We start from the raw sequence: 144179 nt of genomic DNA on the forward strand, positions 1-144179 counted from the left end.
TGTATTTACCACAACGGCCTCTTTGGCACAATTGGGATCGACAGGATTTGCTTAAGATTTATATTAGGAACCATCAGTGCAGCGTTGAAAGTTTCACCCGAGGAGAGAGCTCACGGTTCCAGAGAACATATGAGCTGTGTCCGGACACCCTGTGAAGATTTTTTCATCCCCCGTGAGAATGGCAAACAAGCAAGGTAAGTGTGATTTGTACTAGCCGCGGTTGTCTGCACCCCAATTTTAGCTTGTCAGCATTGGTGCTAAAAACTGAGGTAAACCTAACGTTTTATTGAAAAAAAATGAGTTTATTGAATTAGATTAGGAACCAGTGCAGCGTCGTAAGTTTTGCCCGAGGAGAGAGCTCACAGTCCGGACCGGACAACATAAGTTACTTTACATAACGTTAGGCTATCATTTGCTTCAGCTTTGGTGCTAAAAACTGAGGTAAATTAATCCTAATGTTTTATTTTAAAAAATGAGTTCATTGAATTAGATTAGGAACCAGTGCAGTGTCGTAAGTTTTGCCCGAGGAGAGAGCTCACGGCACGGACAACATATACTTTACATAACGTTAGGTTATCATTTGCTTCAGCTTTGGTGCTAAAACTGAAGTAAACCTAACGTTTTATTTTTAAAAAATATAAAATTAAGATTTTGTTTATCGAGCATATTAAGCTTACATGAGGACAACGTTAGTTAGCGTTAGTAAATTAATGTTGGCCACTAGTTGCGAAAATAACGTTGTTAACAAGCAAAGTTTACATTAACATTAAGTCAAGTAACTTGGCTAATGAGATATTATCTGTCAGCGTGTAGTTAACGTTGGTCACTGGTTGAGTCTTTTTAGTTTTTTTCTCAAATTTTACATTTGGATTGACACGATTTATTTTACACTTTAGATATGAATACCAGGAGCCCGCCTGTGCTGTGCGACACTGGAACTCATACAATGGTAAAGGCCAATTTATACTTCTGCGTCGAGTGTACGCCGTAGGCTACGCGCGTGGCCGACGCCGTCGTGAGCATTTATACTTCTGCGCTGTTGTCTGCGTCAATGTGCAATTACACATGCAGACGCTAGTAGGCAGTATCCTCGGGCATGTTGGTGTAATCAAGACAACAGCCGAAGAAGAAGCAGCTTGCTGTGTAGAATGTGTACATGCATGTCGGATTATCAGCAGCAGTGAGAGAGCGGCTTTTCTTGCAGCTTGAGTTGTTGTATCTAATATAAATGAAGCATCTCTAGTTGATTAGTAAAGTTAAATAAGGCGATCTGACACTGGAATGCGTTTGTGAAATCATGCGGAGCTCGTGGCCGCTGTTTTCAGTGGCTGTGGCTCGAGCAATCGATTGCTGTTGCGGAGACTTCATTCACGAAATATACCCTAATGTGTCCCTGTTCTTGATATCCAATTACTGATTAACATCGTTGGTTTTAATGAGAAAATAAATAAACTATACACAGCGGATCTATGTATTTATTTACTACCATAAAGAATCGCTGGACTGCAAAATATTGTGTTATAGCAGACAACTACCATCCAATTTCTGGACACACACACACACACACACACTCCTATCGCAGATTTTTTATTTATTTATTGACCTGAGGGAAGGGTTCTGGCAGACCAATCACAGCGCTTGCGGTCCGCGTAGAATTGATGCGTTGTTACATTTTTGGAGAGGTGCGCGTCAGGGTACGGCGTAGGGTACGGCGTATCCAACGCGTCTATGCGTAGGGTACGCCATACCCTCTGCGTGCACTCGACGCAGAAGTATAAATTGGCCTTAAGTAACGTTACCCCTCTTTGTTTCTCCACATATTACTGTTAATTCAATGTTTTTCTTGTATGTTTTAGTCGGGTCTGTTTAAATGAATCACAAAATTATTTAGTTTTTCCACTTTTTTTTAACTGTAACTAGCCATGTACCATGTTTTTTCATAAATTATATTATACTAAAATAATCCAAAACTGTGTTTGTCCAGGACTGACAGAATATTATTTTATTTTCTGGAATTTAAGCAGTCCTGGACAATTTTTGGATGATTTTGGCTGATGAAATATAATTTATGAAAAAAAAACATGGCAAAACTTTAGAATAAGGTTGCTCACGTGCAAACCTGAATACATTTCTGAACACAAAAGAAGATGAAGAATTTTTTTAACCTAACAGATTGAGGCACCATTCACTTCTATAGTAATTTTTTCCTACTATGGAAGTGAATGGTGCCTCAAAATTGTCTGGTTACAAACATTCTTTAAAAGGTTTAGAACAACTTGAGGGCGAGTAAATGACAGAATTTACTTTTTTTAACAGTGAACTATCCGTTTAATGACGGACCATTATTCTAAAGTGTAACCAAAAACATTTAAAGCAAAGGCACTAAGGGTGAAGAAATCTAAAATTTCTTTATTCTCTCAATTAATTTTCTCTTGCTTAAAGTTTTTTTCGTGAGGAAAACCCCAGAGGAGGGAACAAGATGCACCACCAAAACCGGAGTGAGTCGGAAGACCGGGGAAGTTGTTAATAGGAAGACAACTGTAATCAACAACAGAGTGTCATCCTTCCTTCGCCACCTAATGGAGTTTGAATGGAAAAACTTGGACTTGGTGAGACACTTTTTTAATAGGATATGTAATGTACACAGACACTTACGCTGCATTCACACAGGGCGTCATGCTGGTTAGAAATTTTGTCTGACTTGAGACAGCGCAGACGCCACGTGACAGTGACGTATGGCATTAAAGCACCGCGAGAGCGATTCAAGAGCAGTCGGCTAATACAGCTGGTGCAGTTTCTCTAGAGCGACTGCACAGACTTTGATGATGACACAGCTGTTCCACGATTGACCAGATTCTCCGCATGACAGCGATCACATGTGTTTCGTGTTTATTCTAAAACCTTCAGTTCCTCTAATGCGCACAAATCTGTTTTTTATAACAGTTAAACCTCTTTTCATGTAGTAGTGATGTTATATTGTCATGTTTATCAAAATAAAACTAATGAAAAACGTAGACTCCACTTCATTGATAGTGTAGGCTTGTATGTTAACTTTATTCTTGTACAAACACACGCTGTATTAAGCAGTGCATAAAGTATTACATGACAAAAAATGTCTCTGAAACATCTGTGTATTGACAAATATTGCATTTATTTCACTTCAGCTGATAAAGTATGCAAACACAGCGAGAGCATCACTGAGGGAAGCAGAAAGTGTCTGACTTCATGTCTCCGTTTGCAGCTCCTCCCCGCCTGCATGCGGCTACTCTCGCCGATCGGTTGCATCCGGCCACAGCCGATGTCGAACACACCTTTCAACTTCTGCTGCTTGCAACGCGAGTGAAGCGACGCGACGGAACCCACAATTCAGTTCAGCAACGCATGACGTCACCCATTCAAAGTAAATGAGAAGCGTTAACGCCAGTGCCCCGTGTGAATGCAGCATTAAGTTTGAGGATACCTTATTAAAGCTAATGCAGTATACATGTAATCCATCCTGCAATAAAAGGTTACATTGTTGTTTTTGATTAAATAGTTTGTGAAATCATGTTGAGGTGATTCAGTAATATTACTTTTTTGGAGCATGTAGTTTGTGCTGCTGCTACTATTATGTACTGACAGTTTTCTTTAGTTTTTTACTCAATATCAATTTTGTTAAGCTAAATAACAGAGACACCTCTCTAATATGCAATCAGGTTCAGCATCACTACAAAGTACATTCTTCAAAATATTCATAACATTGAATCACCAGCTAAAACAAAAACTGAACATTTCATTTCACATCTTCATGAAGGCATTGCAAGACTGGATTAGACTAGACAGCATACGTTTAGTTAGGTGTACCTCAAAGTGTTAACTGTGTATAAAATACTATTTTACCATTATGATGAATTGTAATGGGATTATTATTTTTTATTAAATTCCAACAGTGTAAAAAGTTTGTGTATACTCAAATTGTATGACTAACTTCATATCATTCTTATCTAGAGGGACTTCTTGCCATAATGGAGCAGAATCCTGGTTCCTGTTTGAAATCATCCAATGTGGAAGATAGCACAGAACGGTACAGACATGAAACTTGTGTTGTGTTGTGATAACTTGTTTCAGAATTCATTTGCTCTTTGTTTATATTTTATTCATGTGTATTTTGCACCAAAGTTACAGTATTCTTCAACCAACTATTTACAGTATTCTACCAACTATTTTCTGCAGAGCTTTTAAAATTGTAGCTCAAACAACAGTGTGGGGCGCTAGCAAGGTCATGGGTTCAATTCCCAGGGAAAGCAAGAACTGACAAAATGTAAAATGTGTATCTTGAATGCAATGCAAGTCGCTTTGGATAAAAGCGTCTGCCAAATGCATAAATGTAAATGTAAATAACATGTAAAATAAGTGATATTGAATGCACTCTGATTACTTTTATACATGATTTTCTGAAAATAAGATTTGATTCCAGGATGTTTTAAAGTGAACTTTTTCCACACATTTACATGTTTAAGTTAAAGCACTTAAAAAGTTTTAAATAAAGAATTTTATATTTCATAATAATTGTGTCTGTTTGGATTACTTCTGTAGGATAGATTAATGTAAGAATTAATGTAATTCAGTAAGTATTAATGATTGAATAGGATTAGGATTAATGCACTGTTAACCAAGGTTTACAGTAACGGTACTGTATTACAAAATTACAGTAACATGTCGTTACTGTAAACTGAAATACGGTTATTGTACTGTAAATCTCAAATACACTAACTTACTGGCAACAGTGTTGCCAGTAAGTTACTGTAAAATCTCTTATAAATGTCTAACAGTGTAGATATATTTTCACTCGCTGAACACTCTGACTGAGCTTGAGTTTCGCTCTTCTGTCAAGCAATCTGTACTATTTCAGTTCAGCTCAAAGGACGTGCAGCGTACCTGTATTTGACTTACCGTAAACTCTAGTGTTAAGGCGCACAACTCGCCGTCCCTTTGCTGAGGGCAATGTGTTTTTCACACATGCGCAAAGAGAAAGAAAGCGAGTCTAACATACCACGCAGAATCGACACGCTACATGTAAACGATATTCTTTGTTGTATTTTCCTGTCAAAATAACAGAATTCATTTGGAATTATTCAGCTTTTAAGAACAAGCAAAAGATATGCAGGTTTCTCCAGCAGTGGGCGGAACTAATGCGCAAACAGCAATTTCATTGGCTGATTTTGATTTCAGCAAATCAGTTCAAGCGAATGCAGATAATGTGATTAATATTCATGAACCCAGCAGCTCATCAGTCCTTAGTGCATTGTATGTTGTCCTTAGTAGTAGAATTGGTAGTAGTATTATTATCTTTTAATGATAATTACTATTATCTACTTTTTTTACAGAAACACTGAATAACCAACAATATCTTAAGTATCACCACCAGTCCTAAGTTCAGTTAAAATGTTGAATACACATTCATATATGATGACCAACTTTTAGTCTAATAAATAAAGTTCTAAATATATATAGTTAAAGTTCTATATATATTAGTATATCAGTCTGGCGAGTAAACAAAAAAAAAATTACCAGCCAATGGCGATAAATGTTACATAAATGTTGTTAAATAACAGAACAGCACTGAAATAAGAATGCACTGTTTATCTTTTAATCAGTTTAGGGCCATTCACACAGGACATTTTTTTTGCGGTTAAAAAACACGAGATGCAGGTCAGTGCAGGTCTAGAGACACCTTAAAAAAAAAAGGTGGACCCTCTCTGCAAAAGTATGGAAGTGAGATGTGAGGGCAACAGTCAAACAGGATGAAGTCTAGGGTGATGTTTACATTAAAAACGATAGAAAAGTAGAGCAATGGAATGAAAAAACAAATTCTGTGTCACATTTAATTTAGAGATGTTCCGATACCCTTTTTCCCTTCCCGATACCGATTCCGATACCTGGGCTCAGGGAATCGGCCGATACCGAGTACTGATCCGATACCTAGGTGTGTACAGCTGTATATACTACTAGCCCTGTATGAATTGCTAGAATTATTTTATGGTGTGCTTCAGACTTATCCCTTAATAAAACATGAACAAATACATGGTGAACTACTGTATTTATTACAGTATTTTTATTATCTGACATGCATTTGACAGTAATATTATTTATTTTTCTTAAGCGAAAAAGAACTTTGAATGAAGCCACAAATCTAACACTGCAAACTGAAAAAGGTATTTTAGTTCTCTTTCAAACAATCACTCGGTATCTCACGTATGGGAACGCCCCCAGGCGTGATAGACTATGGAAGCACCAATTACATCACGTCTGTCCGAAGGACGGACCAATCACAGCTAATACAAGGAGCCCACCCCCTCCCTATATATATGGCTGTGATCCCCGAAAACGGCATTCTTGTTCTCTTCCCCATGAAGACTTTCCTTTAGCACCTGTCCTGCTTCAGTTCACAAACGTATCATCAAGGTTGATGTTGCCGAACGCAGTACAGTTTTAAAATCTGTTGTGGATTTCTCTGCTCGTTACTGAATTTTTTCTAGCTAACGAGTTAAGGCGAGCTAAGATACAGGATTCTTACTCACCATGTACGCCACTTTTCGACCAGCAACAACTTGCGGAAGGCGACAAGGTGGAGGGAGACGAGGAGGAGGATGAGGAGATGTTAGCTCGCCTCCTCTGAGATGAGCCGGATGATGAGGAGGAAGACACTATCCTGTCTGCTGCACAAGCGTCCAGGCCAGTGAGCGTGATAAGCATCAACGGTAGTAGACTGTGACCTGGTGGAAGTGTGTAAGTGTGCGGCAGCCAAGCTTGGCATCGCTTGGCCAGTAACTCCTGGGGAACCAGGAGTTAAACGTGACATCTACGACGGGAAAAGGCTCCCTGCTTGCCTTCCACCGGCGAAACAACTGCTTCCCGCTTTGCCGGCGTGTGTAGCAGAGATGAAACGATCGTGGGACAAGCCCTTTTCCTCACCATGTGCCCGTAAAGGGTTACTCGTCGCTCGATGTGAGTGAAATGGAAGGGCTCGGGCTCTGTAACCCTCCCACGGTCGAGCAGTCAGTGGCTCACCACCTGCATCCGAACAGGCGGACCACTCTCTCATCTGCCAGTCCCTCCCTCCCGGGAAAAATGGAACGCTTCACAGCTTCCATGTACCAAAAAATATATAAATCCTCCGGACTAGCGGTGCAGGCACTTAACGTCACTTCATTGTTGGCAGCCTATCAAGCGGAGTTGTTGGAGGAGCTGGGTACTCAGCTGGACGCCGGCAATCCAAACCCGGGCGTCTGGGAGGAGATCTGCAACATAACAGAACTCAACTTACGCACCTCACGCGGTGCGGTGCGGTGCAGTGCAGTGCAAAGCTGCGGCCATACCATGGCTCTTGCCGTTGCGGGTGAGAGGTCGCTGTGGCTAAATCTCTCGAGCATCGGAGACAAGGAGAAATGAGATTTTCTCGACGCTCCTGTGGATGCTAGCGGACTGTTTGGTCCAGCCGTTGCGGCGATGAGACAGAGGTGCGACCTCCAGAAGAAGGAAGGAGAGGCGTTTGACATATGTCTGCCATGAAAAAGAGCACCGCGTCCTCCTGTCCCCCAGCGTCCTGTTCTTCCAACGCAGAACAGGAGGTTTTTAAATGTGTCCAGGACGGCGAAACCCCAGAGCACGGAGCAGGCAGCTCGCCCCCCTGCTGCTTCAAACGCTAAACCGTGGGGAAAGCAGTCATTTCCGGCGGCGGCTGCGAAGTCCAGGACCGCCGACCCTTCCAACAAAAAGAGGAGGGATACTGACGCAATATCTGCATGGGAGGGACAGACAGCACCTAGGGTTCTCTGTGATGTCCTCTCCCGAGCCCCCCATATCTGTTCCCCCACCCGCGAAGATGTGGAATTTGGGCGGCAAAATGGTTCTAAGTTGTGTTCAGGCCAGTTCAGCTTCCCCTCAACACACTATATTCCGTCAAGTTAGAGTGCAGAATGCTCAGCCACCAGAAGAATATGGTCTGTTGGGTACAAGCACAAGTTCCCAAGTGTATTGTCACAAAACACTTCAGCCCAAAGTTCAAAGCAAATAAAAAATTCTCTGTTCCATCCAGGCTCATTGCCGAGGACGCAGGGAGACAAAAACAAAATAACAGCAACAAACCAAGAAATAAAACGGTCTCTGAGTCACTCAGACCCCGTTTTTCTCTTGGTCCGCTAGATGGCGCTATTACTCCATCTATGGAACCGGTATGGAACCGCTGGCTCTTTCTCAGGGGGCTTGGAGGGAGTGTTCCGCGCATCTGTGGGTCCTCGCGACGGTAACCATGGGTTACAGGCTTCAGTTCGCTGTAAAACCACCCCCGTTCAACGGGATCTTAGCAACTGTAGCAAGTGGGGATTCAGCTCGTGTGTTGGAAACGGAAATATCCTCCCTCTTAGAGAAAAGAGCTATAAGACGAGTTCCAGAGGGGGAAACCCTGTTATTTTCTAATTCCAAAGAAAGACGGGGGTTTGCGCCCAATAATGGACCTGAGTGCTCTAAACAAGCACTTGAGGAAGTACAAATTCAGGATGCTCACAGTCGCAGCTCTCACGCGCGCTATCCGCCGGGACGATTGGTTCACTGCGGTAGATCTCAAGGATGCTTACTTTCAAATAAGTATATATCCCGCTCACAGGAAATATCTCAGGTTCTCCTTTCGGAGCGAAGCGTACGAATTTGTTACTCTTCCGTTTGGGCTCAGCCTTGCTCCTCGCGTCTTCAGCAGGTGCATAGAGACAGCGTTATCTCCACTGAGACACAAGGGCCTCAGAATATCGGCCTATCTGGACGATTATCTGATTTGTGCTCACTCGCAGAGCGGGACACAGAAATGCTCACATCTCATCTAACGAATCTGGGGTTCAGAATCAACAAGGCCAAAAGCCAGTTGATTCCATCTCAGACAATAGAGTATCTGGGCTTGCGAATGGACTCTGTGGCATACCGCACAATGCTCTCGGAAAGGAGGATAATGGCGTTTTATCAGTGCCTTGCCCAGTTTCGCAAGGGAAACTTGGTATCGTTCCGAACTTGTCTCCGCCTTTTGGGCATGATGGCTTCGTCGCTGTCCGTGGTTCCGCTGGGCTTGCTAAAAATGAGAGACTTCCAGCGATGGGTAGCAGTGAGGCGACTGTGTCCTCAGCAGCACCTCGCGGGCAGAGTGAGAATACTCGTAGATTGCGTGACGGCTCTTCGTCAGTGGAGAGATCCCTGTTTATTTCGGGAAGGGGTTCCCTTGGGGAGCGTGTCGCTGAGAAAAGTAGTGACAACGGATGCATCCCTGTCAGGCTGGGGAGCGGTTTTTCAGGGCAGATCGGTAAACGGTCGCTGGATTCCCCTGCTTCGCGAACTTCACATAAATATTTTGGAGTTGATGGCAGTCTTTCTGGCCCTGAAACATTTTCTCCCATTCTTGGAAGGGTTTCATGTTCTGGTCAGCACAGACAACATGAGGGTGGTGGCATATATCAATCGCCAAGGGGGGAAGGTCTTGCTCGCAAACTGATTGTCTGGGGCGCTGCACACTTCAGCTCGCTGTGCGCGACGCACGTACCAGGGGTCCTGAATGTGGGGGCGGATCTGCTTTCAAGGGGCAACCCATTGTACGGAGAATGGGTGCTCCACCCGCAGGTGGTGGATCAGATTTGGGGGATATACGGCAAGGCTGCCGTAGATCTCTTCGCCTAGCAGGCAAACGCAAAGTGTCCGCTGTATTTCTCTCTCAGGGACGAAAATGCGTCTTTGGGTGTGGATGCACTGGCACACCCGTGGCCAAACATGTTGCTATACGCCTTCCCACCGCTGGGTCTAATTTCGCCCATGATGTACTCTGCTTTTTACAAAGCTTAATGGACAATGAGAGAGCGTTTTCTACTATTAAAGTTTACCTGGCTGCCATTTCGGCCTGTCATGTAGGCTTCGAGGGAGTTTCAGTTGGACGGAACCCTCTGTTATGCCGATTTATGAAGGGAGTGAAGCGTCTGAGACCAGTATCTAAGCGCCTGGTCCCGTCATGGGATTTATCCTTGGTTCTGAATGCTTTAACTTGGGCTCCATTTGAACCTCTGGAGTGTGTTGATATTAAGCTCCTATCTCTGAAAACGATCTTGCTACTTGCTTTAGTCTCAGCTAAGCGAGTGGGTGAGTTACATGCCTTGTCGGTTAATCGGACATGTCTGAATTTTACCGCGGGTGACAGCAAGGTTACGTCGTTGCCTAACCCGGCCTTTGTTCCCAAAGTCGTTGATTCAGCTTATAATTGCTCTGCTTTGGAGTTGCCTACCTTTTACCCCCCTCCTTTTTCTTCGGAGGAGGAGTGGAAATTGCACACTTTGTGTCCTGTACGAGCATTACGCTATTACGTAAACAGGACACGATCATTCTGGAAGAATTATCAGTTATTCGTTTCATGGGCCACTCAATGTAAGGGTAAGCTGATCTCCTCACAGCGCCTTTCCCATTGTATGGTGGAGGCGATTAAATTGGCCTACACGTCTATGGGCCTTAATTCCCCAGCGGGCTTAAAGGCTCATTCTACAAGAGGTATACCTACGTCTTGGGTGTTGTTTAAGGGGATTTCGGTAAGAGATATTTGTGCAGCTCCAAGCTGGGCTTCCCCTCATACATTTATCAGATTTTACCGTCTGGATGTCACTGCGCCTTCTATGGCTCATGCAGTTCTCAATGTTGGCTCTTTGAGAATTGAAAGGTTAACTTTCGTTCTTGCAGGGTCTGTTCGGCGGCTTCGGAAAGCATGCGTTTCCGGAGTGGGCTACATCATTCCCATATGCGAGATACTGAGCGATTGTTTGAAAGAGAACGTTCGGTTACTTGCGTAACCCCGGTTCTCTGAGAACAGAGCGAGGTATCTCACCAAGCTTCCCTACTCGCATAACACGGGGGAAGAGCATGCTCAGAATGCCGTTTTCGGGGATTACAGCCATATATATAGGGAGGGGGTGGGCTCCTTGTATGAGCTGTGATTGGCCCGTCCTTCAGACAGACGTGGTGTAATTGGTGCTTCCATATTCTATCACGCCTGGGGGCATTCCCATATGTAAGATACCTCGCTCATATTCTCATGAAGTGACGGTTTATGCGTTCGTGTCCTCATATGGTGACCATAGACCGTAAAAACGCACATAGAGGTAGAGAAACTGGGGAAGGATAAAGACAGTGAGCGAGTGTCATGTGCGTGTGTGTGCGCACGGGCGCCCGCCATCCACACAGAGACGAAATACTCATAGACAGTAAAAGAAAATACTGCTAAACAGGGGACATACTTCTAACGCTTTTTCATTTCTTCTTCGCTGCTCTAAACTTCCTGTGTTTGCAATGCATTCTGAGTAGCGAAGAAGAACCGCACAGTGGTTAGGCAAAGCTTGCGGTCATAACTAGGTCTTGTTTAAGAAAATTGGTATTGGATCGGTACATGGGTTCAAGTACTCGCCGATACCGATGCCAGAATTTGTTGTGGTATCGGTGATATTTCCAATACTAGTGTAGTGATTGTGAGCGCAGACATATAGATGAATGAATCTTCCAAATGATTCGATCAAATGAACATCCCTTTTACAAAGCCCAAATTCAGCTCCAGACCCCAGGAAATCGACCATCTATCACGGAGGCTCCATTCTGCCCGGAGCTACTAGTTTTAGATAATAATTACTCGATTTCCTATGGACTTTTGACCAAAACTTAGACAAAGAGGACAAAAGACTTGTTGTGATCACAAGACAAAGAAACAAACCAGATCTTTGTCTTTTCAATGACCGGTAAATGAACTCCACGTGACACAGATAAAACTCCAAGCAAACTCACAGAAACTGTTACATATGGAGTGCATCAAATCACTGATTAATGGACTTTCATTCAAATAGCCTTCGACATAGCTTGTTAGTGTGTTTACAACTGATACACGTGACTATTATGCATGTATATAACTCCCAATTCATGCAATTATGTAACTATTGAATGAGTGGATGAAAAGGCACCGTGTTTGATATTCTTTTGTTCGTATGGGTATAATCCAACAGCTGAGCTGAATGAAATCTTTATAGAATTGATCATGTCCTTATAGTAAGAAATTAGGTCTAAATTTACTCTCTGCTTAAGAGCAGGAAACTAAATTACTATAGATAACCCAATTTTATGGGAGGGGTGGAGACACAGTCACCCCTGAACCCTATATGGCCAGAACTGGAAATATTCGAGTTTTAACCTAAGAACACGAACGAAGAAGTCTGTTCACGTCTGTTCACAGCTGTTCAAGGCCTGTTCGCAGCCTGTTCAGAGCCAGCAGTTCAAGCCGGTTCAAGGCCAGTTCGCAGCCAGTTTGCAGTTCAGAGATGAGTTGAGCCCTAGCAGTTTAACCAGAGTTGAGTTCTGAACGGAGAGCTCCCAGGAGACGATCTGACGATTGTGGCAGACCAAGATCAGAGAAAATGGGTTAAACAACGATTTCATTCAGGCCATCTGCTCTTCTCTCACTTTCCTTTCTTTTACTTAAAGTTTATTTTCTTTCCGTTAAGTCTCGGGCTCTGTTAAGTTTCGATGCAAAGTTACTCAACGAGTCTCCAACAGCGCGCTTCAACTTCAAACAACGCCCACAAGACTTCCATCCAGCCGCCAACACGCCACGTGATTGGCTTCCCAAGACGTCGATCAAAGACACAACCAGACCTTCAGCGAATCAAAGACCCAGGAAAACCCCTCTCCAGCGGGGCAAGAGAATCCCCTGTCTGAGACGACACACAAACGCAAGTAATACCTCTAGATTCCGAGCTGAACTGGTGCATTAGATCAAATGTAATAACCCTGCCTAAGAAACGATAGAAGGTTAAATTACTGATCAATGGTTTCTTCAGGTCATGTGTCATAAATGCATATTGCCTGGGATTTCATATTTTCTCTCTCTTAAAACTGATTCTTTTCCTCACCTTCCTTTCTGCAATGTGTGTGAATGTGCGAGTGCGTGTGTTTATGTTAGATATTAGTTTGACGTGTTAGAGTAATCAATAAAGTTCTGTTTGTATTAAAAAATAACTGTTCTTGTGTTATGTGCTTATGAATTTAATGTCTTGAACTGCCGATCTAAGTTACCTGGCTGTTAAATAGTGTTTCACTATTGTTTGGATATTAATATCCGCTGCAGAGTTGATATTTACAGCCCGTTCAAATGAACGCTGGAAGAGTCATTTGCTCGGCTGTAAAATAGACTCTCAAAATTCCCTATGAATTCATTAATTCATTAATTTGAGCTAAATAGACCTGTTTCTCTTTAACATAGTCCCCTCTAAGTTCTTACATATCGGTGGACGAATAAGTTAAGGTGTAAACATTCATTCTGAATTATTTATAAATTATAGTGTCATTCGAGTCTCTTAAATTTGAATTCAAATTCCCGTTGAGTTATTATTTTATCTGACTCATAGTCGCTACAAGTATCGGAATCGGAACAACTCTAATAATTGAATTGCCCCTTTCCACGCAATCATCTATCTAGTCTATAACCCCCACCCCCACATCAAGCAAAAAAAGCCCACCCAGGATATCAGTATCCCTTATGGTGGGATCACATGGTAGCAACTCAATGCATTTAGGCATGTAGACATGGTTACGACGATCTGCTGAAGTTCAAATGGAGCATCAGAATATGGAAGAAAGGTGATTTAAGTGACTTTGAAAGTGGCATATTTGTTAGTGCCAGACAGGCTGGTCTGAGTCTTTTAGAAACTGCTGATCTACTGGGATTTTCATGCACAACCATCTCTAGAGTTTACAGAAAATGGTCTGAATAAGAGAAAATATCTAGTAAGCGGCAGTTCTGTGGGCGAAAATGCCTTGTTGATGCCAAAGGTCAGGGGAGAATGGCCAGACTGGTTTGAGCTGTTAGAAAGGCAACAGCAAATCAAACAACCATTCGTTACAACTAAGGTATGCAGAAGAGCATCTCTGAACTAACAACATGTCAAACTTTGAAGCAGTTGGGTGACAGCAGCAGAAGACCACTGGGTGCCACTCCTGTCAGCTCAGAAAAGGGAACTGAGGCTACAATTAACACAGGCATACAAAACTTGGACAATAGAAGATTGAAAACCTTGCCTGGTCTGATGAGTCTTGATTTCTGCAGCGACATTCAGATGGTATGGTTAGAGTTTGCCGTAAACAACATAAAAGCATGGATCCATCCTGCCTTGTATCAACTGTTCCGTCTGCTGCTGGTGGTGTAATGGTGTGGAGGATATTTTCTTGGCACACTTTGGCCCCCTTATTACCAATTGAGCATCTTTTAAATGGCACAGCTGAGTATTGTTGCGGACCATGTCCATCCCTTTATGATCACAGTGAACCCATCTTCTGATGGCTACTTCCAGCAGGAATAGCGCAGCATGTCATAAAACTCAAATCATCCCAAACTGGTTTCTTGAGCATGACAATGAGTTCATTATAGTCACCAGATCTCAATCCAAAAGGGCACCTTTGGGATGTGGTGGAAAGGGAGATTCGCACCATGGATATGCAGTCGACAAATTAAGAATTAAGAATTAAGGCAGTTCTGAAGGCAAAAGGGTGTCAAGCCCGGTAATAGCAAGGTGTACCTAATACAGTGGCTGGTGAGTGTATATGTATTAATAATCAATTAAATATTTAAAATAATATTAATCGTAATAATAAACCAGTAACACACAGTACAGTTGTGTGGTCTGCACAAACCATGCATATCTTCAATGCAAGTATTTAAAGCAGTCTGGATCATAATCGAATCATATCATGGTTTCAAGGATGTGTAAGGCTAGTTTGGCTGTAATAAATAAAGCTGAACAAGACTGCAGGTCTGAGCAGGTCAAACCACATAACACCAACAGTACATCTAGTGCTGTCAAAGCTAAAATATCGATTTTATTTGTAATACTGAACTTCACCTCCCAACCCCCCATGTAAAATTAAAAGGCTTTAAGACAGTGGAAGACATATTCTTTATTAGTAATCTTGCTGTGATTCAGTGGCTTGAAGCTCTGATCTTCACAAAACGAAGACTGCCGATGCCGAGATGTTAATGGACTTTTGCAATTTCAATATCTTGGTAAAGCTCGCTTTTCAAAAGGTTGATAAAACCAAAGAGAAGTCATTTGTGTTTTGGCTTGATAAAGCTCAGTGGGTGTGAATTGACATTCAAGTCTAATTCCTGCTTAGAGTTAATGCTGCAGTCAAAGCATTCACTTTGAAAAAGACAGGCATTTAAAAGGCCCATAATTATAATAAAACACTTTGTTCTACACATTCTCTCTATCTGCATTACATACCTTTTTTCTAAATTAAAAGACGTGGATTTCAAGTAAAGACATGGTAAGCTGGATGATTCAGTTCTGTCTAACTTCTTGTTTTGTAACTTGACGCGTATGGTGCTCTTTGTACTGTAGTCCTTTCATGTTCCTTGTGCTTTTCTGGATGTTGTTCGGCCAAACATACCTCAAATCCAATTGTTCTATTGTCACTGTGGATATAGAAACAATTTAGGTATACTGATAACAATCCTCCCTATCTGCAATATGCACTTTGTAATAATCATGTTTCTTTCATTTTAGATTGAGCTTATGAAGCAACCGTTTCTACGGCTTATAATTATCCTTTTTTTTTTTTTAAATATTGCTTTCATCTCTGCTTAGGTGTAAATTATTCTGATTCTAACTTCAATTTTATTTGTATTTTACTGAAATAGAAATGTATTAAAGGGTTAGTTCACCCAAAAATGAAAATTCTGTCATTAATTACTTACCCTCATGTCGTTCGACACCCATAAGACCTCCGTTCATCTTCGGAACAGAAATGAAGATATTTTAGTTGAAATCTGATGGCTCTGAAAGGCCTCCATTGGCACAATGGCACGGTTCACTCTCAAGACCCTTAAAAGGTACTAAAGACGTCGTTACAAAGTCCATCTCACTACAGTGGTTCTAAAATAACTTTATAAATCGGCGAGAATAGTTTTTGTGCGCAAAAAAACCCTAAATAACGACTTACATAGTGATGACGTTTTCAAAACAAGGCATCATGAAGCTTCGAAGCGTTATGAATCAGTGAGTCGAATCAGCGGTTTGAATCGCCAATTTCAGCAGTTTGGCGGTTTGACAACTGTTTGACACGCGATCCGAATCATGATTCGGCTCATTGATTCATAACGCTTCGAAGCTTCATGATGCCTTGTTTTGAAATCGTCATCACTATGCAAGTCGTTATTTAGGGTTTTTTTGCGCACAAAAACTATTCTCGCCCGATTTATAAAGTTATTTTAGAACCACTGTAGAGAGATTGACTTTGTAACGACGTCTTTAGTACCTTTTAAGGGTCTTGAGAGTGAACCGTGCCATTGTCCCAATGGAGGCCTTTCAGAGCCATCAGATTTCAACTAAAATATCTTCATTTCTGTCTTACGGGTGTCGAACGACATGAGGGTAAGTAATTAATGACAGAATTTTCATTTTTGGGTGAACTAACCCTTTAACCACCCACCCTCGTCTTCATGATAGAAAGGTTGTCATTTCTGCAATTGGAAAATTTAATTGCTCACTGATTATCTTTACAGCTTCTTTTTCTTTAGAAGCTCTCCATTTCCTTTGCTAAATCACTGACAGGATAATTAATAACAAAAACTATTTTATCATTAAAGCTACACTGTGTAACTTTTTTAGTTTATTCTTAGCTAAAAACACTTAGTTCTTTCAAAAATATATGTGCTCATTAATGTATATTTACTTCTTTCAAGTAATAAAGTATTCTCGTAAGTTTATAATATGCCATTGAAAATACATAGGGGTGAGGGGTTCGAATGCGGGTCGCCATGTTGCCCCTCCATCTTGAAAGTACATTAGCCAAAGAGGGACATACCTATAAATTCAAGCTTCGCCTTTTGCGTTTTAACACTCGATGGCACCATGTCGAATGTGGACGAGGTCAAACTAGAAGCCATGTTAATCTTGGACTAAATCGGCCACCGTAGGAGTTAAAACGAAATCGGAATTGAGAGGATCAGAAACTAACCTTCACTGGATGGTCATATACCTTTTAACCGCTAGATGGGGGAAAATATCACACAGTGTAGCCTTAATTAAAACTATTTTCTTGGTAATATCCATCACGCCCTAATGACAAGCACGCTGGGAAATTGGATATGCCTTGACTTGATGTACCCAGATTATTAAAGGGATCATGACTTAGATTTTTGTATTATTTGAATATGTTTTCAAACTCTCCATTACACTGTGCCTCATTTACAAAACAATCTGTGGTCAAAGTCTGTGAACAAACATATAATCCTCAGAAGCAATCCAGGACACCATTAAAAATAAACCATCCACTTATTCCTGACAATGGTATCCTCCTGAAGTCTGTACAGAGAATCAAACAGACTGTTTTAACTGATTCAAAGCAAACCTTCCATTTGTCCTCTTATCGGCAGACTCAAGCGTATGGAGTAAAGTGAGCGGGCATCTGTATACTGTATACAGAATTTTTTTTATCTAGAGCAAAATGAGCTTCAATCAAGCCCTTTTCTTTTCTTGTGTGTTCCACATTAAAGAGTAAGTTCACCCAAAAATTACAATTCTGTCATTAATTACTTACCCCCTCATGTCGTTCCAAACCCGTAAGACCTTCGTTCATCTTCGGGACACAAAATAAGATATTTTTGATGAAATCCGAGAGCTCTCTGACACATCCATCGACTGCAATGTTACTGCAACTTTCAAGGCCCAGAAACATAAAGACATCGTTAAAATAGTCCATGTGACTCCAGTGGTTCAACCTTAATGTTATGAAGCGATGAGAATACTTTTTTTGTATCAATCACAAACGCTATGTGATTCACGCAAGAAAAAATTATTCACATCGCTTCACTTTTTCCACATTTTGTTGTGTTACAGCCTTATTCCAAAATGGATTAAAATCATTATTTTCCCCCTCAATTCTACAAACAATACCCCATAATGACAACGTGAAAGAAGTTCTAGGTACAGATCTGGGGAAGGGTACAGAAAAATGTCTGCAGCATTGAAGGTCCCAATGAGCACAGGGGCCTCCATCATCTGTAAATGGAATAAGTTTGGAACCACCAGGACTCTACCTAGAGCTGACCACCTGGCCAAACTGAGCGATTGGGGGAGAAGGGCCTTAGTCAGGGAGGTGACCAAGAACCTGATGGTCACTCTGACAGAGATCCAGCGTTTCTCTGTGGAGAGAGGAGAACCTTCCCTAAGAACAGCCATCTCTGCAGCACCCCATCAATCAGGCCTGTATGGTAGAGTGCCAAACAGCACGACAGCCAGCCTGGAGTTTGCCAAAGGGCACCTAAAGGACTCTCAGACCATAAGAAACTAAATTCTCTGGTTTGATGAAACAAAGATTGAACTCTTTGGCCTGAATGGCAAGTGTCATGTCTGGAGGAAACAAGGCACCGCTCATCACCTGGCCAATACCATCCCTACAGTGAAGCATGGTGGAGGCAGCATCATGATGTGGGGATGTTTTGCAGGAACTGGAAGACTAGCCAGGATCGAAGGAAAGATGAATGCAGCAATGTACAGAGACATCCTTGATGAAAACCTGCTCCAGAACGCTCTGGACCTTAGACTGGGGTCATCTTCCAACAGGACAACGACCCTAAGCACACAGCCAAAATAACAAAGGAGTGGCTACGGAACAATTCTGTGAATGTCCTTGAGTAGCCCAGCCAGAGCCCAGACTTGAACCTGATTGAACATCTCTGGAGAGATCTGAAAATGGCAGTGCACTGACGCTCCCCATCAAACCTGATGGATCTTGAGAGATCCTGCAAAGAAGAATGGGAGAAACTGCCCAAAAATAGGTGTCCTAAGCTTGTAGCATCATACTCAAAAAAACTTGAGGCTGTCATTGGTGCCAAAGGTGCTTCAACAAAGTATTGAGCAAAGGCTGTGAATGCTTATGTACATGTGATTTTTTCATTTTTATTTTTAATACATTTGCAAAGATTTCAAACAAATTTCTTTCACATTGTCATTATGGGGTATTGTTAGTAGAATTGAGGAAAAAAATAATGAATTTAATCCATTTTGCTGTGAATACTATCCGGATGCACTGTCTGTTTGTTTGTTTTTAGTAGATACATATTTTAAGGAAAATATTAAAATGTCCAGACTTCAGAGAGGAAAACCACAAACCTCCCATACCGTATCTTTTATATCAGTCATGTGGCCTTCTACCTTACATATGTATCTAAATGTAAGAAATAATAATAGCTTGATAAAACATCTGATCTTTTGCATGTGTTTATATGATTTCTTTGTATTTCTGCACAATGTGGCTTTCATTGCATTGTTCCATTGCGTTATCACATGTAAAACAATTGACTTCAGGCACAACTATAGAGCTCACGTGACCCATTCTGTTTACGACGCCATTTTGGCAGGCAAGAACAGCCGGCGCCAGCATGAATTTCAAGGCAACGGAGTTCACTGTGCACTTTAATTCAAAAGACATAGACTTTTACATAGCAAAACTTAATAGATTAAACATTACAGATCCCTATAATGTCCCCGGGGGGGTTTTCACGTGTATCGATAAAGGAACGGATAGCTTTCCTGTCAGGACACCTGTTGCATCAGCTGTGCGCAAGTTACAACTAGCCTAGTTTTGACGTAAATGGGCACTAAGTTACAACTTATGCACTCCTAAATATTTTTGCGTTGCACCATTAAACTTAGTTGAAGCCTAAATCTACGTATAAACTAAATATTTACGGAAGCCTCCGATCAGGAGTAACATTAAAAGATAGAATAGCAGGCAGACTGAACTGCATCAATACGCTCTTGTTTTAAATTACAGACTTCGGGTGTGTCTCAATCAGCTCCTAGTTCAGTAGTCAGGGCACTGATCAGGGAGTCAGCCCATTGACTTATGTCCTGATCAGTGCCCTGACTACTGAACCAGGCAGCTGATTGAGATGCACCCTTCAATTCTTTACACGTATATGATAATGCTGACATATAGGCCTACATGCGCTTACATTTTAAGAGAGAAACCATGTGAATGGATTAACGTTATATGTACACGAACCCGTCCAAAACTGCGCGCCGCTGTGTGCATCTGTTCCATAGGTCCATGTTGTGCATGTCAAATAAAATCAGTCATAATCAATAAATGTAATTTCTTATTTTTGTTTTAGTATTTATTTATTGAAGCTTAATTTAGTTTCAAATAGCCTGTCTTTATATTATTTATATATAAACACACTTATGTTATTCACGATTAAGTATCGTATTTAATGGGAACTTATTTTTATCATTAGGTACGTGAGGCAAAAGTAGTTAAGAATGAAGAATAAACTGAAATTCACGGCATTTCAACAACTTACTGTGATAAAATTATTTCCCATTTGCTTTCCCCCGCCTGTTCTGGCATCCTGGCACACATCAGCTGTTCGTCATGTTGAAATAGTAAGGTTTAAACAGTCCTGTTTTAAATTATTTTATAGATACCAAAGCAACAGCCGCTCTAGCTCCCCCCTGGTTGCATGCCAAAATTGTGGAGTTAAGGCTGCGTGACGTCAACCTCTGGAGCTCTATAGCCTGGATGCCAGCCGAACTTAGCCCCGCCAACAACATTTGAGGTCGGGAAGTTTGGTCTGGACTTGATCCATTGTGGAGCAACTATGCTCAAACCAAAGCGGTTCGAGACCAATCAAATTGTCAGGGTGGGCTTTATATAATGATGGACAGTAACGTAACGATCCACGTCACCAAAGAGTGCATGGGTTGAATTTGTTTGAATCGGAGTATGACGACGTCAGGCTAAAGTACTCCATATCCTTAAACTATTTTTACAACAACGGCAAAGATTGTTTACACTCCTCTTCTTCTTCTATTTCCAGCGTGTGTGCAGTTGAGTTCTGTTGACTATGCGTTTTTTTTTATTTGTATTAAACATTACAAAACATCACCGTATTAAAGCAATACAGATAGACATGTAAACGACAACTATGCGTTAGTGATGCCGTCGTTCATGAATGATTGGTTCTTTTTGAACTAATCTTTAATATGACTCGGGAACAACGAGTTGTCTCAGAGAGCGATTTGTTCATTTTGTGTTGACCACGCATGCACTACACGCCATCGGTCCTGTTCAGGATCTTCTGCATTCAGCCTATGGGGCTGTGTGAGTTGGTGAACGAATGACTCTAACCTGAAGATTCGAGAGGCGAACTAATCTTTCCAGGGAACAGAAGTAATTAAATGTGAAGTGACAAAAAGAAAGAACGACTCGGATTCGGAGCTGAGGTGAACTAACAGACTGCATAGACTGAAGACCCAGCTAAGCAATGAATCATTTATTTCTTAAAGTCTGGCCTTGGGCTGCATTAGCTTATAATTTATTATTTATTCCAAATGTGATCAACGTTTGCATAAATACTAGATGTGTTGGGGAATTTAACATGTGACATTTTAAAATATATTCTGCTGATTGAACGAAATTCCTTGAAAAAAGACTTGTTCATTTTGCTGAACAAGATTCAAAGATCAGAGTCCGTAAAATGATCCCACTACTACTATGCGTCGCTCAACATACGTCACTTACTCCGTTGCTCTGATTGGTTGTAGCTCTATCCAATTGAGTGCAGAGGCATTTCGGTTGAGACACGCCCCATATCACAGCCATCACAGCCCATGGAACAGTATCAGACTAATATTCTGACTAGAATCTGAGTATGACAACGTCAGGCTAGCACAACTACGTAATATGCTTACAAAATCTTTAATACATTTGTAATAATATTTGAATAAAGGGTGAAGATGTCAGTTAGTCACTTGTAGCGACTACTGTAGGTATACACTGCACAATATTTAAGATAAAAATAGCTGAGAAAAATCATTTTTGAACATTTGAAAATTTTGCACAAAAAGGAGGAACCTTTGTGTTTAAAGAGCCTCCAGTATGAATGACTCTGTGCCAGTTGGTAGAGCATCATGGTACCATGCATCACAAAAGAGAAAACAGTTGGAACTGCTGATTAAGAAACAAATCCCAGTGCCATGAGCTGTCCCTCAAAATAAGCTGGGCCTTTAAGTTTCACTTTTATTGCAAGAACAGTATGTACAAGAATTTATTTCAGTGGACATAATGCAGTTTCATAGTTTCCAAGCCAGTGTTTAAGTGCACCTGAGGTCCTTGGGCTCTTATTAAAGCAGCAACACAGTGGAAGCACAGGGCTCTCTTTCCCATGTGGCAGCACTCAAATGCATCCAAAAGAAACTTGCCTTTGAACCGGTTCTGTCCATCACCTCGTCCACAGAAAGCAATCTCTAATCTGCTTCACAAACACATCCGTTTTGAAGAAAAATTCCTGCTATGCCCGAAAGCCCTCACCACTGTGGGTTAACCTATAGAGTGACCTGTGTCGATTTCCTCCTCATACCACCTCTTCTGCTAGGAGCCTCCACGGACCAGGGGGCAGGGTAAGTGGCAGAGACGCTACATGTATTTTTAGTCATGCCATGAATATGGATGATTTTAGGGATCAAACGAGGAACAGGAGTTGGTGCTAACACCTAGTAATCTGATGCGAACTGTGATATTTCATTCCAGATTTTAGAGAGGCCCACTGTCTCTTCATATTACACAAAATTAAAGTTGTATTGTATAGCACATTCTCCCAAGTGCATGTGAATGAAGAGTAAATAATGAAATGTTTTTCCAAGTTTTTTCGTACAAATATGTATTAGGATCAAAATCTAAACAGCAATATGATGGCAGACCAAGCCTGCCTCACTCGTGTTGAAAACTGAAGCCAGAACGCCTCGATCGCCTCCAGGTGGTTGGTCCCAGTATAGCTCATAACCCCCCCCCCCCCCCCCCATGTATTCTATTGGGGCAAGACAAACTAAACAATCAAATTACACTTCAAATATTTTTTTTCCAAAGATAGTTTCTGTCATTTTAGGTAGTTTTTTATTACACTGATAAAAGTTAAAGTTTTTGTTTTTTAAATAAATTTGGTTTTAGTTAGTTATTTGAAGCTTTAAAAACGGGGGTGTGACGTCATAATTGACACCTGATATTGACAGCTTCTCTGAGCGTAGTAGTCACTGAGGCACAAAAATACTTTTTTTCCGGGATTTTCGGGAGGAGATAGGAGCTTTTTTCTACATCTCCATAACTGTTTTTTTTCACACCGACATAATGAGTTGTTCTGCAGTAAACTGTACAAACCATAGACTGTAAAAAGATGGATGACGCCCTTTCACTATCTTCCACTGGAGAAAAGTGAAGCCGCCAATATCCGAATATGGCGCTGACATCTTGTGCTGATTTGGCCCCTGCGTCTGCACAGTAGTGACCTCGGAACCTGAGTCTGCGCAGAGCAGGAAGTAGAGTAGCAATATCAAAACCCAGCCCACATTACCACAGTATCTGTTAGTGCAGTTTACTGCAGAACAACTCATTATGTCGATGTGAAATAAACAGTTATGGAGAGCTCCAATCTCCTCCCGAAAAAAGTCTGTTGGTGCGTCATTGACTACTTCATTCAGAGAACCTGTCAATTACAGCTGTCAATCATGACGTCACACCCCTATTTTTATTGCATCAAATAACTACCTAAAACCAAACTTATTAAAAAAAAATTAACACTTGAACTTACATCTGCATGATAAAACTACCTAAAAGGAAGGAGCCATCTTTGTAATTTGATTGTTTAGTTTGTCTCGCGTCCCATTAGAATACATGAAGGGGTGGGGTTTATGAGCTATACTGGGACCAACCACTTGGGGTTGATCGAGGCGCTTTGGCTTTACTTTTCAGGATGTGTATGGTAGAGCTTAGATTGGGCCAACAAAAATCAAGCCCGACCCTACCCGAGCCCGTGCATGTTGTGTCCGAGCCTGGCCCGACACATTAACTGTAATTATGAGTCCGAGACCGATTGAAACCCGACAATTTTTTAATCAGTGGGCGTTCTGACGAGAACGAGCCTGTAATGATCGAAGTGGACTGGTGTGACGCTCAGCTCAAAAATCCGCTCTATGCAGGCGCGCTCCACTTATGAACCGCTCACTGGTAACGTTCGCTCAAATCCCGCTCAGATATGACATTTATCTTTACTCTGTATTATACATGTTGTAGCCATTAAACAATGTATTCTGTTTCATATTTATGTTTAAATATTATAGTGTTATTTTTAAATTTCATATAGGCTATATTAATTAGCCTATGAAAAGTGCAAAGATGCGAGTTGGTCAGAAATGATTTTGACCACTTCATAGAGTTTTGTTTTGAAGAAAGCCTTTCTTTAAAGTGAATTTCGTTTTGTATAAATTGTATCTTAATTTTAATCAATGTTTTGTCAGTCAGTTACCTGGATTTAATAAATAAGAGGCAAAAAATTGGGGAAAAAGTGTCCCAATCTGAATTCACCCAATATTCTTTGAAATCATAATTACATTATGGCATTATGTTGCTTGAAACCTCAAATATAATACCATTCTTCATGAACAATTATTCAGTTATTTGTGACAATGTCATTGTAAAAAAAAAAGTTGTTTTAATGTTACTTTTTGATAGTAACTTGTAGTGTAGCTAACTATTTTTTCAAAAGGGTAGCTTGAATGTAACCTACAGTAACTACTTTAACTTACAAGTAGCCTGTAAAGCTACAGTTTCAGAGTAGCTTGCCCAACACTGTGAATAATGCAACAAGGACGAAGCATGTAGACTGTGTTGTTAGTTTATTCAGAATTGAATGGATTGCAAATAGATCTGAATGAAGAAATGTAAAAAAACAAAAAACAAAACAAAACAAAAAACGTGTGAACAATGACAAACACAGAAAATGAACAAGAATGAACTTTGGATGGCCTAGGAGTTAGGCCTAGTCTGATATAATTCTACACGGTTTTAGAATATAGAATATTTTTTAAACAAAATAAATATTTTTAAAGCCTATTATAAAACTCAGGCCAAGTGCAAAAAACGCTAGATTTTTAGCAATGATCTAAAACATTTAAGTTACGTTGGATTAGACTAAATGAAAAAGTGTTATTAAACTGAGCAGGTTCAAACACTCCAGGTTGACGGGCCCGTCAGTTCTACCTCCTGCCTGTGTATGAGCCTGTAGATGAAGTCTGGGAATTGATTAGGCCAAGGCTATATACTACATACTGTATATAAATGTAACCATTATATAATAGTATATTAATCACAAAGCTATAGCCTACTTACATGTTTCTACATGTTGTCATGCAAGAACAAGATAGCGTCCACAGTTGCTGGTTTCAGAGCAGTCCTCCTCTGCTCTATCGTTCAGCCAGCTGCAGCTTGCTGGAATGCAGAGGACGGATCTTGCCAGCCTGGCTAGTTTTGGGTACACCAATCCGTTGACTTTCCACCATTTCAATAGGTCCCTGACATCCATTGTATGCCTCTGTGAATTGTACATGGCCACTTCATCTTCATCTGGTTCGTTATCATCATCTTGGTTCTCCCCAGTGCTTGAAGTGGAAAAAATAAAGTGTCGGTACTCACCAGAGGGTGCGGGGCTTTGTTGGGGGCATGGTTATGGGGGGATTGTTTAGTCAATAATTCAAGAAGGTTCTAACTTGTACTCAGCCTTAAAACTAACATATAGTTCTTGTAATTGTTTAACTATAGCACTTGTTACAATAAGGGTTTATTTACAAAGCAAGACCATTGACGGCAACTCATTACCATGCAGGCCAATGTCAACTTTTTTCTTTCTTTTTCCTAATCAAATAGCAACACAGTTAGAAACTATAGCTACACCATGCCACAGGTGTAATATACATCTTTAGTGAAAAATCTATTCCCTTAACTGATTATCTATTATAAATTCTACAACTAGTCAAAATTTACCACAATAAATACAATAGAGCGTGATAAATTCTAGTAAATGTGGTTGCAGGATGATGCTTCCCCTCTTTTCATCATTTTAGTGGCTGTTTTAGCTCATGTTCAACTTTCTCCGTAGTGTTTTACTACATTCTCAATATAATTCAAATGGGACACACATTTTATCATCAGTGTCGCATAGGAACGGCTCGTGCAAATCTTTGTTTAAAGCCTACTCGACGCGTCCGCACGAGCGCGAGGGTGCGTGCGGCAAAAATTACGTTGAGAGGGCGAGACCCCCTTTCGCTTGGCGTTGTGAGCCAGGCGAAAGTATAAACAAGACTTTTGGAGCGCTATGGTGAATGCACCTACAGTGATTCGCGCCACTTAATTAAACATTTGGGCGTCCGTTATAAAGGCGAAAAGTAGCGGTACGTAAGAAAAGGTGCAGGTACGCTTAAGAGTAAAATGTAGAGGTGCCGGTACTGCGTACTGGTGAGTACCTCCCCACTTCAAGCACTGGTTCTCCCACTCGGCAAAGTTGGAGTCTCTCCTGGGCCTGGCTGCTGCCTCAGCCGCTGCAGCATCTTCCTCCCCAGGCAAGAGTAGGGTGCGAACGTGGGCATGTACTTCAGATATCTCTTCAGGAGACATCATCCTCAATTTGTTGAATTTGGGCCAGAGGAAAAGAGCAACTTTGTGCAGCATGTTCACCAGGATTTTTTGCACTATGAGCTCAGCATGTCTCTGGCGCACAAAGGCTTGCTGCGGAGAGTCGGTGGGAGTCTCTTCAGTCTCTCAAGCCAGAGGCAGACCAGGTTTATGGTTGCATATTGTTCACCCTCCAACTCTCTATGGGCATTATAGAATGGCTCCAAAAAGGTGACCAGAAAGCTCAATAAGTCAGGTGCAATATTTTCAATGCGCTCAAGCTCACCGCGGGTCTCCAGCTTCTACCGTAGCTCTGGGTATATGCCCTACACTGACTTGAGTGTAAGGTAAACTGTGCTAAATCGTGTCTCCCCCATCTGTAGCACTGTCTTCGATAATTGCGCAACCAGGCCAGATTGTTTCAGATATCTCAAGAGTCCTTTAACAGCAGATATGGTCTCTCCTGTATCCGGCGCGTTGTCGGCCATTGCGTCAGTTTGCAGACCATGGCGAAGGACCGCATTAGTTAGGTGATCGAGACAAGAAAGCCTCCTATATGGTTCCAGGGCTGTGATTATGTTGCCGCCTTGATCTGTTACCCACACTATTCGGCTGAGGGAGCTAGGGTCGAGGCCAAATTTGTTGACCAGCAGGCGCAATATCTCGCGTCTGATATTTTTCCCCGTTTTAGCATCCTCCACAGGAAACATTGCTGTGGTGAGAGTTTTACCAACCAATGTATAGTCGTTGGTGATATAATGGTACGTTATTGCGATGTAACTTAGCTTTTTGTTGTCATCAGTCCACGTATCCGTGCTCATCCCTATGTCCTCATTCTTCAGAGCATCTTTGAGCATCTGTGCCAGAACTTCCCACCTCTCATCTGCGTTTTCTATGCAAGCCTTGGAAACAGTGCTATGGTGAGGCAGGATAGACTGGGCCGATACACGACAATATGTAGCACCAACATTAATCAATTCTAGAGCTAGCCCCTGGAAGCCCTGGCCATTTACAACGTAAAATGGCCTTATGTCCCTGCAGCAAAACTCAATACATTTCTCTGCGAGGGCTTGCCTCGCCCTCAGGGGTATGCTTGGAGAAGCAACAAAAGAGGACACTGAAGGCTGACTATCATCCTTTCTGCCATGGCAAGCCTGCTTCATGTGTCTGTTCACCATCAAAGTCCCTGTTTTTTTGCTGTCATAGGCGAGCAGCATGCCACACTTAATGCACTCGACAAAGCCAACACAAACACATATGTCACTGCCCACGACTAGTTTAAAATGGTTCCATACCTCCGACTTTCCTCTAAACTTGCTCAAAGTTAATTCTCCTGTTTTTTTTTTTGTCTTTACATCTTCAAGCTCCATATTGCACTTAAGCTATAATACAGCCAGGTATGATGCGTGCGAGACTGCGAGTGGAGGAGACGCAGCCGCTGCGCAAGACATGTGACGTATTGCATTTTTAAAATTGTATTTGTACTAGCCTAATTTGTGCAACTTTGTAAACACATTTGTTACTTAGTTGTAGCATTAGTACTTACTTTGCTAAAAATAAATATATTATTTCTGATTATGGCATAGCTTTCTCCCCACCCAATTAGGCTAATAAAGAAGTGATTAAAAAAACACAAATGCTTGATCAAGGGCAAGCCCGGCCTGCGGGTCGGGACGGGTCAAGTTCGGGCTCGGGCAGAGAATCTAAACTCTAGTCTATGGCACACAAAAGATTCAACAGGACTGTGGGCAGGGTCCTTGTTACCACAGCTCCACTTCATGCTCACTACTGCGCAGACTCCAGAATCAGCGCAAGATGTCAGCAATTATATTTTCTACAATAGAAGAGAGTGAATGTGCATTGTCCATCTTTTTTTTTTTTTACAGTCTATCGTCCAAAACTACACTGGACTAGGGATGCACGGTATACCGGTACTGGGAAAATATCGGTGTATATTTTGCTCATTTCGGTATGCTGAACTGACGTGAAACCGGCAAATGTGGCAACACAGAACAAAATTAATACAGTAGTTGAATCTCACTCAACACGCCCAAAACTAATTAATAAAGAGAGGAGTAAACGTGAAATTTGCTGAAGAACCATCAAACCTTGCCAAGCATCTGTCACTTGCCATTCCTGTCTTGTAAAAGACATTAAGAGATCGACAGGTAAGTGCATTATTCAAACTATCTAATTTAGACATTTATTTTCTTTTAACACTGATCAACGTACAAACCAGTGGCGGCTAGTCAATAGAGGGCGCTGGGGCGCCGCCCCCATCAACATTCTAGAAATATACATGTATACAAAAATGATATAAAAGTGAAATAAAAATAAAATAGTTTACTCATACGACATGCCGGCTGTTAGTAAGGGCCTCAGCATTCAATAAAAACTGGCTTTGATCGGTTAACTATTTTATATGTTCTTCAATATGTTTCATGCGGTTTCATGAGCAAGGGACGCCGGACAAATGGATGTCTATCTGAGTATAAAAATCTACGGGCAGCATGTGACCTGAAGCTGGTCTCTAATTAGTTTCTTAAAGATCCTCCTCCGGACGCAGGTCGCTGTGTCCCTGGCGAATCAGAATTGGATCCTTGTTATTTTATCCAATCTGATTGGTTCTCGTCACCTGTCATTCAACTTTCCGGTCTTGGCCACTAAAGCGAAAGTGGCGGGCGACACAGACACTTCGACTCCGCCAAAACCTTGTTAGGATGATCACTTTCGTAGAGATGGCAGCAGTTAAACTAAATTCTTTAACAAGGCGTTCGTTGGAAGAAAAAAAAGGATAAAGGATCCCGAACCGGACCAACGCGATTTACAAATCCAGCAGCAGGACGCAGCTGCACTCGGAGCTTCACGCGCTTGTTATGAGAAACGTAGATGGCTGGCTGGATGTGTTGTTAGCAATGCCCTTTATTGCTTTCCCTGTCTTTTATTTCAAAGTGTAGGTAATGAAGTTTTGTGGACAACAATGGGGGTAAGAGACCTCAAATATCTGAACAAGAACAAGAACAAGAACAAGAACAACTGAACAATGCAAATGTCATGACACTACTGAGATGACTGACTTTAATCAGAGAGTCATTGAGAAATGTGCTGGCCAGAAAGAAAGGAGAGCAAAATTTATGTTCAAGTAGTCAACATGCTAGTCTGTTGTTGCTGTTTTCGTTTGTTTTTCCTCATTCAATTATATGTGGGAAATGAATGTGTAAAAGATAAAAGTGAAGACACTTTTCTCTTTAATGCTTGAATTTAGTCAACATGCATCTTGATAAAATCGCTTGCATGTTCAAATTGGCAAGTTTTAAAAAGACGTGAGCAAGTGATTTCTGTCAGCTCTAACGAAACGACAGTGAAAGTGTTGAATCTGAGCGCGCAGATTGCTTTTATAGTGCAGGTGAGATGTCTTTTGAAGCCAGAAGTAATTTGCAAATTTTGCTAAATTTTGAGAGCTAGAGAAGGGAGACTCTTTCAGAGAATTCAGACCCTGTATGGTATCGATTTAATATCGGTACTTCGGTATTAGATTGTGGTACCGTACCGAAGCCAAAATTGTAGTATCGAGCCATCCCTACACTGGACCTCACAGAATATCTTCTTTTATGTTCCACAGAATAATGAAAATCATACAGGTTTGGAGTGACATGAGTAAATGATGACAGAATTTTCATTTGATCCTTTAAAATTCTATTAATTTCCATCAAATGGCAAAGTGCATGGGTTTTCTGCACCACAAGTCTACTAGTGGACCAGAAACAGTGTGGTCACAGCTGGGAATTGGAGATTTGCAGGAAAACACTTTTTTGGTGTGACAGCTTCAAACCACTCTTACTTAAACCTTGAGGTCTTTTTATCCTTTAGCACATGCACATGTTTGCCAGCTTCAAATGGGGATTCTAGGATGGAAGTCTGAGGTATTTGTTGACTTTTAGTTTCATGGTAGTTTCTTTTGATGAAATTCTTTGTGGTTTGTCTTTCAAATGTTTCATTTAGGGAATAAAATAGAAAAAAAATTGTTTGGGGGAATATGATGGAACATTACAAAAGTTTCTACATGTATAAAGGAGCTAAAGTAAATATTTCTCCATGGAGATAGTAATACACTTTTTTTTAAATAGTTTTTCGATAACAATATGCCTTTGAGATTTACCACAAATGTGTTCCCAGTTTAAAGCAAAAGAAAATTATCTATTTTCTTTTCACACCATAGAGGAGGTACTGAGCTAATGAGGCACAATTTACTGTATGGCCAGCTGACTACACTGCCCTTCACATGCGCTTTTCTATAATTATTGTACGTTTCTGTTGGCCAAAATCTTTAACATTCTGCTGTTCCCTCTTGAGTTCTTCCAAGCCCAAGGCTAACCATTATCCTGGCAGTACAGTAGGTTATACAATGTGAATCTCAACAGTCTTGTTCAGGACTCTTAGGGTGTTTTCACACCTAGTTCATTTAAGCCCCCAAACGCTTTCGGAGCTGTTCAGTATGTGAACAAACCAAGTGATCTCAGACCCCCCCCTAAAAGGACCCAGAAGCGATTTTTAGGTTGTTTTGTGGGTATGTTTGTGTTTAGATTTCTTTTTGATATATGAAAGCGATGAGGTCCTGGTCCGCTTTGCATTCCGTTTCAACATGTGTACCTGGAGGCTTGCCATCAGGCTCGGATCCAGAATCAAATCACTGAGGGTGCTTCTGAAATTACTGAGGGTGCTCTAGTAAAGTGCAGATAGGCTAGGCAACGGCTCCGCCATAGTAGTGTACATTGAGAAATGTATTATTATTTATTTACAAGTCATTTAGCAATAATTGGAATTTCAAAAATATTTTGCTTCAAATTGTCTATTAATCTATTAGTCTGCTTTTATATTGCTTTAAAGGGTTACTTTAGCGATTTAGCATTAAGCTTTGTATCAGCTCTGCTCAGCTCTTCGCTCTCGTGATGAATGAAATCTGACTCCTGCTGCGTATGTGTCGTGACTTTCGTTCGGCTCACTCACACTTTATTGAAAAGACACTTTCAGTTCCCTTTCGAAAGGGAACTCGCGCTGCGTCAGCTGACGCTACGGGGAACGCCTCCAGCGTGACAGGTGCCTGAAATCACAATTACAAAACGTCAATCCTATTGACCGGCGACAGCCTATGACGTCATCAAGGTGCAACCAGGAAGTATAAAACGGCGGCTTGCCAACATGACAGTATCTTTTTGTCTTCAGGGACTGTTTGCCGATTTTCACGTAAAGTGTCAAAGAAAGATAAAGCAATCAAAGATGAAGTGTGCCCAGAAACAACGCCACTTCCGCAGATGTGTGGACCCGTGTACCAGGTATCTTACACCTGAGGATACACACACACTCTGTGTGTACTGTCTGGGTGAGGAGCATGCACGGGAAGTTCTCGAGGGAGCTTCCTGTGCAAACTGCGAGCGTTTTCCCCTGAAGACGCTCCGCTCTCGTCTGGCTCTCTTCTAGAGGGGAGAGAATTCAGCATCTGGGGACGGCCCCGCTCGAGCTGAGGCTGAGCGGCGTCTGAAGTCCTGGGGTTCCCAGATGGATCTGGCTCGTCGTCTGGAGACTAGTGTGGTGCTCGCAGATGACGATCCAGATCGCGAGGGGCAGACATCGGAGGAGGAGCGGGATTTGAGCTCCTCCTCCTCGTCTGCGGCTCTTCCAACTGAGCAAAGGATGGATGAAGAGGTTGGTGAGTCAGCTGAGGCTGAAACCTCACATCCATCCTGTCCCATGTACGGGGAGCTGGTGGAGGTCATGGAGCGCGTTGCAGGTAGACTGCAGCTGCCGTGGCAGCGCGCGAGGAGAGAGGTCGTGCGTCCAAATCGTTTGGATGACCGGTTTCTCTCCGCTCATGACCGCCCAGCTCCCGGGAGTCTTCCATTTCTTCCGGATCTCCATCAACAGATCTCGAAGGGATGGAAGAAGCCGTATTCAGCCCGCATCCATCGACATCAGCGAGCTAACTTCGCTGATGTCGAGGGATTGGCTGAGGCTGGATATGTGTCGTTGCCGCCCGTGGACGAGACGTTTGTGAACTATCTCGCCTCTGGGCGGCCATCGACACTGAGGTCTCCCACCCTGCCGACCAAACCGCTTAGGACAACATCACGGTTGAACGGCAGGGCGTACATGTCAGCGGGTCATGCTGGGGCGGCTTTACACACTATGGCGGTGTTACAAGCCTACCAGGCGGACCTGCTGAGGGACCTCGATCAGGGGGAGGGACTAACCCCTGATGCGGTGACCGAGTTGCGCCGGACCACGGATCTCGCTCTCCGGGCTGCCAAACAAACCGCGTTTGCCATCGGTCGTTCGATGGCGGCGATGGTAGCCACGGAGAGACATCTGTGGTTGAACCTGGCAGATATCGGGGAGAAAGAGAAGTCCTTTCTCCTGGATGCCCCGGTTTCGCCCTCTGAACTTTTTGGCACCTCCGTGGAGGCGGTGGTCGGAAAGTTCAGGGAGGCGAAGGCGCGCTCGGCGGCATTTAGAACATGCATCCCGCTGAGGTCCGGGACCGCGCCCAGGCAGCCGGGTGTCCCTGGCCCATCACGATCTGAGGACTGGAGACGGGACCAGCGAACCAGCGTCGCCTCTCGAGCGCCCCCTCCGTGGAGGACTGGTGCGCAGAGAAGGCGGGACACCCGCAACAAGAAGAGGAAGGAAGCCGGTGCTGGTAACCGGAACCAGCGTAGGCAGCGGACCCCGCCTACCAGGGCGCGCAGATGAGCGCTGCCTTTTTCCCTTCCTCCTGTGCTTTCCCCTGGGCCGTGGGCCAATGATGAGCAGAAAATGTAAGATTCTGACGGCCCGTCTGGTTTGTTTGGTGAAAGCGCCCCCCTCAGGATGGTGGTCGTATACTAGCTTGATGGCTGGTTTGAAGCGCCGAGAAGAGCGAGTGGTGAGTCCCCCTCGAGAAGGGTGAAACATTTTCTACTAATGTTTTCAGGACTCCGTTTTTCGCTCTCCTGAGAGGGCTCGGGGGATTATGGAACATCGCTGGACATCGCAGAGCCTGGAGCTCCCCGTGAGTAAGCTAAGAACGATCTTCTTTGCAACATTATATGTTTGTGCATAATGCTATACTTTAGCTAGTAGAGATCTACCGCCTCTCCGTGTTATCTCTATCACTTATGTGAGTGTTTGTATTTGCCGCTCTTGCTCGCGGGCTTGTGGCGCGCGGGGGCAAGTTGTTTGTTTTCCTAGCTTTAAGTATAAAGTAGCATTACGACCGGGTTAAGCACTAATGCGTGAGCTGTAGTGAGATCTGCGCCCAGCCCTGTTGGGATCGATGTTGGGACCTGATCGATTGCTCCTGTCTGCCTGCTGTGTCTGTTGCTCTGTAGCTCAAGTCTGTAGCTCTGTAGAGCCTTGCTTACGTTTGAATCTTTATTTTGATATTTCCTCTTTCTTCTACTGCTAAATATAACTTACTCATCACCATACATTGTTTAAAAATTGCCTATCATGTTAAATTTGACATCGCTAGCTTTTAATCTAAATCACCATCACACGTTAGCATTTTGCTAGCCTGTTAGCTTGTTATCTCTGCACCCGGGTCTCCCTTTTTCTGAGTTCATAACTTGGATTAGTAAATTGTGTCCAGCAAACGATTGTGGTAAGTGGTAAATTGGATTAATCAACAAACACGGTAAGTCATGTCTTCTCCTGTCATTATCACCTGCACTGCATGTCGCATGTTTAATATAGGCTTCTCCGCTGGCGAACAGGGCTTCACATGTGATAAATGTAAGGAGATAGTTAGGCTGACGGAGAAGATTTCAGAATTAGAAACACGCATCCATACTTTATCTGAGATTAGTGAGGATGTAAAAGCTTTAGACACTGATTTGGATGCGAATAGCTTAGTGAACTCTGTACATTCTTCGGTTCCGGCTGCAGGGCCCTCGCAGCAGGGAAACTGGGTAACAGTGAGGCAGCATAGTCGCAGACCAAAGAACCGCTTTTCCGTTCCGGTTAGAACATCAAACAGGTTCTCCCCTCTCAGTGAAGCACCCACTGAGTATCCTGTTGAAAGTGCCCTAGTCATTGGCGATTCTATTACACGGAACGTGAAGATAGAGACACCAGCCACCATAGTCACTTGTTTACCGGGAGCCAGAGCACCTGACATCAAAGCAAATTTAAAAGTGCTGGCTAAAGCTAATCGTAAATTCTCTAAGATTATTATTCACGTCGGCACTAATGATGTTCGACTTCGCCAGTCGGAGATCACCAAAATTAACATTAAAGAGGTGTGTGAACTCGCTAGTACGATGTCTGAGGCTGTTTTTTGTTCTGGACCGCTCCCGGCAAAAAGGAGTGATGAGATAGTTAGCAGACTATCATCACTCAATGGCTGGTTGTCTAAGTGGTGTCTGCAAAATAACATAGGGTTCATAGACAATTGGAAAAGTTTTTGGGGCAGACCTGACCTGTTGAAGAAGGATGGCATCCATCCCTCTTGGGGTGGTGCCGCTCTTCTCTCTAGTAATCTGGCACATAGTCTTAATGCTAAACCTTGACTCACTAGGGCCCAGGTCAGGAAGCAGACAAACTGGCTAAACCGACCGTCTGCTAGCTGTCTCACGTTACCGGAGTCAGATAAATCCCAGCACATAGAGACTCTTTCACCTAGATATTATCATATAGAGACTGTGTCTGTTCCCCGAATTAGTAAATACAAAAAAACATCAAAACCATTCAACAGTAAAAATTTAATTGACGTCCAACAAATAAACAAAATATATAATACAGATGAACAATTGATAAAGCTTGGGTTGCTGAATATTAGATCCCTTTCCCCAAAAGCACTTATTGTTAATGATATTATTACAGATAATAATCTAGATGTGCTCTGTTTGACAGAAACCTGGCTAAAACCTGACGACTACATTACCTTAAATGAGTCCACCCCCCAAGATTATTGTTATAAACATGAGCCGCGTCTGAAAGGTAAAGGGGGAGGGGTTGCTGTAATTTATAATAATATCTTCAGTATTACTCAGAAGTCTAGTTTCAAATATAATTCCTTCGAAGTTTTGGTGCTTTATGTAACGCTATGTAGTGTACATGATAAAACCCGTTCAACATTTGTGTTAGCTACTGTATACAGGCCACCTGAGCATAATACAGACTTTATCAAAGAATTTGCTGATTTTCTATCAGAGTTAGTACTGGCCGTAGATAAAGTACTAATTGTTGGTGATTTTAATATCCATGTAGACAACGGAAAAGACGTATTGGGATTAGCATTTAAAGACACACTAAACTCTATTGGAGTTAGGCAACACGTGTCAGGAGCCACTCATCGCCATAATCATACTTTAGACCTAATATTGTCACATGGAATAAATGTTGATACCGTTGAAATTCTGCAGCAGAGCGATGACATCTCAGATCATTACTTAGTATCATGTATACTTAATTTAGCTAAGGTTGCAAAGCCGCCCCCTCGCTTTAAAAATGGCAGGACAATCACTGCCGCTACTAAAGATTGCTTTTTAAATAATCTCCCTCATCAGTATCATCTGCTCAGCATCCCAGATAGTATAGAAGAACTCGATGTTGCAACAGAAACTATTGACTCTCTCTTTTCCAGTACTTTAGACACATGCTCCTCTGCGCTTAAAGAAGATTAAAGAAAATAGTCCAACGCCGTGGTACAACGAGCACACCCGGGCCCTTAAAACAGCAGCCAGAAAAATGGAGCGCAGCTGGAAGAAAACAAAATTAGAGGTATTTTGTAATTCGTGGAAAGAGCACATGATCCATTACAGAAAGGCTGTAAAAACTGCTAGATCTGCTTATTTCTCAACTCTCTTGGAAGAAAACAAACACAACCCAAGGTCTTTATTCGATACAGTGGCTAAATTAACCAAAAATAAAGCTTCAACTTCTGATGATTGTAAACAGCACAGCAGTAATGACTTTATGAACTTCTTCACATGTAAGATTGATAATATTAGGAAAAAATTTTTAACCATGCAGCCGTCTAATACAGCATCACATCAGACAGAGCATTGTAGTGTCACTGAGGAAAAATTACACTCATTCACTGCTATAGGAGAAGAAGAATTGGCTAAACTCGTTAAATCATCAAAATCGACAACATGTATGCTCGACCCTATACCAACTAGGCTATTAAAAGAGATGCTACCAGAGGTCATAGATCCTCTTCTTAATATCATTAATTCATCTTTGTCATTAGGATATGTACCGAAAACTTTTAAGTTGGCTATTATTAAACCACTTATTAAAAAAACGCAACTTGATCCTACAGATTTAGTCAATTATAGACCAATCTCAAATCTACCCTTTCTGTCAAAAATACTTGAAAAGGCAGTGTCTTCACAATTATGTTCCTTTTTAGAAAGAAATGGTATCTGTGAGGATTTCCAGTCAGGATTTAGACCGTATCATAGCACTGAGACTGCTCTCGTCAGAGTTACAAATTATTTGCTCTTATCATCCGATCGTGGCTGTATCTCTCTATTAGTGTTACTCGATCTTAGCGCTGCATTTGATACTATCGACCACAACATTCTTTTGAATAGACTCGAAAATTATGTAGGTATTAGTGGAATTGCATTATCATGGTTTAAATCATACCTATGCGACCGTTATCAGTTTGTAGTAGTAAATGAAGATATGTCACACCGATCGCAAGTTCAGTATGGAGTACCACAAGGCTCAGTGCTAGGACCGCTACTCTTCACCCTGTACATGCTACCACTGGGAGATATCATTAGGAAGCATGGCGTTAGTTTTCATTGTTATGCTGACGATACTCAGCTCTATATTTCTTCACGCCCTGAAGAAACTTACCAATTCACAAGATTAACGGAATGCATAGCTGATATAAAACATTGGATGACTGGTAATTTCCTGCAACTCAATTCAGAAAAAAATGAATTTTTAATTATTGGACAAAAAAGCTCCACAAGTAGTAACCTAGAATACTGTCTAACACTTGATGGCTGCTCTGTCAAGTCCTCGTCGTCAGTGAGGAACCTGGGTGTGCTCTTTGATACCAATCATTCGTTTGAAAGCCACATTTCTAGCATCTGTAAAACTGCTTTCTACCATCTTAAAAATATATCTAAATTACGGCACATGCTCTCAATGCAAAATGCTGAACAGTTAGTTCATGCGTTCATGACCTCAAGGTTAGATTATTGTAATGCTCTACTGGGTGGTTGCCCTGCTCGCTTAATAAATAAACTCCAGCTGGTCCAAAACGCAGCAGCTCGAGTTCTTACTAGAACCAGGAAGTATGACCATATTAGCCCATTTCTGTCAACACTGCACTGGCTGCCTATTAAACATCGCATACATTTTAAAATCTTACTTATTACTTACAAAGCACTAAATGGTTTAGCTCCCCAATACTTGAGCGAGCTCTTAACATATTATACTCCATCACGTCTACTGCGGTCTCAAAATTCTGGCCAGTTGATCATACCGAGAATATCCAAATCAACTGCAGGCGGTCGATCGTTTTCCTATTTAGCACCTTAACTCTGGAACAGTCTTCCTAACATTGTTCGGGAAGCAGACACACTCTGTCAGTTTAAATCTAGACTAAAAACACATCTCTTTACTGTGGCATACACATAAAACACTTTTTCAATGAAATGATTGTTAGGCTGCATTAACTAGGTCAGCCAGAACCGGGAACACTTCCCATAACACCTGATGTACTCGTTACATCATCAGAAGAATGGCATCTACGCTAATGATAGTCTCTCCGTTTTATCCCGAGGTTTACTGCAGTCAGCCGGATCCGGGCCGTATCCAGTTCAGATGGTGGACCTGCGCCCAGAGAAGACCAACACAGGACCCTGAAGTGTCTGCAGAGACCGTGATTAGACTCCCCCTGCAACTGCCTCATCGACACGGCATCTCAATAAACCCGTCTCCGGCGTGTTGACTCAGATTGTTCGAATATTACAATTAAATAATACTTAAATCGATATGTCATCCTCAATAAACCTGTCTCCAGCGTGTTGCCTCCGATCATTCGAATATTGCACTTTAATAATTATTTAATCAACATCATCCTCAATAAACCTGTCTCCAGCATGTTGCCCCTGGTCCCTCGAATATTCTGATCTGTTATGACCTCCGAGCTGTAAAACTGCCAGAATAATAATAATAATACGCTGTTTGTTAATTGGCCAGAGGAGAACTGGCACCCCGACTGAGCCTGGTTTCTCCCAAGGTTTATTTTTCTCCATTAGGTCACCTAATGGGGTTTTGGTTTCCTTGCCACTGTTGCCTCTGGCTTGGCGTGCTCAGTTGGGGACACTAAATTTTTCAACTAAACATCGAAATACATCTAAATAATAAACTAAATTAACCATTTAAACTAAATTACTGATCAAATTATTGATCTAAAGCCCACACTGTCACTGTTTGATACTTGAAATTTTTCCAGAATGGCTATACAGCTGAATAAAATTATGCTGCATTATTTTCCTGTTTAACACTGTAAAGCTGCTTTGAAACAATCTACATTGTTAAAAGCACTATATAAATAAAGTTGACTTGACTTGACTTGACTTTTAAATGGGTTTCGGGGCCCCGTTGTTTATGTAAGGGGTGATAATATTTCTTTCCTGAGCCCTGGGTAGATCTAGTGCAGGTTTAGCACCGCACCACTTGGCCTAGGCTTTGCTAAGGATGGGGGGCGCTTCCTTTAAAAGCAGGTTCCCTTTCAGTCGGTCACTACGACGTACGTCGGTAATAACCGACGAATTGGGATCACTTCAGAGAGCCCCTATCAGCTTCGAGAACTTAAGAACAGGCCAATGAACAATTGGCGTGCGAGATTTGCATCTCGCGCTCCGCCCCGCGCCGCGGGTATAAACGGGAAGCGAGAGCACCGCACTGACGTCATTCACTTCGGAGCCGAACCGGCGTTTGAAGTTGCAGAGACTGCTTTCCTGTCTTTTCAGCGAAAGAGAATTCATCAGAACAGAGAAGAGGATCGTGTGCTGGTGTGACGGCGCTTTCCAGCGGGACCGCAAACTCAAGCTGCTAGAAGGAACAAACTGCTGTTATCACAGCAATCTGTTGGTATCGGTGGGCGTTCCATTCTTTGAGTGCAAACACAGGCTGCACTATCCCCTGTGTGTTGCCGCGGTTTCCCTGGGTGCTTCAGCACTCTCTTAAAAGAGCATTTCCTCACAAAAAGAGCAACACGGGTGTGGCACTGCGTCTTTTTCAAGACGTCATTCCACTCGTGCGTTTCTGGATGCGGTTGTTTCCTGTCCTGACGGCCACGATCCCTCTCGCATAAACATGTTGAGACTGTGTTCGTGGGTGATCCGTGTTCTCTCAGGGGAACCGGACCACGTCGACGCGCTGGTCATCTCGCCTTCCGCGTGAGGGTTTGAGTGTTCAGCGCGCCGTGTGCCGTCTAGCTGCCGAGTGACAGCGCGGGTTGCCACGGCAGTTCAGCGCGCGTCACTCGGCGGCTACGCATGTTGAGACTGTGTTTGTGGGTGGTCTATGCTCTCTAATGAGAGCATGGCCACGTCGGCGCGCTGTTCATCTTGCCTTTTTCATAAGGGCTTGAGTGTTCAGCGCGCCGTGTGCCGTCTCACGGCCACGCCCACTGTCTCACATGTCTGCCGGTAGCTTACAGATGGGATTGCTGGTCCTAAAAAATAAATAAATAAATAATAAAAAAAAAAAAAAAAAAAAGGACCTAGCGTTTCGTTTGGGGCTCTAGCAGAGGACAGATGTCAATCGCTGCATCGGAGAGAGGGCTGTTATGTGTTGAAAATGAAGATGATGCTGAGATTCCCACTATAATAGTGGGCGCTCCTGCTGAATCCGATTCATGCTCGACAGCCATGCTTTCCCGGGTGGCTGAGGCATAGTGCAACGCATAATTCGCCTTGCCTGCCTCTTGCCTTTCCCGGATGTGCGTTGGAAGGCTTTTGCATTATGGAACTATTGGTGGCAAAATATGGAACACCAATAGGGCCATAATCTGTATAAAGTTTTCCTCTCTCTCACTACCCTCATCGGTGGGGTGGCAGTGCCACTGGCAGGCCACCTCCGCCCTGCTTAGGGCATGAGGGTAGTTCTCAGCCGAGGTTGAGCTGCGCACAGCGCTGGCCCTTGGCTAGACGATGTCCAGAAACACCATTGACCCGGATTTGGTTCGGGACTGTTCTTCCCCCGGAGGAGGGCCGGGTAAAAACCATTAGTAATTCTGTTCCGCCACTGGGGTTAAAAACAGCCAGTGGTACCCAAATATATATATATAAAAAAAAAAAAAAAAAAAAAGAGAAGAACAGTTCCAATATCTCTGGGTCTCAGGAGTTCAGGAATGGCAGCGTGTGACGCTACAAGCCTCGCCGCCCTCATTCCCCTCCCCACAAGAGGGCGAGAATGGCAGTGTGTGACGCTACAAGCCTCGCCACTCTCATTCCCCTCTTCTCAGCGGTGTGTGGACGACAGTGCGCGACGCTATGCCTCGCCGCTCTTGTTCCCCGCTGAGGAAGGAGGTGAGGCAGACCGTGTGCAACGCCACAAAGCCTTGCCACGCTCAGCCCCTCCTTCATTTGGAGAGCGCGCTGGGCGGTGTACAACGCTCCCATGCCTTGTCAGCCTCTGGTGCCTCTCCAAATCGCCAGCAGGGGGTGCCGGCTGTGGGAACGCACTCAAGCGGCCTTCCCACACTCGCGCACCCCCTCAGCGGATGCAGGTCGTGTGTCAGACCCAGACCCCTACACGGACCACTCCCATGTCGTCCTGGGGTCCCTGCATTCCGCCTCGCTGCCCTGCTGCGGGTACGTCTGTGGTACCGATGACCCCGCTTGTTCGGTCTCTGGGGGCCTGGCTAGCGCTCCCCAGCCCGTCTCGCTGGGTCATCTGTACCATCAGACTCGGCTTGCGATTCAGTTCGCCCGGCGTCCGCCCAAGTTCGGGGGCGTTCACTTCACGTCTATTGCGTGGGTGGATGCCCCCGTGCTTCGGGCGGAGATCGCTGTCCTACTGGCGAAGGACGCGATAAAGCTGGTCCCTCCAGCCGATATGAAGTCCGGGTTCTACAGCCCGTACTTCATTGTACCCAAGAAAGGTGGCGGGTTACGACCGATCCTGGACCTGCGTTACCTGAACCGCTCCCTCCACAGGATGCCGTTCCGAATGTTAACCCAGAAACGCATCTTCAGATGCATCCGTCCCCAGGATTGGTTTGCAGCGATCGACCTGAAGGACGTGTACTTTCATGTCTCGATTCTCCCTCGACACAGACCGTTTCTACGCTTTGCTTTCGACGGACGGGCATACCAGTACAAAGTCCTGCCCTTCGGGCTGTCCCTGATGCCCCGTGTCTTCACGAAAGTCGCGGAGGCGGCCATTGCTCCCATGAGAGAGAGTGGTGTTCGCATCCTCAACTATCTCGACGACTGGCTGATTCTTGCCCAGTCACGGGAGCAGTTGTGCGAACACAGGGACATGGTGCTCCGGCACCTCAGCCAGTTGGGTCTTCGGGTCAACTGGGAGAAGAGCAAACTCTGTCCCGTACAGAGGATCTCTTTTCTCGGGATGGAGATCGACTCGGTCGCCATGACTGCACGCCTCACAGAGGAGTGCGTCCAGTCGGTGCTGAGCTGCTTGAGTACGCTCAAACGCAGTACAGCGGTTCCACTGAAACATTTTCAGAGGCTCCTGGGGCATATGGCAGCAGCAGCCGCAGTAACGCCGCTAGGGCTGCTCCATATGAGACCGCTTCAGCACTGGCTACACGACCGAGTCCCGAGATGGGCGTGGCACAGCGGGTCCCTCCGTGTCCAAGTGACGCCGAGATGCCGCCAAACCCTCACCCCGTGGTCGGACCCTTCATTTCTACGGGCAGGAGTGCCTCTAGAACAAGTGTCCAGGCATCATGTTGTCTCCACGGATGCCTCACCCACGGGTTGGGGGGCCACGTACAACGGGCCTGCAGTATCGGGTCTGTGGACGGGGCCCCAACTGCAATGGCATATCAATTGCCTAGAGTTGCTGGCAGTTCGTCTTGCTCTCAGCCGCCTCAAAGGGTCGCTCAAAGACAAGCACGTTCTGGTCCGGACGGACAGCACGACGGCCGTTGCGTACATCAACAAACAAGGTGGTCTACGCTCCCGCCGTTTGTCCCAACTCGCCCGCCATCTCCTCCTGTGGAGTCAGAAGCATCTGAGGTCCCTTCGTGCTATCCACATTCCGGGCCTGCTCAATCGTGCGGCCGACGAGCTGTCACGGTTGCCAGTGCTTCCCGGAGAGTGGCGACTCCACCCCCAGGTGGTCCAGCTGATTTGGAGTCGCTTTGGGGCCGCACAGATCGATCTGTTTGCCGCCCACGACACGACCCACTGCCAGTTGTTTTATTCCCTGTCCGAGGGGACCCTCGGCACGGATGCACTGGCACACAGCTGGCCCCGGGCTCTGCGCAAATATGCGTTTCCCCCAGTGAGCCTTCTTGCACAGACACTGTGCAAGGTCAGGGAGGACGAGGAGCATCTCCTCTTGGTAGCTCTGTACTGGCCCAACAGGACGTGGTTCCCGGAACTAGTGCTCCTCGCGACAGTACCTCCTTGGCCCATTCCTCTGAGGCAGGACCTTCTGTCTCAGAGACGGGGCACCCTATGGCACCCGCGTCCAGACCTCTGGAAACTCCATGTCTGGTCCCTGGACGGGACGCGGAGGTTCTAGGTGACCTACCGCAAGCGGTAGTCGACACCATCGCTTCCGCCAGAGCCCCCTCTACGAGACGGCTTTATGCGTTGAAGTGGAACCTGTTCGTCGACTGGTGCTCTTCTCGCCGAGAAGACCCCCGGAAGTGTTCGATCGGATCTGTGCTATCTTTTCTTCAAGACGGGTTGGAGCGAAGGCTGTCTCCCTCCACCCTCAAGGTATATGTTGCCGCCATCGCCGCAAGCCATGACCTCATTGATGGTGAGTCCTTAGGCAAGCATGATCTGATCGTCAGGTTCCTAAGGGGAGCGAGGAGACTAAATCCTCCTCGCCCTTCTTCTATACCCTCTTGGGACTTGTCTCTGGTGCTGACCGCACTGCAGAGGGCGCCCTTCGAGCCTTTACAGTCAGTAGAGCTTAAGATCTTGTCTCTAAAGACAATACTCCTGATTGCATTGGCCTCAGTTAAGAGGGTAGGGGACCTGCAGGCATTTTCGGTCGACGAATCGTGCCTGGAATTCGGGCCGGGTGATTCTCAGGTGACCCTGAGACCCTGGCCTGGATATGTGCCCAAGGTTCCCACTACTCCCTTCCGGGACCAAGTGGTGAGCCTGCAAGCGCTGCCTTCGGAGGAGGCAGACCCAGCCCTAGCTTTGCTCTGTCCCGTCCGTGCTCTCCGGACTTACGTGGACAGAACGCAAAGCTTCAGGACCTCAGAGCAGCTCTTCGTCTGTTACGGAGGACAGCAGAAGGGAAAGGCTGTCTCCAAGCAGAGGATGGCCCACTGGATAGTGGATGCCATCGTCTTGGCGTATGAATCCCAAGACGTGCCCTGCCCGCTCGGGGTTAGAGCTCACTCCACCTGGGGTGTAGCTTTTTCCTGGGCGCTGGCTCGTGGCGCCTCGCTGACAGACATTTGTAGAGCTGGGGCTGGGCGACACCCAACACGTTCGCTAGGTTTTATAGCCTGCGTGTAGAGCCGGTGGCTTCTCGTGTGCTCGCTTCCCATAGTCAGCTTCACTGAAGTGCCCGTTCTAGTGTCGGCTTGCTGCGCCATTCCCTTCCCCTGGAACGGATACGTGCGCTTATTTTCTCCAGTCGAGTTCCCCAGGATAGGCAAACCCTGTTGAGTCCTCCGCACCCCTCGGCAGTCGGATGTTGCGGAGCGTCCGACGCCAGGTCTGGCACTCGTATGCATTGGTGGAACTTGTGTCAGGCTGGGTTCCGTATGTCGTGACCCCTACGGCGGTCCCATACGTGTATTTCCACGGTACAGCTCCCTACGGCGAGCTCGTGTCTTTCCCTTGGCAGAGTTCTCTGCCGTCTCAGTACGGTGTCGTCCCCCGCCTGCATTAGGCCAGGGCCTCCCCTGGGACTCCGTATGTTGTGCTGCCCACGGCCAGCCCATACGTGTTCTCCACATGGTAACTCCCTCCGGGCATGATGTGGCTCCCGCAGCGTCCTTCGGGCACGCTTTCCCAGCGTTATCCAATCAAGTCTGCTGAATGGGTCTTGCGGAACAGCAGTATGACTCTTCTAGCGTGAATCTTCCCGCCCGCTTCAGAACGGGGTCTGAGGGGCTCTCGCTGGGCGCTGGAAGTGGTAGTAACTGTGGCGTTTTCCATAGGGATCCCAATTCGTCGTACGTCGTAGTGACCGACTGAAAGGGAACGAGGGTTACCATACGTAACCGAGACGTTTGTCGCCCTAGGCCTGTCTTTAAGTATAAGAACAGTGCATGTTTTTCTGCATCCTTGATTCAGCCTCCTCTTATTACAGAGTAGTCCGGCCAAGGCCCGTCCCCTTCTCTGCGTTCTGGGGTTATTTAGTAATGCAGTGTAGGTGTTGCAGCAGGGATAGCGACCTTGCCAGTGGTCGTGGGGCCGGGCTGAGCGTCTTTCGCTGTGTGCGTCTAAGACTTTAGTTTTGCTGTGCCCCGCCTTTCAGAGCTGGTGTGGCCACCACCTTCTGGTGGCCCCCGGCCTCATCCTGGAGGATGGTACGGCCGGTGGGTTACATTTTTGTATGATGTGTTTACCCTCTGCTCTATGTCCTCTGCTCCACCTTCTTTAGGGCTCGGGTCGAGCTGAACATCGCAACCTTCTGCAAAAAGTGGCGGTTTGATCGAATGCTCCCCTGAGGCCCGAGCATTACCAATGGCTGACGTCCCTGCACGAACGGCAGACCGCTGTATGAGAAAGTAAGGCGGCCGCCCTGAAGCAGGTGACATAAGTTGTACTCCCCTCTCTTTAGAGGGTTCCTAAGCATTTGTTTGCTGAGTGCACTGCTGTTGGCAATGTGATTAGGTTCATGTCTGTAGGCACTGCCCTGTGAGACTGCGCTATCGCGGAGGCCCTTTAGCCTCTGGGATGGAGCCAGCCCCAGGTGCGGGCATATGAAGGCCAGCTGGTTGTGAGTAGCCAGCTTGGGCAGTCTGGGCAGCGGACTCCAGGACAAGGGAGTCTCGACGTCGTGGCCCATAGGTGGGCCCCCGAGGATTCTTTCCGTCGACGTCGACTTCAGCAGAAACCTCGTCAACCAGTAGGCCCTCTTTGGCCTCCTTGGGGATGAGTCCCCAGGTGATAACTGGATGTCCAGTTCTTCGTCAGCAGCAGACAGCTACCGTCAGCCCGGGTGCAGCAGCCAGCCTTCTTCTATCCGCGGCAGGGTTCATAGAACCTGCAGACCTCCTATTTGGAGGTAGGCCCTGCCAGGCCTCCCTGAGGGGTAGGCTCCCGTTTTTGGGTTACCTTGGCTCAGATGGTAGGCCCCATCAGGCCTCCCTGAGAGCCTGCTGTGAGTAGCAGGCCTTGCCCGGTCTCCCCCGAGGGGGTATTCCTGAGCATTAGTCCCTCGACGGCTGGCACAAGCTGCTAGTAGGTGGTAGGCTTTACCAAGCCTCCCTAAGGGCCTGCTGTGGGGTAAGCAGGCTCACTGGACCTCCTCTGAGGGGTTGGTCCCCTTTTTTTAAATGTGATTTCAGGCACCTGTCACGCTGGAGGCGTTCCCCGTAGCGTCAGCTGACGCAGCGTCTCGTTCCCTGTTCTCAGGGAACATAGGTTACATACGTAACCAGAGACGTTTTAATTGTAGTGTCTGTTCTCTAACTGAACAAAATTATTTTATTACTATGAATATCAAAACGATGGTGGGGGCGGTACCACGGTGGGCAAGTGATATAACCAGTAGCCGTGGCTTTGGGAGTGGCCTCGTAGGCCAGCGAAGCAAGTGCATTCTGGGAGTTGTTGTCTTACATCATCTGTCAGACAAGCACAAGCACTTGCACCCAAATTTTCACCCAGGTCATCATAGAAGGGACAGGAATCCCTGATTTCAGCGGACTACCCACTTTGACGCATGTTGTCGCTGGTGCTCATGTACTTCTGTTGTAGTAGGTTTGTTTTTTTTACTTTTATGCGGCTTTGTACCGCTGTTCTTTTTTAGCCTCTTTTAGGGGTGGGCGATATGGATATGGCAATTTATATCACACGCCTCACGAGCAGCGGGACTTTTATTATGGCACAGTCACCGGTGCCACTTCCGTTTTTCCGGACATGAGTATAATGTAATGCAGTTCTGTTTATTATATTAGATACATCTGAGTGAGTTGAAAATGGAAGTTATGACGTTACTCTGTGCATTCGCTCGGCGGCTGCTATGACACTTGTTGCACACTACAGTAAGAGTAAAGCATTTATGCAAAATAAAACCGGAAACCGAGGTTAAAGCAGATATGACGCAATCGACAGGCAACTCCCTCACACGTCCTGGTTACTTAGCAATTTCTCACAATTTACAAATAGTTGGAAACATTTGGGATATTGTAAGTACTCAACTGAAAAAAATATATAACACTGGCCTAGTGGCTTTTGGATATTTTACTGACATTTTTTTTACAATTTTTTACCACTAGAGGTTGCTTATTAAAAAAGGTGCACTATGAGACACTTGTTGCACACTGCAGTAAGCTAGATCAATATTAGGCATGGTAAAACATGATATTCGCTGTAAATTATGAAAACGAGATTTAAAGGGGTGGTAAACCACGATTTCACTATTCTAACTTTAGCTAACGTGTAATGTTGCTGCTTGAGCATAAACAACATCTGCAAAGTTACAACGTTCAAAGTTTAAAGCAAAGGGAGATATTTGCTTTTAAAGAAATCAGTTTCTAAGGACTACAGCAAACGGCCGCTAGGGACTACTACACATTCACCCAGGTTTTGCTGACATCACCAGGCCCAATATTTACATAAACCCCTCCTCCGGGGAATATGAAATAAGGGGGGCGAGGCAATTTTGTATCGCCGCGGGGAAGCGTTAGTAGGCTGTGTTTTTGCCGCAATGCCGAAGAAACGCTGTTATTTTCATCCGGATTGCAGGTCTGGGGTACTTGCTCTGTTCAGCCTTTCTTGGGAAGGGGGTGCGTTGCAGAGCGTTTAACATACAGCATGTTATATGCACGTGTGTTTGAGTCAGCGGGGAATCAGGCGCGCGCAGGGCTCCCTGCATCCACCGTCTTCGCGAGTTCAATACAGGATATGCACAACGGCTTGTCCTGAAAGCTGGATTTACAAACAGAAGCTGTTTACGGGCCACAACCTGTAAGTCTGATTTATATTTCATCGATGTGTTTTCCTGTAATATGTTGTAGCAAGGAAGTAAACAGATGACAGCGCTGTTCTGCAAACCAGTCTGTTAAATGCTCATTCATACTTAACGTTATCCGACGAACACCTAACATTACAAACACTAACGTTAAAATCTCAACAGCGAACCTGGCATTAGTGTAAATGATTCTTTGATTAGAGCTTTTATGTATTGTTTATCTACAGGCATGCTAAACATGGTTCTGTGTGTGATTTGGCTAACTTACTAGTTAAAGCCAGTGCTTAGTGTTTGTTTTGGGTTAGTTTTTGCGACAGATATTTGGCTATAATCGTTCTAAAAATACAAAAGTTAAAGTGCCATTCAGTAGCGATCATTATAGATCCGCAGTCTTTACTCTCGAGGACTGAACAGGTTCTGCTCGATCATCTTCACTCAAATGTTCTGGGTCTGATTCGGGCGGTAAGGGGCGTGACGTTTCCGACGTGCACTGCGGTTAGCGAATCACAACACACTGGGCCAGCTAACCAATCTGAGCCCACTGCGTATTTTTGAGGGACTGGCTTCATACAACCCGGAAAGCATCAGACCGTTTTACAAGGAGGGACAGAGCAGTGTAGAATAAAGGTCAAATATATGAAAAATAAGGCAATTTTTTTTAAAACGAAGCATGAACACATGTTACAGTGCACCCCACAAACACAATCAAGCCTTCAAAAGAATGTGTTTTACCACCCCTTTAAACAATTAGACTAACTGTATTGAGCTGTATAACGATGATTAGTTTTCTGTCTATGAATGTATCCAAACAGTTGCTCACCTGTCAAACATAATATATTAAAGCGTCTGTGGTGTTTCCATGGTTTCTACAAAAGAAAAACGGAAAATGAGGGTATAATCTCATGTATAGGCGACCCACGGACACGGTCCACGTCCTTGTTAAACCGTGATAAAATGATTTTGCTGAAAAACATTGTGATATAAATTGCCATATCCATATCGCCCACCCCTAAAAGAGGCTAAAAAAGAACAGCGGTACAAAGCCGCATAAAAGTAAAAAAAACAAACCTACTACAACAGAAGTACATGAGCACCAGCGACCGACCAGCGACGAGTGGGTAGTCCGCTGAAATCAGGGATTCCTGTCCCTTCTATGATGACCTGGGTGAAAATTTGGGTGCAAGTGCTTGTGCTTGTCTGACAGATGATGTTGAAGGTGGAAATGTGGACATGCAAAATGCACAGAAAGCTGGGATGTGAGTTCTTTTGAGGTTGTGGTGTGAACATGAAAGGGTCTGAGTCTATATGTGAAAACACCCTTAAAGGGATAGTTCACCCAAAAAGGAAAATTCTGTCATTAATTACTTACCCTCATGTCGTTCGACACCCGTAAGACCTCAGTTCGTCTTCGGAACTCAAATGAAGATATTTTAGTTGAAATCTGATGGCTCAGAAAGGCCTCCATTGGCACAATTTACTTTACACTCTCAAGACCCATAAAAGGTACTAAAGACGTCATTACAAAGTCCATCACACTACAGTGGTTCTACAATAATTTTATGAATCGACGAGAATTTTTTTTTTCTTTTGCGCACAAAAACTAAATAACGACTTGTATAGTGATGACCGATTTCAAAACACTGCATCATGAAGCTTCGAAGCGTTATGTATCAGTGAGTCGATTCAGCGGTTTGGATCGCCAAAGTCATGTGATTTCAGCAGTTTGGCGGTTTGACACGCGATCCGAATCATGATTCGACTCGCTGATTCATAGCGCTTCGAAGCTTCATGATGCAGTGTTTTGAAATCGATCATCACTATATAAGTCGTTATTTAGGGTTTTTTTGCACACAAAAACTATTCTCGTCAATTCATAAAATTATTGTAGAACCACTGTAGTGAGATGGACTTTGTAACGATGTCTTTAGTACCTTTTATGGGTCTTGAGAGAGTAAAGTGCATTGTGCCAATGGAGGCCTTTCTGAGCCATCGGATTTAAACTAAAAAATCTTCATTTGTGTTCCGAAGATGAACGGAGGTCTTACGGGTGTCGAACGACATGAGGGTAAGTAATTAATGACAGAATTTTCATTTTTGGGTGAACTAACCCTTTAAAGAGTTCGTCCAACTGTAATGGCTGCTATGATGCTGAATCTTTGTGTCTTCTTCTGAAGTGTCCACAATAGTTCTTGCCGAGGGACAACTGACCATAGCTGTACATTTTTCTCAAAGAGTCTCTCTCTGTCTGATAGCCGCTTCCAGATGGACCCCAAAGAAGTGTACCCCAAGGATATTCATTTGCAGCTCTAATGTTCTGTGGCAAAAGGACTGAAGTAATTTCAGCAGAAATAAATTGAATCTCATGCTCATCGGAAGCTTAGGTTAAGCCCGCAGGTACAACAGCCTTCCCCTTTCCGAGCAAAATGGACAAAAAGAGAAGGTCTGAAATGACAAATAAATGATAACGTAAACTGGCAGAAGGGAAAAGTGAAATGAGACTGCCTCGTTCTGTGCAAGTCGAATATGCTGAGGGAGACTGTGATTGATTTCGATTTAGAGCATGTAGAGCAGCTGTTTGCTCTGAGCCTGTTTGTGAAGAGAAAAGCAAAGCGTGGACACATGCCACCATAAAAGGCAGCAGTCTATTAAATGGCATGCTTTCACCCAGGGCTTACTTGCTTCCTACCACTGAATCAGGTTTTTATAACGCACATAGACATATCCTCCTTTGCACTTTTAATTACAGTCCTCAGCGATCTATTTTCTCCATGTTCTTGTTCTCTCCAGAAATTATTCACTGAGCTATGACATCAACTAGCTGTTCAGCCGGTATCTCCGTGTCACCTCTTTTTTTGCCTTCCCCCCTTTTACAGATCCGACGGAGCACATGAAAGGGGATTTTGAGGCACATCAATTCTGCGCTCAGACACGGATACATTGGAGCATCTCCCTCCTGCTGTATCCCCATCTGACTCATACTTTTTATAGAAACGCTGCCTCCTCCTATTTTCTATTACATTATGTACATTATCTAGACAGCTGAAAATAGTCCAGAGAAACTTTATTTAGAATTCTATGAATAAAATGCAGTTTCAAAATCTTTTTGAATTGATCCTTTTAAGTGAGATAACAAGAGTGCTGATCTTTGTCTTCAGCCTTATCTTAGCCTAATCCGTTTCGAAAAAGCAATTTTTAAAGCATTTCATTATAATAATAAACATTCAATCGATGTTAATAAATTGCATTTTTCCACCTCAAGCCAAAAATCTTTTTAATATATTTTGGCACTGTTGCTGTTAACAGAGTAACAGGGTTGACAGTTTTAAATGTAGGCTACATTTAATTTACAGTTTTACATTTAGCCAAGTTTAATAATTTGCAATCATGGGATAACCATTTAGGGTTGCAAACGGAACAAAATAGGCTATAAGATTTAAAAAAAAAAGATATAATTTCGAAAAAATTGTGTCACCATCAATAAAATGTCAACTAAAGCCTGTATGAATCTAATCTCTCTATATTATATAGCCTACATTTTAATGAGAAGTAAGCTTCTCGTGGTTGAAGACATGTTTACACAGCTACGTTCTTTCTAGTAGAATGACCCTCTCCATTTTCCCATGGACACTCCAACTACTGAAATAAAAAATAAATACTTTGTTGTAATATTTATCGTCAACATCCCAAGCGGAGCTTGAAATCGATAAGCTTTAGAGTTCTAAGATCCTCATCCCACGCAAACCTGCCGTATTATATTTTTATTTCGGCTAGAGGAGAGTCAACGGAAACATATCGACGCACACAAGACACATGGTAACCTACATAGCCTATTTCGTGTCCTGTTTAGAGGGACGCACAACGGAAAGTCCGTTCACTCTGTCACTGACAGCATTCTTACCTTGTTCTCTCTGTCAGAACGAAGCATATTGACTTCTATGGAATTTACAGCTTCAGACAGCAATAATCTATGGTGACTTTATGAATTTATACAGTAAAATCAAGGGGACAGAGAAAGATTTTGAAGCAAATTTTGTGTTTGCTTCGCGCGGAGATTCGGACAAGAAAGTTGGGGCGGTCGTGAACAGCTCATGATTCATCTAAAAGATGCGCGCGGACTCGTAGTAGGGTAGCCTTCAATGATGTGCGGTGTACAGTACGAGTGTTTTAGAGCTGTACTGTGTTACTGTCAGTAATCTTACCAGCTTTTATCAGATATATTCTGTATTTAGTCAAGTTGGATATCTGTTGCTCGAGAAATGACTCACGTTTAGCAGGTTCATTGTTTCGTTGCTCGCGTCCATCCTTAGAAATCAGAGGTATTGTTGTTCACCGAGTTTACCGGCGCCTCACGGGCTTCTGCAATGCGAGACTCGGATTCAAACCGTTTGACATTTCTGTGGAAAGCCAGTCGACTGCCAAATTGTCACTGAATCAAATCGAATGAGCCGGACACCTGGATTGCCGAGTCGCAAGGTAAGACATGGACATTTCCGAATATGAGGCTGAAATTTGTCATAAATAAAAGCGCTTACAGTCAAACTGCCCCCTGGAATGAACAGATATTCTGATGTGAATCACTGTATTGTAAATACCTAGGTTAATTGTTCCTATGAGTTATACTGTAGCCTACAAATGTCTGAATTATAAGCCAGCCTTTGGCGAGAGTGTATTACAGTTTGAATACCTTAAAAAACAAAAGTAAATTTTATGCTTTTGTCCGCGCCCTTGAGTGAAAAGTACACTGTACTGTTATTTAAAGATATTTCATACGCATGCACTTATTTTATGTTGCAATAATGAGGCTAATTATCGTTACTGATATATCAGTGATATGACAAAATTGTTTGACGCACGTTACTTAGTATAATGTACTCTGTGCAGTGCAGTATACACTACACTGTCCAGTACAGTTCACAAACATTGTGTGTGTGTGTGTGTGTGTAATAAATTATATATATATATATATATATATATATATATATATATATATATATATATATATATATATATATATATATATATATATATATATATAATTCAGCTCTCATTCTGTTAGTTGATGTGTAAATTCTCTCTGATTTACCCTTCATCCACAGGGTGCATGAGTCACGAGCCAGCTTGTATGACTATGAGTGAAACATCAACAGAAAATTATAAATATGCAAATCAAAAATGAAAACTAGAGTACAAATAGCCTTTTTGAATTACAAGTCCACATTACTTTGTTCTTCTGTACCTCTCTTGTACCAGCATTGTGCACAGGGAGATTAAAGTGCATACATGAGTAGCAAAAGTTTCCATTATCCATTTTACCCAACACATTAACACTGCTAAAGTGTTTTCAGCCTCTATCCTATTAGAATTCAGAAGGGCCGAGACTCATAAGGCTTAATTGACTAAGACACCGGCATGGGATTTGATTGCACCTTAGAAGGAAGGTGCTATAATCAATGAGGAATGAAAGCATGCTGCACCTTTCTCTGTTTTGGTTGCCTTGCTGCTATTGAGATGGAGGAGAACTGTTATTCACAAATGGTTGAAGGACTGAACATTTACTCATTTAAAGCTCATTTGAAATAATTTTGCTGCAATGGACAGATCGATTCAAGTACAAGTCTATGAAGGGTTTGTTTGTTTGTTGAGTCACTGCACCCATATGCATAAGTTAAATATTTGCCTTGCATGAAAAAGAAAATATTTGCAAATTCATATCTAATTACTGAGGAAACCCTTGTCGTGACCCTCCTCATCAGCAACTTTTATACTCAAGTTTAAAAGCTAAATTTTCTATTTATTTGCCAATTATAGATTAATAAAAGGTCTGTGTTTCTGTATGTTGGTCTGATGCATATTTTGACTGACTGATGTGAATCTGTGTGGGCAGACTGGATTCTAATAGGGTTATTCTACCAGTCATTTCAGTTCTACTTGTTCTTAAAAGGTAAACAGTTTTTTTTTAATCATACGGTTTATCTCTGCTTACAGTATACAGATGCTATTCAGACTCTCATTCAGACCTGACCTTGACAAAGGATATTTAAACACTTAACAGGTTTTTCTAGAGATGCACACACCACACCATAATGAATAGTAAAGTAGTGTCTGCCGTGATCATCATTTTAAAAAGATGTTTCCAGTTTGAATGTCTTCAGGGCTTTAATATTAATCTTTCCAACTTCATGTGATAAGGTTCCACACAAAACATTCAAGGAGCTAAAAAAAAGTGTAAAAGCTTTAGTAGACATTTTTTATCCTAAGCTGAATTGCTTCAGTCTAAATGATGAAATGAATCATGGGCAATTCTACTGTTCAATTGTTTCAACAGAGCAATTCTGACAAATTATAGCTGCCGACTGTAGCTCTCTTCAATGAAACTAGACATAACTATGACATTGTCTACAATAATACTGTCATGTGAAATTACGTAAAGAAAAATTAAAATGCTAAATGTCATCTACAGTACCATTAATAACAGAATCTGTTATTAACTTTGATCTTTGCTCTGCCATGTCAGTTGCATTACGAGCGGTCCTTTTAATTTAGTGTAAAATTCAGTGACAGAAACAAGTGGACAGTCTTAACCAATTGCCTTCAGTTGGATGAAATATGTTGTTTCACGTTCACAACAGAGTGTGGAAGTGTATTGTACAGGAATGGAATGAAGATTAAATGTCCAAAATGATTTTTCACCAATGAAAAAGTCCTTTACAACCAATTCAGACTATAGCTGTAAACGCTGACCTCTCGGCCACAAACAACAGCATATGCTTGCATGTTTCACAGGCCAAGGCCTGTCTCTTTTTGACAAGAATGGCTTTAAAGAGATAGTTCACCCAAAAATGAAATTATTAGCCCATGATTTACTCACCCTCAAGTCATAGGTGTATAATGACATTCTTCTTTCAGACGAATACAATAGGAGTTTTATAAAAAAATGTCCTGGCTCTTCCAAGCTTTATAATGGCAGCGAATGGCTGTTTCTGTTTTGAAGTCCATAAAAGCGCATCCATCCAACATAAAAGTAATCCACACGGCTCCGGGGGGTTAATAAAGGCCTTCTGAAGCAATGCGATGCATTTGTGTAAGAAAAATATCCATATTTAAAACTTTACAAACCGTAATCTCTAACTTCCTCTAACTGTCGTACGCGCGTTCATGAGAGACTGGCGTTCCAACGTATGACATAGGATGCAGACGTAGCATAAGTTCTGGTGACGAACGCGGAAGTGCAAAGGATAGAGCAAAACTTGGTTCTCGCAAGAACTAGCATATTCCCAGCGGAGCGTCCTATGCTGGACCGCTAGTCTCTCGTGAATGCACATACGACAGTTAGTGGAAGTTAGAGATTACAGTTTATAACGTGTTAAATATGGATATTTTTCTCACACAAACGCATCACTAGGCCTTTATTAACCCCCTGGGGCCGTATGGATTACTTTTATGATAGATTTTTTGGGCTTCAAAACAGAAACAGCCCCTCACTGCCATTATGCTTGGAAGAGCCAGGACATTTTTTAATATAACTCCGACTGTATTCGTCTGAAAGAAGAATGTCATATACACCCAGGATGACTTGAGGGTGAGTAAATCATGAGGTAATTTTCATTTTTTGGGTGAACTATCCCTTTACGGCCATGTGAAATTTCACATTTCCAAGATCCCAACGGCAGTTAGAACCTGGGGGATTTTTTCTTTTCTGTTTTCAATTGTCAGGGTGGTGCAGACTATAAGCATAGAAATGGAAATTAGGTCTGCTGTGACATCCTACTGGCATTTAAAGTTTATGCAATTTTAGCATGGCCTCATTTTAATTACGAAAAACAACACTAAATCATGCTATCAGATTATTAATGACAAAAAACAAAAACAAATGGCATTTTAATTAGAAAACAAAGACACCATAAATAATACAATAATTTATTTTTAAACATATATATTTAAAGATTATTTAATATATGGGGAAAAATGAAATAATATTAACAAATATACACTTAAAAATACACAAAAACCCTAACTGTTGTTTTGCTCTGTTTGACATTATACAACTTAATTGCTATTTTTGGGACCAGCCTTACATAACAAGCCACTAATGCAGAGTCCATGCACACTCTTCATTTGCTACCACTAGCCTCTTTCACCAGAAATAGACCCTTGTTTTATATAGGCGGGTTGAGAAATTATGACTAGAATGGGAGAGGAAGCTATAACGGATGTGAGGAATGCATCTGCAGTAGACACTTTGTTGAAGATGCAGGTCGAAACGGTCCATGAATCAATGCAGCGAGAGAGAAAGAGAGAGATTGACATTCAAACTAGGAAGGCTCCTAGAATAACTAATCATCAATCTATTCCCTAATTCATAATTTGATCTGTAGAGACTACAGCCTCTTTTCATTAGTTAGCTCTGATGGTGTAGTATTATTGCACTGGGAGAATGTGCTCAGTAGATGCTGACTGTGTTGAAATGCGTATTGAGAATTGGGGAGCTCAAACAATCCGTCAAGCATGAAGTCAGCATTTCTTGACGCATGATCCTACATTTGACGATCCGCAGAGGCATCGACACAATCAAATCAAAAGCTCTGAAATAATCTGCTTTCTATCTGATTGTGTTGCTATTTTAATCACAGATTAATGAGAAGGTAGGAGAGGGCACACCAACCACTGTGGCCACATGTCGTTTTATCCAATCAAAAGAGAGTTCTGACAGGATTTAGATCTGAGTACAATTGATGTGCTCAGTTAAAGAGCATCATAAACCTGCTGACTATTTAACTTCACATCAGTCACACATTAAAGACACTGATACATATTAGTCTCAGCCTCAGACAGCACACCTACAGACCACCCACTGATCGTCTGATGCACGCGGCACACAAAACTGGAAAGCAGTCCCTCGATCTGGCCAGGGCTAATCTGATTGGCTGACTTTACACCGCTTCCCGGAGTAAGGGCACGCAAGTATGTTTTAATCAGTCCACCATTATTCCAAGTTATGTTGACAATGCCAGGTTGATGCAATGAGCAGTTTTGAGGAAAAACTAAACAATGATTACTAGTGACATCAAAACTTGACACACAGTTTAAAGATATTTATGATTAATTGATGACTGATTAATTGTCACTAATAATTTATTGATTAAATCAATCTATTTCAGCACAAATGTGTTTAGTAAACAGGAGCAGATGGTGAAAACACTGCCTCATCATGAATAGTCATCGGAAGCTAGAATCCAGCACAGATTGCATGCTGCATGTCATGACACAAACGTCCACTAAAGGGAAAAAAAAATGACATAAAAGATAATGACAATAGAAAATGACAAAGAAAATAAAATAAAAACTGCAGTGTGGAGTGTGGACCAGAATGCCATTTGGTCAAAGGTCTGCCTATGTAAGACTAACTACATATTTCCCCTTCAATTCAATTCTGGATGGCCAGTTAGGCATTTAAGATGGGTCATTAAGCATGTTTGGGATTGCCTTTGTAAAAAAGATGTCTGCTTTACCTTCATGGCATATGAACTCTCAGGCATGCCCATTCGGCAGGGTTATCAGTGAGTTTCATGGGGCAGCAGAATGAAGTTAATTGAAATCTGCCTGATAACCACATTTTATCAGCTAAGTCGAGAGGAATGGGACATGATGATTTTTTGTAAGTGTATAAAACATTAGATAATCGGAGAGAAAATTGCTCTCTTTCAGACTGACAATGTGCATTCACTCACTACTTAGTTGCAATACTCTTAAATCCATAGTCGCCAATAAGTGTCTTCACAGATCAACTGTACTTTAAGCCACTCTTGGTGCCACAGACATCATTGTGTTAACTGCATGGATGCCTTTTCATTGCCCTGCACCTGTCCATCCTGGCAGTTTGGTCTTATTAAACTTTCCTCTGCATGTGCTCAATAGTCCATGTCTTTACCTCGCGCTCGCTCACTTCTCTCTCCTCTCACTCCTCCTACAGCTCACGGCCTATTGAACGCATTAGCACCTGTCACATCAGTCCAGCCAAGGTCAACTCTCCTTCCCTTCATTCTCCATCCGGCTGTTAAACACTTGAGTCCCGGCGCTCTGCTCTTCAACAATGGAGAGCCTAAGTGAGCTTCAGAACCCTCTTCTAGATAAGAACAGCAAGCATATGGTTATGGCCGACTACGGTTATGGTGGCGACTTCCATAGCAACCAGTATCAGGAGAACATTATAAACTACTTTGTGACTGGTGGAGGAGGTGGAGGAGGAGGTGGTGGCGGAGGAGGGGTTGCGGTCTCAGGAGGAAACGGCAAGGCTAAAGCCCAGCTACTGGACGCCACCTCGCTTCACCTGGCGGTGGAGGCCTTTTACAAGCCTAACTTCATCCTTTACAAGGACGACGTGAGCAGCAAGGGTAAGGATTACAAAAACGAGTGCTGTGAGACCACCTTCACAGAGAAGAAAGACAAGGACGTAGCGGTGGAGACCCCCAGTACGGAGGACCCGCAGGCTAAACTACTGGACGAAAATGAGGTGAAAATCCAGACTGTGTCTTACGAGGTGGAGGAAGAGGAATATGTTGAATATGAGGTAAGTTTGCACTTAAAAAGCACTTTAAAAGTTTCTTTGATGACGCTGAGTCGAACTCATGTTGTTTTGTACGGATGAATTAATTCACAAGGTCCTTGACAGGTGGCCTTAATGCATCGCAGCGCAATTCTCTCAGGGAACACCAGTTTCTAGTTATAGCCTACACTACAATATAAGACCCTTTTTTGGAAAGGCTTCACATTTCAAAAAGCTGTCCTCCAAAGGTTTAATTTTCTATTTGGAGGTTAAAATTGCTGTAAAACATCACGTTATGCTCTAGCAACATCTGCTGGCTCTATTGGATCATGTGTGACAACTACCACTTCAATTTCTCAGCAGATAGGCAAGGGCTAATGAGAGGGGTTGGGCAATGATCAGTGCTGCTGATAGGATGTAATGGTGCTGGATGGGGGTCCGTCACCCTTGAAGCTCAGTGAGAGAAATATGTATTTTGGTCATGTCCAGGATTCTGGGCCTTTCAGCATCTCTCAATGGATGTAGCTCCATGCTGGGCAGCACCGGTATTCACGGCGGTTGTCTGATGATATTGTAGACATTCTCTGCGTGTGGGGCTCTGGACCTTTGCGTGCCCATACGTGTGCTCCCAAAAATGTAAGCGACAGCCGCATATATCTGCATATAATGTGAACAGAACCAAACCGAATGACTAAATAAATGAAAAAATACAATATTAAAGCTACAAGTATAGGCATTGTAACATAATATACAGAATTAAACATTTATATCTAGATCTAAAGGTTACATTTACCAATGTTATTAAACTATGAAAGGGGTCATGAACTGAGAAATCTAAATTTCCTTGAGCTTGACATATAAGAGTCATCATACTATAAGAATATTCTGTACGTTTCAGAACTGAAAACGTCCTTGTTAGTCCAAAAACAGCTTTTATTGTAACTAAGCCCAGAGAATGACTCATTGTGGAATGTGACAGGTGAAAGACCGCCTCTGCGGAAGAAAATCAACGCCTACTTCATCATTGCAACTTTGGCCCCACCCACTTGTCAGGTCCAGATTCGAACCCAGAGTGTGTTGCTTTAGTGTTGATTTTAACCACTGTTCTATTGGGGCAGTGTGGACTAGAGGCAGGTTAAGAAGGAAAAAACAAAAAGTCTTTACTTATTATTCTTGAGCTAACACAAAGGATCTAGCATCATAGCTAGGTAGAGTAAGATACAAATCCACAATGGATGATGCAGGCAAAAGAGTCCAAAAACATAAAACAAAGATTACCAGAGAAGGTCTGAGCAAAAGTCTTTCAGGGTGGACCAAATGGGTATACACAAAAGCATAGGCTAGGCAAGAAAACTTAAAGACTGCGCAAAGGTACAAGCAAATTCAAGTCTTTAAATATACACCTGTTAACACTCTAACAAGCTAAGTACAGGTGATATCATTGAACCAATAACGAGCAGTGAATTAGGAAGATGTGGAAGGTCTTGTGCTCTTAGTTTCCCTCTGTTGGACAGACCGTGGTGTGACACCACTGGGGTGTTAGTGAGATGACGAGGAGAGAAGAGTAATACAGGATCACTGGACTAAAAATAACATTACTTTCCAAAGGATCCTAATGCTAGGAATTGTTGAGCATTATTTATTTGAAAAAAAGTACATTTCACTGTGGATTCTTTGGTAAATCAGTCGCAATTTCAGCGCATGCTTTGCAAACAGACTTTTACAATATGGACTCGACAGCAAATGCGACAACATAAGTAACCGTGTTAATTCTAATGCCTGACATGTAACCAGTTATTTCTGATATGTAATGATTCATGTACAGTCAGATGTTCTTTGTCTATGTGTCAGTAAATCAAACTAGTGACTAAACGGTCAACTTAACGTTGTTTCTCTTAGTAGGATGAAAATAATCTGTTATTTAAACTGTGATTAAATTATACATAGAAAGAGATTAAAAAAAAGCTCCCTTTACAATTGCTGGAGCTGTCAATCAAACAGCGTGAGTTTATCAGTGACAGAGTTCTGGACTCTCGCCAAAACTCACATTATAATCAACAAATCTCTTATTTACATTGTGCTTGCACTGTTAGTTATGATGAAAGCGTTCCTGAGTGTGCTGAAATCGTGTAGCAATGACAAGATCACTACATTCATGTGCTCAACATGTCTGTGATTAGGGTTGGGTACCAAACTCTGTACTTTTAAGGGCACCAACCGAATGATGTCGGTACTACGGAGCACCGATTCACATTAAATCAATCTGTACCAAATTTCGGTACCTGAGAACGCATCTGGTGATATAGACTATTGTCTGTGAATATTAAACCGCAAAAAGACTATTTAAATACGAATCCTGCATGTCCTGCGTATCTCTGTCCAAATTAATGGAGCAGAGGCACGGTTTAATTTACAGCACACTCTCAGAATCGCGCGTGTTGGTCGCATGTTTCCATCTCTGCCGTCTCATATGAAGACATGAACGCACGGACGTCATCCCCTGAGCCACAGAGAGTCACTTTATAAGCATTTTACCATGTCATTTGAGAAAAACTACCGTTATATCATAAACACACAGAAACTCAAAGGTCTTCACAGCAACCCGTTAAAATAAAAGTTCGGTTTAACTTGACAAATACATTACTGTTGTACTGTAGAATTTAGATACTCGCAATGTAATAATAATACTAACACTAATGTAATATTAATAAATTATCAAAACTTTATCTTTTAAGTAATAAATAAAAAAATGTGTTCATGTTTTTTAACCATAAAGCTTGGTTGTGCAGCACTTTGTTTGATAGATTAATTAAATTAATGTCTTTTGTCTTCATTTGATTACCAGAAAATACACAACACATAATTTGTGGGAAATCTTTTCAAAGAAATGAAATTAAAAAGAAAAAAATATATATATATATTGTTGTTTTTATGAATTAAATGAAGTACCTAGTAGCCTAGAAATAGTTCCACATGTAACACAATTTCATATCCAAAGATGTTAGCCAATCATAGCAGTGGGTGTTTACATTCAAGTCTCACAGCAGACATGCCCCTTAACATTTTTTATGTAAAAATCAGACTAACATTATAAGTGTACCCCTGGAAACATTATAAAACAATGAAACAATGCAGTTCATGACCCCTTTAAAGTTTATAAAGGCAAATGTATGTAAAAAAAGAGGAAATGTACGTGCACAGTTAAATTTATTGACTGATGCTAGTACATTTTCTGCAAAATTATAGGCTACAGATTTTCCCTCAAAAAGAACAGATGTGAATGTAAACAATATGAGCCTGAGTTATGTCAAGTGAAAGTTATTACTGTGAGCATGTGTGAAATCAGAACACTGTAAAAAATGTTATGTGCTATTTGCTTAAATAAATAATGGTAACAATATTACACATAATATTTTTGAGAAGTTTTGGCTTGGTTTCTTTAATTGAATCTACCTGAATAAATCATGTAAAATTTCCTAAATTATTTATTCTACGAAACAATAAATTCAATATTTTTAGTGACATGTGCTTATTAATTTTAAGTTGACTTTAAAAAAAGAGTATAAATTAGAGGGAATGGAAATGACCTGTTTCTATTTGACTTACGTTATACAATTAATGGACTGTATGCTGCTAGCACAGCACAAGCAGAAACAAACTTGTTACTGCACTGGCATTAGCAAAGTTATTGCTCATTGACCAAAGCAACATGCTTTATAGTATTGGTATACATGCAGTTATCCACAACCTAAACAGATCTACTCTTCTGCACAATGGTAACGGTCAAAACTTCATCAGAAAGAAAATCTTTCAAATGTCAAACATAACAGAACATTAAACGTTAACAGATGTTTCCCTTCACTCAAAAACACATAAAATAACACTTAATTTCAATATTAACTCTCCCTTTCCAGCCATATGCAAAGTATGCTGGGAACTAACAATGGTGTCTCTAAATAAAACTGCATAATTGAGTTAATTCTCTTAAAATAAATAGGTAACCTTATTTTCCTTAATTTTATCAGTTTATTTGGTTCTTCGATTGAAGGCTCAAGATTGCTTACATTTCCTTAAAAAAAATCAGGAAAATGTATCTCTTGGTTTTATTAGTGAAATGTTCTCAATATTTTCTATAAAACACTGAACCACAATTTTCTTAAGAAAATATACACACTTTTTTAATTATCACCTCAATTTTTTTAGTGAAAATTACAAGACCCATGATTCATTTTTTACAGTGAACGATTCATCTGAATGGCTAATGATTCATCTGTGTCTTTATATCAGATAATAGGATATTCATTAGCATCCTTTGTGAGATATTTCTTCGGTGCATTAGTAACATCCCTGTGACATTGAGGCGTGTGTTTCTCATTTGTATTCTATTGCTTTAAGATCCCTCTGTTCTTCCTCTGTGGCAATGATAAAGTGAACCCGGGAGTTTGCCTCTAGAGACACCTCTGTTGTTCCCATTCTTGTTCTTTATTCAGAGTGTTTTGAAATATATTTTGTGTGTGCCAGAAAAGTGTGAACTGTGCCTTAGTTGTTCCCACTCGTGGAGTGCACACACACATCTGTCAGAGCTTCTCGTTTGAGGGGGGAATGACTGCAGATCTTGGTTGGCCGATCTCCTCTAGTGGAAAAGAGCCACTAATGGTCCTAGCGTTTTTGTTTGGAAGTCACAGGATGTTATAAACGCAGTATTTTATCTCCTTAAAACCCCAATTTGATGACTTAAAATCCAATTTAGTTCCTTCTCCTCGGATGAATCGTCTGTTGGAAAGAATGCACAAAGGATGAATTATCCAGAATGGATTAAAAAAGAAATGGTTGCATAGCCTTGAATGGCAAAGCGTCTAAATGTCTTAATCGTGATCTTAAGAGATTCTCATCAATGGATAATAACTTAAGAATCCTTAATGTGCCTCCTTTAAATGAAAAGATGATGATAATGATTATGTTGATGGAGATTGTCATGCTCATTATCCCATGTTGGTTTTAGATAAGATGAACTTAAATGGTATAGGAATCTTTATTTAAATGTAATCTTTTGAAAATCTCAAAATGAATATCCTTTTTTTTTCAGATATTATACACATGCCTTTCATATGTTTTTGCTCTATATGTTATTTAAAAATGACCATAACATGAAAATAATTGTCAGCTTATCAGCGTTGGGCAGAATTGTAATATTGGTTTTAATATTGGCTTTAATTGCATAGCCACATTCTGAGACCAATGGAATGCTGTGATGAGAAATGTCACTTACATATAATAGAAATACAGATACACCAATATTAAACTTCTTTCTGTCTGATACTGTTCAATTTTTATTTAAATGTAATAGATTATAACTAATAAATGACATTAAAAACTAAAATTAAAGTGAATTTAGGCATTACAACATTATAATGTACACTCTAAAAACGTTTACTATGATTTACTCATTTTTTTTGTTGAAACATTTTTACACTAAAAAAAATGAGTACATTTTAAAGCAGTGAAATCAATTACATACACCATATGAGCTGAGCAAATGCAAGTAAAAAAATTAAGTAGAACTGTGTAACTACATTTGGTACATTTACAAATAAAATTGAGTAGAAAAAATTGGGGGAAAAACATTTAAAAACCAATATTTAAGAGTAAAATTAACTGTTTTTATTTATGAGCAATATTAACTCTTATAGTATAACTTTAATTTCCTCTAAACCTTTGTAAAATACTCCACACAACCACACTTATACATGACATTGGCCTTTATTGTTGATGAGTAAAGCAATACAGCATATATTACAGTTTTGACATGTATACAATATTTTACAACATATTTACAACATTTAAACTCATGTAACAAACATTTTAGAAGTAAAAATTAAACATTTGAAGTAATTCAAGTGTAATCAACCTGTCTGTTATCCAATTTCCACCGTATCAGCGCCATTTCTCGAACCTGAGATGGACTCACGCTCTGAGGGTGGACTTTGAACTTCAGACCGCCGTCCAGCGTTTCACTTGTATAGCTCAAAGATGCTGCAACGCGCCTGACTCCATAACCTGCCAATAAACAAACAGTGCACAGTTTTAAGAACATTTTAACATCCAAATTAATTATATTCATTATCTTAAGGAATAAAGTCGTGTTTTGAGCAAGGCAGTAGCACTAGGGGCTTCAAGGACAGATGCAGCACTCGTTTACTCACATTGCGTCCCTGTATGTTGTTTTGCATTAAATAAAACATTTTTAAGCTCAGTAATGATTTTATAGATAAAATAAAACACACAAACCTGAATTTCACAGAGGAAATGTTCCAATCCTGCGACGCTGAGAAGAAGGAACTCCTCTGGAGACTGAAGAGAATTCAAACAGCAGCGCTCACTCAACCGTCGAGCCGTCGTCACGTCAAGGGGCGGGGTGCAGTGTTTTAATTAAAGCTACACTGTGTGATATTTTCCCCCATCTAGTGGTGAAAAGGTATATGACCATCCAGTGAATTTTAGTTTCTGTTCCTCTCAATTCCGATTTCGTTTTAACTCCTACGGTGGCCGATTTAGTCCAAGATTAACATGGCTTCCAGTTCGACCTCGTCCACATTCGACACGGTGCCATTGAGTGTTAAAACGCGAAAGGCAAAGCTTGAATTTACGGGTATGTCCCTCTTTGGCTAATGTACTTTCAAGATGGAGGGGCAACATGGCGACCCGCATTCGAACCCCTTACCCGTATGTATTTTCAATGGCATATTATAAACTTACGAGAATACTTTATTACTTGAAAGAAGTAAATATACATTAATGAGCACATATATTTTTGAACGTATTAAGTGTTTTTAGCTAAGAATAAACTAAAAAAGTTACACAGTGGCTTTAAGTAAACTTACTAAATTTCTTCAGTGCGTGTGTTAAATATTAATAATCTTGATTTGAATTAAGTAATAATTGTGGTTCTTGAAACAGATTGATTTAATTCTCCCTTCTCAAATATTTTGATAGAAATTTCACAAATATATTAATTATATTTGAAATAAATAATTGGTTATTCGAACACTAAATTCTTTTAGTGAAAAAAACTTAAATATAACTGTAAATTTGAGACAAAATGAACTGTTGGATTTTTAGTCAATTATTTTGGTATGTTCAACTCAAAACATCAAATAAATGATATTTAGAAATTTTATTAAGTTAATAAAGTTAATTATTACTGTGATATTTACTAAGCCACTGAATTATTTTTTAGAGTGTATCGACCACAAAAATCTCTAATATCAGCCGATAACCAATATGATACCAATATATTGTGCATCCCTAGTGTGGAACAAAAACTAGTGTGGTAGTTTTGTATTATTAAAAGGTCTGTGTATCAGTTGATTTATTTCCATCACTGGGTATTTTTATTCCAATTATGTATATGTTTTCAATATGATCAATTGTAGATGCCCTAAGCTTGGCTTGCTAATGATCTAGCAGCTGGAGTGCTCTTGATGATTGGAAATCTGTAGTTTTGAACTTTATAGTAAATAATGTCATTTGTTTTCTTTCGCCACCCATTTGATAACATCTGCCATCACACACCATCTGTGTTACTGTGCCGTCAAATGAATAATTGTCTTTCAGCTGTTAGTGCATTATATATGGGCAAAGTTTTCAGAGAATGCGCATTTGTAAATTTGATCAAACTTAAAGAACATCCAATAAATAATTTATCTCTCAAATTCTATCCCCTGTGGAAAACAGAAGGAGAACATTTCTCTTCGGAGAGCTGTTTACCACCAAGTGCCACGGGGACACATTTCTGTCAGTTGTGGAGATGTTTAAATTTAATTTACTAGGCATAGAAAACTTTTACTTGAATGATTGACTGCAAAAAGAAAAAGCAGAAAAGGCACTGGGTTTTCTGTGTACAGTTGTATACTGTCAAACTGTCTTAATTTCTCGCTTTCTCCCTTGCAAACAAACTCTCACAGCTGAAATGTGGCCTCACAAATATGTCCTTTATGACAGAAAGAAAGACGGAAAAGTTCAACCCCTAATCATATTCTGCTGAAGCTTTGATGCACCTGCAGTTTCTTTCCACTTCCAGCATGCCGGATGCCAGTCTCAAGATGAATTTCAGGGCCATGTCAAAACATCAGCTGCCGTTTTATATAAAGCTCCTAAAAGCCATGCGATAAAGCACACTACAGGGAGCCAACTAAAATCAAATTCCTTGCTAAATTAATTTCAAAAACATAATGCAAAATTGCAAATATAACTTTGTGATTTCAAGACTATAAAACTATAACTTGAGACTAAAAAGAGATTATGATAATAATAATAAAAATTATTTTTACTGTTGTTTTTATTCTATACAAATATAAAATAAATGTATTATATAATTTGTGACCCTGGACCACAAAACCAGTCATAAATCACTAGGGTATATTTGTGGCAATGGCCAACAATACATTGTATGGGTCAAAATTATAGATTTTTCTTTTATGCCAAAAATCATCAGGATATTAGGTAAAGATCATGTTCCATGAAGATATTTTGTAAATGTACTACCATAAATATATCAAAAAGGTATTAGTAATAGTAATATGCTTTGCTAAGGACTTCATTTGGACAACTTTAAAGGAGATTTTCTCAATATTTAGATTTTTTTTGCATTTTGCACCCTCAGATTCCAGATTTTCAAATAGTTGCATCTCGGCCAAATCCTATCCTAACAAACCATACATCAATGTAGAGCTTATTTATTCAGCTTTCAGGTGATGTATAAATCTCAATTTAAAAAGAATTGACCCGTATGACTGGTTTTGTGGTCCAGGGTCACACATACATCAAATAATCATCAAAAATGTAATATCACAGCTGCATTATTAAGGGCTGCATCTAACACAAAATGTTTTGATTTACCAACATGTTTCACTAAGTGAAAAAAAAAAAATCTGATCATCATTAAGATCTGGTTGTACTGGTTCTCCTCATGTTTCCACAGGATCAGAGCCAAGTGCATTACATTGAACGACTAATGGTGTTTCTTCTATGTTGCTCCGTAGCCTAAATAAAAAGCTCTGGCACCAGGCAATTAATTACTCTTTAAATTATTAAGACCCACAGAACTCTGTCAACACTAACCCATTCTTAATCTCATTACTGCTACATTGTGGGCGAGAGGGTACGCCGAGTTCCCAGGTGATCAAAGGCTATTTACACAGACGGAAGATAAATGAGCTTGTTGTGTATTGCACAGAAAATTAATTTATCATAACTGCTGATGGACAGGTTAGCACGAGTAAACATCGCAAAATGCATTACTAATGTATCTCTGTTAGGAGGTTGCAAATGTCAATTACAAAAGTTTATCCCAAGCTTCAATATCAAATTGAGCCCCAAGTACTCATGAATTACTAATACAGCCTTGAGCTTTTTAAAATAATATTCTTTTAGCCTATATCAACAAGCATTTGCCATCAAACATCAGGTAAAACAGTCGATTCTGGAACAGAAAAGTAATGCATTTGAAAATATGGTTTGGATGATCATGCACACGTCGTCCTGATTATTTGCTCAGTGATTGAGAATCTCACTGTGGTCCTTGAACACAGGTCATGCCATACGCAAGTGCGGTCCTGGGGATTATAAATCAGCCGGGCTTATTAACAGCTCAGTAAGTCAGTATTTTTTATTTGTCTGGCGTGTGCTAGACGTTAATCAAACCCCCTGATGAATTATATCCTCCCGACCCGTGCCTGAAATGCTGCCAGCACCTGGCAGGACACAATTTAACTACTCTCTGCCATGAGCCAACCGCTTATAATCTCTGAACAGTCCCATTAAAAATGTATGTGGCTGTTTTCAGCGACGCTATGACACCTGCCGGGACAATGACCTCCCGAAGACATCGCTGATGCAGTTACTTGCCCCTTTGTAGGAATATAATTGCCTCGGAGAGCTTTTCACCTGACAACTCTTTTGTTCCATGACCCCCCTCCCCTCCCAGTTCCATCAGTTTACTGGTTGCTGTTTAGATCGCCTCATTCGCTTTCCATCCTCAACATCAAATTCCATTTGCACGGCTCTCCCTACTGTCAGAACGATGTGAAGGGAGACTGCAGCAAATGAAGGTGTTTGTCCAAGTTGAAATGCAAGTTGTGTTTTGCTTCATGAAAGGACAAAAAGTTTAGTCTTGCGGTGAAAAGTCTGATCTTTGTTGTACCTCATTCTGGCCAAGATCTATCTATCTATCCGCTTGGACAGGAGGACTGCTGAATATACTGAATATACAGTTCAGTTTTGTTCATGGTTACTAGCTAGTTAGTTTGAAATTAAATGCCTCAAACAAAATTCTAATGCCACTAGCTTAGCAAACTTATTCATCAAATGCACCCGTTATATGAACAGCAGACTTGGAAACAAATAATTAGGCAGTGCCACAAACAACAATTATCTAAATTCAAGGAGTTTAGTAAAGTGGAGATAAGTACCTAAATTGCCAAATTCAAAAAGAATGGGATTTTATACAAATACAATACTTTTGAGCTGGGATGCATTACATTGATACAAAGGTACAGTAAAGACATTTATAATATTTCAAAAGATTTCTATTTTAAATAAATACTTTTTTTGACCTTTCTATTCATCAAGGAATCCTGAAAAACATACACTCTAAAAAAAAAAAGGTTCTATATTGCACCAAAAATGGTTCTTGGCTCGTAATCATAGGGGAACCTTTTTTAGTGCTATATAGCACCAATTTTGGTGCTTCAGTGGTTCTTCAGCGGTTCTTCAGAGGTTCTTCAGCGGTTCTTCAGAGGTTCTTCACCGGTTCTTTGACTAAGGTGCTATATAGCACCTCTGAAGAACCGCTGAAGAACCACTATATACCACTTTGGTGCTATATAGCACTAAAAAAGGTTCCCCTATGATTACGAGCCTTTTTTTTTAGAGTGTATATCACAGTTTCCACAAAAATATTCTCTTCTTTAAACATTGATATTAATGATAAATGATTATTGAACACCAAATCAGCATATAAGAATGATTTCTGAAGGATTGTGTGAAACTTAAGACTCAAAATTTTTACTATTAACATTTTGACAACATATTAAAATAGAAAAACATTATTATGATTGTAATAGTATTTCTAAATGTTTTTATTGTATTTTTATCAAATAAATGCAGCCTTGGTGAATATAAGAGGCTTTTTTTCAAAACATCAGTTTGGTTTTTTTAGTTCAGGCAGTCCTCCTGTCCAAGCGGATATAACCCAGACTTTTAAACAGTAGCGTATAATTATAAAACAATAGAAAAATCTGTACAAATAGAGACCTGCCAACCTTGGACCAATTCTTTGAGTACCATAAGTGTGACAGGACGGCACACAGTGTTTGGGGCTGTTCATATATTCTCAAATTTTTCAACATATAAATCGGTTGTCAAGTAAACAATGCAGTCTCACTATCGGGAAACATTTTCCTAAACAGTGGTCCAGCATGCTGTTCTCTACAATGAATGTAGTGAAAAGGGTTTCTGCCCGGATTGGTCTCAAATCTTGTGATTTTATGAAAAATGTGTTATTTTTGAAGGGGATGAATCTGTAATTGTTTTATGTTTTTTCCCCTCTACGTGGCAGTCTGCAAGACACACAAACACACACACGCGCCTATCTTGAAAATTCTAGTTTTACCTGTTAAAGTTTTTTTTGAATTTGACTCTTTTAAAAAATTTAACTTGCACTGCACTGGGCTATATTATAATATACAGTAAAAGTTCAAAGTTTCAATACACCTGCTCAAAACCATTTTTTATTCCTGATTAATATTGCATTGCATAATGTATGCTTATACAAACTGATAACCACAAGTGAATCGCATTCAAATGTTCAATATAAATGGAAATATATATTTTTTGTTTTTTGTTTTCAGGTAGGCTATTTACATTAGGGATTTGATGTATACATGTGATTCATGTAAAATACTTAGTTTATTATTCCAATACCCAAATATGATACTAAATCCCACAGAAAAAAGGGTTTATATTTGTGACGTGCTGTCTTTGCAATTGATCATTGCACGTTATAAACAGGACAAACGTTAGCCAATACAAACATATTTATAGAAAACAGCTGACAATGAATAGACAGGACCAATGAAAGCAAAACAAATCACTTATTCTAAAAAGTAAAATATCATGTTAGCCGTGCCCGACATATAACAAGGGGCTGTGTTAACGGTAAAGCATCCGTCATTTAACAAATTTAAAAACACAGATGGATGATACAAAATGCTTTCTGACATTTTGACAGAAAAAAACAAGCAAGAACACAATTTGAACCTAGCACGTCAAATTTCATTTTACAATCATATTCTCTCTCCGTGTGTGCGAGTTTGTGTTTGTTTGTGAGAGAGAGCTCAGCACCGAGACAATTGTACTTTTTAATCCATAAGTAACAAAAAAAAATGCTAGTTTTCATACAAAATAAATATGTAACATAATTTGATACTTTAGTTGTTATTAACAGTCACACACCTTTGTGCTATTCCTGTTAAGGCAGTATTTTGGAGTAAACACTGGTCATAATCTATCCAAAACTAGGACAATACTCATATTTACTGTATGTCTGTCTTTAATTTCTCCATTCTGCCAAAAAAAAAAAAAAAAAAACTCTTACTACAATACAGTGGTAAAACATCCACCCCAACCAGTTTACCTTAAGGAGTTACTGTACTGTCCGCTCGCTTAAGAAATCAGAGTCAGGTGGCGGGATTTGCAGTCTCTTTTTAATAGACCTTTACGCATTTGTCAATCATTCCAGTTTTCTATTTGGGGAATGAACCCAGCGCTATGACTGGTCGAACTCTTCTTCTTGTGCTCTTGCTTTATTTGAGTACTGCACTTGCACACTTGAGGTGTCGCCAGGTTTTTGAGTAGTTTAGAGTGACAAATCGTACCAGCGTATACTTTGAGGTCAAAATGCGTATAGGTTAGCAGGTCTGCAAATACAATAGTTTCCTGCACCTTTAAGGTCTTTGCACACTGAGTCCGAAATGTTGTATGCGTTTTTTCGTATTGTTCATCCTTAAAATTCACACACAGAAACCTTGCTCACTGAGTCTGATGCGTATTAATCCATTGCAAAAAAACTAGCAAAACAATTAAAATGGAGTCTTCAAGCAGACAGTCTCTCTCCTTAAAAACAGAAAACGAAAGAGAGATTGCTTAGAGAGGAAGGAGAGTTCCACCTTATTATCAAGCAGCTGTGGGATTATCCCGAGTGATTCAAAGTTGACTTCAGGATATCAGTTGCTCAGTTTGATGATTTGCTTGCGAATAGCGATACTGGAGCCACATATTGTTATATATTGACACTTTGTTTGTCATACAGTGCTTTGTGCTGCGAGAAAAAGTGGATCAACTTGTCAGACGCCAATCTGAATTTTGCCGTTTGCTTGTACGGTGGCTTTGAATTGTCAAAACAACTCTCAAAATGTTTGCTACTGATGCGAAAAACGCAGAAAAGCGGACCCGATACAATTTTTTTTATGACGGACGAAAGTTTCAGAGGCAGTGTTTAAACGTGATTGATCCAACGTGAGATGATGGTCATATTTATTTTTTAACGCAAATTTCGGACTCGGATTAGCTCACTTCAAAATGACAATTTCCTGATATTTTACTCACCCCCATCTCATCCAAGATTAGAGGGCGACCGATAGTGGATTTTACCGATACCGATAACTAGGTTGGACCGCACTTGCCGATTAATCGACTGATAGTTTTTAAAATGGATACTGGATACACATTGTAAAGGTCACGGTGGACGTAGGCAGAAGTACCGCTCCCATGTTTACAAAGTACACATGTGAAGACTAATACAAACGTCCTCTAGCAAAAATAAGGTAAAACAACGATGTCGGACAATTTTGAAGTTGAAGATGGAGTGTTTTTTGGTAAAGGGCGTTTGTATTAGTCCTCGCACATTCGTTTTGGGTGGTACTTCCGCCTACGTCTGGCGTAGGGCTGCATCTAATGACTATTTTTTGGTCGATTAATCTATCGATTATTTTTCAGATTAGTCGACTAATCTTGCGATTATTTTCCCAGATTAATCTGATGATTCTTTTTTACTGATTATTGTATTTCAAAGAGGGTAGTGAATTTGTATATTATTTTAACATGAAATCAATGAATGATGACAATATTCATTGTATTTCAGGAAGGGTAGTGTACTTATGCCATTTTATAATGAAATATATGAACACAAGAAGCATTTTAAACATTATGTATAACTAATGATACTATTCATTACAAAATGTATACAGAGTAGGCCTAATTAGGAAATGTTGTTTACTATAATAGGTTATTAATTACCGTAGTTGAGTATGATTTACTTATTGATTTGTGTCAATAGTAAACGAAAATGCACTTGTATTTATCTGCAAAAGGTTCACATACAGGAGCTTTCAGCATAGTGTTAATGTATAACTAGTCGACTATTTTGAAGATATACATGTGCATAAACTAAAGCTGCCAGAAGTTTTTGCCCAAACTTCAAAGACACATTTAAATGATTAAAACTAGAGGCATATCTTAACTTTAATGTTACTTTAATCATGTAAACTACCTATAGAGCATGTATATGTTTGGGAAAGAGGGGAACCCGGTCGCATTTGCAGCAGATATATGCTGCCCATAATAAATCAAAGCACAAGACGTACTGGGGTCGGAAAAGAACACCGGAAAATGTGACCGAATGGACAATATTCGTCTGTATTTGCAATACACATGCCACGGTTCAGCTGCGCGAGACAAACACTGGCAGTGTGAAAGCACAACGGGCACGCGCTGCTCCCGCTCTCCACACGCACAGCTTCTGCTCTGCCACTGCACTGCTTGCGCGTGCAGTGTGAAACCGCAGTTACAGAGCGAACAAAGCACAGTTTTATTCGGGTTCTGTTTAAAGTACTCCCACACTTTTGAATGTCGCGGCCTGGCTTTATATGATAAATGATAATTTTCACTACGCCCGGGAGCAGAAGCCGCCATTATTCTAGATCTGTTCTATTCTAGAACGTAACTATTGTGACGTAACTAATGTCATTGCAGCCCTAGTCTGGCGTGATCTTTCCGACGTGATTGCGCAATCCTTGACATGAAGCAGAGCAGCGCAAGATGAGCAATTAAGCTTAAAAAATATATTCATTTTTAAATGACAGATCGCTTCGCTAGATAAGACCCTATTCCTCGTCTGGGATCGCGCAGAGCCTCTGAAACCCTTCGAAGCAGTTTCTTTGAAACTGTATTTATTTCGACCTTCAACATTTTGGTTGCCATGGAAGTCTATGATGGGGAGAAAAATCCTGAAATGTTTTCTTTAAAAAACGTAATTTCTTTTCGACTGAAGAAAGAAAGACATGAACATCTTGGATGAGATGGGGGTGAGTAAAATATCAGGAAATTTTCATTTTGAAGTAAACTAATCCTTTAAGTGGTTCAGACCCCTAAAAACAACCCAACCAATCAGATTAAAATTGTGGGCCTCAGTCACCTTGCAATTGTTGTGTGCAATTTGCATCAGATGTTCAGCTAACAGACTTTGGGAGGTCTGTGGGCATTGCCATCTGAGGCTAATTTCCGTTTGACATGAAGCTATTTTACTCCTGTTGCATTGCGATGAAATCATGTCGGATAGAGTAACTGGAATTTGGATCAATTTGATTAAGGAGCTAATCACAAATGTATATGGATTCAATTTCCTCTCCGTCAAAGGAGGGCACTCATCCAGAGCCCTCACACATGACACATGCATAATAAGTTTGAAAGTGTTGACATCGATCACCTTGAAAACGAGATGAAGTTATATTAGCTGAGCGATGGATCACAAAAGAACAGAAAAGAGGAGAAGGACAGGGCTCATCGTGCTCATGCTGGGGGAGGCATTTTGGTAACATAAATTACATGCTTTCCTTCCTGTGCCTCCTGCCACCCTGAAAGGATAAAACCATCCATTAATCTGTCATTACCTGTCATGAAGCTGGCAGGCAGTGACAGCATCTGCCGTCGCCCCTCGCCCACCCTCTTTCAGGAGAGGCACCTGAGAAGTAGAAGCAGGGGTGGAGGTGGGTTTATCGGGGTCCAAACTGCGGGTCTCTTGCTCTGGGATTTACCATTTGACAACGCTGGCAGATTACTCACATACAGCTTAGAACAGTAATAACATAATGCACAGATTTCATGCCTTTCAGTTGAATGTGGAGATGATGAGATTGTTTTTGGCCTATCTGTTTTTATTCCATTTTTTGGATAGTTCAAAGCATTAGGCATTTGAATCCATGCAGGATATTGCATTGTGCTGTCAGTTTGAATTTGTTAAGCGTATGCAGATGCTGTACAAGGTAAAAAAATAAATAAATATGAAAATTCATGTGATTGCTATTGGATTCGCCAGGTCGTACAGTCATGCACCACTACTCTACAATATTCAGGAATACAGATTTCTAATTTGAGTCATCAGATCCATCTGACTTACATTAGTTTTTGCTATACTACCTTTTTATTGGTGACAAAGTATAGAAAATCACTAACACCATTCACATTCAATTTAATCAACACAAACACACCTACAGTAAATCTGGTATAACAAAACGGTACTGCAACTTATTTAAATTTAAATTTAGTCACTATTAGGGATGCAAAGTTTTTTATTTATTTTGACCGATACACGATAAATGGGCAAAAAACCTATAGTAAATCACCTTGCACAATTAATTTAAATATGATTCAATAAAATCCTCCCATAAATTTTTGTGTCTCTAAGGGAAACTCCTAAAAATGCATTTGCGATAAGGTTAGCCGCAAAAATAACCCTGTCCTTGCCTTTTCATCGTTCATTTTCACTGCATGTCTTTAGTAAATCCTGACAGTAGTTTTTTAATGCTAAAAATGGGGTTTACGCTGGCTCAAGCTGTTAGTAAATCTGGCCTATAAATTGGTATAAATCTTGAATGGGAGCATTAAGTTTGATGTCTTTTTAAAGAGGACACTTAACAAAAAAGTTACAAAAGTGAAATTAAAAAAAGTTATAGAATATATTTTACAAAACATGAAACAACTTGAACTACAAGAAAATCAAAACCAAACATCTGAACAAGTTATGTGCCAAATTTTAGGTTGATATCTAAAAAAATTTTACTTTCTGTAAGATTTTTTTGTGCAGTACCAAACTTTTCCAATAGATGAAATCCAGGCTCCACTGGTGACACTATAAGGACACACCCATTTCCATATATGATTTAAGCAATCTGAACCATATGTTTTCAAAATATTTATGAAGTAGACATCCTATCCTGAAGTAATAATGTTAATATTTGAATTCAACCTCTAAAACCCACATAAAAACATACGTAAAAAACAGGGCGTGTGTTATAGTTCGGCACTTCATATCACAAATGGAGAATATTCTGCTATCTATTGCTCTGTCATTTCTTTTGAAAACCAGTCACCAAATATGAAAACTAGAGTGGAAGCTTTCAAATTATATATTGTTTGACAAGATTTCTTTAGGTTTAGACTAAGATATTATTGTTATTAATGTGTAATGGCAAACGTCCCACTTGTGGGGGAGGGGCCACCTTAAAAACAGTGGTTGCAATTTTTTTTTTATTCATCATAAATTCAGATATTTATTCTTTGTAATGTGTGAAATATATTGATATTAAAAGTGAATAGTTTTTTCATAGTTTTGAATCCAACTAGGGTCAATTTGATCCACTCCAACAAGATTCTACACAGAATTCAAACATAACATGTGTGTACATTGTACTAGAAAAAAAAATATATACTTATAGTTTGTAAAATACGCACTGATGTGTACGGAAGCAGCAATAATAATCTTTACATAATTTGACTACTTGTTTTATTGATATCAGATACACATTGTGTAAGTAACTATAAAGTTTACTCTATTTTTTTTCCTGTTCCCCGGCCACTTACTTTCTTATTTGTCTCTCGGTAGAAGTGGATACATTTACGTGTCTGATTCTCTGAATTGCAGCGGCACCCATCGCCCATTATAGATCAACATGATCAATATAAAGGTGTTTACAAACCAAATATACAGTATTTTCTTACACATATTTGAGAATCAGATTATCAGAAAAAATTTAATAAAACCAATACATGTATATAATACATTGAAATGCTAGGCGATCACTTAGTATCCCACCCCCACATGCGCCCCCTGAAAAATAGTGCACAACGCCCCTGACTAATATAGCTGATATAGCCAATATATACACAACAATATGAATTAATACAGATGAAAAAACAACAAATAATAGTCTTTAAAAATCAACTGATATGGTACTAATACATTGTGCATCCATAGTCACTATCATTTATTTAATGCCGCACAGTTTAAGAAAATAATGCCATATGGTACATCCTACAAAACGTCTCGGGTTATGACTATAACCCTTGTTCCCCGAGAAGGGAACGAGACACTGCGTCGTCGAGTGACAACACTCTGGGAACGCCCACAGCGTTACGCATCTGAAGTATGAATGAAATCAAGCCAATCTGATTGGTGGTGCGTCGTGACGTAGTAGATGACGGCATACCCGGAAGATACAAAAAGGAAGCTGATGCACACACACATTAGCCCTTTTGCGATGAAGCAAGCGCTCTAATCGTGATAGGTGTGGCGACGAGACGCAGTGTCTCGTTCCCTTCTCGGGGAACAAGGGTTATAGTCATAACCCGAGACGTTCCCCTTCGAGGGAACTCGAACTGCGTCGTCGAGTGACAACACTCTGGGAACGTTAATACCCACTAGGCCACACCGAAATCACCCCACGTCCCAGTGTGAAGCTGGAGACCCAGGCACACTCAGGACGCAAGAACTCGAGCACCAGGCGTCACCGGGAGGTGCAGACTGTAAAAACGTATGAAGGTGTGCGGGGTGGCCCACCCGGCCGCCTCGCATACCTCTTGAAGCGAGACGCCAGAAAGGAGGGCCACTGAAGAAGCCATGCTCCTGGTGGAATGGGCCCTCACGGCCATGGGTGAAGGCAAATTGCGCACCCTATAAGCCGTGGCTATAGCCTGGACGATCCAGTTACTGATCGTCTGAGTTGACGCAGGCAGCCCCTTCTTGGGTGAGCCAAAGCACACCAACAACTGGTCTGACCTCCTCCAATGGGAAGACTTCTCTAGATAAATACCCAGAGCTCTGACCGGGCAGAGCAAATGAAGTCTCCCCTCTTCCGCCGTCAGGTGGGGAGGGGGATGGAAAGCCTGAAGAACCAGAGACCGGGCTCCCTGAGATGGAACCTTGGGAATGTAACCCGGTCTAGGGTGAAGAATGGCCCTTACTCTGCCAGGGGCAAACTCCAGGCAGGTTGGCGTGACCGCCAAAGCCTGGAGATCTCCCACTCTCCTCAGAGAGGTAATGGCGAGTAGAAAGGCCACCTTCAAGGTCAGGTTCTTAGGCTCAGCCAGCTCCAGTGGCTCGAAGGGGGCCTCAGCCAGCCCTTCCAGAACCACCGCCAGGTCCCAGGTTGGGACTCTGGAGCGAGCTACCGGCCTCATCCTCCGAGCCCCACGGAGGAACTGTACAACCAGGTGGTGTTTCCCCAAAGGTCCATCACCTAGAGGTGCGTGGAAAGCCCCAAGGGCAGCCACGTACACCTTCAGGGTGGACGGGGTAAGACCAGCGGAGAAGCGATCTTGGAGGAACTCCAGCACTGAAGCCACTGGGCAGTTAACTGGATCCACCTCACGCTCTCTACACCAAGTGGAAAATACATTCCACTTGAGGCTGTACAGTCTCCTGGTAGAAGGAGCCCTGGAGCTGAGTAAGGTCTCGACTACCTCTGCTGACAGGCCTGCCTCTAGGTACCGAGCCCCCTCAGGGGCCAGACCCAGAGGCTCCACAACTCCGGCCGGGGGTGAAATATTGTGCCCCCTGCCTGAGAGAGCAGATCCCTCCTCAGAGGAACCTGCCACGGGGAGCCGTCTAGCAGAGCTATGATGTCCGAGAACCATACTCGAGTGGGCCACCGGGGTGCTACTAAGAGCAGGCTGATGCCCTCCCGGCGGACCCGCTCCAGAACTCCCGGGAGCAGAGTGATCGGGGGAAATGCGTACAGACGCAGCCTCGGCCACGTCTGCATCATGGCGTCCAGTCCCAACGGGGCTGGATGCCTGAGAGAGAACCACAGTGGACAGTGGGACGTCTCTCGAGACGCGAACAAGTCCACTTCCACTGGGCCGAATCTCTCGCACATGGCCTCCACCACCTCTGGGTGGAGTCGCCACTCCCCGGGCCTCAGCCCCTGCCTCGACAGGATGTCTGCTCCCTGGTTTTGGTCCCCGGGAATGTAAATCGCCCTGAGGGACGATAACTTCCCCTGGGACCACAGGAGGATTTGATGCGCCAGTCTGCATAGAGGGCGCGACCTCAAACCCCCCTGGTGATTGAGATACGCGACAACCGAAGTGTTGTCTGAGCGTATCAGGACATGGTGGCCACGGAGGTCCGGGTAAAAGCTCCTCAGAGCCTTGTAGACCGCCAGCATCTCCAGGCAGTTGATGTGCCATGAAGAATGCCGGGTCTCCCACAGACCTCTCGCAAAGCGGCCTTCCATGACCGCGCCCCAACCAGTGAGGGAGGCATCTGTTGAAACGGCCTTCCGGCAACATGATGCTCCCAGCACTGGCCCCTGGGACAGGAACCAAGGTTTCCGCCATATGACGAGGGAACGAAGGCATCTGCGCGTTACCCTGATCATACGAAACGGATTTCCCCTCGGGGAAAACCCCTTGGCCCTCAGCCACCACTGTAGGGGTCTCATATGCAGCAGGCCAAAAGGTATCACGTTGGACGCTGCTGCCATGAGCCCCAGCAGTCTCTGGAACTGCTTCACAGTGAGGCTGCGGCCTGACTTCACTCTGGAGACGTTCGCCAGTATGGATTCCACGCGTGCGGGAGACATACGTGCCCGCATCGACGTGGAATCCCATACGACTCCCAGGAACGTGGTCCTCTGGGAGGGCGTCAACACGCTTTTCTTCGTGTTGAGTCTCAGCCCCAAGCACCTTATGTGGGCCAGAACGACATCTCGATGCCGAACCGCCATCTCGCGCGATCTGGCCAATATGAGCCAGTCGTCGATGTAATTTAGTATACGGATGCCCTGGAGTCTCAACGGAGCCAGTGCTGCATCCATACACTTGGTGAAGGTGCGAGGGGAGAGTGCCAGGCCGAAGGGAAGAACCCGATATTGGTACGCTTCGCCCCCGAAAGCGAACCTCAGGAACCTCCTGTGGGTTGGAAGGATGGAAATATGGAAGTATGCGTCCTTTAGATCTATCGTGACGAACCAGTCCTCGGACTGGATCTGACTCACGATGGCTGGAATAGTGAGCATCCTGAACCTGAATCTCCTCAGAGACCGATTCAGAAGCCTGAGATCTATTATTGGACGCAACCCACCATCCTTGAACTATGAAGTACCGGCTGTAGAACCCGGAGTCCCTGTTCGCCAACGGAACCCGCTCTATGGCCTCCTTGGCTAACAGGGCCTGTACTTCTTGTTCCATAACCCGAACCTGCTCTGGGCCGACCCCAGTCCGGACCACCCCGTTGAACTTCGGGGGAGGAGAACCGAACTGCAGTCTGTAACCCAGCTCTACAGTCTGCAGGACCCATGTAGATACACTCGGAAGGCATGTCCATGCGCCAAGATAATCTACTAAGGGAACCAGCCTCTCGAGGCTGGCCACGGGTGTCAACCGAGCCTCGTTCCCGATCCCCTGAAGCGGCTGACCGGCAGGGAGAAGTCGGGAACGATTTTCGGTGGGTGCACACGTTTGCTGTCCAGCCGCAAGTCCTGTTGGAGGCAGCGAAGACAGCGCGCGTGTGCGGGAGATCAGTGAGGCCCGAAGCGTCTGTGACGGCGGGAACACAGCACTGATCTCCCGAGAGCTCCGGGGGGAAGACGACCTCGGTCGTTCCAACCCGGGGGGGGCAGCTCTGAGTTGTCCAGCCGCAGCTAGGACCGCTTAGTGGCAGCCTTCTTCGCCTGAAGGACGGTCCTCAGATCGACCTTAGGCTCTGAAGGCTTGCCACGAGAGCGCCGCCTCTTTTGCCAGGCTCCCTCAGGAGGGGCGCGAGAAGCAACGCTCTCTTTCTGCACCTGCCGGTGCGAGGAGCTAGCAGACGGTCGAGGCTGTCCCTTTGAGACAGCCTTCCCCGAAGAGCTGGATCGACGAGGGAGATACTGCTGGAAGGCCGCCGCCTGTTTTCTCACCTCCTGGAACCTCTCGGCGACGGTGTTAACCGCACCGCCGAAAAGCCCAGAAGGCGAGACCGGGGAATCCAGGAGAAAGTGTTTCTCTCTCTCCTTCATCCCCGACAGGTTTAACCAGAGATGCCTCTCCACACACACCATACCTGCCATGGAGCGGCCGATGGAACGGGCCGTCTCCTTGGCGATGCGGAGAGACAAATCGGTGGCCTTCCTTAGCTCGAGGATATCGTCCGGAGACGGGCCCCCGCCCTCGTCGAGCTCCCTGAGGAGGTCGGCCTGGTAGGCCTGCAACACCGCCATAGTGTGCAGGCAACTACCAGCCCGCCCAGCCGCCATATATGCCCTCCCAACCAGCGCTGATGTATCGCGCGCTGGTTTGGCGGGCAATACCGGGGTCTTCAGGGACGAAGCGGCCTCGGGAGAGAGGTAGCTCGCGAGAGCCTCCTCTACCCTAGGCAGTGTCCCGTAACCCTGTTCGGCCGCCCCCAGCACGTTACCGAAGTCGAGTACTGGAGGGCTGGTTAATCTGGCCGAATAGGGTTTATCCCAAGACCTACACAACTCATTGTGTAGGTCCGGGAAAAAAGGCAGACCCCGGCGTGGAGGTTGAGGCTTGCGCCTGAAGAACCGTTCATCCAGCTTACTGGGCGGCTGGATTTCCGGTTCTTCCTGTGGCCAATGGATGTTTAACTTGGCCACGGCGCGAGACAAAACCTCCACTAGCTCCTCTTGAGCGGGTGCGTGAAGCGATGGCTCAGGCTCCACAGTACCCGCCTCGACGCTCAGCACATCCGACTCCTCAGAGCCAGATAGCTGAAGCATCGGGTTCTCCACCCCGCGGGAAGAAGCCGCATCGCGGGCTTCCGCACGGGGCGGGAGAACATCGGAATCCTCGGACGAGGATAGGGAAGGTGCCTCAGCAGTCCCATATCCCGTCACGAGGTCCCGCTGCGAGCCCCATGATCTACGGCGCCGCCGTGCCTCAGCAACAGCGGGCCCAGAACCCTGGGGCTCGCGGGCTTGGCCGGTCTCGCCGAACACAGCCAGCCGTGAGCGCAACACCCTGAGCGGCAGCTTCTCACACTCGCTACAGGCGGCTCCCTCGAGAGCCGCCTTAGCGTGCTGCACGCCCAGGCATTGTACACACAAAAGGTGTGTGTCCGTGCCCGAAATGAAGCGCGGACACGGGTGCACACACCTTGTGAACTGTTGCTCACTAGCCATCTTGAACTTGGATATATATTGACAAAACAACACCAAATAGACAGACAATTTCACATAGAGCGCTTCGCTGAAGAGCAAAAAAGCTAATGTGTGTGTGCATCAGCTTCCTTTTTGTATCTTCCGGGTATGCCGTCATCTACTACGTCACGACGCACCACCAATCAGATTGGCTTGATTTCATTCATACTTCAGATGCGTAACGCTGTGGGCGTTCCCAGAGTGTTGTCACTCGACGACGCAGTTCGAGTTCCCTCGAAGGGGAACCTATAGCACTCAAAAAAAAAAAAACACAACATCAGGAGTATCATTGTGCAAATTTCTGTCATCACTGATTTTGAATGTGCATTTGCAGATACATGATAATGCCACTAGCTTTGCAAAGTGAATCGGGTTCAAAAACTATGCATACAAATGATTCTGTCAACTGGCGCAGTTCATTTGTAAGTTCCCCTGCATTGTTAGTCCACACTGCTAGCCCACAGCACACAGCAGACTGGCTAACAAATGCACAATGAAATATTTATATCCTCTTATGTAACGTCAAGGTGTTCGGATACAAGCAATGAGAAAGAGTGTAGGCGTTATATGGATATGGATTGAAATTTTCCGGGTTTCTTTAGCATTAATTTTAAATGCATTAAATGGACTTTAGCAGTCCATTTAATGACAATGATATGTTAATTTCTTCAGTTTCTGACACCCAAACAACAAAACCGTGTTTTGGTTTTTGCCAAGAGATGTACTAGACCATATAGCAGAAAACATGACAATATCCTTGTGCACAAGCCACTTCACCCCCTCCTTACAGAGAAATCCAATCTAACATCTCATGTTATTTTATAGAGAGGTAGGCCTATTATTTTCACAGATAAAACCCCGGTGACAGAGCTATCCTTCACTACTGATGATCGCAGCTTATTGCCTTGAATCAGTACAGAAATATTTTCCTAACAGCTTTCCTCTTGGCACACTCTACAGGCGGAGTTATTTTTAGTTACTCAAATCACTGGAATCAAAGGAGAGAACTGACAAACAATGCAAAATTCACAAATTGTTGTAGAAATGCTGCACAGATTCAGTAAAAGTTGTCAATGCAAGCCTTATGAACAGTATGCTTAATATTCATTATCACAGAAAATAATTTTGACTTGTCTGTCCAACCCCAAAAAAGGAAGTAAACTGGACCAGCACTATGGGGTCTGATGTGTTCAAAATGGATAATTTATATATTATACATTTTATTTTTCATAATTTTATGTACATTACAATTTAAAGGTTTGGGGCCAGTAAGATTTTCCAGAAATTTATATTTTTATTCAGCAAGAATGCAGTAAAGTTATTCAAAATGAACAGTAAAGACTTTTACAAATAAATGCTGTTTTTTTTTTTTACCTTTTCATCAACGAATACTAACAGGGTTTCTGCAGGTTTTATGAAAAGTAAATGTAATACCATTTTAAGACCAATTAAAGAAAATTTAAAGGGATAGTTCACCCAAAAATGAAAATTATTTTTTTGCAGTGCATGCAATTTAATTTTCCTATTAAATTTAGGGCCCTATGAAATCTATATATTTTTATTTTATTTTATTTTTTTATAGCTTATTCTGTTTAAATTTTTCAGGACTAACTTTAATTAATCTTCGGAACACAAATTAAAATATTTTTAGTGAAATCAGAAAGATTTCTTTCCCTCCATTGACAGTGATAGCAACTACCACTTTGACACTTCAAAAAGTTCATAAAGAGATTGTAAAACTAACCCATATAAATCAAGCATTTTATTTAACATTTTCTGAAGAGACTTGATCACTTTATATGATGAACAAACATCTTACAGATTTCGAACGACATTAGGGTGAGTAAATTATGACAGAATTTTCATTTTTGGGTGAACTGTCCCTTTAAGTGTACTTACCTACTTTTGATTTATTAATCCAAAATTTGACAAAATCTGTGACATTCTGCATTATACAGTAAATTCCATTTTTATGAATAGATACTGTAATTCCGTCCTTGTTTTCTGCACCGCAGTAATCATAGGACCCTAATTGAATGCCATTATATTTAATTTAAGACTTTCTGCTCCAATTCAAGTTTAAATTGTGGAAGGTCAAATTAAGACTAAATACTTTTGTAAGACCCGCGGAAACCCTGACTAAGAAAAAGCGATCACTGTTTCCAAAAAAATATTAAGCAGCACAACTGTTTTCAACATTGATTATAATAAGAAATGTTTCTTGAGCACATTAAGGATCATGTGACACTGAAGAATTCAGCTTTGACATAACAGAAATAAATTACATTTTAAAATATATTCAAATAGTTCTTTTAAATGATAATAATATTTCTCAATATTACTCAGTATTATAATATTATTATTATTATATTTCCTTTAATCCAGACTTTAAATATATCACCTGTAAACAAATTGAAGTGATTTTAATGAATCTTCTCTCTCCCTATAGACAGATTGCTCCAGTGACAGTGAGAGTGAGGACAACTTTATCGTCATCCCTCCTCGTGATCACCTAGGCCTCGCTATCTTCTCCATGCTCTGTTGCTTCTGGCCTCTGGGCATTGCTGCTTTCTACTTTTCTCAGGGGGTAAGTGCAGAGCCAAATCCAGAGCCTAACCATTAAGCTTGCTAAAAATCTGCTACGACACAAGAGAAAGAACAGATGAATTCTTCAACACTTTTTCATCTGTGCCCTGTGGTCTCCTGAGAGTCTCCTGTTTGTGATCTCTATCAGCTCCCTCTAATAATACAGAACAGCTTCATTATAAAACCCATTATACGAGCGAACAGCTCCGCTTGCGTGACTGCAAAAATGACCAGGCACTTCTCTAATATAAATGGTGTAAACAAGAATGCACTGATCAGATGGGTGTGACCAGCAAGGGCCTTGTGATGTGCTGTGATTTCAGCTCCAATTTCTCATCCTACACAGAACACATCTATTTTTCTACCTCAGAATGAGCCTTTTTATTCTTATCTATAGTTTGGTCTGTGGCAGACACAGGAGAGTAATTAGGATGATGGTGGTGTTGTTCAGAGAAGGTTCTCCAGTGTGTGCGTGTGTGTGCGTGTGTGTGTGTGCGTGTGTGTGTGTGTGTGTGAAGAGGAGGATGGAAATGAGATCTGGTGAAAATGCGAATGTTTTTGCCCTGTCTCCTAGTTGGGAATATTCCTCAGAGAACATCCTGAACGGATTCTCTCACCTTCCCTGCAGCATAGGGTTGAATGTTCATGAGAAGTGTCACCAACCATTTGCCTCAGACTCCTTCCTCTCAGCATCCACCTGTGTCTCACCCCTACAGACTGAGAAAATGACTTTGTCTTCATCTTATAACTAATTAAGCACTTTGAATTGTATAGGACTTTGAGGATGTTAATACCAATATCAATATTAGTTCTACAAAGTCCATGACACATACAGTAGCTGTTTACCATTCTATTCACAAGAAGCCCTGGGTGTAGAGCCGGGCAATATTACAATATTTTTGTATTTTTTTTAGCTTTTCGGCGGTATTCAATCACAGATTTAATTTTTTCCACTCAAAAATGGCTGAAAGAGGTGACTAAGTCAAAAGATCCATCATTCTGTAAGAACTACTTTATAATCAAAGTACTTTACAATCTACTTTACAATAATAGTTCAAATTTATTTGTTTTTCACATTTAAAAATTGTCATTTAAAAGCACCAATATAACAATTCCATAGAAATAAAAGCAATATTTACTAGAGATGCACCGATTGCAATTTTACTTGCCGATTCAAATTCACAGTATCACCGTGAGCATCACGCATGCTTCAGTGTGTGTGTGTGAGGTAAATGAAACCAATGATGAGTCTGTGCCATTCATTCACACAGAGACATGCAGAACATGTAGGATTCATATTCAAATAGTCTTGCAGTTTAATATTCACAGACACTAGTCCATATCACAATATGATTTAGGCAGCAGCTATTTGCACTATTTGCAACAAGATTCTATTTACACTAAGTGAAAATAACATATTTTCTTGGCATTTGATAATATTTACACTAAGTGCAAATAGCTGTAGAAGCTATTTATTAAGTGAAATAGCAGACTATGTGAAAATAGTGATACATTCTATTTACACCATGTACAAGTAGAAGTTCTTTGCAATAGCCTATGTGTAAATAGTAATTAGATGCTATTTATACTTTATTTTGACAGATACATACTATTTGCACCTCAGTATTGTTGTACATTAACATGATGCAATAACAGTGTAAATGATTATATTTATTAACCCTTAAAGACCTGTAATTAACGCCTGACTTGCATCTACTTTTCTTTGTTTTTCTCACCCATTCTAGCAATTAGCATCAAGTGTCATATATCATTTTAAACAGGAGAACATGAAAGTTCCATCTAGCTCATTTGAAGTCCCAATTTTATTTAGTATTATTTAGTCTGAGAATGGATTAAATTAAGTGAAGTTATTAAACGTAATTTCGGGAGGAGTACGCCCATCTAATCTTCCAATTAATACCAAGGTATAAAACCAGCAGCTTACCTCTTCCCATTTTTAGTTCCTGCAGCATCCCTCCTCCTCCCCTGCTCCTCCTTTTGTACAATTTTGCCTGTTATAGGGGGGCAATCGGAGCTCGGGTAGAATATCCTCTCCGAGCCCCTCTATAGCAGACAGCAAGCCAAATCTGTTTACCACTTTCACTAAGATTATATGGGCACACAAACTCGTGAATAGAGTTTTAAGAAAAACGGCAGCAAAAAACTGGTGTTTTTACTGTGAACTCAAACAGAACTTCATGAAGTTTGGATTTTTTCCTTTGGAAAGTTAGACTTGGTTGTTTTAGACTTCCAGGTGAAATTTTGTCTACATGTAACAATCCCTCAGCAAGTTATAGCCATTTATTATAATATTATTCTAGGCGTTTTTGAGTGAAAACAGGTATATTTTATTTACTGACAATGTAGATGTGTCTAAAAAAGTTCAGGGAGTAAAGTAAATAGAAAGATTGTTATATAATAACAGAACACTGAAACGGTGTAAAACACAAACTACATACAAACAGAGAAATTTACTGACTTTTGTGTGCTGTGCTCTGTGAGAGAGTGCTCTGCATGCGCTTTTTTCAGTTTATTTTCATGCACGCAAATACACATCCACTTTTACATTGTGTAAGAGAAACATGTGATTGGTGGTTCAAAAGACCAAACACTATGTTTATTGGTTGAGTTGATGACAGTTTCAACGAATCTGGGCACGGGAGGGGTGGGACTAATGATCAACAATCGTTTCTATTTGGCTCAGGGGAACAACCCACATGCGTTTCCCTTGCCGAATCAATGCTGCAGATTTTGATGACGCATCCATCCTCACCACGGAGCCTCTGAATAATCAATTGCGAGAAGATAGATAGAGAAAAGATGAGATTATCCTCTTTACAGTGATTTTTACGGCATACATAATGGATTAGCAGTTTAAAGTTATTAAACATTTTAGAACGATAGTTATTTTTAGCCGTGGGCGGCTATCTATGTCTTTAAGGGTTAAAATTATTAAATGGATGCCACCTAATGGGACAATAAAAGCCCTCCCGACACCTACCCCTAACCCAAACGAATAAATACTTTTATTATTACATTTCGTAGGGTAATTTATCATTAATCATTAGGTAATTTATTTCCACTTTTAGAACATTTTCTTAATTTTTATTGAAAGTAAAGTGCCTTTTTTGATGTGATGTGATGGGAAAAGGGAGAAGAGCGATTTCAGCAAAAAACGCATCAAAAACTTGTTCCACGAGCCTGGCGCCAGCAAGTTACTAGTCACCAATTTCCATATCACTTGAGTAAGTCTTAGAGTATCTGATTTGAATGGTGCTTAAGTATTTTACCCATACTGAACGTAGGCTCAAAGATGCACTAATCCTCAACACATAAGAGACATGCCAGTGAAAAACAAGAAACAGTTGATTTGTGAGGAGAGCAATCAAGTTTATTTTATAAAGTCTAAATAAAACTGAACACCTCAATATTGCAATCAACAGAACAGCCTCTACAACGTCTACAGACACTCTCAGTTAAGCTCAAGTGCTCAAAAATGATATAAGTAAACCAATAACCTTTAAAAATGTCTAATGTTAACTATAATAAAAGCCTAAAAAGGTCAAAGCCTATACTTGTAAAACGAACAGTGTCTTACTGACACGATCTGGCCAGGCCCACTTTAATGGACCACACTTTGTGCACTATTGCGCAGTCAGAACAGGAAGGGGCCATCTCCAAACTGTTTCCACATAGTTGGGAGCATGAAATTGTCAAAAATGTATTGGTATGATGAAGCATTAAGCGTTCCTTTCACTGGAACTAAGGGGCCAAGCACAACCCCTGAAAAACGACCCTACACCATAACCCTCTATGCACTGTTCTTGAGCTAATCTGAAGGCCACAAGCAGTTTGGAGGTCTGTAGCTATTGTCCCTGCAGAAAGTTGGTGACTACTGCGCACTCTGCACCTCAGCATGCACTGACCCCGCTTTGTGATTTTACTTGGCCTAGCACTTCATGGCTGAGTTGCTGTTGTTCCCAATCGCTTTCACTTTGTTATAATACCACTAACAGTTGACCGTAGAATATTTAATAGTGAGGAAATTTCATGAATGGACTTATTGCACAGCCTATCACGGTACCATGCTTGAATTCAATGAGCTCCTGAGAGCAACCCATTATTTCACAAATGTTTGTAGAAGCAGTCTGCATGCCTAGGTGCTTGATTTTATACACCTGTGGCCATAAAAGTGATTGGAACACCTGAATTCAATGATTTGGAGGGGTGTCCCAATACTTTTGGCAATATAGTGCATCTCCCTGCCTTACAGGAAATGTGTGTATAAGAACATGTCTTTAAATTTTAAGAAAAACATGTTAACATGGCAACTCAGCTGGTGCACCAGCACTGGTTTGTTCAAGCAACCCATTATTGACTGTCACAAAGCGTAGGAGTGAAAATCAATAGTGTTTTCCCTGGACAACAGGGTCAGATGCAGTGACAAAGAGAGCAAGACGCCTCCCACAGTGACAGCCATGTGTGACTGGCAACTCTTTCCACTTTCTCATGGGGATACTAAAATAGACACCAGATTCCGAAGGGTCATGACAATCACACAACACGACCATTCAAAGCATGTTTGCTTGCGTACACATAGAGGACAACACGCTGTGAGGAAATAAAATGTTGTGCATAATAGAGTCGATTTAGTTATATGCACGTTCTACAAAAATTCACCCTGTTAAATTCATCCAGCCCTTGAGCCATGTTCTTGGTAAATGAGCATCATAGTATGACTTAATTATTCATTTGAACTAGGAAATGGATTGATTAAACTATTACACATGGGGCTCCATAGGGCTTGCTATTAAAGAAATTAAGGCAGTGTGATGTTCGTTTTTTCAGTCTAATAGCTCTCAGCACAGAGTACTTCCAGCATAGGGTTGGAAAGTGAAACATTAGATAAGGCCATTCATTGCCATTTCAAATCACATGTCATTTCTTAAAACACTCAGGGGGTAATAGGGTGTTTTACTCTCAAAGCAACCGTGTTGCTATTTGTCAAGAGAATTACAACAGCTGCATCATGAGCAAAATGTATTTTCTTCTGATCTGTCAAGGTAGTTGCTGAAGAACAGAACACCTGTGCAATGCCTGCTTTCCCTCGTATCTCTGACTGTTGCATCAATGATCGTGACTGAAACCTCAAAGGTGTTTTTTTTAGTAAGGTTTACAAGATAAAACCAACAGGGACAAAGCAAATGACAATTTTACAGGTAACACTATATAACCGACTGCTCACAATTCATTCATTAAAAAAAAGTTTTTAAACAAATTGATACATGATTTGGCAAAAACTATTTTTATAAATGTATAAATTGCGATTACAGCTCTATTTTTAAAGGGCATATTGCAAGTTAGAGCCCCCAGTGAGCCAATGTATAGAAAAATAATTTAGGAACTAGATTTTCTTTAAAGGAACACGGCGACTTTTTGGGACTTGAGCTTATTTACCGTATCCCCCAGAGTTAGATAAGTCCATACATATACCATTCTCATCTCCGTGCGTGCCATAACTGGAGAACAAAGACTGGAGGTAAATGGCTCCAGCTAGCCTACTGCTCAATAAGTGACAAAATAACGCCAACATTTCCCTATTTACATGTTGTGATGTGTATAGTTACATTGTGTACTAAGACTGACGGAAAATGAAAAGTTGTGATTTTCTAGACCGATATGGCTAGGAACTATACTCTCATTCGTGCGTAATAATCAAGGAACTTTGCCGCTTTACCGTGGGTAGTTAGACTATTTTTAGGCACTGTGTATTATCACTGCACCAATGGTACGGCGGCAAAGTTCCTTGATTATTACACAGGAATGAGAGATTAGTTCCTAGCCATATCGGCCTAAAAAAATCACAACTTTTCATTTTCCGTCAGTCTTGGTACACGATGTACATTATTTTGTCACTTATTGAGCAGTAGGCTAGCTGGAGCCATTTACCTCCAGTCTTTGTGCTAAGCTAGGCTAGCGGTGGGTGCGTCAGACAGAGTTATGGCACGCACAGAGATGAGAATGGTGTGTATGGACTTATCTAACTCTGGGGGATACGGTGAATAAGCTAAAGTCCCAAAAAGTTGGCGTGTTCCTTAAAATATACTTATAAATACGCTACTAAGGCTTCTGGAGTCATTTCTGTGAGAAAATTTTACTTAATTTACATACATCTACTTTACTGCATCTAAAAATGGCAAAAACATAAGTGACGTAACGGTCAATTTCAACAATAGGAAAGCAACAGTTTGGACGCTGTGGAAATTGTAAATGTTTATTAATACTCATATATCAGATAGAAAATTATGACAGAAAATTAGGGACAGGCCAGGATTAGATAGATCAACGATTAAAGGAGATGTATTGAGTTGTGTGTGCGGAGACCAGTGGAGAACAGAGCAGGTGTCTCGGTGACAGACCAGTTTTAGCATATATATTATGCTTAGAGTATTGATACTTACCAATAACAGAAACTAATAAGCTTTGACCAGGCGTATGTCACACTCGTTAATATCCGTCCACACTAACCTAACGTGATATAGCGTTAGTGGTTTCTCATCACGACTGATTTGATAGTTAGCAAATGTTTAAAAAACAAGACTTAGGGTGCACAGTTCACATTTTTTTCGAGCCCGGCAAACAACTCCCTCTCGTGACATAATATGACACGATGTTGAAAAAAAAGTTTTTTTTTACAACGAAACAGTCACTTTATCAACTAAATTTGTGCCCTCGTGTTTTTTAAAAACATTTTAAATCCTGCGTTAACTTTTCATATGGTATTTTCATGCAAGGTTATATATTCATTTAGATTTTTTTTACCTATACAATATGCCCTTTAAGGTCTTTTTTTAGCCTTCAGTGATATTCTGAGACGCATTAAAAGGTTAATTTATGTTTTCAGTGGCAGTTTGCATATCAGCATGGCATAAATCACTATAAGAAAATTTTTTATTTAGGCTATAACCATCTTTACGCTAAAAAGGCAGAATCTGAATCAGTGTATGTACCAAGAAGTGGTGCATTTACACAGTACGGTGTATCACACATTTAAACGTTGACTCTTGACTTTCATGGACAAACATTAAAACAAGACCAACTGACTGACTAAAAGGTGCCAATTCTATCTTTCAACTCAACTCAACTCAACTCAGCTTTATTTATATAGCACCATTAAAAACAACAATTGTTGACCAAGGTGCTGTACATTATATCGAATATTAGTAAAATATAGCACCATGTAGGCTAAAACATACATTAGGACACAAAACAGACCAGACACAGCACAAATCATCTACAATTAAAATCCAGAGAAAAAAAATAAGTTTTGAGTTTTGCTTTAAACTCGTGCAATGTAGAGGCAGTTCTAATAGAGACAGGTAAACTATTCCAAAGTTTTGGTGCAGCAATGGCAAAGGCACAGTCTCCTCTCAGTTTCAGCCTAGACCGGGGAACATTTAACAGTCTCTGGTTGGTTGACCTAAGAGACCTTCCAGAATTTTGGATTGATAGTAAATCTGACATATATACCGGAGCTGATCCATTCAATGATTTAAAAACCAGCAGTAAAACTTTAAAATCAATTCTATAACAAATGGGGAGCCAATGCAGGGATCTCAGAACTGGAGTAATGTGCTCACGTTTACGAACACCGGTGAGGAGCCGGGCAGCTGCATTTTGTACCATCTGCAGATGGTTCAAAGATGCTTGATTGATACCCATATAGAGGGAATTACAGTAGTCCAGCCTTGTGGAAATAAAAGCATGAATCACCCGTTCAAAATCCTTGAACGAGAGAAATTATTTTACTTTAGACAGTACTCGAAGATGAAAAAAACTGGTTTTGACAATGTTATTAACCTGTTTGTCAAATTTAAGAGCAATATCAAAAAACACGCCCAGATTTTTTACTAGTGGTTTCACACATGAAGACAAATAACTAAAATTAGCACTAGGGGAGCTAGCAGCTTCTGAGGATTTAAAAACTATAATCTCTGTTTTTCCTTCGTTGAGGTGAAGAAAATTCAGGGACATCCAGGCCTTTACTTCCGCTAGACAAGCCAACAGGGTATCCAAACCAACGTTATTTGTTCCCAGGGGCAGATAAATTTGAGTATCGTCTGCGTAGCAATGAAAGTGTCACATATCTGTGTTTCTGTCATGTTGTTTGCTTTAGTCACATGTTCCTTTTGTCTATGTTTCCCGCCACTTTCTCTGTTTCCTTGGTTACCCTCGTTAGTCTAGTTCTGTTCAGCTGTGTTTAGTTATCCTTATCTGTATCACCTGTGCCCCTCGTTAGGAAGTCATCAGTGTTTGTATTTAGTTCCCTCGTGTTCATTCATTCCTTGTCTGGTCTCAGTTATGTTTACATGTCGTGTTGATGCAGCTTTGTGTTCTGTCCAGCGTTCTTTTGAATAAATACCTGTCTTTGTTGAAGTCCCGTATCGCCTCTTCACTGCAGCACGATACGACCGTGACAGAAGACCAGACCTCACTGCAAAAGGACTTCTCTTAAGGATGGGTATTTTCGTGTCTCCGTTCTCTCCAGTATTCCCTGAGGAAGGTTGTTCGGTGGAGGATCGCCTCTGGGGGATTAGGCAGAAGGGTCGGCCACTGGAGAGGTATGTGGAGGAATTCTGTGAGCTAGCTTATCTGGTGAACTGGCCAGATGCACCGCTTAACGCGGTTTTTCTGATGGGCCTGGACGAGGACACCATTCGATTCCTGGAACCTGCCTGTTCCTTTTCCCTAGTCGAGACAATCAATTTGATATTGTCCTTAAATGGTTCTGAGTTCGAGATCTTCGAAGAGGTTCCCAAGAATGTGTGTCTTCCTCGTCCAGTCCCCTCAGAGAAGCACGCTGCCTGGTCAGTTCACCCGCAGCCAGTTTCCTCCTCATATCACTCCAGTGGGCCTGCCGGGAAGGTCCTGCCTGTCCCCAAGCCCAGGCGGAAGAGGAGAGCGGCCGTTAAGCCCCGGTGGTTAATGGACTTTGGGAGCGATCCTACGCTCCAGCCATCCTGAACTCCGTTCCAGCCCTCCTGGACTCCGTTCCAGCCCTCCTGGATTCCGCTCCAGCCCTCCTGGATTCCGCTCCAGCCCTCCTGGATTCCGCTCCAGCCCTCTTTGACTTCCTGGATTCCGTTCCAGCCCTCCTTGACTTCCTGGATTCCGCTCCAGCCCTCCTGGATTCCGCTCCAGCCCTCCTGGATTCCGCTCCAGCCCTCCTGGACTCCGCTCCAGCCCTCCTTGACTTCCTGGATTCCGTTCCAGCCCTCCTTGACTTCCTGGATTCCGCTCCAGCCCTCCTGGACTCCGCTCCAGCCCTCCTTGACTTCCTGGATTCCGTTCCAGCCCTCCTTGACTTCCTGGATTCCGCTCCAGCCCTCCTGGACTCCGCTCCAGCCCTCCTTGACTTTCTGGACTCCGCTCCAGCCTTCGACGAGCCCGCTCCAGCCTTCGACGAGCCCGCTCCAACCCACGAGATCTCCACTCCACCCCTGAATTCCCCAAAGAACATTTTGGGGGGGGGCCATGTACCTGTGGGTGGGAAACATGTGGGTGGGGCTGTGGTTTGGCCTGGGCGCCCTAAGACTCCTGCTCCGCCCAAGGCTCCAGACCCGCCTAAGACTCCTGCTCCGCCCAAGGCTCCAGACCCGCCTAAGACCCCTGACCCGCCATGGCCCCTGACCCGCCATGGCCGCCCACGGCCCCTGACCCGCCATGGCCGCCCACGGCTCCTGACCCGCCATGGCTGCCCACGGCTCCACCCTGGAGGCCCTCCAGCCAGTCAGACCCCAGTGCTCCCAGGACTCCAGGGTGCCCACCCTCCCTCCCAATTTGTACTTCTACGGCGCGAGGACGCGCCTACCGGAAGGGGGCGTTATGTCACATATCTGTGTTTCTGTCATGTTGTTTGCTTTAGTCACATGTTCCTTTTGTCTATGTTTCCTGCCACTTTCTCTGTTTCCTTGGTTACCCTCGTTAGTCTAGTTCTGTTCAGCTGTGTTTAGTTATCCTTATCTGTATCACCTGTGCCCCTCGTTAGGAAGTCATCAGTGTTTGTATTTAGTTCCCTCGTGTTCATTCATTCCTTGTCTGGTCTCAGTTATGTTTAAATGTCGTGTTGATGCAGTCCCGTATCGCCTCTTCACTGCAGCACGATACGACCGTGACAGAAAGGAGATGCCATATTTCCTAAAAATCGCCCCCAGGGGGAGCATATACAAAGAGAATAAAACCGGAGCAAGAATAGAACCTTGAGGGACACCACACATGAGAGGAGACGCATTGGAAGTAGATTCACCAATCCTAACAGTGAATCTTCTACCAATCAAATACGATTGAAACCATTTAAGGGCATTTCCCCGAATGCCCACCCAGTGCTCCAAACGTGAGATGAGAACAGAGTGGTCAATTGTGTCAAACGCCGCACTCAAATCTAGCAGCACTAACACCGTGGACCTGCCAGAGTCCAGAGTCAGTAACACATCATTTAAAACTTTTACCAGAGCGGTTTCTGTGGAGTGGTATTTCCTGAAACCTGATTGGAACACCTCAAAAATCTGGTGTTCATTCAGAAAGCTCTGTAGTTGGTGAAACACTATTTTCTCTAAAATTTTAGACATAAAAGTGAGATTTGAGACTGGCCTAAAATTTGACACAACTGTCGGATCTAAATTAGTTTTTTTGAGTAGTGGACGAACAATGGCATGCTTCATGTCATCTGGTACCATAGCTGTTTCAAGGCAGCCGTTCATAATCTTTAGAACAGTAGGTCCAATCACCTCAAAAATCTGTTTAAAAAACCGTGGGGGAAGAGCGTCAAGGGGGGATCCAGAAGGTTTGAGCTGGTCTACAATATTGTGCAAATCAGGCAGCGTTACAGGTTCAAATTGACTCAGAATGTTGGTGGAAGATGATGATATAGAAAAATCATATGAAGAAAATGAAAAAGAAGAAGAGGGGATATTTGACCTAATACCCCTTATCTTGTCCAAAAAAAAATTAAGAAATTTGTCACACATCTCCAGAGACTCGCAGGGGAAAAGTTCGGCAGAGGGGTTAATGGCAGCATTTATAGTGGAAAAAAGTGCTCTTGGATTTTGACAGTTCTTTTCAATAAGGTCTGAAAAATATTTGTCCTTTGCTGTTTTCATCAACAACGACTAAACAAAAGATGGAAAACCAAAAATATCTTTGTTCATCTTTTGTTTCCTGGCAGATAAATATGACTTTTATGGCCTTCATTTTTTAAAATGTGAATTGAAGGCATTTTAATTCTTTTTAAGGATCTGGGGACACCCTGCCTCCTGAATGGGTCCAGAATTTAATTTTCTGTACTAGATTCATTCAGTACATCAGAAATGTGGCCGTCCACATATCTACCTAAAAGATTACTTACATTTTGTATACATTTGAAAAGGTACCTTTCTTTGTGGCACTGCCTTGCAAAGTAGGTCAAATGGATTTTCTGACTAATCGTATGTCTTGCCGATGTGCGTTAGAACAGGGGTTTTCAAACGGGTCCTCCAGAAGGTTCTTAGGGGTCCCCAGAAAATTTCAGAGAATAATAAAAAAGACAAAGCAAAAATGGTTGAAGTCTACCGAACATTCTAACTGAATTTTAGAATTGTATATGTTTGCTTTGTATCTTTCTAGTGAGTTTTTTTTCTCTATAGTCCCCTTTATCTTGCTCACTGGGGTTGTAAGGCAGTGTTTTTAACCCAGTACATAAGCTGCTTACATACATTTATTGTGAAAGTTGCTTATACAAATAATTTTTAATTGAAAATTCTTCTTCAGGTTTATACATCCAACATTAAGTATAGCCAATTTAAGTTTGGAAACAATATGTTGTATTTATAATGTCACACTTACTATTTATTTAACGGTTTAAATGTTTTTTCATACATAAAATTATGTGATCCTGGACCACAAAACCAGTCATAAGTCCCATGGGTATATCTGTGGCAATAGCCAACAATACATTATATGGTTCAAAATTCTGGATGAAATTCTGGATGTAGTTATGCCAAGAACCATTTGAATATTAATTAAAGGTCATGTTCCATGGATATATTTTGTAAATTTCCTAACGTAAATATATTTAAAAGTGTATTATTAGTAGTAATATGCATAGCTATTAAGGACATCATTTGGACAACTTAAAAGGCGATTTTCTCAATATTTAGATTTTTTGGTCCCTCAAATTCCAGATTTTCAAATAGTTGTATATCGACCAAATATTGTCCTATCCTAACAAACCATACATCAATGTAAAGCTTATTTATTCAGCTTTCAGATGATGTATAAATATCAATAATAATAAAAAGACCCTTATGACCCTTGTGGTCCAGGGTCATATATATAGATGGCTTTTAGGAAGGGGGTCCCTAATAAAAGGTTTATCATATTTGGGGATCATAGAGTTTGAAAACCTCTGCATTAGAACATATCTGATATTCCATTTAGCCCTTAGCATCATCAATGAAGCAATATATAGTTCAATGCAATTTATCCATGAATGAAAATCAGATCAATGTATCCTGTGATCTTGTTCTTTCTCACCATTCCCTTTCTTTATTCCAGACCAGCAAAGCCGTGACTAAGGGAGACTTCCCATTGGCTAGCATTGCATCTAGACGAGCCTTGTTCTTGGCCGCTCTCTCCATCACCATTGGGACGGGGGTCTACGTGGGCGTGGTGGTGGCCCTCATCGCGTATCTGTCCAAACCAGGCCACATTTAGCACGGTCAGAAGAGGACTACAGAACTTCACGATACTACACAGCCGCCTCTGAACGTCTTTTTTCTAAATGTCTCATTCTCATCCCTCCCAGTGGACTGCCTGTCCGCCCAAATCAGAGAAAGGGATGAACCAGAAGAGGATGAACCAGAAGAACTGGGGACATTATCACCTCAGTCATAATATATAAATGTAAGCTTCACCTTGTGTCACACCACACTGGATAAACCTTAACTAAGTCTGAGAGCAGTTCAGGTGAAGAATATAAACTACAGACAAATAAGCAATCCAATTAACCGGACCCAAAGGGAAGCTATTCCAAAGGACACCGGTAACGATCAAAAGGGACTAAGAGCCCTTGGATTTGTTTTTCCCTTTCTAACTGTGCTTCGTTCGGAACCTGAAAGAGAAGTCAAGCCGCTCTCCGTTTCTTTCTCTCATTACTTACTTAGTCCGGTAAACCCTGTGTGAGCGTGTGGCCCAATTAAACCAGCCCTGCTGAATGCACCAACTGCAGTTTTGTGAGCTCTGTTAAAAAGGAAAGAATGTTGCCCTCCATATTTAGGAAAAATAACACAGCTTTGTATGCTATAAGCAAATGTGGAGTTCATACACAAACCTAAAGGCTTATGATCACGATACAGAACTACAGGACAACAAATAGCATTTCACCTCTATGAATTGAAATTCATCTGTGAAATTCAGCGCAGCTTATACACAACCTCTATGTAGTTCCCACTTCTTTAGGGCTCAATGCTTTGTGTTGTAAATTCTTTGTCTTTGGTTTTGTCCAAAGTCTAAATCTTCATTTTGACCCAACGAAGGCTGCAAGGTTTATGTGACTGTAGACGATAGCAAGTAAACATGGATGAAAAACAGGAAAAACAAGCATTTATTTTATATCGGTAAGGATTTGCTTGACTTTAACATATTCTCTTTTACTCCCAGATGTCTGAACTGAATATAAATGAAACAACTGTACACATGGATATGGCGGCGATGTGTCCTCTTATTCCCCGAATGCATCACTTAATGTCTCTTATGATTGGAAAATTTCAGAGTTGGCAAAACTCAAGAAAGATGGTCAGAAAAATGTACAATATTCTTTCTTCAAATCCTAAGATGGATGTTTGAACAAAAAGGCAGGTTTTGTTTTCAGGTGAAAGGGCCTCAGATTGAATCGATTAATAATGTATTGGATGTCTGTAAGCTCACGGGCATGACAATGAACACAGGGGATGTTGAGTTAAAGGTCGACTGGTCTATTTCAACAACAATGGAGCCTGACTCTGGTGTAGTCATCCACATAAGAACTTTAAAACGTGAAAATAATAGGTCAGTGGGACTGTAGTGATTTGAAGCTTGATTTAAATTCCTATGATATAGAATGTATTTGGAAGCTGGTAAAAATGAAATTGGACACATTTTGAAGTATGTTAGCCAATTGTGCATAACCTCCTAATTGCTTCCCATGGTGATTTAAAATACCCAATAGTATTGAATGCCCTGATTTTACACAAGTGTTCACATTTGCAGTGTTACGCCTTTCAGGGGCCGGACTGACAAAACATTCCTAAATATAACATTTTGTGTGCTATTTTCCTTTGTTAAAGGGATAGTTCACCCAAAAATGAAAACTCTGTCATCGTTTACAGTACTCACCCTCAAGCAGGACTTAAAAACGAAAAACAGAATCAGTATTTTAACGTTTCTGTTCATGCATTCCTTCTGTTACATTACAGTTACGAAAACGGTTTACTTAGAACTTTTTTTGCCTATACTTGATACCAGAGCTTGAATAGAGCTTTAGGTAACACTTTATTTTAAGGTGACGTACTAGTTACACGCTACTACATGTACTTAATATAGCAGTAAATTATGATCCTAATCATAGAATCATAAGGATCCTCAAACCGTCGGCAAAACCTCATACAGTAGCTCCACCCGCCTCAAAAGTGAAGTGCTGCACACATTTTCGAGACCGTCTCTACTTGTTTGCAGTGCAAGAGTAAATAAAGAACTGGTTCTTTGAATAAGTACAGTGTTTTCATTATTCAAAAAACCAATGTTTGTAAAGGCTTATGTTTTATGTGTTTGTCTGAAGAGCCGATAAGAGTGTCAATCTGGTATTTGCTCTCTAATCAATCATATAGCCTGTGCATAGCACTTCATCTTTTATAACACAAGAGAGAGAACTTGAAATGCCTACTTTAAATGAACCAATTCAAATTGAAAACAAATACTCTCTAAATATGAAATCCGTATGAAAGGTGCATTTCTCTCTAAAGTCCACTATAGGCCAATGTGGGCATGACGAGTCAGCATCGTCCACAAGTAGTTTAATAATTAATATAAACATGCAATTAGTCGAATAATGGCTTAAATGAACGACTACTGACTAGAAAAATCTTTAGTTGGGGCAGCCCTATTACCAACATTCTTCAAAATATCTTCTTTTGTGTTCAACAGAAAAAAGAAATTCATACAGGTTTGGAACAACTTGAGGGTGAGTAAATGATGACTATCCCTTTAAGATTGCTCATAGGACAAAACTTATTTCATCGTAAAGAACTTCTTAAAGTTAATATAACCTCCAACCTCCATTAGACAAGGCAACCTCATGAACATGATAATATAAAATCAGAGAGCATCAAGCGTTATTTTACTTAGATGCCCTTGAGAAAATTCTTAAAGCACATTCTAATAAACTTCAAGAACCTTCTTGACTTTTTTCTGAAGTAGATTTTTATCCTGCCCTAAAACATAATAGCTGACATCAAGGTACTTACAGGTTGCAGATGCTTTTTTTTAATTCTGGAGAAACTAATTCACATGTGTGTGGAGAACTGTTCATTGTGAAAAGAGCAAACTGGTAAAGGTCATGCTTTACAGAATGTCTTCATGTTAAAGTGAGTACACAGGGGAAATACTGATCTACAGTAAGGAACCAGTTTGACTTGGACTTTAGTTGTGAAGAAGCCTGGAGTTACACATTATTGTTATTATTATACTGATGAATTATATGAATGTGTAAAAAGTGTTACCAGAGACTAATTATTGAAAATACATATCTCAAATAAAAGTCAAGAGATTAGGGAACATTTTTTAAAGACGGAAAAGTTTCTATTGGTGTGGTGCTTTTGTCAAGGTTAGCAGATATACTCATTGCCCAGCACTGTAATTTGAAAGACTGAATCTTTTATTAGACAAGAATGAGCTAAAATGAAAAATGAGGGTACGGATGAAGATTTTACAGTTAATTCACTCTTCATATCTGCACTGTAAGAACTAATTACCCTTAATGCTTAGTATATGGCACCAAAATGAGATTTTACTCAGTAATTAAGCGCCTCCATCACACTTTATATTAGGTGTCCTTAACTACTATGCGCTTACATAAAAAAAGGGTAACACTTTAGAATAATGGTCATTAGTTAACATTAGTTAACTACATTAGTTAACATTAACTAATAATGAACTGCACTTATAAAGCGTTTATTAATCTTTGTTAATGTTAATTTCAACATTTACTAATGTATTATTCAAATCTTGTTAACATTAGTTAATGCACTGTGAACTAACATGAACAAACCATGAACAGCTGTATTTATATTAACTAACGTTAACAAAGATGAACAAATACAGTAACAAATGTACTGCTCATGGTTAGTTCATGTTAGTTAATACATTTACTAATGTTAACTAATGAGCATTATTCTAAAGTGTTACCAAAAAGAGTACAATGTACTTATTGTTTTTATATTTTATTGCAAAACCCTTTTTCTGCTATTGCGGTATAATACTGGTAAAGTTAGGTTTAAGGGTGGGTAAAGGTGTAAGCTGTAAGGGAAGGGACAACAGTAAAATTATAGATGTAATTACAGAAATTAACTACAGCAGTAATTACAGACAGGTATTTTTAAAAGATAAGTACAATGTAAAAACATTGTATGTACACAATAAGTGCATTGTATCAAATGATTAATTTAAATGTTAGTACATAGTAGTTAAAGACACTTAAAGGGATAGTTCACCCAAAAATGAAAATAATTTACTCACCCTCAAGCCATCCTAGGTGAATATGACATTCTTCTTTCAGTCGGATACATTCAGACTTATATTAAAACATGTCCTGACTAATCCAAGCATTATGATGGCAGTGAATGGGAGCCCAAAATTTGAAGTCCAAAAAAGTGCATCCATCCATTATAAAAGTAATCCATACGGGTGGTTAATAAAGGCCTTCTGAAGCAAATCCATGCGTTTATGTTAGAAAAATACCCATATTTAAAACTTTATGAAGTAATATCTAGCTTCCGGTGGACCGCCTTCCATATTTACGCAGAAAGTGTAACACCTCTCGCAGTTCAAAATGCTTACACTACATCCGACGTCATCGTCGCACTAGTTACGCTTTTTTCGTAAGTTGAATACAGAAGGCGGTCTGCCGAAAGCTAGATATTTTACTTTATAACGTGTTAAATATGGATGTTTGTCATACAAAAACCCATACTTAGATTAGCTTGGATATTTTTTAGTATAACGCCGATTTTATTCATCTGAAAGAAGAATGTCATATACACCTAGTATGGCTTGAGGGTGAGTATATCATAGGTATTTTTCATTTTTGGGTGAACTACTCTAATATAAATTGGGACCAAATTCTCATACCAGTCACTATTGTAGGTTTTTATGCAAACACACCACCCTACATTCACATACTTGAAATAGTATGTAGCAGAATGCACACAGGGACGAATGATGCCTGGATGGCCAAACACAAACCTTTGCTGCTTTTTCAGAGCCTGTGATGCACAGTACACACTCAAGACCCTGCTGGTTTTGTTGCGGTCTTTAGCAAATGCATTTCCACTGCAACCACCGGAGCGTTGAAAGCCAACATGGGACACTTGCAGTCTCTCAGCGCAGGTCATGCATTAGTCATACCTGACATTTACGGTTGACAATTAGCTTCCCATAATGGCTTTTTCTGAGGAAGTGTCTAGTCTCTAGAGCATAGCTGGAAATAGCAAAACACAATTGTTTTTACAAATAACACTCTGTGCTACTTTGCAGCCACTGAAACTTGACCAAGCAAATAATGCAGCAAACATAAAACAACAAATGAGGGTATAACATTTGCATTGGCTGTAATGAAAATGGATTTCACTTTCCGTCAAGGTCTCAACTGACACTAACATGGTATCAAGCCTTTCACGTTTTTTCCTCATGTGTTTGTGTCATTCATTTCTAAATGAAGTGTCTGCCCCTCCTTGATTGTGTATCAGCCTGGTCCTTTTTCCCCCCATTTTGCATTTTCATAGTGACTAGTCCTGTTCTGACATTCATTTTATGCCAGTGCTCGCAGTGTTTTGCTGTTAGTGTTTTGTTAATATTGTAATCCTTCAGTTTTTCTCATTCATAATCAGAATGTGCTTGTGAGACAGTGACAATGTAAATACTGCAAATGAAAGACAAGATGCAGCGGTATAAAATAAATCATTGGAGACAAAAATGATCTTGTATACATTACTGCAAATGCTGGATGTGTTTTTGCCTCTTGGGAAAATGATACACTGTGCAGTCCTTATGTGTGAATCTCTCTTGTCAGGAACAAAACGCTAGTCAGACTAAACAGATGGATGAGTCATATTCGAGCATAGCAGAGGTGTGTGTATGGAGGTGGAAGTATGGAGCTTCACACTCCATCCCCCGACCCCCCATCTTCCAAATATCAACACCCACAAAATCCTATAAAAGAGGAATGTTGATATATTTGATGCATCTGCAATTTGGTTTCATATGAATTAGTTACTTAAATGCATTGGTAATGACTGTATACATACACCAGAAAGCCAGTCTGACACAAATGCAAAAGCTTTGTTTTCTGAATCACTTGTGGTTTTGTAGGCAATACAGCAACATTCATTTACAAAGTTGGATGAAGTGATTATCAAATGAATTGTCTGCCTCAAGAGCTGAAACCACAAGCAGGGACACAATTCATTGTTTGATTACAAATGCAATCAGCCAAATAGAAACTGTTATGACAAATGGGAATACTTTAAAGCATTCATGGTAAAATGTTGCTGGAGCATAACATTTTTTGAAGAATCTCTTCAATACATTTTTATACATTACATTTAATATGTTGGCAGTGAAAGTAATGGTTCACCAAATCAGTGTCATTGATCTACACCATTAGTTCTCATACCTGGTACTGCAGCTCTCACAACATTACACCAGATGTCTTTTATATCCCATTTACACCGGGTATTAATATCTATCTGCAATAGAGCTTGCCACAACTCAGCTCACTCTCCGCTATCTGTGACATCAATTGCATCTTCTGAAGAGGAACCGGAAATTAATTGCATTATTCTTGTTTTAGAAAAGTTTTATCACTTATTGCTTCAGCATGTGTAATAAAAAAGGGATCTGAACCAAAAACAAAGTAAATATATAGGATTAGTTTGTTTGTTTGTTAGGCTACTGCGCATCTGCCTAATTATGGGCATTTGTAACACTGCGGCAATAAATGTATCATTTTTTTTTACCTTATTATTTATAGATTTATAACACATTTTAGGTGGTCGGTGTGATTTCATTGCTTAAGGTGAAAGCAGCAGCAAGTACAGTATAAAAGATGCAGCTCCCTTTTTTTCTCTAGATGCCTGAGATGTAGTTTGAAGTGCAAGTTACACTTCTACGATCTCTGCAATACACGTTTCTATGCGTTATATAAAAAAAATACATCCACCAGTGAAACACAATTACATCTCGTCATTTATTTCCAAAAAGTATAGTGTGCTAAATTAATTGGTTTAAATTGGTACAAATGAAAACCCATCCTGTCGTTTCTATATAATTATTTGGGGGAAAACATGCATAGCCTCTTACAAAAATGAGTGATTTGTTCAACAAGAGAGTGACAATCTAAATTATTTTATATGCCGCTTCAGTAGAGGTATGAAGAAATGTACGTATTACTGCCGCATTCAAAAAATAAACATTAATAAACACTTTTTTTTTGTTCAATGTAGGGCTGTGCAATTAATTGCATTTCATATTCAATTTCGATTTTGTCTTTCAACGATTATGAAAACAAGATAATCGAGGTAAAACAATTATTGTGCCGCATTCTGTGCAGCGCACCATCATTTCCTTCACAGCGGACATCCAAATCAGCCGAATAAGTGAGTGATGTAAAATGCAGTCTACTGTTGCTAAGCTGAGGGACGTGATTGATATTAAACAGCGTTATTAAAAGCTCATTAAAGGGTTAGTTCACCCAAAAATTTTAATAATGTAATTTATTACTCGCCCTCATGCCGTTCCACACCCGTAAGACCTTCGTTAATCTTCGGAACACAAATTAAGATATTTTTGTTGAAATCCGATGGCTCAGTGAGGCCTGCATTGCCAGCAATGACATTTTCTCTCTCAAGATCCATTAATGTACTAAAAACATATTTAAATCGGTTCATGTGAGTTCAGTGGTTCAATATTAATATTATAAAGCGACGAGAATATTTTTGGTGCACCAAAAAAACTAAATAACGACTTATATAGTGATGGTCAATTTCAAAACACTGCTTCATGAAGCTTCGGAGCGTTATGAATCAGCGTATCGAATCAGCGGTTCGGAGCGTCAAAGTCACGTGATTTCAGCAGTTTGGCGGTTTGACACGCGATCTGAATCATGATTCGATCCGCTGATTCATAACGCTCTAAAGTAGGCTTACAACCAGGGTTAGGTGCTTCTACATCAGTGCGGTAGGGTTTGGTTTAGAGATAGAGATGGGGTTAGGACTACATTTTCAGAGAGGAATGCTGTTCCAGGATCAACAAAATATGTGACCCGTGCTGGCAAAATAAGTAGGAATGTGCACAGGCTAGTTTTGAGCTACAGGCAAAACATTTAGATTTTGGTCGAATTTGAGATTTTCACAAAAATGAGGCCTTTGTCTAGCGATCCCAATGCTCCAAATAGCAAATAAACATCTAAAAGTATCTTTATTTGTACGTTTTCTGAGAGGAGTACCTTTTTTTTGTCCATGAAAAATGGACTGGCGCTGCGCTTCTGTTATGTTTTGCTGGTGTTAGTTGTTGCAAGCACTGAGCGACAACGAAAGAAGATCCAAATGCAGTTTATTTGTAGCACAATCCAAAGTCGTGGTCCATTAAACAGGCAAAAGGTCAGAGCACAGTGAATCAGTCCAATCAAACAAACAAATCCAGAGGGTGAGACAGGAACAAGAAAACCAGGACACCTGCAGATATCAAAAACCAAGAACATGGAAAACAGTAATGAGTAAATGAAAGACAGGTGTAAACAATGAGTGATGATAAGTCCGGGCAAAGGATTATGGGTAATGTAGTCTTAGATGGAATGACAGTCCAGGGTGAAATGCCCTCTAGTCAGGGGCACTCTCACATAGCCATTGTGACATCTTCCAATCCCCTCCCCTCAAGTGTATTATAGTTTTAAAGTGCAACATTCAAACTTTGTGAATATTCATAGCGAATTCTCAATGGCCTTAATCTGAATCAATGAAATGTGATTTTCAAACTCATGCTGATGTAAACAAAACGATCTTACTCGCGCTGACTGTCTCAGACAGCACGTGATCCCGATATACACATAATTACAGTATTTCGAAATTTCTGTCTTGGCGAATATTCACGGAAAAACTTTATCTTATGTCTTAAGTGAATGTTTGTTTAACTGTTGGGAAGACATTTGATATGTAACATATTAGATTTGTGAATTACAGTAGGTCTTTGTAAATAGGCTGCCTGTTTCTTTAATGTTAATCAAACAATTGTAGTATCATGAGGGAAAAACATTTAATATATATATATATTTTTTTCCCTCTGATTATGGGTTTTGACAAATTAGGCAAATTTGACAAATTATTTATTATCAGGGATTTTAAGGTATGGTTGCTAGGTGATTTTGTTTTGGAACCTTCAGAAATCTTTAAATTGACTTTGCTGACTAATCTAATTATTATTTTGTTTGTCTGATTCCAACAAATCATACATCATTTTGAAGGTTTTTTGAAAATAACTCATTTTTGAAAATGTGCTCATTTGGACTCATTTTGCCAGCAAGGGTCACATATGTCGATCCAGGAACATGTCTTGCTTGCCTGTCAGATCTCGGCGAACCAGTGACTCAGATCTTGTAAAATCATACACACCTGAAGTTCAGTTAAAACAAGTACTTGACTAAAATATGGATTGAGATTAAAATAAGTATTCAGCCACAAAAAACGTTCACAAGTGGTGAGGAGAAACACTTCAGATGCATGTAAACACCAGGCGTAAATGGGTCCTAACACACTTTAACAAAATAGTAGAATACATTTATGAACTGTCATTTCTAATGTCAACAAACAGATTGTTTTCAGGTTTCTCGAACAAGTCCCAATCTGCAAATGGTCAGAAAAAAAACAGATACTCCAGGCCCAAATGGTAGACGTAATAACTTTCAATAAGAGAGACGTTCATAATCCACAGTGTTATGAGGCCTCCAGACTGAGACACAGCGGTCTATGAATGATGAATGGTGCATTCCACGATGCCTTCGGATTTCAGGAAACAATTTAGTTTTCTGCCGTTGTACCGCCAGTCTCTTACTTTTCTGCAGACATTAGCATGCTGTCTAACATCTGTCTAATTATGTTCATATCTAAGTATCAATTTGCCTTTTCCCATTTTGCCAATTCGAGCTCGCTACAACAGGAGGCTTCATGACAGGAATAGCTAATTGTGCCAAGAGAATATTGGGCAGAGGTAAAAGGCAGATGGGTTTCAAAGCAGATCCGCCTATTGAACGGCATTTTCAGAGACACCTTCAGGGCTCCTCCCAGCAATCTCACAGAGCGGCTGAAGTTGATGAGAAAATCTGAAACATGAGGAGTGTGGGTGCAGGAGAGTGTCTTTTCCACTCCCACTCAGGTCAATATGCTCCACAGTAGTTCATATCTGCTCAATATGAAACTATGCAAATCGCTGTGCATATTTCCCTAAAGCATCAGTTTCAGTGTAATACCTCTTCTGATTATGTGCATATATTGGGATTGTTTCATTTCTTTGCACCAACATTTGTTTTTCAACTTCTATTGTGGGATAATAACTGCAAGTTTGGTTTTGCGCTTAAAGCGGGAAGTGTTTCTGTTATGAGGCGCTGCACACATGCTATTCGGTCCTCATGAAATTATAATCAGAGATGGAGTATGGAAATCAGCGAGTGCCGTTTTCATGGATGAAGCATGAACTGGTCAGGTAAAACGATGCCAAACCTAGGGGAATAGGTGACTGAATCCTCAGGGAGTGAGATGCCTGCTGCTGACAGCTCTGCCTAGATAGCTGTTCTGGGAGTCTGTACTTCCATAGATTGCCCCTGTAACCCTAATCCATTAGAGTTCCCATAGTGCTCTAATGATGAGAGTGGCCCCTCAGGCACTCAGCCTCTGGAGCAGCATTAACTCCCTTGAGGCGATAGAACTACTCAGCTGACATGCACTGCTTTTCAAAAGTTTGGAAACGGCCCGTAGATTTCGGATTATCTCAGCATAAAACTTATGATAAATTAATGCATTCTTGATAAATGCATTGAAATAGATTAGTATAGAGATGTACTGATTGACCAGGGACCTGAATCGGATGATTTTCCGCATGATCGGCCCGGACTGGTAACCGGACGATCAGTCTCACGTCTTTCCGATTCTGAGCTGGTCCGTTTTGTTACCAGTGGCACAGGCAATAACATTGCCTCGCATTCTCGCTCTCTTCTCTCTGACGGCAAAGTTACACACCCGCCTCCCCGCCTCCTCTCACGCACTCATCTCATTAACTCTGGTTAAATAGTGCTTGTATTGTGCATCATTTTAGTCATTCCCGCATAGTCATTCCCGCAGGTTTCTCACTCACATCAAAATCATGCACAACACCACTGATCTATATAAGTGGAGTGCACATGCCGCCTCTCAGGAACCTAATTAGCTGAGAAAGATAACGCAAGTTGTGTAACAGTATAACGGATGTATTCATAAACTCTTAAAGTGACAGCAGTCTAATATTCCTGCTGCTGTCTGTCATGATAATAAAACAAAAGACAAAGGAAATCACTCTATGCTCTTGATTGAAAAACTTTTGTAACTAATTGTAAGCATTAGTCTGAATTTATTTTTACAATGAAGACTATCCAGTGTTACATTTTATTATTTTAATTTCTTTCCTGAATATACAGTATAGCAGTGGTTCTCAAAGTGTGGTACGAGTACCACTAGCGGTACTCAGGCTGCCTCTAGTGGTACTCAGAGGAATCACTAAATAAATTAATGTTAAAACACATACATTTTAATTCAATCTTTATTTGAGTCGTTTTTTTTTTACATTTAAGTACAGTACAGTTTTAATTTTAACTTTACAACACATTTTAATTTAACCATTATTTAAAGGGGTGGTAAAGCACATTCTTTTGAAGGCTTGATTGTGTTTGTGGGGTGCACTGTAACATGTGTTCATGCTTCGTTTAAAAAAAAAAAATCATTATTTTTCATTTATTTGACCTTTATTCTACACTGCTCTGTCCCTCCTTGTAAAACGGTCTGATGCTTTCCGGGTTGTATGAAGCCAGTCCCTCAAAAATACGCAATGGGCTCTGATTGGTTAGCTGGCCCAGTGTGTTGTGATTCGCTAACCGCCTAGTGCACGTTTGTCGGAAACGACACGCCCCTTCCCTTCACCGGTAGACTGTGCTTTGGTCAGTATTAGAAACGATGGCGTCAATAAAACCATACCAATTTGAGCCCGAATCAGACCCAGAACATTTTAGTGAAGATGATCGAGCAGAACCTGTTCAGTCCTCAAGAGTAAAGACTGCGGATCTATAGTGATCGCTACTGAATGGCACTGTTACTTTTGTATTTTTAGAACGATTATAGCCAAATATCTGTCGCAAGAACTATTAACCTAAAACACTGGCTTTACTAGTAAGTTAGCCAAATCACACACAAAACCATGTTTAGCATGCCTGTAGATAAACAACACATAAAAGCTCTAATCAAAGAATTATTTACACTAATGCCAAGTTCGCTGTTGAGATTTTAACGTTAGTGTTTGTAACGATAGGTGTTCGTCGGATAACGTTAAGTATGAATGAGCATTTAACAGACTGGTTTGCAGAACAGTGTTGTCATCTGTTTACTTCCTTGCTACAATGTACAACCTATTACAGGAAAACACATCAATGAAAAATAAATCAGACTTACAGGTTGTGGCCCGTAAACAGCTTCTGTTTGTAAATCCAGCTTTCAGGACAAGCCGTTGTGCATATCCTGTATTGAACTCACGAACATTGTGGAAGTTTTCCTCCATGAGGTGTGCTGCGGGAGCCCCGCACGCGCCTGTTCCCTTCTGTCTCATACACACGTGCATATAACATGCTGTATGTTAAACGCTCTGCAGCACCCCTGTCCCTATGAAGGCTGAACAAAACAAGTACCCCAGACCTGCAATCCGGATGAATATAACAGCGTTTCCTCTGCATCGCGGCAACAACACTCCAGCCTAACTATACCACAACAGCGCCGCGATTTTTGCACTGTACTTCTAAATGTAATATGCAACCACTTTCCACTGCACTTTCCACTTTTTTTTCCGGATAGCTCTGTCCAAAATTTATTGCACTACCCTAATCCACTGCTATTCCTCATATTAGCCTAACATATTATTGTATACCTCTATCTGTAAAATTCTGTTTATAGTAATAGCCATCTGTATATTGTATTCATAGTACATATTCACCTGTAAATTCTGTTTATAGTAATAGCCATCTGTATATTGTATTCATAGTACATATTCACCTGTAAATTCTGTTTATAGTAATAGCCATCTGTATATTTATTCACTGTACATATTCACCTGTAAATTCAGTTCTGTTTATAGTAATAACATCTCTCTATTTATACATATTTATACATATTCAGTACATATCCATGTCCTGCACTTACGCATCCATTGTATATCCTGCACTTGCTGCTATTGCACTTCTGGTTAGACCTAAACTGCATTTCGTTGCCTTGTACTTGTACTTGTGTAATGACAATAAAGTTGAATCTAATCTAATCTAATCTAATCTAATACAAAATGGCGCCCCCGCCCCCCCTATTTAATATTCTCGGAGGAGGGATTTATGTAAATATTGAGCCTGGTGATGTCACCAACCCTGGAGGAATGTGTGTAGTCGCCTACTGGCCGTTTGCTGTAGTTCTTAGAAATGGATTTCTTTAAAAGCAAATATCTCCCTTTGCTTTAAACTTTGAACGTTGTAACTTTGCAGATGTTGTTTATGCTCAAGCAGCAACATTACACGCTAGCTAAAGTTAGAATAGTGAAATCGTGGTTTACCACCCCTTTATTTATTCTATGTACCTGTATGTAAGCACAGTGCAGTGTTAATGTACAAACTGTGTATTTACAATGTTAAAGTGGCTGACAACAGTAAATTATTCTTATTAGGAATAAACTGCCTCGTTTTTGAGCTGTGCAGAGCTGTAGCTGAATAGTTAGGCCTACTACGCTACTATATTTACTATAAATATTTTCAGAGGTGGTACTTGGTATAACAATTTTGAGAACCACTGCAGTATAGTATACCCACCTGAAAAACTTAAAGCTGTTTATTTCATATCTCTTTTTGTTCTATTGCATTTATTCACGCTGTTGTTTGACATTTGTTTATTTGTTCTTATTTTATTAGTCTTTTTACTTGTCTTTTATGAAAATAAAATTTTGCATTTAAGAAAAGTAGATTTTGTTTGTAAATGCGTCAATTAGTTCTTTGAAAGAAATACACATTTGAAACAAAAAAGAAAATTGCAATTGGTGCATGTCTAGATTAGTACACGACAGCACAACAATAAGTATACAGTTTAATAATTGCCTTTAGTGCTTCCCTGCAGAAAAAATAATACGCATCTAATCTAAGCTGGTTTGCTAATTTTAACTGGTTTAAAGTGATGGGGATTATCTTCCAGCCTGCCTAAACTGGTGTTTAGCTGAGGTTTTGGGTGGTCTCTCAGCCTGAAATGTGCCCAAAACTGCTCTACAATGTTGTGAAATCATAGTTTCATATTGTTTTATGTGTTTTATTACACTCATCAATGTGAAATCATTACAAAATGATAAGAATTTATGCTAACTTGGCACTGTCTCATGAAAAAAAGCTGAAAGCTGAAAAAATACTTAATTTACCGGTAGAACTACAAATTATCTTTTTAAAAAAGATTGTAACACCCACAAATATATGTTTAAGTTGCCCTTTACAGTATACAGAACGTAACTGCAATGTACAATAAGTAATTTTGAACATGATTTCATAATTGGTGCTTGATTACATCGTTTAATTGATGTCAACCTTCAACACTGTTGCATTTAATTAAAAAGGGATAAAAAAAGCCAAACATGGATGAGGACACAAAAATAAAGCGTGGAGGACGATGTGGAAAAGCAACATATTTTTGATCTCTTCCTGAGTTGAATTGCTCTGAAAAGCTGTCCTTGTGTCATTGTTTACACCGAAAGAGGCACAAAAAAAAAAAACAATGTAGAAGCACTAGAAGCTTTTGTTCTCACACCTTTTTTCCTTCAGCCTTTTCTTCACACTGGTATGCACATTTCCTGAGAGAGACAGCCATGAAAGAGCCAGATTTATATCTCCTAAAGCCTCTACTGTGGCCCTGCTATATCTATGCGGATTTCCTATCAACTTTAAATCGTATGAAAAGGGAAGAGCAAAACTGGAAGAAAGAGAAAGTTAGACCACGTATCTTGGGTACACAAGAACATTTACAAGCTGACTGGAATGCAAAATGGCACGGCACATTCTGGAAAATTAATCACTGGCTTTTTCACAGCACATTTAGGTGACCTAGGGACAATCTTTCCATGTCAACAAAGCAGAAATCAGCTGAAACTTGCCTTAAACATCAATAATGCCATCACAGAATTATGTATTTTGAACAAAATGTAATAGCAACCAATCAGTAAGTATCAACGTATGTACACCCTTCTTGATATATCCCCTGAGTGCACAAACTCATGACTCAAACACTAAACAATGAGTCATCTGGCTCATATGGACCAGCAAATATTGAACCGAGTAAAACAGACAGCCACTCAGATCACAGCTCACTCTCAATAACAACATCTTTCCTGTTTTTATGGTTGGATTTGTCAGTCAAATATAAATAACACTTCTGCAAATGAATAATCTGTCATTTCATAAAATGCAACTGCATTTGTGGGATAAATAAAACATGAGTAAGATGAAATCTAAAGAACACAGACAATATCTTAACCAAGAAATGTCAGGCCTCACACTGGAACAATATAAAAGCTCTGCATAAAGCATCTGCCACTGTGCCACACTCTGTCAATATCCACGTCAACAGATAGACATCAAAGCAAATGTTTGAGTATTTCCTCAAGCTTCGGCACAGTGTAAGCACCAAAAATAAATACGATTTTTCATTCACTGGAGCGTCATTTGAATACTGATTCTTGGGTAACTGCCTAAAACAGAGCTTATATATGTAGTCATTTCAAAACATATCTGGAACATACAGTCATGAGAAAATGTTAGGACACCCAATTGAATTCTATGGTTTTCTGTATTAAGGCATAATAAAAAATCAACGACCCAAAGACAAAATAACAGATACAAAAGCTGTTGTAGTAGGAGCAATAACCTTATGGGCAGCGCTGTGTCATATGCCATATAGCTGTCACGTGCAGAAGAAATCTTGTGTTCGCGTCTCAGCTCAAGGTTCAGGGTTATTTATTTATTAATGACGTCATCAGCGACTAGTCGACGTCGACTCGACTTTCATCACATAAATGTCGACTTGAAAAAATCGGAAGTCATTCAACCCCTAGCGGGTACCCGCGATTATTGCTGAAACAGGTGAAAAACATCCTAACTGTGTCGGATACGGGTGCGGGTCGGACAAGGGAGAAACACGGGTCTTAACGCGCAAACGAATGTATATACAAATATATGCATATTATATTGTATAATTTTATGCATATTTTTAGGAACACATCTACAATAATATGTCTTGCCTGTATTTCAAGTTGATAAAATCATTTCAAATCCATATCAGTTTATTTGCGCATGCGCACCCTCGCAGGAGAATCACAACCGCGCACACCCTCGCAGGAGAATCACAACCGCGCACAATCTGCCTGCACTGCAGTCGTCGAGATGGATCCTGAGGAGTTGAAGAAAAGAGCCGCAAATGTGGAACTTCATCGCTGAGGAAGCACGCAGATAACTGTGGTAACAAACCAAGCACAAGCAGTTCTATAGAACAGTATTTTTCAAAAGGGGACAGAACTGAATGTGCCTCGTAGAGATAAGGACACATAACCATGTTTGACAGCTTCGGCTTAAGTTGTCCTTGTGTTCATGGTCATGTACTAACTTCAGTATGCTGGCAATAAACATTTTTGTAAGTGTGTCTATAATGTGATATGCTAAACTAGTTTTATTTCGGGTGCGGGTCGGGTGTCGGTTCTATTTTTAGCGGGTCGGGTGCGGATTTTAATTAGTGCTGTTGTTGGAAAACGGGTCGGATGTGGTTTTAAGCACTACGGGTACGGGCGGGTGCAGATTTACAAAATCGTACCCATGCAGGACTCTGGCACACGCGTCATCATCCCATGTGGGGCGGGACTTTACTTATTTAATTGTAACCTGAAATGTCATTGGTTAATTCCGTTTTTCCAGAAGTCAGTTGTGATTGGACGGCTATTGTAAAACGATTAGACATGGGGCACGTTCAAAGCTCAAACCGGTGCACAACGTTTTGCTACGGTTTCCAGTTGAACGTCATGTTTCCTGGAAACGGTGTGCAATGGTGTGCAACAGGTTTGAGATGTGTTTTATCTCGTTTGGTGGGTGTGTCAAAAATGTCAGCCCAATCAACAGCAACATGTATATAAACCACGCGGTATTAAAGAGACAGCTCACAATGGGTCCAAGTAAAGATGTTTACAAATGTGTCCGCTGCACCTCAGTATGTATACGCAACAATTGAAGATATTAGAAGACATGATTGTCGTAAAAAAAAAATATATATATACAGTATATATATCAACATGATGATGTATTTATTTATATTTTTAGCTTCATTGCAAGGCAAATTTCATATATGGTAATTAAGTGCTTTACATAAAAATGAGAAAGAAAATACAAGCTATTAAAAAAGTAAGAACTAGAAATAAAATAAAATTAAAATACCAGGAGATAAAAAAAGTTCATTAAATGGGATTGGTATGTTGTCTTTTATTCTGGACGGCAAGGGCAGTGATTGCATGTATTTTGCAGTATTAAACACGTATTTATATCGATTTCATCAGGCTCCGAAAATTCCTCAAAAAGAACACAAAGAATGGCCTTCTCAGCTGCCATAGTTGCAACTCTTGCGTCTTCAGAACAGGGTGTTCAACGCAGCACCGTTTCCGTTTAAAAAACGTTTTGTTGGGGCTGAACGCAGCCCTGGCTTCATCAACGGACCAGATGCAAGAGAGTTCAACTTTATTTACTGACTGATTGCATTATAGTCCTTACCAGATACTATATTAACTTTATTTATTATTTATATGGAGCTGTAGCTATTGGGAAATGAGAACACAGTTATTCTTTCTTGTAGTTCACCGCTACATTACCACTATACTGCCACTAAACAGTATCTATGTTTACCCAGCCACAATTATATCAGTTCTGAGAACTTCAGAAATGTGAAAAGTGTCCTCATAGACATGGCACCCTGAACAAAAACACTGCATGCCAATTTTCAAGTCAATCTGACTAACGGTCGGGTGGTTATAGCCATTTTCATATTTTTTTTCCTGTTCCAGCATCACCAATTGGCCAATCAGCGATTTGTTTTTCATGTGACCACAGAGAGCTCTTACATTGGTGTGCTGAGTTTGGTGAAAATATCTCATTCAGTTCACGAGTTATAGCCAATTTAGTAAAAGTGGCTTTTGGGGCCGTGAACAGAAATTTTGATTTTCAACTCCACATAATCATGCTCCACTGGTTTGGTTTCGATCGGCCAAAAAACTAGGACTAGTTCACAAAAGTAGGTTTTTCACAAAAATACAATATATCTTAAAATTTCTCCAGATTGACGGGCAAATCAGAGGCATGCATTTTGTCTGTCTAGAGCCAAGGATTCCAACAATACAAGACCTACGTTTAGGTTTAGGAGTTTCGTACTTTTGACCGTCGTAGCGCCCTGGTCAGGCCGATCAGGGTGAGCCTTGGTGATGTTGTAGGCAGCCCTCAAAGTTTCAAGTCTCTACGACTTACGGTTTGGTCTGCCCGATCATTTTTAGGGGAGAATGCTGTTCCTTGGAAAATTTTACAATTACAATAGGGTTTCAGCACTACACGCTTGAACCCCTAAATATAATTGAGAGAAAAAGAGAGAGCGAAAAAACGTAAGTTTACTTTTCACAGTTTTTCTTTTTTAAATTAAACTAAAAATAATGCATGTAGCCGGTGGTGGGTTTTAATTTCATACTCTGGTTGTCGGTGCTATAAAGGCTGTTTTTGAAATAAAACATAAATAAAACAAATCCATGTAATTATTTGCTGACACAAATTATTAATACTTCCATGATTTAAGTCTGCAAATGGCAAAAACAAAACAAAAAATCAAATCAAATAAAAAAATAGGATCAGGATGATCCCTGCACACAAATTGTTTCTGTTCTGATGAACATGAAATAAACACTAGTAGCTCACAAAGCTCAATTTCCTCAGTCCTCAACCTAATAGCTTTCTCCAGGCCCAAAATCTTGTTGACAGATAACATCACAGACTCTGGTCATTAAAAGCAGCACTTTCACCTGCGTCCTTTCCAGTGTCACAATTGCGAGGCAGCTTTCCAGACAGTCTAATGAGACTATGCTTCTCTTTCTCCTTTTTCATGTAATGATGTATCTATCTTTGGCCTTTTCAATCCATCTGTTTCATTATTTCTGTTCTAACAACACCAATGTTCCCTCCAATACCAACTGTGAGGGCAATATCTTTTTGCCTTTAAAGGGATAGTTTACCCAAAAATGAAAAATCAGCCATCATTTACTCACCTGCATGTCTTTCCAAACCTGTTTGACTTCTGAAAAAAACTAAACGTTTTTTGTTCATACAATGTTGTTTGTGGACCCCCTTGACATTAAATGTATGGACAAAAACAAGAAAGCCACACAAGTTTGGAACAACATGCGGGTGAGCGCATAAATTCTTTCCTATTGGTATTTGATAAGCTTCTTCATAATGAGTTTGTTCATATACTGAAAATCAATATAAATGTGAATCAGAGCATGAATGTAGGAGATGACTGGCACATGTAAGAAGTCATATATTCTAACAGGATTAGCCATTGAATCTGGCACATTTATTGAGTAACGCAGGTGGCTACACCAACTCTCCATAATTCAGCAAAGTAATTAACCTTCGAGAAGTGTCAGAACCAAACGAACAGTGTTAATTCCAGCTCAGAGAAAGAGATAGAGCAGATGAGCCGTGACATTTTGCCACCAAAACCAACTGGAATAACAAGGTCTGAGAGAAACAGATCCTGGTTTGACAATTGACAGTGCATTACCACAGTGACAGCAAAGTCCAATGGCGTGGTGAAGCTGTCTGGAAACTTTCTTGACACCCCTGTAGAGGTGGTAGGTTTATGGCATGTCCACTAGCTACAAATCGATCTCACCTGTAAGTAATTGGAAACTGTAGGAAACTGGTTAAAAATGATGAAAGAATACAGACTGGAATCAAAGACAGACAATTTGGTGACAACAGAAGGACAAGTCCATGATTGTGGAGTATTGATTCCACTCAAAGACTGCGGATAATCTAAAAGATAGAGGCTATTTTTGGTGTTATGAATGACCATTGAGGTCTTACCTCTGTATTTGTCACTTTCTCAATCCTACTTACCTCTGAATGTGAGATGAAATGGCTCAGGTGGGGATTCAAAAAGGCCCTGTGAGGTATTCACAGCCTGATCAATTCTTAATTAGACCGCACCAGCCAGCTGTTAGGTTATTTATAGAAAAACACTTTTCATTAGGTCAGCAGGTGTTGGTAGAGACAACAAGTGTTGCAGCAGAAGCAAGACTGAGTTATATGCAAGCTTGATAGTGAGATGAGTATTATGGAGGTTTCTTGTGTTTGAAGGACAAAGAGGTGCGTCAAAACTGGAGAAATCTATCTGCTGGCATGCCCATCTTGTAAATGGTGTGTGACTAAAGGTGTGGTCACATTAGCAAAATGTCATGGACAAAGAAGTTCCATTGTCTATTGTCAAAAGTGTAGAGATGTATGAATCACAGCTCATAAAGAAGTCACTTTCAAACTAGTCTCGCGTAGCCAGAGCTTCAGACTGACGGCAGAAGGTCTGGACTATTACAGCTTTCATTGGTCAAGGATCTCCCAAGAGGTTTGACCTGACACGTAACGCAACCAATCACAGTTTGTTTTGTTCCGCGTCATGTTTAGGGGCGTGAAAATGTAAAGTAGATGTCCCTGCAATTATAGACCGGCATGCATCTACAAATTATTCAGTCAAGAACGTTGATCAAGTTTACTGCAACAATGGAGCCGCGAACTTCACATACTTTTAAAAACCCAGCGTTAGTTGATCCTGGTATGCACTCATTGTCACAGTTGTAAACACAACGGTGTTCTTCTTCCACGAGGGAGTTTGGAGTCGCAGCATTTGTTTCCAGGTGGACCGTTATAGAACGCAACACAGTTGTTTTGCGGACATCCTGTAGAATTCAACCAATCAGATGATGACTTTAAAACAGACTTATTACGCATCAGACATTTAGCCAACGGTCTGTGGGTGTGACGTCTGACACTGCGTCCTAACTACACGCAACGCGACACTTGATGAAAGGTATCTTTTCCATGTTAATTTAAGTTTTTGTCCTAACCAACAACAGCGGCTGGAACAACACAAAACATGGCAATGATAATCTCAGGTAATGTTTATGTGCTTTATTTAATGTTAAAAGCATGTAATGTGACTTTTGAATATTATCTGAGACTACTCTTAATCCAAACAGCTTTCTGTTGGTCAACACAGCAAATCCGCGTGATCTGTGCCATGCAAAATTCCAGATCACGTATTTATTTTGAAATTTGGCGAGCATCTGCCAATGACACCACACCTTAATGCTGCATTTAATTCAAAAAATAAATAAATAAAATAAAATATCGGGCAACCTGGAAGTTTAAACAGAAAAATCCCACATTTTAAATGGGATGCAGCATTGTTACTCTAGACTAGAGCCACAGGAAAATTACATTATGGCAAAGGTGATTGGCTGATGGCACACATACAGTACAGTCCCAAACTCTGCACTAGCAAATATCCTGAGCCACATTCTGTTTTGTATTAAATTTACGATAGCTATAACCTTGGTTCCCTTTCGTTTAGTCACTATGACGTAACATTAGTGACTAATGAATGGGGGTTTCGCTTAGAAGCCAATCATCTTCGAGATCTTAGAAAACGCCCAATGGCAGTGCCAATGCCATGGGCATGCGGAATTTGCATACGTAACTCTGCCACACCGTGTGGGTATATAAGAAAGTATGTGGGCAATATCGCATTATGTTTCTGCATCGGAGCCAAAAGCATCTCTTCACTCCTGCAAGCCTGAATTCTGAAGTCCTCTCTTCAGTCTTCGAGACGAGCGGTTCTCCAGGGTGTTGGTGTGACGCTGCGTTCCAGCGATCTCATATTGTCTGCCTGCCGATCTGTGCAGTGATCTGCAACAGCTGTGTGTGTTTTCCCTGGGCGCTTCGGCACTCTGCAGAGCTTTCCTCTCACAAAAAGAGCTTGCGCGTGGCACGTCTTTTTCAAGACGTTTCGCCCGCGCACTTCCGGGTGCGATCGATCTCCGTTGCTGTCTATGGACACATTCACTGCTCTATGTGTTTGGGCTTCAGCACGTTCGAGCAGTGTTTGTGGATGCGTCATGTTCCCACTGCGGGAACGTGACCATCGCGATGTCGCGGTCGAGACTCTGTGATCTCCGTGAGGAGAGAGAGTCCCCTTTGCCACACCCCAATCTACCGTCTCCGAGTGAGATGGTACATTGGCTGGTGGCCAGGGTGACCCGAGAGCGGTGCGTGGTCCTCAGGCCACGCCCCCTCTCGCACATCGCTTTCCGCGAGTGCTGGACTGAAGCAGCGGCCCGTCTCTGACGCCTTGTTCGTTTCGTTCACACTCCAAATAGCACTGTGATGTCGATCGCCGCATCCCAAGGTGGGCTGGAGTCCTTTGGGGATGACGATTAGGTTGTGCTCCGCCTTCGGGTGTGCCAGCGCTGCCTGATCCGACCTAGAGTTGACAGCCGTGTTATCTCGGGCAGCCGCGAGCCTCGCGCTGGTGTGGAACTCCGCCCTGTCGCGAGTGCTCGTGGTTGCGCGATTGGTTTTTGGGGCGGCACCTGACAGCTGTTGGGCCCCGCCTCCAATGCCTTTCGCTCCCCAGATGCATGAGGAGATCACGCGGTCCCTGAAGTCCCCATGCTTCCCGCGACCATTTGGTGGCCTCCTCCGCCTCTCACCCCGTGGCCGAACCTCAACTTCTACTGGCCGGTGTGCCCTTAGAGCGAGTTTCCAGGCATGTTGTCGTATCGACGGATACCTCTGCCATGTGCAATGGACAAGAAGCCGCGGGCTCCTGGACAGAACCCCATCGCCTTCTGCATGTCAATTGCCTAGAGTTGCTGGCAGTACGGTTCGCCCTGCACTGCTTCCGGGCATTGCTGAAGGGTCAACATGTACTGGTCAGGACAGACAACACAGCCGTTGTAATGTACATCAACCACCAGGGCGGTCTACGCTCCCGCCGTATGTCTCAACTCGCCCGCCATCTCGTTCTATGGAGTCAGAAGCGCCTGAGGTCCCTCCGTGCTGTCCATATTCCGGGTGTCCTGAACCGTGCAGCCGACGAGCTCTCACGGCTTCAGCCACTTCCTTGAGAATGGAGACTCCATCCCCAGACGGTCCTGCTGATTTGGGAACAGTTCGGCGACGCACAGGTAGATCTGTTTGCCTCCCACGACTCTTCCCATTGCAGCCTGTTCTATTCCCTGACCGAGGGGACGCTCGGCACGGATGCACTGGCGCACAGCTGGCCGCGGGGCCTACGCAAATATGCGTTCCCCCAGTGAGCCTTCTCGCACAGCTCTTGTGCAAGATCAGGGAGGACAAGGAGCAGGTCCTTCTGGTCGCCCTGTACTGGCACGGCCGGACCTGGTTCCCCGAACTTTTACTCCTTGCGACAGCCCCTCCTGGCCTATTCCTCTGAGACGCGACCTCCTTACTCAGAGACGGGGCACCCTTTGGCACCCACGTCCCGACCTGTGGAACCTCCACGTGTGGCTTCTGGACGGGACGCGGCAGGTTTGAGTACCCTACCACCTACAGTGGTGGCTACCATCACTTCCGCTAGGGCAGAGTCCACCCGGCATGCCTATGTGTTGAAGTGGAACCTCTTCGTCACCTGGTGTTCTTCCCGCCAAGAAGACCCCTGGAAATGCCCGATCGGGTCCGTGCTCTCGTTCCTCCAAGAAGGGTTGGAGCGAAGGCTGTCTCCCTCCACCCTTAAAGTTTACGTGGCCGCAATATCTGCCCACCACGATCTCTTGGGGGACAAAAAGGTAAGTCAGCACGACCTGGTCATTCAGTTTCTGAGGGGAGCAAGGAGACTAAATCCGCCTTGTTCTCCCCTCGTACCCTCTTGAGACCTCTCAGAAGTCTTAGATGCTCTGCAGAGGTCCCCTGTTTAGCCTTTGCGGTCGGTCGATATTAAGTTCTTGTCTATGAAGATAGCTCTACTGACCGCATTGGCCTCCATCAAGAGGGTAGGGGACCTGCAAGCATTTTCAGGTGATGAAGTGTGCCTGGAATTCGGGCCGGGTAACTCTCACGTGATCCTGAGACCCCGGCTTGGATATGTGCCCAAGGTTCCCACCACTCCGTTTAGAGACCAGGTGGTGAACCTGCAAGCGCTGCCTTTGGAGGAGGCAGACCCAGCCTTGGCACTGCTCTGTCCAGTACGCGCTCTCCGCGCTTACGTAGACAGGACGCAGTGTTTCAGGACCTCAGACCAGCTCTTTGTCTGTTATGGCGGAGAGTGGAAGGGAAGAGCTCTCTCAAAGCAAAGGCTGTCTCACTGGATAGTGGACAACATTGTTTTGGCTTACCAGCAGCAAGGTCGATCATGTCCCCTTGGGGTTAGGGCCCACTCCACTCGGAGTGTGGCCTCCTCTTGGGCTTTAGCGCACGGCGCCTCGCTAACAGACATCTGCAGAGCTGCAGGCTGGGCGACACCTAACACATTCGCCAGATTCTACAATCTCCGAGTGGAGCCACTGTCCGACTATGTACTCGCCTCTACTAGTGGCCGGTAATGGACCAGGCTCAGGTGTCTTCGCTTGCTCGCCATTCCAGTTCCTCCAGCACTGTCTTACGCTGATACCAGTTCAGTCTGCCCTCTCTCGAGCCCAGACCCTCGTGTTCGGCCAGGTGCCCGTGTGCATGGTTCCCCTCCAGTGACCCCCACACGTGTATTTCCACCGTAAGCCTCCTCTGTGAGCAGGTGTCTTTCCCTTGGCAAGTCCCTGCCACCCCTGGGGTTAAAAATCCACCTTCGGCTGGTAAATTCCGCATGCCCATGGCATTGGCACTGCCATTGGGCGCTTTCTAAGATCTCAAAGATGATTGGCTTCTAGGCGAAACCCCCATTCATTAGTCACTAACGTTACGTCTCCGTTCCCTCCTCAAGGAAACGAGGGTTAAATCCGTAACCGAGACGTTCTTTAAAGAGGAAGAAAACCAGAGAATAAAAGTAGCATGACTGATTATCGTGCTGGTTTTGTTTTGACCACTGCTATATGACAAGGGTGTGATGTAAAACAACTTTAAACAGTAACTAAATCAACCTTCTCAGGCAGCAAATGTATTAGGCCTTCTTCAACTTTGAGTCTTTGTGCTATGAGGGAGAGAGTTGTAATTATCTTTTATTTGTTCCTTCTCTTATCATGGTCTTGCTTTCATGGATAACTTCAAACTAATTAATCAGGCCATGAGAATGATGGAAACGGTCATTGTACCCTCTTCTCTTGTCTTTTTGAACGTCCCTTCCAGTGCTGACAAAGGCCTTTTGAAAGACACTCTGTTATGAGCAGATAAATTGTAGGGGGAGAAAATGTGAATATTCAATAAATACATCTTTAGTAAAGTGTGTTCATTTCCACAACATCAGTTACATTAATTTAGTCTTGCGCTGATTTTGTTTTTTATATTATCTCATCCAGGCCTCAAGCTGTCTCATTTTAAAGTACATTTTCAAAGTGTTTGAATTCCTTATCACAAAATTAAAATAAATGAATAAATGAGCCTCACTTTGCACATCAAATATGCATTTAGATGTTTTATATGTAAATTCTGTGAATTTAATTTCTCATATTGTGCAGTGCAAATTAAAGTGCCTAAAGAGATGAGATTCGCTCTCCGCAGTCAACCACTCTATTAGAACACATCAATGTAATATGCATTTTTTATTTAAATGTAATGCCAAAGGATACATGTTCAGATGTTAAGTACTAAAAGTAAAATTTGACTAAAAGTATGTGGACAACTGAACACCCTCTAATAAACAGGTTTGGCTATGCCAGTAATTCCAGTGTACTGTAGTGAAACTTAAATGGCAAAACATTTCTTTCTATTGACATTTCTTGCTGAACAAAAACAAACCTAAAACGCAACAAGTATAGTACATTTCACAAAGAAATTACTCTTATAAATCGATTATATTTAAATAATATAAAATATACAGCAAAAGCAGTATAGCTTGATTCATGAAACAAATATGCTGGTTCAATTACTGAACAGTTCAAAAAGACAAGTTACAGGTTTGAATAGGTCTGAATGAAGTGCTGTCCTGTGTAATTTACAGCATTAGAAGAGAGAATTTCTTTTATGTATCCAAATTACACACTATGACTGAAATATACCCAACTGTGTGAAATCCATTACAAAACTAGCATGACATTTTTTTCCAATTCTGTAGGATATTATTTTGCATGATATGATAGATATATCAGTATACTATAAATGACTTGTACTGGCAACAACGTTCAGTTCATTTGGATGATGTGAACGCTGTTTTCCGAACATTGGTGCGCACCTGCGCACCATACCCAATTCCGCAAAGGGTGTTCGGGGGTTTGTTCATGTTAGTTTTGCGTAGCCGCACCTTCAGACTGACGGCAGAAGGACTGGACTCTGTCGCAGCTTTCATTGGTCAAGGACCGCCCATGAGGACGTTTGAATGACATGTAACGCTACCAATCAGAGTTTTTTTAGTTCGGCATCATGTTTAGGGGTGTGAAAATGTAAAGTAGATGTCCCTGCAATAATAGACTGGCATGCATCTATAAATTATTCATTCAAGAACATTGTGCAAGTTTACTGCAACAATGGAGCCGCGCACCTCACATACTTTGTAAAACCCAGCGTTTAGTTGATCCTGGTATGCGCTCATTGTCACAGTTGTAAACACGACGGTGTTCTTCCACAAGGGAGTTTTGGATTCACGGCATTTGTTTCTAGGTGGACCGTTAAAGAACTCAACACACTCGTCTCGCAGACATCTGGTAGAATACTCGAACTCCGGTTCGGACCAGGCAATGGAATCAAGTGTGAAAGTACCCTAAGTCACCACAATTTAAAACTGTGAGGAACTAAATCTGTATTTAGCCCTGAAAAATATTATAGAACACATTTTGATTTCTCTGATCTGAGTGTATGGTGGTCTCTTAAATGAGGCCTCCTGCTTGCTGTCAAACTCTTAAAGTGGGTCTACGTCGGCTAACTTCAATGATTTAAAAATCACAGACAAAAGTTGTCATTATCACAGCATAAATCTCTCATTTGATGCAGTCGCAGCAGGCTTTGAAACATAATGACTGCTGCTAGATTTACAGGCACTGCATGCTGCCACTGTAAAGTGGCTTAACTGCTTGCTGCTTTTATAGCCCCAGTGGTTTATTTTAGCAGGATGTTAAGGTAGCAAGAAAGGCACACAGGTCTAAAGCAATAACTCTAAGTTTATAGCAGTGGACCATGACCACATAACCTACCAAATCTAGGACAGGTCTTCCACAAATCCACTGAGGAAAGAAAAGGCCGTAACAGTATGTTATTGAGTTCTCCAATTCATTTTACAAAGCAGGGATGCTGACTAAAATAGAAATCGCAAATGCTCACATGATACTGTGAAAAAAAATTTTTTTTTTAATCACAAGAATAGCGAGATGTAACAATCTTTGACAACTAAGGCAAGTGAGGTGTTCATCTGCAAACCAATCTCTGCTTTCTCTGAGAGAGCATCTGTGAGAACGAACCCATTTGTTATGTTGTCTGAAATAACCAGGAGGTAAGTGATAACCTGTACCAGACTGCATGTGAAAGCAGCTTTCTCTGGTTTCCCCGAGCTCACATTTAGTAAACACCAGAGTGACTAAACAAGCAGCTTTTTACAGAGCTTTGCTTTCTCAATGGGGCTAAGAGTAGCAATGCTTGCAAGACCTCAGCAAAATGTCTGGATTTCCTGCTAGAAATAGCAGTATTCAATTCCAGAGGGTATAGTGCAGCTCATGTGCCCACTGACAAATGCTAAAAAAACACATTACAGAAGAAAAGCGAATATGGAGGACTACCATTTGTATGTTGTTTTTACAATAAATGAATATACTTCAAAAAATATGCACGAGGCAGGTCAGACTGAACTTGTCATCATGTACTTTAATGCAGAGTTTGCAGAGAAAATAATTTTGATTACCTTAAGCCTGCTTTATTTTTTACCAGCATGACAAAGGGCACATGCGCAATCTAATGACTGCATAGTTTTCACCAAATGCATGCATGATTATTGAATGCATTTGTGCTGAAGTTAATTACTCAACAATCAAATAGGCTTAGTCAATTAAAATATAAAAAAAATGCACCAATATAAAAATTCTGGTCAATAATACCGATAAGCAAATTATTATTTTCATGTTATTTTAATTTTTCCTGTAAATAAATTAAAAATAAAACACAGAAAACTTAAATTGCTAGAAGTGAATATGGATATTCATTTTGAAATTTGCTACAGATTAAAGGTGGTGTAAGTGGTATTTCAAAACTGCTTTAGAAAAGTGTCTCAGGCCGAGTACCAAAACAAACTTATAGCCAATCAGCAGTAAGGGGCGTGTCTACTAATGACAGGGAGAAGAGAGCGCTCAGTGCACGTCATTATTCAAAAGACACGACACAGGACGGACATTAGCCGAGCGACGACAGAAAGAGAGAGATGGCAGATAAAAAAACAAATGTGGAAGATGTCTGTGGAACAAAAGAAGGCTTACGATCGGGCAAGAAGTAGGACCTGTGTAAATATCAGATCAGCTTTCCAGCACTGGAGAGAACTCGAGCGAAGGCCGAGGTTGCTTTATTTCTTCTCGATAGGCGAGTAACATTGGTTTTGTTTTGTTTCACAGAACTAATATATGCTGGCTTTTGCTTGAATTTGCTCGTGTGTCATGTTCGCTTGCTTGTCCATTTGCGATCATATTGTCGTTCACTTCAGCGATGATAAAGACCCATTCATTTCAACATCCTATAACGTTAAACCACTGTCTGTTTCAAGCGTCAGCTCGTAGTGTCCGAAAAGTAAGATTTCCTTTGTTTCCTCTTTTCGTGATCGATATAACCTTCTAATCTGGTCATAATTGTAATATGTTCGTTAGTTGGACTGTCGTGCTCGTGCTATCGAGTTATTCATGAGAACTTTGTTTGTGTTTTTGGGATGTGAGGGGATGACTTTTCACTGAACATTCGACCTGGATTACCATAATAATAACACACATTGCTTTCACTTATTGATGACATCGTACCCTCGGCCGGCTGGCAGAGCAGATTCCGCCATAGTCGTTGCCTGGGTTACGTATGTGTGGGGCGGAGCTATCAAAATAGGGGAGTGTTTGTTTTGGTGATTTGAAATCAACATCGGTTACCAGAAAGCACTTACCCACCTTTAAAACTAACAGTTTAATTAAGCATTGAGTAATTTATTTATTCAACACAAATGCATTCAATAGTCACATTTCAAAGGTTCATTTTGAGTGAGCTTTAGATAAACGAAAGGGAATCTAAATGTAAAAATAAAGGAAATGACAATGCACAACTAAATATTATTGACAAAAATTGCCACGTTTAAAAACATTAACAACAATTAATCAATCATTGATAAATAATAAATTTTCCTAGTGCACAAATGGCTCCAAAACGGTCATAGCAGGCATTGCCGCATATAAAACAGGGGCTTGTTCTGTGTAAATTCTGTGATAAGCATTACAATTATCCTCTGAGTGATCAGACAGGAGAACTAATCAAGAAGGCATGTCTTGCTTAATCTTTGAACTACCTCTCAATTTCTTCTAGTTCAGTGGTCTACGACGAATGTGTTTCCCCAAATTAAAGCAACAACAAACATATCAGTGAGAGTGATTTCACACTTATCATCGATATGGGCCCAGAATTGGTGATGTATCCTAAAATTAACCTTGTGTCTACAGGATACAGTTTCTAGTGTTAAACCAAAAATGTATTACAAAACTACATTTAGACAACATGCTTCCACTATAAAATCTACGGGGAATGATCCCAGGGGTCTCATTAGTTTGGGTTTATCGAGAGCTGAATATATCTGGGAAGGTCTGTGCTTTAGCCCACTTATCATCGAGTCTCACAGAAATTGAGGTCGGAGCCTGAGACGCAAGAAAATACTTTTTATTATAGTGCTTATGAATTCTTGCCAATGTGAAAGCTGTAACTATTTACAATGGTAAATCCTTGTATTTTGAAATATGACTAGCATATGTGCATTTAGATGCTTTCTATAAAACATGTCCCTCTCAATTCACTCCCTTTTGTTCACCAGTGATTCCTGTGGCCAAACCTCAGGGGACAATTAGTGGTAGGCTAACATTAAAATGTAATTATCACGGCAATAAATTATGATTAACTGCAGGGCTGTCATATTCTCAATGGACCTGCTGCCATCTCAGAGTGGTGCTGGAGGAGGTACACATTTTCGTCCCTCAGGGGCTGCAGTCAGCAGCGCAGAGGGCACAAAAGCTTTGAACAGCATTCATTCATCCAACATTAGCCAAGCACTTCCTGTGTCCTACACCAAGTGATGTAGAGTAAGTACAAGGTTTGTGAAAAGTACTGCAAAGTTGTACCCTGCACTGTAAAATACAACAGTGATACTAACTAACACTTTTTAGTTAACTTTATTTAATGTCTTAACTGAATAGTAAAAATCTAGTAATCTGTACTATGCACATACTATTCCTTGTCTACTCAGAAAACCCAAGTTAAGATTATTTGATTGGTTTGAGCGCCATTTTGCCAAAGCTAAATCTAAATTAGCTAAATTAAATTTTAGCTTTTATCTCATAATTTAGATTTTTAAGTCATAATTTTACAGTGTGGGATAATGGCAACAGTATGCCAATATTTTTCTTAGGGCTGCTTTTCAGATTATTTGAGATCTCCCTTTGCACAATCCAGCTATTGATTTATAAAATCACAGGATCTATGTGATCTATGTCACTTTTGATCAATTTAATGTATTTGCTGAATAGAGTTATTAAATTATTAAATTAAAAAAGTATTGTGATTTCCCTACTGTACCATAAAGTAAAATAATATACTTGTAAAATATACAATTTTCATTTATTTTACAGTGCATTTATTTTACAATATATGCTATTAATGTCATTGGAATAATAATACATTTACATTTATTCATTTTGCAGACACTTTTATCCAAAGCCATTTACAAATGAGGAATACGGGAAGTGATTCGTCATGAAGAGGTGAAAAAACACAAAAAGTGCTCATCCAAAAAAATTTCAGACATTAGCTAGAATAGGGAAGAATTAAGGGAAAGTGAAAGCATAGGTTTTTTTTTTTCTTCAAATATAGAATTATTATTATTATTATAATATTCTAATTGTTTGGCTTCCTAAAACACCAGTGTGGATGTAATGTAGACTGAGACACTATCACATTCACAACTAAAAAGAGGGTTGAGCCCCCTTTAAAGTTTAGGTAATGCACAGACTTTTTCCTTTGTTCAATTTGCACACTGAACACAGGTTGAATAGGCTTACTGCGGTAGACGTTGTTCGGCCATTCACCAATTACATGACAATGTGGCATCACCCCCACTGTCAAAAATATTTTTTTTTAGAAAAAAAAAAAAACCCGATTTAGTTCAGTTGTACAACAGAAGCTACAATTATAAACTGAAAGCGTCTACTCTGCTCGATACAGAACGAGCTGCAGAATCGCAGCACAGTGCAGTCAGATTTCAATTATCACATGAATAGAGTAAGGAGAGAGACAAACAAACGATATTGCGATTTGGTGCGAAACAGATCCTGAGCGTCATTGATAAACATCTTGCAAAATGTGCATCAGACGCTCGTCCCTAGTTGCAGCTCTTAATTTTGAACTCTGAAAGTGCACCAGATTGATGAATTTAACATTAAAATGTAAAAAAATATTGTTCTGGGGGGCTTGGCCCGGCCATCACGGTCACTGTGCCCCCTTACCTCTGCTCCATTAACCCCACCACTACCACCACCAGACTGGAATTTCAACTGAGGGTAAAAAACCCTTCCCCAACTTCCTACACCACCAACCCCCCTGGACCGTGCCTCATGACACAGGCCCCCCAAATATGTTAAATGCCCACCTATTCGAGGGTCCTGGCGCAGAGTTCCAGCACCCCTAGTCACACAAAATCCTATTGATACTCTCCCAGACAAGCAGATACGCCTGATAACCACCCACATCCATAATAACCTTTCCTCAGACATGTAGTCCACCCTGACTTACTCCCAAAAGAAATTACTCTTGGTGAAATGTGTCATTCACCACAAGAATCAGCTGCTATGTCGCCTGCCAGTGCTGTTAGCCATTGAAACCCAACTGCACAGCTCCAAATGAAGATGTGAAAAGACAATCTACGTTCCAGCAGGAGAGGGAAGTAATTTTCTCTTCCCGCCTCTCTATTGATCTCAGCATGGCTGATTCAGAGCCCTGCTGCTTTCTAGGCACAGGAAGTAGAGAGAAAAGGCATCACTGGGAGGGAGAGGGCAAATAATTGAAGAGAGACATTTTTGCCCTACCTTCAACACGCATTTAAAATCCCATAGCGAAACAAACAAGCCACAATAGACACCAGATCATGTAGCATCCATTGTATTACATGTTTCCTCTCACTGCGAGACTACCTCACTTGGCAGCAGACTACAAGACAAATTACTTAAGGTCCCGATATACTTCAAGCGAAATCGAAGAAGGAACTGATGTGATGTCATTTCGAATTAAGTCAGGCCAAAACAAACTTTGTTTTTGAGTTCGTTTTGAGAGTTCGAAACAGCTTGCCAGAGCGAAATTTCAAGAAAAGTTTGCTACGGCTGGTAAACACCTTTGTTCTACCATTGGTCCATGGCAATTACGTAATAGGTAGGTGTGTTCAGTCCGTCAAGGTCAAATGTCCGCGAGTGAAAACATGAACATACGAGCTGCTTTATAGTACAAAATGAAGTTGTACTTCTGATGAAACGAGACACTGACACTGTTTTTCATGTTTAATACGGTAAAGCTGCTTGATTTTAAAGGTGCAGTGTGTAGTATTTATGAGGATCTATTGACAGAAATGCAATATAATATACATAACTATGTTTTCAGTGGTGTATATAAATGTACCATTATGTCTTTATTACCTTAGAATGAGCCATTTCTATCTACATACACCGCGGGTCCCCTTACAGTGAAATCACATTTTGCGCCATCATGTTTCTACAGTAGCCCTAAACGGACAAACTTCTCTACAGAGCGCTAGTCACTCTCTGCTCTTTCTGACGACGACATTTGTGTCCTGTGTCGGCCCCTGTAGCTTCTCTATGTGCTCCGAAAGGGTGGGGTGAGCAGTGGTTGATTACAATTCACAACCTCATCGCTTGATGCCGCTTAAATTCAAACACTGCACCTTTAAGCAATCTATTGTATAAAGTGCTATATAAATAAAAGTGACGTGCTTCAGAGAATATCCTTGGTTGATGTAAAAAAAGACTTTCAGTGTTTCCCATACATTGGCCCACCACAAATAAATTTCAGATATCATCGTCCATCGTGATGGCTGACCGACATCATGATGGAGAGCCACCATCGGGATGCCACGCCCCCCGTTGCGAGTCTTGCGAGTGCGACACACACTAATCCTAGTCTTCTATAGTTAACGTCTAAGGTTACGTATGTAACCTCTGTTCCCTGAAAACAGGGAACGAGCGCTGCGTCTAGCTGACGCTATGGGGAACGCCCTCGGCGTGACTGGTGTCTGAAGCTACTATCGAATCACGGCAAAGTCTTTGACCGACGTCAGCCCATGACGTCATCAACGTGCGACCCGGAAGTATAAAAGGGCGCCGTGCCAACACATACACATCTTCTCGTCTGAAGGGACTGTATGGCAGATAGGCCCTGAAGCATGGCAACGCGACGCAGCGCTCGTTACCTGTTCTCAGGGAACAGAGGTTACATACGTAACCTTAGACGTTCCCTTTCGAAAGGGAACTCTCGCTGCGTCTAGCTGATGCTATGGGGAACGATATACCAACACCGCCATGCTGAGGGGAGTGTCTGCCCATTGGCAGTGACAACTGTCAACCCAAGTAATTCATAGAAAAACCTGAGCGATTCCCCCTCAGGTCCCTGGGCTGACAGTGACAGCACTCCCTACGGTCATAGCCCAAGCTACACAACTAAACGGAACCCTAACGCACTGCGTGGGGTTCCATCCAGACAGCTCGAAGGCCCGGGACCACTACTTCCACCGAAGGGGTCCCTTTAAGGGAATGTGTCACACAAAAAAGTTCTCCCGAGTGCCACCAAGGAGGCTTGACCTGGTGCCCTAAGTGTTATGGACACTTCGGTTTAGCCAACCCTGTCTGTTCAAAACAGAGCCTCTAGATGGTGCCCAAGGGGCGTCCAAGCTAAGGGACTGAAACAATGGCAGTCCTACTTAGCCCGGAACTCAGAGACGGGTTATCCAAGAGAGCAATACTCAGCGTAGTGCTTTTCAACCCTTGCTATTGAGGGCGTCTGCCTGCTCAAATCAAGGATCTACCAAGTGCTTGTGTTTCAAAGCAGTAGGGAGGCCGAAAGGGCCTTAATGACTGATCTAACAGGGAGGCCTCATGAGAGGCCTACGACCGTCTGACCAGGCTCAGGCAGCTGAGCACTCATAGACGACCCTCATTGAGGGGAGCAGCTGAGCCTGCCTGGCGAGTAACCTCCAGCTGTAGGCCCAACTACTCACAGAGAACTGGTAATCAAAGTGCCTAGCTCAGGAACTTCACTTTCAAGAAGGCCCTGTGGGCCTACTACTTGATAGCGGGTATTCCAGGGAGGCCTATAGAGGCCTACTACCTAACCGCAAGCCATGCTGGAAACTCAAGCATCCTGGCTCGGGACTCCGTCCTCAGGGAGGCCTAGTGAGGCCTACTACCTGACAGCAATACCGCCTTGCTGAGGTTACCCTTGTTTTCTCAAGGAGGCCTACGCAGGCTAGTTGGGCATCCTGTTTAAGGAACCCGTCCTCAAGGGAGGCCTATTAAGGCCTACTACCTGATAACCAGCCTTTAGGGAGGCCTGGAGAGGCCTGCTACCTGTTTGCAATACGTGCTAACTGTTTCAAATGACTGGGTCCCAGGAACACCTTAGGGAGGCCTGATGGGGCCTACTACCTCGTTCGAGTGACCACATCGACAGTCAAGCTACGCAGGCTTTTCGAGCATCCTGATTAAGGAACTCGCCCTCAAGGGAGTCCTATTAAGGCCTACTACCTGATAAGCAGCCTTTAGGGAGGCCTGGAGAGGCCTGCTACCTGTTTGCAATGCGTGCTAACTGTTTCAGATGACTGGATCCCAGGAACACCTTAGGGAGGCCTGATGGGGCCTACTACCTTGTTCGAGTCAGGGAGGCCTATTAAGGCCTAGAATTAACAGCAGGCTTTCAGGGAGGCCTGATGAGGCCTACAACCTGCCTCTGAGAGTGACCACAATCTGGGAGCTCACCCTCAGGAAAACCTAGTAAGGTCTTAGAGTTAACAGCAGGCCTTCAGGGAGGCCTGATGAGGCCTACAACCTGCCTCTGGTAGTGATCACAACCTGAGAGCTCACCCTCAGGGAGGCCTAGTAAGGCCTTACAACTACCAGCGGGCCTTCGGGGAGGCCTGATGAGGCCTGATGAGGCCTACAACCTGATAGCCTCCAGGCTAGCTGTCCTGATGCGCACATCGGTACATACCTCCAGTGAGGCCTGGTTGAGGCCTTCCAACTGATAATGTGCCTTGTTCAAGAGGCCTACTGAGGCCTACAATTGACAGCCGACCTTCAGGAGAGCGTATTTGCCCCTTTTTAACCTGATAGCCAGCTAGGCTAGTAGTACCTTGATGCTTAAGCATTGTCACCTGCCTTACTAGAGGCCTGATAAGGCCTACCACTGTCACCATTTACTCTTGAGAACGGTGCAATCCTTCCTGCTAACTGGGACAGCCATATTTGAAAAATGTGGGTTGTAGTAACATTAGACCCTACGGCTCGTTTTCATGGAGGCCTGCTGAGGCCTAACACATGATAGCTACCCATTACTATGGGGACCCGTTCCAGGGAGGCTTGTAAAAGCCTACAAGCTGTACGAGTTTCGCAAAAAACGAGAAATAACTGCCAGACAAACAACTGACTGCTATTTAAACCAACGACTCTCAATGAGAGCAGGCCTCCGATCTAAGTACAACAAAAAGGTGACGGTGCCTCAGCAACGCGCCTCCTTCATCCACATACCAACTGATGCCGTAGCGCTCAGTCGTAACAGAGACAAACTAATCCAACCTGCAGTGGCTTAGGGAACCGAAGACACATAGTAACCCTAAGCGGTAGACAAACACTACATTCTATCAGAAAAGTGTGCTACCGCCTAGTAATCCGCAAACATTTCAAAGAAAAGAGCGGCGGCCTAAACACAACTCTCAAAATGAGAGGAGGCCCATCTTCTGATAACCATAAGCGGTGGCCTATCTGGCGCCATCTTGACCAACCAGGGAAAGCCAACACACGCTCACATACACAGCCCAGATAATGGCGCTGTGTTAAAGCCTAACTAAGGTGTTATACCCAACTCTATACAGGAACCTGGGGTCTGTAAGAAATACATATTTTTAGTATAACACACAAAAATGACCACTCTCACCTGCGGCATGCTGAGCGAAGACTCATTGTGCAGTTCTCACCACCATGTTCTACCGCCCTTGAATGCCTGAAAGGGGCGTTCTCACTGAGCAAGTCCGGGCGGGCCATCAGAACATAGTACTACTCATCATAGGCCCGCCTCAGGCCTGATGTAAGAAGCGCCTGGGTAAAAGTCATAAAAAGACATTAAAAAGGAAAAAGGAGAGGGCTATGATGTAACCGCCCTCAAGGGAAGTGATCCATCACCAACGCCTTCGTTGAGAACGTTTGTCCTGGATCACCTCCCTTAGATCCTTTTTCCCGCGGGAATCCCGTCTCCTCTGTGCCCTGCTCCTCCAAGGAGGGGGGGCACGAGAGGAGACGCTAGCCCTCTGGTCCTGCCTACGGTCCTCAGACCGTGAAGGACCAGGTCCCGCCTGCCTGGGTGGGGGCGCGGATCTCAGCGGTATGCATGTTTTAAATGCCGCTGAGCGCGCCTTCGCCTCCCTGAACTTTCCAACCACCGCCTCCACGGAGGTGCCGAAAAGTTCAGTAGGCGAAACCGGCGAATCGAGGAGAAAACCCTTTTCTTTCTCCCCGATATCAGCCAGACCCAACCACAGATGCCTCTCCGTAACCACCATAGCCGCCATAGAGCGGCCGATAGCAGCAGCAGTCTGCTTGGTGGCCCGGAGAGACAGATCTGTGGTGCGGCGCAGCTCAGCAACGGCCTCAGGGGACAGCCCGGCCCCCTGGTCGAGATCCTCCAGCAGGTCCGCCTGGTACGCCTGCAACACCGCCATCGTGTGCAGGGTCGCACCAGCCTGACCTGCTGCCGCGTATGCCCTGCCATTCAACCGCGAGGTAGTTTTCAGCGGTTTGGATGGCAGAGATGGAGCTCTCAGTGTCGACACCTGCCCAGAGACGAGATAGTTCGCAAACGTCTCGTCTATGGGAGGCATCGACACATACCCGTGCTTACCCACTCCCTCGACATCAGCGAAGCTTGCCCGCTGATGACGGTGAATGCGGGCAGAGAACGGGTTCTTCCATGCCGCCTGGACCTCAGTATGCAGGTCCGGTAGGAATGGAAGGCTCATCTGAGGTGCTGGTGCATGACCGGGGAGAAATCGATCGTCGAGCCGTCCACGAGCGACCTCTCCCCCAGCGCGCCGCCAGGGCAGCCTCAGCCTGTCCGTGGCGCGCTCCATCGCTCTCATCATCCTCCTCAGCCATCTCCTGCCCGTCCCGAAGAGCACCCGCTGCAGGTCTCGGCGGAGAACCATCGTTCTCCACATCGACCTGCAGGTCGCTCTCGTCAGCTGTTTGATCGTCCGAGAGTACCACACCTCTCTCCAGACGATCAGCGAGCTCCATCTGGGAACCCCACGACGTGCGCCGCCGCTCCGCCTCAGCACGAGCGGGACTCACATCGGCAGCCCCAGATGTTGCGCCCTCTTCCCTCGAGAAGAGGGCCAGACGAGAACGGAGCGTTCTAACTGGGAATTGCTCACAGTTTGCACAGGCAGCTCCCTCGAGAACTGCCTGTGCATGCTCTTCGCCCAGGCAATAAACGCACAGAGAATGTGTGTCTCCCGGTGTCAGAAACCTCTGACACGGGTCGACACACTTCCTTAAGCTCTGCTTCTTCTCTGTGCGTTTCATCCTTTTCCTTAGAGTAATACTTTACCAGATCCGCAGAGACCGCTTCAAACAAACAGTCCCTGAAGACGAAAAAGATGTGTATGTGTTGGCACGGCGCCCTTTTATACTTCCGGGTCGCACGTTGATGACGTCATGGGCTGACGTCGGTCAAAGACTTTGCCGTGATTCGATAGTAGCTTCAGACACCAGTCACGCCGAGGGCGTTCCCCATAGCGTCAGCTAGACGCAGCGAGAGTTCCCTTTCGAAAGGGAACCTAAAACTTTGCAGGGATTGTTCTGTAAATTAAATTGAGAATATAACTAATGCATATATGCGATTTTAAATACTGTAGTCTATGCCAGAGACGTGACGTGTTAGTCTGTGAAAATACCATGTCAGGCAGGCTACACAAATATTGATCTCGACATTGTTAGCCTCTTTTCTTTTTTACATGTCTTACACTGTGCATTTAACTTAAAATATTAATTTTTTTACAAGAAAACAGCCCTTATTAATGAATTATTAGTAGCCTTTTGTAGTGTCTCAGGAAATCTTGATTATTGTCACGTAGCTCTTCTGTGGCTACTGCACTGAAGCAGCAGTTTAAGATAAACCCAGACTTCAGCAAACGTCAAATAACTTTTGTCTGGTTAAAGACAATTTTCCTTGGCCATAATGTCAAATCAAATTAAAGAATGAAGGTGATTCTGATAACACACATTTAAAACACAGAAGAACAACAAATGAAGAGCAAGAAAACGGGAAAAACACAAATTTCACTTATAATTAGTAGCACAATTAACTTTTTGCTGTGCAAAGCATAGCATAGGCTACAAAATAAATTATATTATAGAAATATTGTACGGTGGTCATATGAACTACACGAATTAATGTTTAAAAAACAATATGCAAAATCAAAATTGAATAGCTCCGTAACGGATTGCGAAAAGTGCGTGTAACCTATTGGAAAGCGTGGATGAGTCATTAGTTGGGTTAGTAAAATAACTAAATTATAGTTTTTAAGTAGAAAATAATATTTATGTAAAGATATAGTAACATAAAAATAGCTTAAAAGTGCACAACTCTTCTTAAATGGAAGAAAGCTACGTCTTTTGCCCTCACACGCAACCTAGTGCGGATGAGTCCTTAGTTGGGTTATTAAAATAACAAAATTATAGTTTTTAAATAGAAAATTATATTTATGTAAAGAGATATAGTAAAATATACCCCCCGCCCCCTCCGACGATATCATCGTCAACTGCCAATTTAGGAGACATCGCCCAACCCTAATTTAAACTTCTCATAATAACATAAAAAGTCTTTAATGTCGTGTTTGGCGCAATTGCTGTCAAGCTAAATAAAATCGATAAGGCTTTGTGTCCTTATCAAAAGACTGGGGCAGTATGTACAAAGGCGCCCAGTGTAAACATTTTGGTAGTTTAATTTGAAATATCTCTAAGAATTCTACATGTCAAAATTCTAAGAATGTTTTCCGTCAAAATAAAAGCTCAACTGCAGTTTCCGTCAAAATAAAAGCTCAAGGGTTTATCTCTTGCATTTAGACAAAACCGAGGGACAGAGGTCCACCAACCACAGTTTCACAAAACCCTGTGGGAAGCACTGCCTTTGTTGGTTCCACAAAGCATATGCATGAGTTTATACATACTTAAGGAATGTCATTTCAACTGCTATAGTAGTTTCTGACTGCAGTAGGTGCTGAACTCTTATGCTGCCTTCACATGCTCTCGGAATTATCGTAAATATGAGTTTAACAGGTAAAATTGCACATGAATGCCCTCTGATGTCATGTTTACCACGAAAAAGTTCCAAAATAATTTTGATACCCAAATTCCCGATGGGCATGCCATAAAATTTAAACATGGGGGCAGGGAGAAATTCTGCTGTGACAGGTATGATTTATTAGTTTTTCCCCTAAACAGCTAGACCATTTTGTCTTGTCATTGATGTGGTGCATATTTACACATACGAGTAGGCTAATCATTTGAAGCTTATTGTATATTTTATACACAGCGGAAATAGCCTGCACAGGGTTCGACATTAAGCCTGTTCACACGTAGCCTGGTTTTACCAGACTCTTGTACATTTCATTTGTACATAGAGTCTGGCCACTCTCCATTGACAAGCGTTTACTTCCTTGAAGGCGGGTTCTCTGTTGAAGTTTAAAACTATTGGATCTGCCAAGAGTCACTCTGGATCTGCCTAACCAATCACTAACGTTTGGTCGTGACGTATGTCACGCGCCGTTCGACTTTGATTCTCACATTAACTGAGCACACCACCTCAGTGTAAGTGATAAAACCTCGTGCATTAGTACATTCGGATTGTTATTTATTCACGGTGGAGAGGAGAGTTTTGTGATCTGAACGCGCTGCTCTCGTGGTGCATATCTCGTGCAATCATAACATGATTGTATGCTGTCAATAAAATGTCATATGCTTAGTATGATAAGAATAAATGCTGCCTTGAATAACAGCCCAATTCAAATGTTTACGTGCTTTTCTTCTTTTATTTTTTGAGTGGTGGTGATAAATATTTTGCTCTTGTAAACACTTGCCAGTATTTAAAGAAATACAAGTCTAGAAATGCAAATTACAGCTCACGCAACCGCACAGTGCTCTGAAAGGGTCTAAAGGATATAAACAGTGAGTTTTGAAGTGATATATTCTTGAAAACTCAGAGATGTGGATTCGGACAGCAATTACATTACCACACGACCTTGGTGTTTGTCAAAAGTCGATAATTCAGCCTGGGTTTTTCTCGCGGGTGGTGGGAGACGGACGGCTTCAGCAACTCCTTCACCACTAACGGAGCGAGCTGGAAAAGACTTTTCCCGGACCACAACATCAGCAGTACAGCAGTTATTGTTCTTGCTCCGTGTAACGGGAGTTCGTTTGTTCAGGGAAGAAGGAGGCGGTCACCGGCGAACGTTTAACAACTTTTAATCAAATAATAAACACAAAATGAAAGTAAAAGCGGCAGCCCCTCACGGACGACTGCCGCGCACAAACATAACAAAACCCAACTTAAAATCCAGGCCTGGTCCTCTCTCACCGGTGTCGCTCGTCCTTATATGCCTCCGTGCTCCCTCATGAGAGGACTCGAGACCGGTGTGTCTCAATCACGCACACCGCTCTCGCTCGCTCGTCCACCTCGCCACACTTTTAACTTCTGGACATTCGTCAGCGCTGCCACACACTCGCATCTTTCACCGCCGCCATTACTGAACTACAACTCAAACTAGCGCACAACATCAACGTCATCGCTCTCAGCCACTCCCTCTGTTCGCTGATTGGACCGGTAAAAAATTGTTCGGGGGAAAACCTAAGGATACACCGCAGTCCCAGACGTAGTACTGAAGGAAAATGAAAATTGAGCGGAAGTTCGTAGGAGGGCGGAGCCAGGCTAGTTCACACGCTTGTCCTTCGGACAAGTAGATCTGTCATTCACTTGTCAGAGTAAAACATTTGCCTGTCCGGATTTTTTTGTAAATATAATCTATTCTGAAGCAATATTCTCTCCAGTGTTCAATCAGCTTTGACACATTTAAATCTGCATATTTGTGATATTTTTATCTTTTTATAAAGGGCATTTTTCCATAATCTTATTAAGTATAGGCTATGCTTCAGCTTTCCTTTTATATTCTTAAATTTGATCTATAAATTAAATTAGAATAAGACACTAGGCTGTTAACAATCAAATTAAATAATTTAGGCTACACTGAACAATTACAACTGCATTAAATAATATTATTAGATTATTTTAAATATTTTTGAATATACAAATAATAAATGTTGGAAAGATGAAACTAAACCACCAGTAGGTGGCAGCATGTGACCGTCTTAATGAGTGAGTCATTGAGTCAATTTGTTCAAACGGCTAATTCATTCAAGAATTAGGCGATCGTTTACGAATAGGTCTTTGAATCTTTGATTCAACCGCTGAATCATTCAGTAACACGCTGTTGCTGTGAGATGCGTTACGGTGTTGCTGTGAGATGCGTTACGGTTCTGCTGTGATATTTGTTTGGAACTATTTTCGCTGCTGAAATAGAACAAAAACAGGCCATATTGCATCTAAAATGTAAGTGACTTAATGTTAATTAATTGTTTATGGAACTGGCGTATGAAATCGTGATGATATTCAGGAAAATAGCACTCTTGTTAGTGTGATGTTGCTTAACTGTATCATATGTTATAAATATAAAAACTACACAATTTTAACCGTGTATGTTAACTGAGTTCCCTTTCGTTCAGTCACTACGACGTACGTTAGTGACTAACGAATGGGGGTTTCGCTTAGAAGCCAATCATCTTCATCGTATTCAACAGCGCCCAATGGCAGTGCCAATGCCATGGGCATGCGGAATTTGCATGCGTAACTCCGCCCCACCTCGTGGGTATATAAGGAAGTACGCTGCGAACATCGCATTATGTTTCTGCTTTGGAGCCAAGAGGATCTCTTCACTCCTACAAGCCTGATCTGAGTCATCGACAGCTTTCGAGACGAGCAGCTTTCCAGAGGCGTTGGTGTTACGGCGCGTTCCAGTGATCATCATACTGCCTGCCTGCTGATCTGCGCAGTGGTCCGCTAGACAGCTGGTGTGTGGTCCCTGGGCGCTTCGGCGTTCTCTGCGAAGCTTCCTCTCATAAAAGAGCTTACACGTGACGCGTCCTTTTCAGGATGTCTCGTCCGTGTACTTCTGGGTGTGGTCGGTTGCTTTCCTCTTCTGATGGGCACGAACACTGTCTGATATGTTTGGGCTTTCAGCATGCTCAGACAGCGTTCGCGGATGAGTCATGTTCTCACTGCGGGAACATGACCATCGCAATGTTGCGGTCAAGACTCCATGACCTTCGTACTGAAGTGAGAGTCCCCTCTACCACACCCCGATCTACTGAGTCCCAGAGGCCCAGTACTTCGGCTGGTGGTCAGGGTGACTTGACGGTTACGGTGTGGAACAAAGCCCCGACGCTCATGCCTCGGGCCACACCCCCGTCTTGCACATTGCAACCCGCGAGTGTTCAGATGCAGATCGCGGGGCCGGCTCCGGCCCCCCCGCGTATCTCATTTGGCGCTCCAGAGGAGGATGCGATGTCGATCACCGCATCACAAGGTGGGCTCGAGTCCTCTGGAGATGACGACTCGGCTGTGCTGCCGCCCTCGGGCGTGCCAGCATTGCCCGAGTCAGATCCAGAGCTGACAGCCATGTTGTCTCGGGCAGCCGCGAGTTTAGGGATCGAGTGGAACCCTCCACCCTGTCCCGAACGCTCAAGGCTCGATGATTGGTTTTTGGGGGCTCGCGCTGACACCCGTCAGTCCTTGCCCTCAATACCTTTCTTTCCCGAGCTGCATGAGGAACTCACGCGGTCCTGGAAGTCCCCGTTGTCTTCCCGTGACCGTTCGGTGACTTCCTCCGCCTTCTCCGTCCTCGATGGGGCGGCAGCTAAAGGGTACACTGGGGTCCCTCCAGTTGAACGTTCTGTTGCGATGCAACTGTGTCCTCAGAGCGCTTCAACCTGGCGTGGTGATCCTAAGCACCCCTCCAAAGCCTGTCGATTCACATCAACCTTGGTGTCGAAATCGCACAGAGCTGCGGGGCAGGCTGCCGCTTCGCTGCATGCCATGGCGATCCTCCAGGTCTACCAGGCCAGGATCCTCAAGGACATGCACGAGGGTGGAGTTGATCCGGGGCTCTTAAATGAGCTGCGTGCCGCCACCGACCTCGCTCTCCGGGCGACGAAGGTGACCGCACGCTCCCTGGGTCAAGTGATGTCCACAAATGTGGTCCAGGAGCGTCACCTGTGGCTGAACCTGGCCGATATGCGGGACACCGAGCGAACCCGGTTCCTCGATGCCCCCATATCCCAGGCCGGCCTCTTCGGCGGGGCGGTTGAGGACTTCGCCCAACAGTTCTCAATCGCCCAGAAGCAGACTGAGGCTATTAAGCACGTACTGCCCCGGCGGCCAGCTGCTGCCTCCACCCCGCCGCCGGCGCAGTCAACTCAGTCTGCTCCACGCCGAGGACGCCCTCCTAAGGCTCCCGCCCCTCCCACCCGGTCCAAGCAGCAGCCTTCACCCGGGCCGGGTCGCGGAGGAAGCCGTAGGAAGGCGTCCAAGTCCCCTCAGGCCGCCCCGCGCCCCGCTAAACGCCAGGCCAAGCGGCGCTCCTGAGACGGACGGCTCAGGGATGGGAAATTCTTTCGAGGAGATGGTAGCAGGACCACTCCTTCCCCCGGTGGAGGGCCGGGGGAGAATCCTTTGTTCAGCTGCTGGCCCCCGGGTCAGCAGCACCCTATGTTGGTCAAAGAAAGAATTAACACTCCCATCCCTGAGCCCACAGAGTCCGGTGATGACGGTGCGCGCCACCCACGGGTCCCGCCACTCGCATCCCACTCTGTCGCCAGCCTCCTGGCAGAGCAGACCCCAGTGGAACGCTGGTCCTTCCCTGGTCTCCTCTGTCAGGACGCAGCTGTCAACCGTGCCCCCGCACCGGGACGCCCCACAGCCTCCCATGTCCGGGCCGGTGACGCTGCATCGCTGCAAGCCCACACCGGGTACGTCTGTACACCGTATGACCCCGCTGGTGCAGTTTCTGGATGTCTGGCTTCAGCTTCCAGGGCTGTCCCGCTGGGTCGAGCGGACCGTCAGGCGCGGCTATGCGATTCAGTTCGCACGGGTTCCTCCCTGCTTCCAGGGAGTCCGTTCCACCATGATCGGGGCCAACGCCCCCGTCATGCGAGCGGAGATTGCCACCCTACTGGCGAAGGGTGCGATCGAACCTGTCCCTCCAGCCGAGATGAATTGCGGGTTTTACAGCCCGTACTTCATTGTACCCAAAAAGACCGGTGGGCTACGGCCAATCCTGGACCTGCGCATCCTGAACCGTTACCTTCACCGGTTTCCGTTCAAGATGTTGACAGCGAAACGCCTTTTCGAATGCGTTCGTCCACACGATTGGTTTGCAGCGATCGACCTGAAGGACGCCTACTTCCATGTCTCCATTTTGCCTCGACACAGACCGTTCCTACGGTTTGCTTTCGAGGGGCGGGCATATCAGTACGCAGTTCTACCATTCGGGCTATCTGTCCCCTCGCGTCTTTACGAAGATTGCCGAGGCAGCCCTTGCGCCCCTTCGGCAGCACGGGGTCCGCATCCTGAACTACCTCGACGACTGGCTCATACTGGGTCCCTCTCGAGAGCAGGTTTGCGGACACAGAGATCTGGTGCTCCATCACCTAGCCCGTCTGGGCCTTCGGGTCAACTGGGAGAAGAGCAAACTTTGCCCCGCGCAGAGGATCTCTTTTCTCGGTATGGATATCGACTCGGTCGCCATGTGCGCGCAGCTTTCGAGCGAGCGCGCGCAGTCTCTGCTGACTGCCCTTCGACAAGTCGAGGGCCAGAGTGCGGTTCCACTGAAACATTTTCAGAGGCTCCTGGGGCATATGGCATCTGCAGCCGCGGTAACGCCGCTCGGATTGCTTCATATGAGACCGCTTCAGCACTGGCTACGCGATCGAGTCCCGAGATGGGCATGGCGGTCTGGCACGCTCCGGGTCCCAGTGACTCGGGCCTGCTTACAGACACTCACCCCGTGGTCGAACTTCAAGTTTCTACGGACCGGAGTGTCCTTAGAACGAGCTTCCAGGCATGTTGTTGTGACAACAGATGCATCATCCACGGGCTGGGGTGCCATGTGCAATGGACAAGCAGCCGCGGGCTCCTGGACAGGACCCCAGCGCCTTCTGCATGTCAATTGCCTCGAGTTACTGGCTGTACGGTTCGCCCTGCACCGCTTCCGAGCGTTGCTGAAGGGTCAACATGTGCTAGTCAGGACAGACAACACGGCCGTAGTAGCGTACATCAACCACCAGGGCGGTCTACGCTCCCACCGTATGTCTCAACTCGCCCGCCATCTCGTTTTGTGGAGTCAGAAGCGCCTGAGGTCCCTTCGTGCTGTCCACATCCCTGGAGACCTGAACTGTGCAGCCGACGAGCTGTCACGGTTTCAGCCTCTCCCCGGAGAGTGGAGACTCCACCCCCAGACGATCCAGCTGATATGGGAACGGTTCGGCGACGCACAGGTAGATCTGTTTGCCTCCCAGGACTCTTCCCATTGCTCCCTGTATTTTTCCCTGACCGAGGGCACCCTCGGCACGGATGCACTGGCGCACAGCTGGCCGTCCGGGCTACGCAAGTATGCGTTTCCCCCAGTGAGCCTTCTTGCACGGGTACTGTGCAAGATCAGGGAGGACAAGGAGCAGGTCGTCTTGGTCGCCCCGCTTTGGCACGGCCAGACCTGGTTCCCAGAACTCTTACTCCTTGCGACAGCCCCTCCCTGGCCTATCCCTCTGAGACCAGACCTTCTGACTCAGAGACGGGGCACCTTTTGGCACCCGCGTCCAGCGTTCTGGAAGCTCCACGTGTGGCTTCTGGACGGGACACGGCAGGTTTGAGTAGCCTTCCACCTGCGGTGGTCGCTACCATCACTTCCGCTAGAGCTGAGTCTACGCGACGTCTCTACGCGTTGAAGTGGAACCTCTTCGTCACATGGTGCTCTTCCCGCCAAGAAGACCCCTGGAAATGCCCGATCGGGTCCGTGCTATCGTTTCTCCAGGAGGGGGTGGAGCGAAGGCTGTCTCCCTCCACCCTGAAAGTGTACGTGGCCGCAATATCTGCCTACCACGATCTCCTGGGAGACAAAAAGGTAAGTCAGCACGACCTGGTCATCAGGTTCCTGAGGGGAGCGAGGAGACTGAATCCTCCTCGCTCTCCT

At 42.4% G+C, this 144179-nt stretch overlaps 1 protein-coding gene across 2 annotated transcripts; it reads left to right on the forward strand.

Annotated features, from left to right (window-relative positions):
• Positions 1–51726: 51726 nt before the first annotated feature.
• On the forward strand, positions 51727–99454 carry syndig1l (synapse differentiation inducing 1-like). 2 transcript variants are annotated; one of them, XM_079831034.1, is made up of 4 exons: positions 51727–52326; positions 57824–58420; positions 84383–84520; positions 97111–99454. In XM_079831034.1, the coding sequence occupies exons 2-4, from the start codon at positions 57944–57946 to the stop codon at positions 97267–97269; spliced, it is 774 nt and encodes a 257-aa protein (XP_079687160.1). In that variant the 5' UTR covers positions 51727–52326; positions 57824–57943; the 3' UTR covers positions 97270–99454. The 2 variants fall into 2 exon arrangements, with proteins under 2 accessions (XP_079687160.1, XP_079687161.1); XM_079831035.1 differs by lacking the exon at positions 51727–52326 and adding an exon at positions 56608–56814.
• The last annotated feature ends 44725 nt before the right edge of the window (positions 99455–144179 follow it).

Source organism: Gobio gobio, assembly GCF_949357685.1.
Source record: "Gobio gobio genome assembly, chromosome: 12".
NCBI classification, from domain to species: domain Eukaryota; kingdom Metazoa; phylum Chordata; class Actinopteri; order Cypriniformes; family Gobionidae; genus Gobio; species Gobio gobio.

Coding starts and splice junctions, on each gene's coding strand:
- syndig1l (XM_079831034.1), top strand. CDS start 57,944: ATGGAGAGCCTAAGTGAGCTTCAGAACCCTCTTCTAGATAAGAACAGC. Junction 58,421..84,382: donor AGGAATATGTTGAATATGAG/GTAAGTTTGCAC, acceptor CTCTCCCTATAG/ACAGATTGCTCCAGTGACAG. Junction 84,521..97,110: donor CTTTCTACTTTTCTCAGGGG/GTAAGTGCAGAG, acceptor TCTTTATTCCAG/ACCAGCAAAGCCGTGACTAA.